The sequence below is a fragment of the Lontra canadensis genome, unplaced genomic scaffold (assembly GCF_010015895.1).
Source record: "Lontra canadensis isolate GAN:19392208 unplaced genomic scaffold, GSC_riverotter_1.0 scaffold6, whole genome shotgun sequence".
Lineage (NCBI taxonomy): Eukaryota > Metazoa > Chordata > Mammalia > Carnivora > Mustelidae > Lontra > Lontra canadensis.
The window spans coordinates 27802234-27946412 of record NW_022631000.1 but is presented as its reverse complement, the minus strand read 5'-3'; the positions used below and the strand labels follow the sequence as shown (position 1 = coordinate 27946412).

Below are 144179 nucleotides of genomic sequence, written 5' to 3'. Positions count from 1 at the left end.
GCCTGTGGGTGCGTTTGGTTTGGTCTGTACAGTGTTGTATCGAGCCAGAGTTAGTGGTCAACGTCAAAAAGTCGGGGGAGGGGACTTCACATAAAGATGTGGCTTCTTGGCTTCTTTGGAAAGGTCGGAAGGCTTGGTAGCAGCGGCCCACACTGCACAGCTCCACGCAGCTGGGGTTCACTGCAGGTTGTTAGCATCAGTCCCCTCTTAGCCCTGCCGGGCCCGGAAGCCAGCAAATTTCAACCTTTGCCCTCAGAGATACGTGACAGCTTCAAGTATTAGCTTTCCTCAAAAGTCCTACAGGTTCACGGAGAGGGAAGCAAGCTGCGCAAATTAGCCAATAATAAAGGGATTCTATGCTTTTGCTGGTGGGAAGACCTGGAGGGTCCTGGAGCCTCTGCCTGCCATGTCAGGTAAGGCCTCCACCTACCGTCACTATGAGCCAGTCTCCTCCCGAACCTTCCCAAGGATGGTGTAACCACAGAGGCAGGCCCTCCAGGAATAAAGGGAAGAGGAAAGGCAAAGTTAATGATTTGCCACCCAACCCCTCCCATCCACCTACATACCCACCCTTCCCTTCCAGTGCCTCATCTTGTTGAAATCAGGTGAAATATGATTTGAGTACAGAATTCTGGCATCTCTTATTTTTAACTTAATTATGATTATTATGAGTTTGCAAGATAGGACTTCAAAGACCCTGGCAGGTGCTAACTTCAAAGACCACACATAAAATACTGTCCAGGCAGTTCAATTCCTTTGGGCAATGCTCGGCAAGGCCATTAGGCACTCAAAGGTGAAAAGATTTCTACTTGAATTTCTTGTTGGAAACCTTGCTACTTAAGAATGAGATTTTAGGGGCACCTGGGTGGCTCAGTGGGTTAAGCCTCTGCCTTTGACTCAGGTCATGATCTCAGGGTAAGATTTTATTTATGTATTTGAGAGAGAGTGAAGGTGAGAGAGATCACCCAGGGAGAGGGAGAAGCAGACAGACTTTCCACTGAGCAGGGAGCCTGATGCAGGACTCGACTGCACCACTCTGGAATCATGATCTGAGCCAAAGGCAGTTGCTTAACCGACGGAACCATCCAGGCACCCCTAAACTTTGCCTATGTTTTTATCTGCCATATTAACTTTCTGTATGGGAAAAAATATTGCTGTTGTCCAGCCTTTGACATTGGTATTGAGGACTGAAGGAACTATCTTCTCATTTTTTTTTTTTTGAAGATTTTGTTTATTTATTTGAGAGAGAGAGAGAGATCACAAGTAGGCAGAGAGTCAGGCAAAGAGAGGGGGAAGCAGGCTCCCTGCCGAGCAGAGAGCCCCATGTGGGGCTCGATCCCAGGACCCTGAGATCATGACCTGAGCCAAAGGCAGAGGCTTAACCCACTGAGCCACCCAGGCACCCCGCTATCTTCTCACTTTTATAAAGCTCTTCAGCCCTGTTAGCATTATTTACTAGAAGTCCAGATAGGTGTGTACAGTTTTTAGATTTGGTTCAGTCACATTGATAGCATTTCCCTAGAGAATTTATAGTTACATATACTCAGTGCTTAACATGAATATGGGAACTATCTGATTACTTACCTAGTTGCTGAATATAGGGGGTGAAAAAATAAAATTTTTGTGATCATGCTGCGAAGCTCCCCTTCCTTCATATTATGAGGAAGATGATCTTGCCTTGAATGGCCCCTTTTGGCAGCAGAAAAAGGATGGCTTCATTGATACAATTTGATCATTTTGTTTTTCTTACCCATTTCAGGGCTCAAAACCCCATAACTTTTTCTTTGCTAGCATTTATTGTCCACATATAAAATATGGCTTGTATATATATATATATATATACATATATATATATATATGGCACTCAAATGATGTAAAGAATGTAGAAGACATGGTTCACACCCTCAATGAACTTAGTCTAATGTGGAGGGGGGCTAGGACTAGAGAATAAAGTTATGGGCCTTATATATTGCTATATAGTAAGCGGTAAGTTGGAGATATATTTATGACTCAGTGTACCAGCTGTTCAAGAGAGGAGGAGATCTTTTTTGGGATGGGTTACTCAGAATAGGCTAAAGTGGTCATAGGCTGGGCTTCAAGGCTTGAGAGTGAAGACCCCGAGTATATGGCATGATGGGTGGAGGTCACTGGAGTTGGGAAGATGGGAACAGAGAGATACAGGAAAGATGGAGCTCAGGGCAGATTGAGGCAGGAATGGAGGTGGGGCATGCTAAGGAGCTGCTGCTTTATCCTATAGGTAACGCTAAGCTATTTTTATGCAAGGGAGGAAGAGATAGGATGAAAGCAATGCTCTAGGAAGACTAATCTAGAAGCTTAGAGTACAGTGATTAGAGCAATAGATGCTGGTGCAGGAGTTTGGAAGGCCAGTTAGGAAGCTCTTCAGTAATCCAGGCATAAAGTAAATGGAGCCTGAATTTGGGGGAGAGATCAGAGAGAAGCAGGAGAAGGGTGATTTCAGAGAGTCACCCTTTAGAAAAGATAAACAAATACAGGAAAGGGTGGGAGGAGTAAAAGACACCTGGAGTTCCCAAAGAGCCATTTCTGCCCATTGTCCCACCTTGCTCACTTTCTCCAGCCACACAGATGTCCTTGCTGTTCCTTGAACAAGGCCAGCAAAATCTTACGTAAGGCCTTTCCACTTGCCAGTTTCTCCAACCCGAACCTTCTTCTCCAGGTTATCTACCTGACTTGCTCCCTCACTTTCAGTCCCCATCTTGCCTCTCCACACATTTATTTTACCTTTGTAGTTTGGAAAATTGGAATTTTCAGCCAGTACATAAAACATGACAATATTACTCTCCCCCAAAGTTCCTGCAGGTTCACAGAGATTCCTAAAATGTACCTGTGTTAGAAAGGCCTTCTCTGACTACTCCATCCCTCCCTTTCCCCTCACTCTATTTAATTTTTCTTATTATGTCTCCTCATCTAACAATATATTATATGTTTAGCCATTCGTTTGGTTATTTTCTATTTGTTTGCTTGTTTGTTAGTAAAATGTGAGGGCAGATAGACAAGGACCATCGCTCATTTTTACCTCTGCCCTTCACACAGTGCCTGGCCCATAGTTTAGTTCTCAATAAAGATTTGTTAATTAAATCAACGAACTAGAAAGTTCATAAAAGAGGGCAATTTGAGGAGATGAAGAAAAGGAAGATGATGTGTTAGCTTTAAGCATGGATCAGCTTAGTGGGAACAACACTTTAGATGGTGACTGGCAGGATTTCAAGGCTAGGGACCCAGCTTGGCACTCCATAGGTTTACTTTCTTCCTAAGGATCAGAGCAACCTTTTCCCGCAGAGTGCCTCTCTCCAGGTAGTTATCTCGGTGTTTTCCACCTCAGTGTAGGAGTCCAGTTTTCCCTCCACGTGACTTACTTTTTCCCCTGGAAGAGAGGGGGTAGAGAACAGCTTTGGAATAGGGGGATTTACTCAGAAGGTGTTGAGTCTCCAGGAGGACATCCTAGAAACCTTACTTTGTCCCTTGTGTGTCCATCAAATAAATGTCTGATGCTTCCTAGAAACTCGAAATCTGTTTATTGGGATGATCTACTATAAACTTTTTGAAATATATTTGATGTAACCCATAATAATCCAAATGAGACCCAAAACAAAACAAGGCACACCTGTAGCTCATTTGTTTCTACCGTTTCAATTGCTCTAATTCCCACTTTTGCCAGGAGCAGATTAGGATCACCTGCCAGACTGATTTATGATTTAATGAAGCATCTCATGTACATTCATTTGGTTCTCCAAAATAATCCCGTGAAGAAAACGCACTTCTCCTTTTCAAATGCAGTCCAGCCTTTTCTTAATACAAACCACTTTCTAACATTACTACTGACTCTATTCAAATGGATGAACACATTATAAAGCACTTTATCTTTATTGCTGCTGAAAGTGATCCATAAAGAGCATGATTGCCAGCTGCATATCCCAGGCACATGATTTCATTACTGGGCCCTTCTGGAGCCATCAGTCCCATAGACGGTCCTCTCTGCTTGACAGACCAGCCATTGAATTCTAAATTTGACTTAATCTCAAGTGCCATCTTCAGGTCAGGTCACCCCAGTCTGAATCCAGTAGATGCTACCAGAAACCTGGGGTGCCTGGACTGTTCTTAGAGTCTGCTCAAGAAGCCTGTCATGCTTCTGATAATCCAAAGTCACAGCTTCTGATCAAAGGGTCCCTCTAGGATGAAGTTGACCTACGTGTCCGTGGACTGTCCATAAACATTCTTAACAGGTGGCAACCTTAATTTTAATTCTCTAGCCATGTTCATGTCCAGAGTGAGGGCCAGCCACCATTCAGAAGTGGGGTGGTAAGGAGCTTAATACTGTTCTGGTGTTTGTGTGTGGGCTAGGGGTGATCCAGTTTCTCTGGGTATCTTTAAATATCACTTAACCTCCCAACCAGAGATTAGTCTCAACTAGGAGGAGTGTGGGTGGTTAAAAAAATTCTCTTGCCAGCACGAAAATATACACCAGCTTCACAACTGACTATGAATTTCTGTGGAATCCCGGGAATTTAGAGGTAACCTTGTCCAGATCTCTCACTTCACAGATGAGGGATGAAAACTCCCATTTATCAAGACCTCTTGAGTATCTAGTGCAGTTTCAGTTGGTTGAGGAGGAAACTGATGATACCTTTGTCTGAGCACACACACAGAACATCACAGTCCTGAAGGAAAAAGAGTTTTGATTAAAGAACAGAGGATGAAAAGAGGAGTAGCCACAGGGCAGGACAGAGGTGAGTGGGTTTGCTGGAAGGTGGAGGGAGGGTGACAGAAAGAGGGAGGTTGCCTAGGAAACAGCGAACACATTTCTGTACCTCAGCGGAAGACACTGGAAATACAATGCCTGAACCAATACCAGGGCTGCCTTTGCCACAATACTCCGGGTTGCTAATGTCTACTTTCAAGGTAAGTTCGTTTGACTGGAAGCTGTAGAAGTGTGTTCCAGAAGGCTACAAGGAGTGAAAATGTTTTATTATTATTATTATTATTACTATAATGATGATAATAGTCACCACATCTCAAAAGATACATGCTAACAACTGCCATGGGCATAATGTATCTTATATAAATTAATTTTTACAGCAACCTTGGAGGTTGGTATTCTCGTCCTTATTTTAGAGATGACATTTTTTTGGTCAGGTTGTCACAGCAAATGGCAGATCTGGGATTTGAATCCAGGTTGTCTGGCTCCAAATTTATGTGATGGAATTTCAAATGTGTAATCTCTATTCAAAACAAATAGATTCAATGTCCTCATCCCCTCATTTTTATGCTAAGTCAGTGCGGAATCCAGTAGCACTGAGCATAACAGCTTTGGAAGAAACCACCAGCAATGAGATAAGCTGCCCCTTCGCTTATTCTGAATTCATGGTCTCAAATACCTTCTTCGTGCTTGTCAGCCTTTCAAATTCCTGGTGTACTCACCCTTGATTCCAGATGTCCAGCGACAATTTATGAGTTCTAATTAAATAGAATCCCCTCTCCTTATTGTACCCTTCAGATAGAGTCCTATCACACGAAACAAAACAAAACACTTCTCTTTGATGTAATTTTGGCATTCTTGCTCTTATTAGTTAAAAACTAGTCCTCTTTAAAATAGGATACAGAGTGCCTTTAAAAGTCCACCAAGAAGAAACATCGAGTTGGGCAATACTGGGGTAAAGAAAGAAATCTTGGCGAGTGGCAGAAAGAGGAGGAACGAGGAATGCCACAAACTTGGCAGGCAGGTTTTACCTGTGTGAGGGCATGTGTTCATCTGAAACCCGGGAAATCCTCCAGATTCATTCCTGTGACTTATGTGACAATGGGCATTCTTCGAAAGAGGAGTAAGCCATATAACTTCAGCAGGAATTCCTCATCAGAGAGAGCCTGTGAGGAAAGAGAGTAGGCTGCTTTTGGGGTTTGTGGACGTACCCGGCAAAAAGAGCTGGCTGTGAGTGGGGGTGTGTGGGGACAGGGATCTTTGGGCCACATTGGGGAGAGGAAGCACAGAGGAAACATCCAGGTCTTTATCAACATTGTTGTGCTGCCAAGGGCTGCCTTGGAGGCCAGTTCACTGTAGCTCCAGGTTTGCCAAATTTCCAGAGACAAAAGCTCACTCCTCCTCTTCCTTTCACTTAGCAAATTAAGGAAATGCAAGTCACTACGATGGCCCTTAGGAAAGGTCCAGCTGTCCTTCAAGGGCAGATCCTCTCAGCCCTGGAGGATCATGACTCTGCACTTCTCATGGAACAGGTCGTGCGTTTGCTTATGTGTATCTAGTTATTTATATATCTTCTTTATCACTCCTCATTTCCTGGAGAAAACCCGGCTGTCTTGGTATGTAACTGGAAAGTATATGAGGGGGAGAATGTGGCTGTTGATAGTCATCTACGACCTAGAACATCTTACTAAGTTCATTTGGATTTTTGTTGCTTTGTGCATGAAGTGAATCTCATAGGTAAATATAGAAATATTATACCCTTCATTGAGCAACGTCACATCACCCTTGTATCTAGATGAGAGTCTTTCTTTCACCTTATGGCTCATTCTCTTGTTATGAACAACCTTTTCTGACAGGACTTTCAAAGAATCACAGAATGTTACAGCCAAAGGGAGATAATGAATGAAAAAAAGAACTTTTCCACTGTGAAGTTCCATTCAAACACAAAAGTCCTTACAAATGCTTACGTTGGGGAAAGAGACATCCAAATCCCCATGTTGCATTTGGAGTCTGTTTTCTGTTTGTTCTGTTCTCAGTAGGGAGAACAGGTCATTACTGACCTGGGCAAGAGACTTTTATATACTTGAAAACCACTGCTGGCTAACCCTGTAACCCTCTCGCCTCTGAGCAGAATTACCTTGGTTCCTTTTACCTTCCCTGATCTTTATTTCTCAGACCTCTCACCTCTTCGGTGGCTTTCTGTGAATCAACTCCAGTTTCTCACTCTCCCGCATTAACTGCAGCCCTGAGAAAGGGTCTGCCCAGGTTCGCGTGGTCAGGCAACGGAGATGGGAATGGAGACGGGCAGGGCCAGCCGAATTTATTAGTGGACAACCACCACGGAAAATGGGGGGAGGAGTAGGCAGTCTTTACATAAGTTAGAAATCAGACTTTCCCCTACCATGTCATCTTCATTTCAGAGTTCTCCAAACAATGGCACATACAGACATCAGTGAAGTATTTCCTCACAAGACCATTTAACAAGGTTTTGCTATTGGCCCAGTTCTTCCACCGGCATCCAGAACACTGCCTTGTTAAATGTTTTGTTCTCATAGGCTAAACATACATTTTAACTAGTTACTGGCAACTTCAAATGAAGAGTTCTCACCTACATATGATCTAGATTTTCAGCTTCTTTCAAATTATGAAGTGAGGGGTATATGAGGCTTCTGTGTCAGGCCTGGGACCGTGTGTTAGAACTGAGTGGCAGCAGCCCCAGATAAGTGGGGAACTGTCTCCAGTTTCCCTAAATCCTATCTGGCCCATTGTTATGGATGGAACTGTGTCACCCTAAATTCCTATTTTGAAGCTCTAACCCCAATGTGACTATATATGCAGAGATAGGGCCGTTAAGAAAGCAGTTAGGGTGCCTGGATGGCTCAGTACGTTAAGTGTCTGCTTTCAGCTCAGGTCATACATGATCCCAGAGTCCCGGGATCAAGCCACATGCCGGGCTCTCTGCTCAGCAGGGAGTCTGCTTCTGCTTCTCCCTCACCGTCTCTCCTCTTTCTCTCACTCTTTTTCAAATAAATAAAATCTTTTTAAAAAAAGCAAGCAAGCAAGCAGTTAGGACCCATGTCCTTAGGGGAAGGGACACCAGAGAGCTCTCTCTCTCTCTCTCACCACGTGTCTACAGAAGAAAAGGAAAGACACCGACACAGGGAGAAGAAGGCGGAGATCCATAAACCCAAAGAGAGCTCGCACCGGAAACCAGTCCTGATGGAAACTCCATCTTGGACTCCCAGCCCCTAGAACTATAAGAAAGGAAGTTTCTGTTGTTTAAATCCTCCATCTGTGGTGTTCTGTTACAGAAGCCCAAGGAGACTGATAGTCGCATGTATTTCCCTTTGTGCCTAGCTTCTGCCGGCATTTGAAGTTGAGATCCCCGCTCTCTGTGAGAAAATATCAAGTTCTGATATTTTGTCTACTGGCAGAGAAAGTTAAATGGAGAGATAATGTGTAAGACAGTACATAACCTAAGAGATGTACAAACTGATACCAAGGACAGAACTGTCAGTGGCTGGGATGGGAGGGAGAATAGAGAAGTCTCCAAGGTGGGGAGACGGCACCTCAGAAGGCTTTTGAGAGATTAGGGGGATTTCAGCAAATGGTGATGGCGCAGAGTTAGCAGCACAGGGGAGCAGACATGAGAGTGGAGGATATATCACTAGATTTGACTACAGCTCAGGGTCCACTGCAGGTGGGGGAGGTGTGGTAGGATATAAGGCCAGAAAAGGAGGGGAGAGTGAGATCATGAGCCCTGAAAGCCATGCCAGAGGGTTTGGTTCAACTCTGGAACGAATGAGGTGTACCTGAGGGAATGGAGGAAGGAACTGAGTGGATGAAAGGCATGGTTTAATTAATTAATTCAGAAAATATTTATTGGAAACATCCAAAGTGCCAGGTATTGTAAATGTAGTTGTGGACAAGACAGAACTAAGTCTCTGCCCTCAGGGAGCTGACAGAAATAAGCAATCAGATATATAACATAATGTCATAACTCTGTAAGAAAAATAAAGCAGTGTAAGGAGGAGTAAGAAGATAGAGTGTAACACAGCAGGTAGCTGCTTTGGATGCCCATGGTCAGGGAAAGCATGATATTTGGGCAAAACCCTGAATGAGGTGAGAGCTTGAATCATGTGGGTATTGGAGAATATAATTCTAGACAGAGAGAACAGTAAGTACAAAGGCCCTTAGGCAGCAGCACAGTTATGTTCCTGGAAAAACATACAGGCCAATCTGGCTGGAGTAAACAATGAGAAGAATAATGGGTTAAGGCTGCAGGAATCAAGCATCAGTTCTTTTTCAAGGAAGGGAACTCCAGTGCAGTGTGATGGACAGATAGAGGACGAGCACTGGAGCGGGGAGACCCCTAGGAACCCATAGGAATGAAGAGAGCCTGCACCAGGGTGGGGCAATTGAGTTGGAACTGTAGAGTCATACATAGTCTAGGAGGAGGGCATCTTTTGGACCAGCACACAAATGAAATCCCCAAACAGGGCTGGCCTTGGGAAAGACAGGGCTTTGGGGACAGGATGAGATGGGGTACCTTCCTCCCAATGTCTGGATCAATCGTGTACAATGATAGGTATCAGAGGAGGAGGAGAACCAAAAGTTCTGTATCTGTAACTGTTCCAAAGAAGCGTGAAGGCAGAGATAGGGTTCATCTGTTTCCACAGCTCGGAAGCCTAGGCATTCTCCACGGGGCATCAGGGAGCATGTGGCTGTTCTTCCCCTATAAAGTACAACACTATCATTAACACTATAGACTTCCGGCAAATGTGGTTTGGCCTAGCCCTAGAAGGAAATGACTTGTTTAATACAGGAAAATAAAAAGAGTTGAAAGGCAATACAGAGGGAGGGGTTAAGGCAGGCCAGAATGTGGGTTGGTTGGCATAGTGGTGGTTGGCATAGTGGTAGTTTCTCTTTGGCCTTTTTTTTTTTTTTTTTAAATCTTTTCCTTCTTTTATTTATTTATTTATTTATTTATTTAGCTTTTGTGAGGAGAAGGTAAATAGTGCTCTGAGAACCATATAAAGCTCTGCTTCCGGATTGCAATGGCCAGGGAGCGTGGTCATCACCTCTGGCATTCTTCTCTAATTTTTTTTACCCTTGGTGTTTTTCCTTTTCCTTGCTTGGCTGGGAGAATTATGAGCTCCTTAGGAAAGAATGCTGTGCTTTCTCAGTTGGCCCTGCTGTGGGGCAAATGTTCAAAAAATGTTAACTGTAAATATCTGTGGTAAGAGTGCCCTCTTCTGGTATACCCTATTTGTCTTCAACTGCCATTTCCCTGACAATGCTGCGTTTTAGGCCTACTTACCTTTTTGATTAAATTGGCAGAGGAAAAAAGCAAAAGGTATTGTTGGGGATAAATTAATTTCACCCAATGTTTCTAGAACTTTCTTCCACAGTCCCAATCCTTAATTGACCATGGTCTACGAATCATCTGACCCAATTTTTCTTTGGAATTTATACTTAGCCTTTTATTAATTTGGAAAAAAGGTGAAAATGGCAGCAAATCAAAGCATTGAAGGGGTGTTGATACAATTCATTTGATCGCTTTTCTGCCTCTGTTTCTTTTATTTACTGAGGGACAAGCATTCTCCAAGGACCTTCGGGATCCTAAATGAGTAAGATACTGTCCTTGCCTTTGCTGAGTTTGGTGGTGGGAAAGATGGATGAATAAACACAAAATTACAATATAATTTGGCCACCAGGTGGCCAAAAACTGAGGTGTGAACAATAAAGTGAGTGGTCACAGGGGAATATGAATTAATTTCTTTGATTATTCAAACCCAAAGGTGAAAAAAATGAATGAAAAAAATGAAAAAAAATTTCTCCTGACAATCACATTTCTCTGTGAACTAGACCTCAAAATTCTATAAACCATGAGAGGCTTAATATATTTTCTATGTTACTAATCTCACAAAGAGATTTTGGATCTGGAAGGAATATATCCATACATGCTCAGTCTTCTCCTTTTTCTTCTATGTCCAACAGAAAAATTTTCCTTTTATAACTTGAACATATGGAGAGACTTTACGTCTCTAGCTTCACAAAATTACATATTTCTTTTATTTGCAGAATACCAGTGTACAATGAAAAAGGATACATGTGGGTTTTTATAGGAAGCATAGTTTCGATAGAAACTCTTTTCCTCCATATAAACGGTGAGTTATATTTACTGAGACCCTCCAAAATTCATTCTTTACAGAGGAGAGGCTTGCCCCCTTCCTGATCTCCTGTGACATTTATCCATTGGTTCTAACCCACGATCTTATATATATGGAGCTCTGAATGTTACCAAGGTCCCAATGACCTTTACCGTTTTATTTTGTTTTATTTGGAAAATGTATTAATGTAGTTTTCTGAGTTTTTTGTATGCCCCAAATCTTCTGCATAAGAAAAGCTTTAATTAAAACTGGGAGAAAGAGTTGGATGATGGGTGGAGAAAAAGAGAATATATTGGTGAATTACCTTAGTCCTCCATATCTATCTCTTGGCTATGAAGGCAAATGAAATGTAATAGTGATATGATGATAATTGTGACAGGAAAATCATTATGGTGATATGAAACATAATGGTGATATTTTGGGGTATACTTCTCACCAGGCATTGATGGAATCATTTATTATTTCTATTTATTTTAGCTATTTAAAATATTTATTTGTAACCACTTCAGATTCTTTTTTGTATTCGCATAACTTTGGTCATCTTTTTCATTTTTTTTCTCAATATTGGCTGTAACTTTCAATTGTGTACTAAAGAAAATGTTTCTATCCTTTAAAGGCGAACTGATGATCTCATAGGACATAGGACAGCCTTTAATTTCTCATAGGACAGTGAACTCTAGGACTCTTGTTTTGGGTCCCTTCGCTTCTGTCGCTCATCTGGCACTCTGCCCAAAAATATCTTCTAAACTCAAGAATCCCTAAGAGGCTCTTAGAGAAGTTGCCACAATGTCTTTAGGTGATACCCTGAGAAACACTGAATTCTGGCATCATCTTGGTGATTTAAAATAAAAACCTCAAGTGGCCTTGGAGGAATACAGAAGCTCTATGGACCTTTGAACCTGCTTGGTCCTCAGCCTGTCTTGCTGATCCACTGTGGCTGGAGGCACAAGGGCTGGGCATATACATGCATGGTGGGCAACCGAGACTTTCAGTTCTGTTTACCTTTTTTTTTTTTTTTTTTTTTTTTTTGGTGGGTGCAGAGGTGCTAAGTCAAAAATAGAAGTGAGACACAATACTCAGAATGGTAGTGAGAAATAAACAGAGGTGAGGGAAGCAAGACAGAGGGACAGGGTGAAGGGCACTTGAGCTCCATTGGCTCTATCACTCATGGGCTGTGTGTCCTAGAGTCAGCCATGGATGTGCTCGGGGCCTCATCTTCCCTACTCGAAAGTGATCAGTGCGTCTTATGGGAGGTTCAGAGAGGATGAGGAAGAAGACAGGGGTTGAAGTACTTGGGGCTTAGGATTCTCACCCCTGTTTCAATATGAGCAGTTCTGTTTTATTCTATTTTATGTATTTGGTTTTATCATAATATCTTATGTGAAGAAAGCAAAAGATCTTTTTTAGAAGATTTTATTTATTTATTTGAGAGAGAAGATTTTATTTATTTATTTGAGAGAGAGAGAGTGAGCATGAGCAGGCATGAGCAGGGTGGAGAGGCCAAGGGAGAGGAAAAAGCAGACTCTATGCTGAGAGGGAGCCCTATGTGAGGCTCCATCCCAGGACCCTGAGATCATGACCTGAGCCCAAGGCAGCCACTGAACCGAAAGAACTGCCCAGGTGCCCCAAGAAAGCAAAAGATCTTCGATCCATCAAAACAAAACAAAACAAAACAAAACAAAACAAAACAAAACAAACACCTTTTGAAAAACGTTAGACTAGGTGATTTCCAAGTTTCCTACTGGCTCTAGAATTCTGGAAGAGTCAGAATGGGGGTGTTTGTTGTTTTCCTGCCCAGTATCAATGATGACTTCCTTCCGTTTTTCCTGCAGTCATCCCGTGACTGTGATGACAAAGCCTGAGGCTGCCAAAGGCCACCACAGAGAGCTTAGGCATCAAGCCAGTCCAAAGGCAGCTAAACAGAGGGGTATCCTGGTGGCAGCCTTTAATTTCAGCACGAAGCCACACCTGTGCCTATATGGTCTTCCAGGGTTTTCAGTTATATGAGTCAATAAATTCCACTCTGCTTTTGGTTTAAGCCATTTAGAGTTGAGTTTTCCAGGGCACCTGAGTGGCTCAGTGGGTTAAAGCCTCTGCCTTCTGCTCAGGTCATGATCCCAGGGTTCTGGGATCCAGCCCCGCCTTGGGCCTTGGACTCTCTGCTTAGCAGGGAGCCTGCTTCCCCCCCACTCTGTCTCTCTGCCTGCCTCTCTGCCTACATGTGATCTCTGTCAAATAAATAAATAAAATCTTAAAAAAAAAAAAGAATTGAGTTTTTCTGTCACTCGCAACCAGAAGAATCTAATTGGATCAGACAGTTTAAAAGAGAGTCAACAAATGTTTATTGAAATGTCATAGAGTATGAAATTGTAAATGCTCGAGATACAACTCAAAGAACTATTTCTGTCAGCAAAAACCTTAACTTTAACACACTGTCCTCTGTGTATGGAAACCAGTCCTGATTTACTATCAACAGGACATCTCCTTTGACTGTTTACTTAACTAGTGATAAAAACTCTTACTCAGGAAGCAATTAAGTGGATAGTTTGGTCTCTCTAACATGGTTAGATCAACTGAACTCATGTGGAGGTAGATAAATCTACCAAATGTGAAACCAATAAAAGCAGGTAATTGCAAAACTACACAGCACATTGAAGGAGCAGGGTTAAAATCACTCTCCCACACTGCTTTGTGAGAGTAAACATTGTACAACTTTTAAGGGTAATTAGACAATATTACCAAAAGCCTTAGAACTGTGGTCCCGCTTAAATTTGGTGATTACACTTGTGGAAATTTATCCTAAGGAACTAACTGTGGATATACACAAAATCTTAGATACAGAGAGATGTCCATTACTGCACTGATTACAAAAGCACACACGTGCGCGCGCACACACACACACACACACACACATACACACATAAACAGGCTTAAATGCATGGAGGAAATCATTCTAGTGTGGAGCAGTATGGGACTAGCTAGCTATGTATGGCTTATCTGCACAATGGAACCCCATTAATACCATTTAAAATAACACAGGAATACTGTCACAAACTACTCTTGCTGATATATTATTAGGTAAAATAGATTTTCAAACAGTATGTAAAGTATACTCCTATATTTGTAAAAAAAAAAATCTGTGTAGATATATAATGGATGTTAATTTGGCCAAAGAAATTACATAGTCCTTTGTTCAGTAAAGTAAAAAATGGCTTTGCTAGTGGCTGGATCATGATGTTGCCAAGTGGAAGTTAACAATGTTTAAAGAATATAAACAATACTGTACTAGGCCATTCTGACCATGTTTGGAACAAGATAAAGAAAAAGCCACTCTACAACCTAAAATATCTTTTCTAACACTGATGACTGCTACTTTCTTTTTAAACTGATGACGACTCTCCCCCACTTCAGTTTTTTCCTTTTAAGGTGAAAATTAAGATAGTTATCACCCAATTCCCTTTCTTCTTGACAGAACCCAGTCCAGATTTGATCCCCGTTGCCCTAATGTCTCCTTAAACATATCCATAAAAAGCCCAAATGCCCTAAAAAGCCCCTCTCAATTCCCTTTTTGGGGTCTCTGGCCAAAGGGCTTTAACCGTGCTAAAGGAGATAAACTGGGCCCCACCCACTCACCAGAACTGGCTGGAAATTCCATCTCAGCTGAGTTTTACATGGTATACAGCAAACAGAGGGGCTACAACTGTTCAGGTCTCTGTGGGAGCCATCGAGGTGCTTATTACCCTTTTTCTAAGATATCAGCTTCATTTCCTCCACCAAGTTGGGGTGGATACCAAAAAGTTGGGTATAAGGATCTTACGTTGTAGGATAAGGCCAAAAATCTGGGGTTCAGTCCCCCTTCTGAGAAGCCAAGTCACTACTTGAAGGCTGTCTGGGGGTGCGTGGGGCATGGGTCTTCCCCTTCTGAAGAACCCACTACCACTGGCCTCCTCCCCTAATGAGCCTCCTGTCCCAGTCCCTGTCCTCCACTCAGCACCAGCCTCCTTCCTGAAGGGTGAGCTTTTGCCTTCTAGTGCCTGCTAGCTTCCATTTCTAGCTCTGCAACTTAAATGTATCAAGTGCTGGGTTCGAAATAAAGGAGGCTAAAGGAAGCACCCCTTGTTCTTTTCTAGTACTGAGTTCAGCACACATCAATCTGTGAATAATCCTGGCACACATTCTAGGAAAGGTTCGGAATATATATATCCTCAAGGGTTAAAAGTGTCTCCACGGTTGCATTATGGACGTTTAAAAATGTTTATGTATATTACCTTTTCTTTCTTTTTTTTTTCCGTTTTATTTGATTTCTTTTCAGTGTTCCAAAATTCATTGTTTTACCTTTGCTTTCTAATTTTTCTTCCATGAACATTTGTTTTCAAAGAAAAAAAAAATATGTCATTTATTTTAACTAATGAAAGGGTAAAACAAGAAGGAAGGAAGAGAAAGGAAGAAAAGGGCCTGCTGCTGTGAAGGTACAAGAGTATCAGTCCAGCACAAGTACAAGACGGCCCTGGAGGTTGGTATTCCCCGGCATTCTGGAGTCAAGGCATCAACCTCTTGGCTCTGAATTGTACTTGTGGGAATACTTTAAGTGGCTTTTTAATCCTCTGTTTATCATCGAATACAAGGTAGCCCCATGGAGGTGGTAGAGGGTAATGGGAGTTCCCAACTGGGGAGAATGGCTTTTAGAGGGGAAATGTAATAATGATGGGTTCTACCCCTGGTTTTATATTAGAATGACTGATCCCTGGCCCCCACATCCAGTGATTTGGTTGGTTACGGATTAAAGGGAAGACAGGATGGGTAAAGAATGGAACCATACAAATTCCCCTATTCATAATTGTCCTCAGGGCCCTCTTTGTAAGGAAAAGTGGGACCAGAGGTTCTTTCCACCAGCATTTTCTCAGGTACGGTAGGTGTACCCCATTGGTACACAAACTATGCATACTGCTGCAGGGAAAAGCATTTTAAAATGATTTTTAATGATGCATATTTATTATATTGTGCACTATACGCCAAAGTCATGATTTTATGGTCATGCTAAAAGTTAAAAAAAGAAAATCATTTATGCAAAAACGCAAGCCAATAGCTATAGACATATTAGATCAGTTGTAGAATAGGTGGTTCATGGATATGGCCAAAATCAAGATAGTATGCATGTCTTTAGACTGGGAAATACTGACAAAAGTTGCTTTCCTAGATTTTTCTGAATGTTGTGAGCTTTGGGCAGTGATTCAGAGCAGTGCCTCCTAACATTGGACTGAAAATATGTGAGGCTGGCTAAGAGCTTTGGGAAAAAGATTCCAGGTCTCTACCGGAAGATTTTAGTTCAGGAGATCTGGGATGGGACCCAGGACTGTGTGTTTTCATGAAGGTTACCTGATGGTGCTGGTGAAGCCACTTGGGAACCTTGAAGAAGGGAGCAATACCTCTTTGGGCCTGGAAGAGCAGTAGTTCTTCAAGAGAATTCAAGTTATTTTAAGTATTTGCTGGCTGCGAAGCCTATTCACTATCATTGACTGTCATCAGCATGGCTTTGTAAACTTTTAATTTTTAAATTGTGCCTCTGGGTCTCAGCATTGACAGCGTATGTGAAAATTAAAATACACACAAGTGAGCACACTATACCCCTGCCAAAAACACATTTTAATCTGATTTAACCAATTAAACAAACAGGAGTGAATTATGCCATTAGGCTCAACAGGACTTCTAGAGCAAACCAACTGCGTGGTGCAGACCAGGCATGGGAGTCATAAAGTGTGTGTTTTAAGTGGAAAGGAGACGCTGGAGTGGGAGCTCTTCCATGGCAAATTGATGTTTACTCAGTGAGTTTCAGAGGAATCATTGTGAGGCGGCTGGGATGGAGGTGCTGGGTGGGAGCACTCTGGGATGGAAACCCTGCACAGGGGCCCGTGGGAGTCCCGTGAGAAGGCGACCGAGAGGAGTGCAGAAGAGGAAGGTTAAAAACTGGAGAGCTGCAATCAGGCCAGGAGGGGATGAAGGACTAAGAGAAAGCAGAGAGCACTGGAAGGGCACAGAGATGTCACTGAAGGGCTGGTAAAGTCCTCCTCTGGAAAAGCTGCAAATAGTTGTGGAGCTATGGGGAGAGGCAAACTATGATCCCAGAGGCCATTTAGGAAGTAGAATGATTCTTTTATGAAATCATTAAATGCAAATACACCTCGGGCGCCTGGGTGGCTCAGTCCGTTAAGTGTCTGACTCTTGAATGATTTTGGCTCAGGTTCTGATCAGGGCTGTGAGATCAAACCCCGCATCAGCTCTGTGCTCAGTGGGGTGTCTGTTTGGGATTCTCTTTACCCCTCTGCCCCCTCTCCCTGCTTGCAAGCACATGATCTCTAAATTAGAAAAACAAAACAAAACAAAAAAACAACAAACTCAAAGAGCAAATACACATCTATGTCGTTACAGCAAGTGAATATCTTGGATTTCTTGTAGCAGTCCTTAGTACAATGGCTCTCTTTTATGGTTCAACTGGGTATTAGGTCATATGTTCTGATTTTAGGGTAAGAAAAAATGAGAAGAGGGATAGAAGCCCAAGATGACATCCAGATGGCCCTGCTCCAGTTTTAGTTGGGAAGTATGAATTGCAGAAGCTCATAGATTGGGGGCAAGAGTGGATTCCTGGACCCCAAGCCAAGGGCCAATTGCCAGAGGCCTGGTCACTCAGCAGGGCTTCCAGAGGTAGTAGCTCGTTTTTTTACCTGCTTCCAATCCAAAAAGTCCTACTCACAGGTTCCTAGTCAAATTCTAATTGTTCTCATTGTGTAGTGGAAAATTTTCATACCATGCTAAAAAAACCTGGGACAAAGATTTTTCTTCTTGTTTTTTTTTTTTTTAAGTGTCGCCTTTATCAGTTTCTTCATTCATACTTTTAAAACTAGTTCAAGGCTTTTGGTCTCCTTTTGCCGTATTTCTTACAGAGCCTGATGTTACAGGATTTGGGGTGCAATTTTCAAAGACATTGGCGTTAGGACCCCTTGGAAATATTGTGGAATAACTTTATAAACTAAATTAATTCGACTCTTGCGGGTGGGGTAGGGTGGGGAGGAGATAGAAAACAGAGTTTAGCAAAGTTTTCCACTAGGTGTCACTCTTGACCCAATTAAACCCGCTAGCGGTGTTTCTAAATAGAAGTGTATCTATAAAACATTTATTTCCTTGGTTACGTAAATATGAATAACAAAATGTCCCCACCTGTGTGATCTGAAGTCCTTCCCTGACGATCTGTGTCATAAAAGACGACCACACATCTGTTCTCTGTAGGACTAATTCCTATCACTGCCACTTCTGTTATAAGACCTCTTTGGCGTGGTGCAGGCTGGCCGCTAGAGTCGGAAACTCAATTCACCGATTGTTTTACGTCACAGGACCCAGCCCCTTCGGGGACCACACTGGAATCTCTTCTGATTAGAGCTATTGCCACATTTCCGCTTGGGGCTCCCAGAAGTGCTGTCTGCGGCTCTCTCCCCCAGAGGCACCTTCACCGCGGCACCTGTCCTGCACCTCTCCGAGCGCTCCCGCCAGCTGCTTCCACCTTCCTCTGTGAGCTGGACTCGGGAAGGGCAAAGTGAAGTTCAGTGACTCTCAACCCAGAAGGTCGCTCTTCACCGCGCCCGCTCTGGGGCAGCGCTGACAAAATCGCTGTGCTAATTTTGAATTTCGGAATACAGAATTATTTTGATTGGCTATGAGTATTGGCCAAATTTGATTCATTTCTCATTTGCACTGCCTTCAGAGATAGAAATGGACGTACAATTTAGAGTTTACATAGAAGCAACGATCTGATTCAGAGAAGACTGGGGTTCTAATTAAAAATATATTTTATTCTTACTAAAAATTTTTATTCTTCAAAATATAAGGAGATCACCTTCAGAGAAGAAATGATGCACTAGTAACTAATATTTACATAACACTTTCTGGCTCAGGAAGTTGTCTCAAATCCATCACCTGGTGTTATCTTCTGCATAACCTTGGGACACAGGTATTATTACTACTGTGTATCTGACTGGGCCTACAGTTCTGACGTCCTATGCTTGTCAAACTGGAATTTTAATCTAACCATCTGATGCCGAAAGCTATGAAGTACCTACCTTATACCATGTTCTTAACCAAGGTGTACATCAAAATGTCCTGGTGATTTCATTGTACTCCCAGGCCCATGCTGGACATTCTTTCAGAATTCCCCGATATTGGGTTCATTCACTAACAAAACACAAAGTAGGCATATAATATTACATCAGGTAATGAGGATATTTTGGGAAGAAAAACAAAGCAGACCGGGAAAGTAGAAAGTAACAGGGATATTAATTTAGGAAGGGTCCATTGGGGAAGGCCAAATTTTCTGAGGAGGGGACATCTGAACTCAGGTCTGAATGAAGTGGGGCAGTGAAGTTTACAGATGTAGGTGAGAAGGATGTTCTAGCAGAGGGAATAGCAGGTGCAAAGGCCCTGAGGCAGGAGTATGCTTGACATGTGGATCGAGAGGAAGGTGCCAGTGTGGCTAGGGTGGAGTTAATGAGGCGAGAGTGCTAGGAGATGGGTTGGGAGACAGCCTGCAGCCAGATGTTAGGCCTTCAACTGGTACTGCATGACTTTTAAAAACAGGTGCAAGCACAAGTTTTCACTCCTCTAACGGTCTTTTCTTCTTTTACCTTGCCAAGCAATGAAAAGGAAAAACAAGGAAGGCAAAAGCAGAGCTAAAATACAGCCCTGATGAGCTGCCACTATTGCAATCACCATGAAGCTTCAGTTCAGGGCTGTTAGAGAGACCAAGAAGACTGAAAATGGTTAGCAGTGAATGAGCAGCTACTAATTTGATAATCACCGTGAATCCGAGTGAAACAGACTTGTTCGCCTTACTGTCTACAATTTACTTTTATTTGTGATTCAATTGTAATTTCCATTTAAAATCATTATAAGGAAACAATACTTTCTCATCATGCTCACTTAAGTGCTATCCCAGAGTTTTTAGTTTTGCTTTAACATTAAATCTGGTCATGCTGTCTCTCATCCCCACCATCATGGCTTTCTCTTAAGTAGATGCTGTTCTTTTCCTTGTTGTGTTTATCACATGGTGGCAAACTACACATGCCTGGAGAAACAATGATCACGTTTTGCTTTTAAGTACAGATTGATTATGTTTGAAATTTTCTCTCAAGTGTGTTAAATATCTCCCATAATTTTGGAAGGAAAATATTTTGTAGATATCATTTAAAAAATACATTTATTAAAGCAGGACTAGAATGCCATATCCACACAGTTTAAATCCATGATAAATGTAGTTGCAATAGATACTACTAATGTTAATTTATTTTCCACATGCCCAGATTTATTATTTTAACTACCATCTGGAAAAGAAAATGGTATGCTGTGATTAGTCACTTGCTTAAGCCAGCTGGCAAAGTCTGATGAGGGGGGCTGCTAGGTGAGAGATGTAGGTAATTTTGCCTGGTATAGCACACTCATGAGCCCGGACTCCGAATGGCTGGCACACACAACACAGGTGAAGAGTAACTTCAGAAAACATGCAACTCTGATGACTTCGGAATATGGCAGTAATGAGGCAGTTAGTGAAAGTGGATGCAAAATGTGATCCTCTATCTACATATGCAGTCCATAACGTCTAGAATGATCTTGTCACAATACTGTCAGTGGTATTATTTTAGAGGAATGTGGTTTCTGAGTGATTTTGAGATTTGTTGCATATCCATACTTCCTAAGATAAACACATACTTATGTAACAAAGAAAAACATGTGCTTTAATAAAGAACAAACAAATTAGAGAACAAACAGCACTGAAAGATTTTTTTTTTTTTTTAAATGGTGTTTGTTGCATGGTGTGAAGATCACATCCTGGTTTCCTCTCAGCCTCACTGTTTTTTTTTTTTTTTTTTTTTTTTAAACCCCAAATTTGTTTTTTTTTCCTTTTTTTTTTTTTTTTTAAGATTTTATTTATTTATTTACTCAACAGACAGAGATCACAAGTAGGCAGAGAGGCAGGCAGAGAGGGAGGGAGAGGCAGGCTCCCCGCTGAGCAGAGAGCCTGATGCGGGGCTCCCCAGGACCCTGGTATCACAACCTGACCTTCCAGAAGGCAGATGATTTAATCCACTGAGTCACCCAGGCGCCCCGATTCCTACTTATTTTAACTTTGTCTTCCACAATAGAAGACCATAGCTCAATGCCTCTGTAAATTTTTTTTTTTTTTGTTATAGTCACTCCAAATCTATACTGCAGAGGAAGGGATGATTTTTCTATGTGACTGTCAACTGTCTTCCGGAGTCAGGCCTCAGGGAGGAGTTCTGGATTCCAGACTGTACTCGTCACTATATCCCTTCTGTCCACTAGAGGTCAGCAGATGACAGGACTCATGGGCTATTAAGGTTAACTTCCTGTGTTGACAGCTTTTTGGGAGACAAGTGAGAAATGGTCCAGGCGTAGTTGGCTGAGTGTCACAGTGACTCTGTCATTCAGAAAGCCATATGGTTTATTTGTATTGGTGCAAATTAACAACAGAATGTGTCCCTCTCCTTTGAACTATGGAGATGCAGAAAATTAACTTCTGCCCCATTGTTAGGCATTTCCAAAGATGCCAATGAAACAAATCTACATACTTAGGAATAGGATTTGTACCAAATAAAGTTTCTTTTTTTTTTTTCCTTTTTTAAGACTTGCACACTATACACTATATATTGTTGGAGGTTCTGGTTAACTAAGTTTGAGGCAGGGCTGATCTAAAGTTGAGGTATGAACAAAGGTGAACTGTTCTTGCCCTTAAGGTATATAGAATACAAAAGCCAGAGAATATGGTGCAGAAACTCCATACAGCTAAGGGGGTTTAAAGGAATGGTGATGAGTAAATTAATATTAGAGATACACATTTGACTCTGAGTCAGGATTTGAAGAAAGTAATGCCTACAGATTAGAGTGCAAACAGGGGTTGAAAACGGGTTCCTACCAAATCCAGGCTGTGGCAAGTACTTTGAACAACTGAATACTTTAAATTTCTGAAAATCTGAATTTTATTTAGGTGGGCCATGCACTTCTTAGTTTGCTCTACTTCCCACCATTCCCTTCATCGTGCACCTAGCACTTCATGTATTTATTTCCCTTATCTTCCTGGCCCTCAAAGACATTTGTTGTTGCAACCCCATCTGAGAGGAACTGTGGGAGTGGGACATAGGAGGGAGGAGGCAGACATCTAGGAGCTGGGGCATGACTATGGGACCAGAATTGGGAACAGGAAGTTGTGTAGAGAGGGTGTGCCCTGGGGTTGGTATGTATAGACCGAGTCGACTCAGACTGAGGGACCATATTGGAAAATAGGTTACAAGGAGTTGAGGGTGGTGGTGGTGGTGGTGATTCAAGGAGTAGTTTAGGTCTGGTACTGCTGTAGGAAGCCCTGCAAATGCTTGAGAATCAGGAAGTCCTAGAAGATGCAGGAATCCACCAGGAAAGTACTGGCAACTCTATTTCCTGTTCACTCTGATTGATACACGTTTTCCCTATGGGATTAGATGACTAGAACTTCTCTGCCAAAAGGAAAGAGCCAACTCTGGGGCCAAACATGATTGACATGTATGGATGTTGCCCTTCACCACCACACCAGACCTCAACACTTATAAGTGTTGTCTCCAGAAAGGTTGCAGGCTTGAGAGAACTCAGCTCGCCACACCTAGGACATGGGTTTCTTTTCCTTGCAAGATCTAGGCAGTACAGTAAGGGGCCAAGACACTGGTGGAGTCAGTAGTGCTAGTCCTGCTCCAGACATTGACTTAATGGCTCACTAGGGGCAGAATAACTTAATGATGGCCCTTGAGTTTTCTTATCATAATTTAAAGAGATTGCATGAGACAGTTTCAGAGGGGTTGTTCAGCATTAGTTTCTGATGACTGGAGCTCACTTAAGAAAGGCCAAGACCCAGCTCTTATAAATAAATCACGTTATCAACCAAGTACTGGGCTCTGGAGAGGAGTGCTGGTAGTATTGTATTATGGGAGGACACAGTGGTGGAGAGGGCTGAAGAGAGACAGAGAGTGTAAAGTCTAACAAGATTTGACACAGGTTCCAGTTCTAATTCTACCTTCTCCTAACCGAGTGACCATAGGAAAGGCACTGAACTTCTCTTAGTATCAATTTCATTTGCAAAGTGATGACACTGGGGTGTGTCTGGCAGGGTTCTTTGGGAACAGAAATGAGAGGGTGTCTGTAAATGACTGGCACATCTTCATTTCAGCCCTTGTCCCATGTGGAAGTCATTCCTGTGAACACCAGCACCCCGTCTTTATGCGAGCAGGAGCAAAGTCTCAAGGACGCAGCAACCAGAGTTCATCTCCATGAGAAGAACTGCACGGAGCATATGTGCTGACGTTCCTCGATTAACTCAATTAAAACTCTGAATGGTTAATATGCTGTTTTTCAGGCAGTTTTGATTGCCACAGCATTTTGTGGTTGCTCTGTCATCAAAAGAACTGAAGGAAGAACTGTGTTCAGGATCCAGAGGCTGTTTTTAGAGGAAGTGGGCAAGGTGCTGACTGCCCCACAGTGGGGATAGGGGGTGGGTCCCGAAGAAGAGCCATGACCCAGACAGGGCTCTGCTCACCTGCCAGTGAGGCCTGCACTCCAGTGAGGTCCTCACTAGAACCTTGTTGCTTTGACATAGGTCTTGTTCTCTCCAGAGTCACTGGACTCTCTCCAGCAAAAGCCGTGCTTTTCAGCACACCTGAAGGATATGCTGCACTCTTCTCTTTGAGAAAGGCTTGGCAAAGTGCGATTGTTTTGTAGAGAAGAAAGCAAGCAGAGTGGGAGGGGAGAAGGAGTATCTCTGGGAGACTGAAGCAAGCCCTCAGCAGGAAATTGGGATATTACAATTTCCTCTAGAAAAATCTCAGTCAGGAATTTATTTTTAAAAAGATTTTACGTATGTATGTATGTATGTGTTTTAGAGAGAGAGAGAGCACACACAGGAGTGGGATGTGGGGGTGGGAGGGCAGCGAAGAGCGGGGAGAGAGTTAAAGGGAAAGAATGAACAAGCAGGCTCTGGGCTGAGTAAGGAGCCCGACCTGCGGCTCAATATCAGCACTGTGAGATCATGACCTCAGCCAAGACCAAGAGTCAAGAAGCTTAACCAACTGAGCCAACCAGTTGCCCCAGGGGTTTAAATTAATAATAAAGTAATCTAATCAATAATTAACCAGAAAGGCCCATCTTGTTAGACATTGTCTTTTCTTTAGATAAAAATCTGTTTTGGATAGAATTTTGGATGGTTTCTAAGGCATGATGTCACTAAATGGGATTTCATAGTTTCACAGCATAACAAAGGAAATTTCTTTGGCTCATTTTTTTCTTCTTGAAGCAAGGTCCAGAACTACTTGCTAACCTCTAAAATTCTTGGACGCTTGTTCAAAACTCAGCCACAGATTCCTAAGGCCAGAGCAGCTTGGTTGAGTTAGGTGGGAGCAAGGCTTGGGGAGGTGGGGGAAGGTAGTTGGGGCACAGGGTGAGATTCAGATGGGAGAGGAGCCACAGCAACTGGCTTTTAGGCAGAACTAAGAGAAAGAGCTCTGAAATAGTTGCCAGAGCCTAGGAGCATTGCTGTGGGAGCTGCTGGCAGGTCAGGAGTAGGGTGGGGCACTACGTTTTAAGGAGGTACCCACTGTCAGGTTCTTGTGGGTGTGGGATCAGAGCCTGAGAGTGACCACCGCCTTAAACTTTTACTGTGGGTGGGGGCGTGGCTTGCTCATCCCAGTCCTGGCTCCAGCAGCACAGTAGGATGGAGGGACATTCTGTTTCCTCTGATACAGTTTCAAACTTAACTCCTATTTTGGCTACCCAGAGGTTCAGATAAAATCTAAACAGCACACCTTTGGAAAGGAAATTCTCAGGTGATTATGAAGCTTACATTGTAGTAAAGATAGAGATCATCCACAGCTTAACAAGATGTAGACATTTATCATTTAAGGTACAAAAAGGAAAAAAGAAATCTTCCTCCAAATTAGGTTCTGTCTATATTCCAGGTACATGGCCTGGAGAGCTGAGAATTTTTTCCTTTATTCCTTCCCTTATTTTCCTCTAGCTTTCTTCTTTTTTCTTTCAGCTCTTTCCTTCTATTTCTTTTCCCTCATTTCCTTCTTCTCTGTTTGACATGACTGAAATGACTGCCCTTCTTTTTTTCTTCCCCCTTCCTTTGCTTCCGTGGCTTATAACAGATTCTAAGGGGAAAAAAGAATCAAATATCTGTTTCACAGCCATTTCATAAACAATACTGGCTCCTTTCTTTTGGTACCACAGGCAATGAAAAACACTGTGGGAGGACATTTGTGACAGGATAGTGATGAATTCATGACGACTTGGCAGCGTAGACTTGAAACAGGTCCACTGTGTTTCTCTGCATTTAGCCGAGACCAAACCAGAACGAATGCCCATGGGTGCGCAGCTGGATACATGAAACAAAGAGGTTTTCTAGTTTGTGATGAAAGGAAAATTATTTGGGGTGGGGGAAACGCTTACCCAAACCAGAAATTGAATCTGTGTTTGTTTCAGCCAAAGTGCTTCAAGCCCTGTCATACACTTCTGTGGACCTTAATTGTTGCAGGAATGGGTTTTTAAAGCCTTTCAGCTTTTGTTAAACCTCTCCAGAACTTTATTTCAAAATGAAGGAGGTACTAACACAGTCTTTCCAACATTAGATCATATTCCACATTTTTTTACTTTTAAACAACTTGAACATTTTGAACTAAGTTCTGTTGTAAAAAATTGCATTTGGAAGTAGTCATGTCTCAAGTGAAACATTTCAGAAGGTTTAAAATATTCCTGTTTACCACACAGGAGGAAAGATTAACATGGTACATACCACTCTCCCTTTTCCTGTTGTTTAAACTTTCTATGATGAAAGAATGTACAACAGACTGCATAAAGACAAGAAAACAAACTTTCAGTGGGAGCCAGAAGGCTGCGTGTGTAGCTGTGTAGAATGCACAGGGCACTGTGCTGGGGACTCCATTCACATCAGAGTCATCAAGGTTTATGACACGAATTTCCTAGCAAATCGCATGGAAATGTCTTGGGCAAGTGACCCCTCCCCTGTCTCCCTCCCTCCACTTTGCACAAAGGTGCCCTCTGGGAAAGCAGTGATCCTGACACGGACTGAATATTTGAAAGGTTTATTTTTGCTCCTTCGGTCTTAGGCCTGTAACTGAATTGAAATGATTAGTCTAGATTGGTTGTATCCTGCTGTGCTTCAACTTAGGACCTTCCTCCCAACTTGCTGATCATTCCAAAATAAGCAAACAAAAAACAAAGCATGGGGTATCTGCATTCTTCAGTTCCCCCTGGCTTCCATTTGTTCTCTCCTGAGCCTAAAGGGCTTCTTGCCGGGTTCTTCCCCTTAGTCCTTACTTTATGCCAGATGCTGTTCTGGCATCCTGATGGATGCTAACTTATTGAGTCTTATGCTGTTCACCACCCCCTCCTCCTTTTTTTAAAGGATGAGGCAACTAAGGCCCAGAGAAGATAATTAATTTTAATTAATTAATTAATTAATTAAATTAATTTTCTTGTGGCCATACAACCAGTCAATGGCTGAACTGGAATTTAAACCCGGGCAACGTTGCACCAAAGGTCCTGCTCTTAACCACTCCACTCTTGCATCTCCTGAGTTGGGTCTCTTTTCCTGGAAACCTGTGCCTCCATAGTCCTATTTAAACTGCTCTGGCCATACACCACCAGACAGTTGATATCTCATCACCTTTCAGTGGCACTCAATTAGATCTCTGCCAGGCACTGTCATGGGGCCTTGCTAGACCTCCTTGAGGACCAGCCCCAATTTGGCCCAATTCCCAAAGCTCTGGTCCCCTCTAATTTCAATTTCCCCTCATTTTCTGCTGACCCACATCTGAGGTCCCAGCTTGTCTTCTGGTGGACCATCCCACCCTCCACCCATCTTGTGACAGATGAGGACAGGAGAGGGCATTTGCTATTGAGGACCATGCAATTCTTGAGCCTTGATAGGCTGCTGAAGTCAGGAATCCTTACTTTTACTTTCCTCCAACCTTCAGACTCAATGCTGCAGGCTCCTCCTTTCTAATTATCTTTATATTCTCAGCACTTCATATAACAGCACTTCATACAACAGGGATAGGACAAGAATAAATAAAACAAGATGGGATTGGGAGGGAGACAAACCATAAGAGACTCTTAATCTCACAAAATAAATTGAGGGTTGCCCGCGGGGGAGGGAGGTAGGGAGAGGTTGGTGGGGTTATGGATATTGGGGAGGGTATGTGCTATGATGAGTGCTGTGAAGTGTGTAAATCTGGCGATTCACAGACCTGTACCCCTGGGGCTAATAATACATTATATGTTTATAAAAAAAATAAAAAAATTTGGGGTGCCTGGGTGGCTCAGTGGGTTAAGCCTCTGCCTTCAGCTCAGGTCAAGATCCCAGGGTCCTGGGATCGAGCCCCGCATCCGGCTCTCTGCTCAGCAGGGAGCCTGCTTCCACCTCCCTCTCTACCTGCCTGTCTGCCTACTTGTGATCTCTATGTCAGATAAATAAAATCTTTAAAAAAAAATAAAATAAAAGAATAAAAAAATTAAAAAAAAAACCCATGTTCTAAATAAAACTACTTCCATGGAATTTAATAAAAGGAAAGCAGGCTGATAGCTGTGGTTTATGAATTAGTAAGTTTGGGAAACACAGGGTTAGCAAACCAAATACATTTCTTTACTGATTTTTCTTCTCTTTTCTTTTTTTTCTTAAAGATTTTATTTATTTACTTGAGAGAGAGAAAAAGAGAGACAGAGAGAGAGCACAAGAGGGGGTAGGGTCAGAGGGAGAAGCAGACTCCCCGCCAAACAGGAACCTGATATGGGACTCGATCCTGGGACTTCAGGATCATGACCTGAGCTGAAGGCAGTTGCTTAACCAACTGAGCCACCCAGGCGCCCTTAACTGATTTTTCTTACTATGCTTGAGTGTATGGTTAAGTCTCTAGGAAGGGAGTATTGTTACAGTTATTCTAGACTTTTTTTGAGCACAGGGGTCATTCTTTTAGACACTTAGAGAACCACTGGACTCTGAAGAGACTTTGGGAAAGGGAGTGTTGGTGGACAAGAAATGCTTTTCTAAAGGAGTTATTTTAAAAGAAATGATCAGGGGCACCTGGGTGGCTCAGTGGGTTAAAGCCTCTGCCTTCAGCTCAGGTCATGATCCCAGGGTCCTGGGATCGAGTCCCGAGTCAGGCTCACTGCTCAGTGGAGAGCCTGCTTCCTCCCTCTCACTCTGCCTGCCTCTCTGCCTACTTGTGATCTCTCTCTGTCAAATAAATAAATAAAATCTTTAAAAAAAATAAAAGAAATGATCAATAATCTTAAGTATATAAAAATTAAAAATACCCACATGAGAAAAATATTATAGAAAAGTCAAGGGAAAATGACAAGGGAATGACAAGGGGAAATGACTGAGAAAAGATGACAGATAAAACAAAAGTTAATTTCCTTAATATATAAAAGTTTAGGATAAATCAATTTATATGGTTACAAACCCACTAGAAAAATGGGCACATTTTTGAATGAATGAACAGGTAGAAAGAAAAAAATATTTTATAAACATGTGAAAACTATCTATACTCACTTACAAATGGAAAAACACAAACTCAAAAACAAAAACAAAAGCAAAACTGAGCTGCTGCTTTTTGACTTACCAGTCAGGAGTTTGTTACTGTGTTGCACTGGCCAGCATGTGGGGACACTGGAACTCATCTTTGTTGGTGGGAAGAGAAATGGCTGCAAACAGCTAGAGGGGCAATTTGGCAACCTTAGTCACATACAACAAAAAACATAGCTAAACTCTGACCACATTTTAGCACCTTCGCTCCTGCCATCTAGGTCTGAGCCATCACATCTCTCACCTGGAGTGTTGTAACAGCCTCTTGCTTCCACTCTCACTCCCTGAAGTCTCTTCTCAACACATGTTCAGAGTAAGAATTTTAAAACAAAAGCCAGATCATGTCAGTCTTGCTCAAATCCCTCCACTGGCATGGCATTCCATTTTATTAAGAGCAAAAGCCAGCATTCCCATAATGCGCTATAGGGCCCTACATAATGTGGCCCTAGCATCTCTTTGATCTTCTTATCTCTTATTTTGTCCTCCTTACTTCCTCTGCTCCAGCCACACTGACCTATTTGCTTTTTCTTAAACATGTCAGTGATCCTTCCATTCTAGAGTTTTTGCATGGCATGTTCCCTCTGCTTGGAACAGTTTTTCCTACATATATGCAAGGCCAAATCCCTCACCTCTGACAGGTCTTTACTGAAATAGTACCTTCTCAATGAGGCCTTCACTGACCCCTCAGTTTTGCTCTTCTTTACTTATTTCTACACTTGATCTTAGCCAAAAGGCCGAGAAGCGATCTTCTTTACTTATTTCTGTAAATGTTACCATTTCCTAATGTACTATATGACTACCTTATTTATTGTGGTTTCCAAATATTTACTGAAAATTTTTGAATTTACTGAACGCCATTTGATCCAGCAATTCTACTTCAAGGAATTTATTCTATGACACAGTTCTGTGCACAAAGCAACATAAACACTGGTAGTCAATTAATGTAGTATTTTTGTAGCAAAAGACTGAGCAGTTCTCCCCAGAGACTGAACACTTTCTGAAAGTGGTTATTGAAGGGATTGGATAAAGTGTCAAACCAGAGAGATTTAAGTTTGTGTTCCACCAACCCTTACAAGGGTTAATGGAACTGAAGGGGTTGATGCTGAAGACAAATTAATTATAGTCAAAACAAACTACACATCTGAGTAAAAACTTGGAAAATGTACATGTATGTGGAGTTATACTTTTCCTACTCCCAAACTGGTGCGTAAGGCTCAAAGTAGAGAAAAAAAAGGTGTTCAGGTCCCACATGCTAAAGAGAGCAGCCCACAATTATGATCAGACACTTCCATTTGGGCTTAGGAAGCGGTGCTGAATGAGTACCGTCACCTCAACCATCAACTCTCCCCCACATGCTTATGTGAGAAGATTAAGAAATAAGTCCAGTGGTTAAGGTTTTTTCTCCCAAGATACAGTGAAGGGGTTTCAGAAGACTTATTCACAGGGATGGGGGCTGCTGGAAGAAGGTGCTGAGGGTGGCTGACATTTCCTCTCCTGGCTGGATTAAATTCCATGTGGAGGCTCACTGTGGTGTTACCACTGGAACTGAGTTTACTTTCTGAGAGAGCTTAACAGGTGCTCTGGCGGTTTGGAGGTAATCTGAACCCAGAGACTACTTATCTGGAGATTTTGGCAAGGAGGCTTGCAAGTGTTACCTATTGCAGAGAGGTGAGAAGGGATGGGGGTAGTTTGCTTGGGAAGAGGGAGTGGGCAGACCTCACCTGCAGCTCTCCATGTCCTTTGGTAAAATGGAAGATTAATTTACATAGTACTGGATCTTCTTGTAAAAGAGCATGAACGGAGATACAGAGAAAGAACGGAGATATAAGCCATGAGGTTGTCCGGGAAACCTCTGGTCCAAGTGGAGGTACAGGATGTGGAGACAGTATCAATTTGTTAGGGCTGCCATAACAAAATACCACAGATTGGGAGGCTTAAACAACAGAAATTCATTTTTTCTCATAGTTATGAAGGTTAGAAGTCCTAGATCAAGGTGTCAACAACGTTGGTTTCTTCTGAGGCCTTTCTCCTTGGACTGCAGATGGCTGCCATTTTGCTGTGTTCTCACGTGGTCTTTCCTAGGTGTGTGTGCTCTCATGGTTATCTTTTTTTGTGCGTCTAAATTTCTTTTTCTTGAAAGGACACCAGTCAGATTGAATTAAGGTCCACCCTAACGCTTCATTTTAACTTAATCACTTCTTTAAAGACCTATCTCCAGTCACATTCTAAGATACTGGAATGTTCTAATTCAATAAATGAATTTGAAGGGACACAATTCAGCTCATAACAGGGGCGTAGGGGTTTTTTTTATTTTATTTATTTATTTATTTATTTTTTATTGAGACTGAAAGGAGACAGAGGAAGGCAAAGAGAAACTGGGCATCATTTCAAGAAAAATCATCCTATGCATGGAAAGACCTCCCTATCTTCAGAAGCTACCAGGGAAGGTAGAGCTAGATGAAGCCAGAATAAGACCAGGGGGAGCCTCCCAAGGACCCACAGGCTGCCAGTGATGTAAGAAGGTCTCTGCTTCCAGTCCTCCCCCCAATCCAAAATGCCTGATCCAGAAAAGGAAACAGACCCTCTCATTCTTTCCCCACACAATGAAAGAGCATCTCCCCAACTCCAAGTCCATTGAGGCAGTGTTAGGTCTTCACTGGGGAGAAGTGAGGAGATAAGATTTAAACTTGATATAAGGTGGGAATTTTAAACAAATTAAAATGAAATTTAACTGACAGTGGCAAGAAAGTCCTAGGATTTCCTGAAGAAGTCATGTAGGCAAGAAAGGAAATGCTCCAGAGCTCAGTTCAGTGTCATGCTTGGAAAAAATAATGCTATCACAATTTAACTCCACTTACTTGATATTTCTCAATAAACCAGAATGCTATCTCTGTATATAAATAAAGGAGGTTATCTTGAAAAATAAAGGAGGTTATCTTGAAAAACACAACAAACTATATAAATGAATAAAGGTTATAAAAAAATAAAGGAGGTTATCTTGAAAAACAAAACAAACTATTTTTGTTTTTAGCAGTTACCTTGGAAAGAGGAGCTCATGATGAAGGTCAGTATGAGAAGATGTATTTTTTCATTTTATACCCTTCTGAACGTTTAAAATAAAAATATGTGCATGTATTATTTAAAACAATTAAAAACTAAAATAGTGAAAATTGTTCAGTACTAATGAATAGAAGACTGAGTTCAGAAATAGTGCAGAAAGATATATGCCGATTCTGTATATGTTAAAGCAGCTTCTTAGCGGTGTGAACAATAGTTGTTGTAGGGTGAACCAGGGAAGCTCATAATGGAAAGAAGGTTAGGTGTGCTGGGTGGCGGGGGCTGGATGGGGGTTGCGGAGGGGAAGAAACCTATTCTAGGCATTTGGAACAAGGTTTGAAGAAGATGGAGCGGAAGAGACTTGGGCCAGAGCATGAGTGTTAGAAACCAATGTGAACTTTGCTGCTGGCTTGAAGGGAGGTAAATGTTGTGACAGATGCCTGCAAAGCTTTTGGCAAGGAATGGGGTTCCATTTGGTATGATGCATTTCAAGGTTAAGCTCCTTTGTGTCATGTAGATGTGGCATGTTTTTGGCTCCAGGCTGAACCTTGGGGTTTGGGATTTATATAATTGTGAAAGGCATTGAGTCAAGAGGCAAGGCACACGATTTGGTGAATGACATTTGCTCTAATTCCTCACACATACATTGAAGCAATAGAAATCACCCCCAAAATATCACGAAGGGATTCCAGCAAAACAGGAACAAAAGAGAGAGAGCTTGTTGACACCTGCATTAAGTTTATGCATGTATCATTCATTGTGTGATTAATTTTGGGGTGTGTTGAGTAAATAAAAATTGTAAAATCATCTCAAAAATTGGCTTGAGAGTAGGATGATAACCCTATCATCTTCCTGGAGTTGACCTTGGCCGGGAAGGAAGGAGCTCTGATGAAATCAGGTGCAAAACTGGGTATTCGACTGATGAAATAAATGTAACTCAACCACACTAATGCCTGCCATAATTCTTCCCCTGTTATGACAAGTCAAAAGGAGATAAAACTATAAAATGGTAATATAAATGGTAAAAGCTGTGGGTGTCTGCCTTATTTTAGGAGTCTTTTCTGTTGAGGAGCATACTCCAAGGAGTCTACTGGAGCTTACAAAATATAGCTATTGGCTTTAATTTGATGCTTGTTATTCATTGAAGCCACTGGCTCTGATGGTGTCAGACCACTTATGTTGCACAGAGTGTCTCCTCAAAGAAGGACTCATATTCCAGCCCCTCTTGGCTCAAAAACACTTTCCCACCATTGAATTTTAAAATGGAAAACGTTTTTGTTTATTTAAAGCCTGGATGGTGTGAGATATCAGGAAGCTGACTGGGAAGGAGAGGTGATCTCTCTCTTCAGAAGGACTTGAATGAAGAAGGATATCAGTAGTTTGAAACTCTTATAGGCTTCTTGCCACCCTGTGGAGAGTGGTGGTGAAACCTGTCCAGGATGTAGTAGCAATATAGAGTAGACACGGAGACAAGGTCCTAAGGAAAGTTTTTGAAATTTCTAATTTAGTTATGCCTGAAATCAAGCCTGCAAGTTGTTATTTTCAGGAATGTGGGTTAATATATTCCACTCTCTTCACCTAAACCTTTATTTTACTCCAGCTCTTGGGAGAGAGGGCTTCTGTCCCAAGCAATAGAAAGATTTTTACCTGTTACTTAAAAGTACTATGAAGAGATTACAAGAAAAATGAGATGTAGGAAGAAATGAAAAAAACAATGTAATGTAAATATGACAATTAAATTGCAATAAAGGCAAAAGGTTAGGAGCTAAAATTATAGGTAGTTTAAAAATAAGGATATAAACAATCAACGATTAAAAATATATCAGTAACTCCCTCTAAGAAAAAAGGGTGGCTCAGTTGGCTAAGTTTCCAACTCTTGATTTCTGCTTAGGTCAAGATCTCAGGGTCATGAGATTGAGCCCCATGTTGGGCTCTGAGCTCAGTGGGGAGTTTGTTTGAGATTCTCTCTCTCCTTTTTCCTTTGCCCCTTCCCCCCTCAGGCTCGCGAGTGCTTTCTCTCTCTAATTAAAAAAAAATAATAAAGGAGAGAAAAGATGAACATAAAGACTAAAACTTATGATATAAAAGTTTAGAATATAAAAGTAGAGGAGAGTAAAGATTAAGAAATGAAAAATAATAAAGAAATAAAAAACAATAAAACCAAAAATCTTAAAGGTTCACCAGGAAGAAAAAACCAAAAAATTATTGATGGATTTCTTCCATGGGGCAAAGAGCCAAGAAAGCAGAAAGCTCTTAGCTTGAGCAGTTACCTGTAAATACGTAAGGATGTCTGCTAATTACTGACACAGGGCAAAACAGTGGGGGGGAAACCTAGCCTTCTCATCTTTGGGAAACTTGAAAAGTGTTACTCATTTCCCTCCGCCAGCACACACACAATAGGTACTTGTCCAATTCTTTATTGTCTGAAAATTTGGCATATTATGCATACAGCCCAGAGAGTCTAGTTATAGTCAATTAGACAATTGGCAGGAAAGGCAGGGAGTCACTGGATTCCTTTTTTCAAATGATTTCTTTTAAAGAAGAAATATATGGAGAATATGACAGCAATAAAATAGCTGTAATCACTAAATAGCAATAAACTATGATTCCATTTGAGTTTATATGAGATGGCGGATTTTAGCTTTGTGTTTAACAGTCTTTCAGTTCTTAAAATACTAGAACAAGAAAGCAATTCTATAACAAATTTAATAAAAAATCTTTATAGTATTTTTACTTAGCCAATATTTTTCAGTTGAGATTCAAATAAAAATGAATTTAGTTCAAATTGAAAAAATTTGTTGGGAAAAATATTGGTATGAATGACCTTGTTCACTTCTTAGCAAAATTAGAAATAGTGAAAAGTCAATTCTCATATCCCTGAAAACTTAGGAGACAAAAACCAACTTGATGTTGAGACTCTAGAACAATATGAAATATGAAATTTCATCAGTTTCTCGCTTTTTGTATATAATCTAGAATGTCGACAAAACATGTTCATTCACAAAAGCTATTTTTCTTTACTTGCCTATACTACCAAATTTACCATTATATTCAGTGTCAGTATTTTTTTCTTGCTTAAAGTGTTTCCTGAAATATCTTAACTATTGCTTCATTAATTTTATGAAATTTACTTGGAATAGCTGTGATAGTTAACTTTTTGTGTGTCAGTTTGGCTAGATCATGGTACTCAGGTATTTGGCCAAACATCTATGGATGTTGCTAAAAAGGTATTTTTTAGACAAGATCAATGTTTAAATTAGTAGACTTTGAGTAAAGCAGGTGGTGCTCCATGATGGTGGTAGGCTCATCCAATGAGTTGGAGGTCTTAGGAAAGAAGACTGACCTCTATGAAGAAGATGTAATTTTGCCAGCAGACAGCCTTTGAACCCAAACTACAATATTAATTCTTCCCGGGGTATTCAGCCTGCCTGCCTACTCTAGAGATTTTGGACTTGCCAGCCTTATATGAGCCAATTCCTTAAAAATAAATCTCTCCATATAGGCACACATTCTACTTGTTCTGTTTCTCTGGAGAACCCTGGCTAATACAATATCCAAATTCTCTGAACGGCAGAGAATTGAAGAAATTTATTTTTTTTGCAATGGAAAATGTACTTGGCTCAGAAAAAAAATCAATTCTGATCAATAGAGTATAATATCAAACTGTTGTCTGCAGCAATGTAAATGTCTTACCTCTTTCCTCCATTAAAAATTTCTTAAATGAAACACACTGGATTGACAACTTTAGTTATTATGAGATCTTCATAGGTTGCTGATCTCTGGGATTCACAAAAGTGAAGTCACATCTAGTCTTCCTACCCAGCAGTCCCCCACGCCCTCTACCAAGAACTTCATATAGAAAAAATACATAATGTTTTTCTGGTAACTGCAGGCATTTCTTTAATAACATAATTATTTAAAAAATTTTTTTGACATGCATTAATTTTCAGTATCCTCTGTAATACTAATTCTGAAAAGATAATTATATAAAAGAGTATTTTGTTTGTTCTCTAAATATTAAAAATTCTTTCTTAAAGGAAATTTGCAAGTCAATCCTAAACTTTAAAGAGTAACAGGACAGGAATAGCTGAAACAATTTAAGAATCTGGACTTGGGAGTATCTTTAGCATATATCAAGATTTTTTACAAAGCTGCAGTAATTAATGTGGTATGGTAATTGACACAGGAATAAACCAACAGACAATATAACAGAATGGAGAGCCAGAAATATTGTCATGTATATATATAGATGTATGGTAAATGAAAGAGCTTACATTATAAAGCAGCATTATAAAGCAGAGGGGTAGACCCACAAAGCTCAAATCATAAAGGAAAATATTTTTGCCTGATAAATGGCAAAAGATTTCATAAGCAAGGTGAAAAGAAAAACAATTGACCAAGAGAAATTATTTTCAAAGCATGTAACTGAAGAATTAAAACTTAGAATATGCAGAAAATTTCTGTAAATCAGTAAGAAAAAAAGAAAGCTTAGTTGGAAAATGGACAGGAGATGTAAGCAAGAGATTAACAGAATTAGAAGTTTAGCAGCCAAAAAGCATATGAAAAAATGCTCAAACTCACATAATCAGGAAACTGAAAATTTAAAAACGAGGTTACTCAGAACGAACATTTCATATTCATTAAAAGTCTGAAAATATTTTGTCAGAAAGGATGAATACCTACCATTTCTACTGACATGGACAGAACTGGAGGGTATTATGCTAAGTGAAATAAGTCAAGCAGAGAAAGACAATTATCCTATGGTTTGACTAATATGTGGAACATAAGGAATAGTGCAGATGACCATAGAGGAAGGGAGGGAAACCTGGATGGGAAGAAATCAGAGAGGGAGACATACCATGAGACACTCTGGACTCTAGGAAACAAAATGAGGGTTGCAGAAGGGAGGGGGATGGGGTAGGGTAACTGGGTGATGGACATTAAGGAGGGAATGTGTGGTGATAAGCACTGGGTGTTATATGCAACTAATCAATGAACACTACATCAAAAACTAATAATGTACTATATGTTGGCTAATTGAACTTAATAAAAAACATCTAAAAATATTAAGTATTATCGAGGATGAGGGGAAACAGAAACCCATACCCTGCTGATGTAGTAACAGTGACAGCTACTTAACTACATCTAGTATAGCTGAAGATTCCTATACTCTTATATATATATACCCTAGAGAATGCTTACAATATGCATAATGAGACACTTAAAAATGTTTTTTGGAGTATTACTTCTAATAGTCAAAATGTATATACAACATATTAGTAGAGGAGTAGATAAAAATTGTGGTATATTGAATATATAATAGCAGTTAACATGAACAAACTGTTGTGTCAATTTGAATAAATACAGAAAACATGGTACTAAATGAAAAAACAAGTTGTAGAAGGATTCATAGGCTAGACTAGTATTGAAGTAAATCTTTTAAAACATCCCACACTCATATATTACTTTGGAACAAATACACCCATAGTACAAGTATAAAAAAATGGGCAGAAAAACAGAGACCATATTCAGAGCAGATGAATAGGAAGGATGAAGAATCTGGGGAGGATGTAAGGGAGTTTTAAATAAGGCTCTAGTGTCCTTTTACTCAAAACACACTGTGGTGAAGATGGGCTAGAAGCGGCAGAGGAGGAAGGAGCGCTTGTTGGAAGCCTCACTGTCTTGGAAGAGTGGTTGCCCCATTGTCTGTTTGGCAGTGCTTTTCTCATTCTGAGCCAGGGCAGACAGTGGGGCGTGGCAAAGCACCTTTGCACCTTCTTTTCAGCCATCAGGTTTTCTGCAACCCAGTGCCAACACATTCATGGATCACCAGTTACATTTCTCGATCCAATTCTAAGGATTTTACAAATAGTGGCCATTTCTCCAGATTTTGGCAATTAAGAGCCAGGTCTAGTTTTCACTGCTGTGAGTTCTCAGCACTTATTGGGGGGGGCTTTTTAAGCATCTGTATTAGTCAGAGTAGACTAGAATATACTGTGATAATATATAAAAATGCAAAACACAGTGGCTTAAACTAGCCCATGTTTCATTTTAGCTCCTGCAGTATCCAACGCAGATATTCCTGGTCAGTGGCCTTTTCTGACTGGTTCTCCAAGCAGTGTACTCATGGACCTGGGCTTCTTAAAGGATGGAGAGAAAGATGGTCACAGATTGTGAAGTACGGTCAGCAGACAGTTCTGAATGTGATTTACTTCACTGTTGGCCAACCCCACCAGCCAGAACTCAATCACATAGTCCCACCTAGCCACAAGGGGTCCAGGGAATGTAGCCTTTTTCTGAGCCTCAGAGGAGGAAATGAGTTTCGTGAATTTATAGTATTGTCCAGCCACCACATTTTACTGAGGATGGAAGACTCTGTGACAGAATTTAAAACCATTATGTTTTGTTTATTTAACTTTTACTTTTAATTATTTACTTAGTTATCATTAATTAGGTGATAAGCCCCTGCAAACTCACTACCCTAAATATGAGCAAGGACCTTGACAAAATCCTGCAACTAACTAAATGCTCTTCCCCACCTCCATCCTGACTCCCTACACAAGATTACCACCATTCTGAAACAGTATTGATTGTTCCATTGTTTTTCTTTCTTTAAAAAAATCAACCATTCTCTTGAGGTAATAACAGAGGTGGAAGTAATAACAGAGAGAGATCCTTTGTGCCATTTACCCAGATTCCCCCAATGGTAACATCCTGAAAAATTATACTACAGCATTATAACCAGGATCTTAACATTGCTACTACACTCAAGATATAAAATATTTCCATCATGGACAGGATCAGTTATGTTGCACTTCTGTAGTCACACCATTTCCCCTCTGGTCCTCAATCCCTCCTTAGCCCTGGTATTTCCTAGATTGTCCCCCACATTTATAATTCTGTCATTTCAAGAATGTTATATAAAGAGAACCACCTCATTTTGGGCTTGGGATTTTCTTCTCTCAGCGTAATTCTCTGCAAACTCATCCTTAATAGTTCATTCCCTTAAATTGCTCAGTGTATTTCATGGTACGGAGGTACTGCAGTTGTTTAGCCATTTCCCAACAAACGGCAACTGAATTGTTTTCAGTTTTGAGGTACATGAATAAAGTTCCTATGAATATTTGTGTATAGCTTCTTCTTCTTCTTCTTCTTTTTTTTTTTTGGAACATAAATCTTCATTTCTCTAGGATAAGTGCCCAGGAGTGCAATTGGTGAAGTTCATGTTTTAACTTTGATAGTCCTCTTGTCCTTCCACACAAATTCTAAAATAACTTTGTCTATATCTACAAAACACCTTGCTAGGATTTTGGTAGAAATTGTGTTAAACTTGTATATCAATTTGGGGGGAACTGACAGCTTTACTGTGTTGAATCTACTAATCCATGAACATGGTGTGACTCTCCTTTTATTTAAATCTTTTATTTAAATTGTGCTTTGTAGTTTATAGTACAAGTCCCATACATGTGTTATTAGATTTATACCTCTTTTGTACAATTTTTAATGACATATTTTTAATTTCAGTGTCCACATGTATTTATTGCTAGTGTATAGAAATTTAATTGATATTTCTGTTTATCTTGTATCCTGCAACCTTCTTGAATTCACTTATTAGTCCTAGGAGGTTTTTTTTTTTGTTTGTTTTTTTTTTTTTTAATTCCTTGGGGATATTCTATATAGAAAATCATGTCTCTGCAATAGGGACACTTTTATATCTTCCTTTCTGATCTTTATGTTTTTATTTCATTTTCTCACATTATTGCACTGGATCAACCTACCAGTACTATGTGGAATAAGAGTGTGAGAGTAGATACCCTTGTCTTCTTCCAAATTTAGGGTGAAAGCATCAGCCTTTCACCCTAAATATGGTATTAGCTTTGGAAGGTTTTTTTTTTTTTTTTTTTAAGATGCTCTTTATCAGGTTGAGGGAATTTCGTCTCTATTTTTTCTGAGAGGTTTTGTAATGAATGAGTATTGAATTGTCAAATATCTTTTCTGGATCTATTGATATAATCCTGGGATTTTTCTTCTGGGAATTTGTAAGGCTCCACTTGGTGATGGCATAAAATCCTTTTCATATACTGTTGAATTCTATTTGTTAATATTTTATTAGGGATTTTTGCATTTATGTTCATCAGGGATGTTGACCTGTAGATTTCTCTTTTAATACTGTCTATGGTTTTGGTATCAGGCTAATTCTGGCTTCATAAATGAATTGGAAAGTATCCTTTTCCTTTCTATTCCATGCCTTCTTATTAGAAGAGATTTCATAGAACTGGTATGTAAAGTTCTGTTAATTTTGTTTTTGGGGGGCCTACTTTTTCCCTGTTGTTTAGGTTGGTTAATTTCTGCTTATTTTATTCTATTTTTTATTTGTTCATCCATTTTGCTCCCATCCACTGAGGTTTTTATTTTGTGAAAAAATTTTTTTTGAGTTCTAAAATTTTCATTAGTTCTTTTTTTTACCTTCTTTGTTGATACTTTTTTTTTTTTCATTGAGACTGTTTCTTTTTTTGTGTGCTTATAATTGTGCACATGCATTTTATATTATGGCTACTTTAAAATGTTTATTAGATAATATTAACATTACTTTCATCTCTGTCTTTTCAACTATCTTTTAACTCAGTTTTAGATCTTCATTGTTTTTGGTCTGACAAGTGATTTTTCAAATAAAACCTGGACATTTCATGTACTACATTATGAGATTCTGGATTTTCTTTTAAACCTTCTGTTCTGGTATCTCTCTGGAGAATAAGGGAGGGCCCTGCCTCACTACTACCAGGTAGGTATAGAAGTCCAGGTTCCCTACTTGGTCTTTGTTGGTACTTGAGGATGTGGTTCCTCATTACTGATTGGCAGGTTTGGGAGTTCTGCCTCCTTAGTAGGCCTCCAGTGATACTTCCCTGGCAGAGAGGGTTATGATTACCACATTACTGCTCCTCATGTGGTCTCTACTGTAACCATGTCAGCCTCACTACACTGGGTAGTGACGAAGATATTGAATTTCCCCAGGGCTTCCTCTCATACCACCACAGTGGAGAGGAAAGACCAGCACCCTGTTACTCTCAGGTTGGAGTGAAAAAATCCAGGTTCCCCATGTTGTCTTCCCTAAACCCACAAGGGACGTTATTCTTGCACGGTGCAGATGGAAGTCCTGATTCCCTACTCTACTCTTTGACACTACAGCTATTGGTGGTTTGGAGTTCTTTGTTACCGCTTGATGGGATGTGGGTGAGTGGTGGGATTGTGGTGGAAGTGTAGGCAGTTTACTCAGTCTTTGCTGGCATGGGTTGGGCCACAGTTTTCTGTGGTGTTTTGATGGAATAGAGCAGTTTTTGCCTACAGGTTTTTTTATCTTGCTAGGCTGTCTCTTTCCTGATTCTTTGGCCAGGGAGACTAGGCTTTGTTGGGGCCTTTTGTTCTCTGTGTCTATGTTGCTGGATACTTCAGCTATATGTGTGGTATATATAAGGCAAAAATAAAACCCAGAAAATTCCCTAGACTTCCGTGGGTCACAACACATCCCTAGATTGTCTACTTTTTTCCCTCCACTTTTCAGGTCTTCTAATGATTGTCTTATTTTTTTGTTTGTTTGTTCATTAATTAAATAGAGGTATAGTTGACATATAACATTTTTCAGTTTCAGGCGTACAACATAATGATTCTATATATGTATAAATGATCACAGTTGTCTAGTTAATATCTGTCACCATAATAGTTGCAACACTTTTTTCTTGTGAAGACTTTTAAGATCTACTCACTTGGCAACTTTAAAATATGCAATACTGTATTATTAACTATGGTCACCATGTTGTACACCATGCTATACAAGCTGACCTCAGCAACATGCACTTGAACTGCCATGGTGAGAGGTTTTTTTTTTTTTTTTTTTTAATTTCAATCTATGAGCAACTATCTATCTACTTATCTAATATATTTTTAAAATTTTAATTCCAGTGTAGTTAACATACCAGTTTCTTACACCACACATAAAAATAAACTCAAAACAGATTAAGGATCTAAATATGAGACCTGAAACCCTAAAAATCTTAGAAGAGAGCAGTAATTTCTCAGACATTGGCTGCAGCAACGTTTTTCTAGATATGTCTCCTGAGGCAAGGGAAACAAAAGCAAAATTAAACTACTGGGACTACATGAAAATAAAAAGCTTCTGCACAGCCAAGTAAACAACTAACAAAACTAAAAGACAACCTATTCAATGGGAGAAGATATTTGTAAATGACATATCTGATAAAATATATGAAGAACTTATACAACCCAAACCCAGAAAACATAATCCAGTTAAAAGATGGGCAGAAGACACAGACATTGCTCCAAAGAATACACAGGAATGACCAACTGACACATGAAAGGATGCTCAATGTCACTCATCATCAGGAAATGCAAATGAAAACCACAATGAGATATCACTTCATACCTGCTGGAATAGGAACCTTTTTGAGATGAAGGTCAGCTGCTCTGGGACTTCAACATCTTCCTGGAGAGGCAAGTAGAGGTCTTCCCGCACAGGCAGTGAAGTGGAGGTGGCAGATCTTTGTGTCTCGACTCCAGGAGAAAGAAACCATGCAAAGCTAAGCTGTTTGTGCTCATGAAAAGCACTCTCCACACCGGAGGCGGCCGGCCCCACGGAAGACGCCCTGCGTTTTAATCCGCAAGGGCGATCCACACAGGTCGTGTGACCCAAACAAGCGGCAGCATAGAAACTGCGCCGGAAGAGCTTGCCAAGTGCCGATCCAGCAGCGAGGTGCGTGAGGTGCGTGAGGTGCGTGACGTGCGCACGCACTGGGCCCTGGAGTGTGTGGAGCGCCACCGTCTCTGAAAGAAGTTAGCTGCTTGTTTGCGTCCGTCGTGGCAGACCCGGCTGGGCTGGGAAAAGTGTGGTGGGATCCAGACCAGGACTTGGACGTGGTGACTCTAGTGGCCTCTGCCACCCCTGGCTACCGATGCTGTGGGATTCGTGGGGCAACTGCGTGCAAAGGCCTGGCCCCATCCATCCTGCGGAGGTGAAGAAGGGCCTTTCTGCCCTGCAACCCGCCAAAACGGGGAAAGACTTGCAAACCATTTGGATGAGTTCCGTGGCTGATTGTGTTTGCAATTCCAGCGAAGGGGGAGCCCTGCTCTGTGCGGGGCAGTTGCTTTATCTCTACACCTCCTGGCAGCCTCTGCTGAATTGTTACCACATTGGTCCACCGTCTTCCACCAAAAATGTTTCTGAGGTTTCTCCGGGACAGCTCTTGCAGTAGACCCTGACCTCTGTTGATCATATCTCCATTCTGAAGGGGTCAGTTGCCAGGAATACCATGACATGGCGCTTTGTTTACGGAGCTACAGACTTCAAAAAACCTCCATAGCCTAGAGGTTGAGAGGTAGGCACCATGACTGCTGATGGTAGTGATGAACGATAGCATCAGTCCTTTCAGTTGTCTTGTCAATCTTTAAGCTCTTTACAGCCAGGAGGAGATCGTGTCGTGCCTGCTGACAAGCCCGAGGGAGACCCCGAATCTGATCTTCATTTTTAACTTCTGGTTGTTTCTCCAGTGGGGTACAATGGTGGCTTCTATGTTAATTTAGCGACTGGATGAGCTGAAGAAACTGTGCGAGCAAAACTATCCTTTGGTCTCTGGAAGAAGACACGTGTTCTTTTGCTGACTCGTTCTGTAAGTAGACGTGATTGAGTCTGTGAAGGGAAAATTCTGATAACCTCTGGGAACCAGCAGACAGGGAGGCTACCGAGTACTGCTTTGTTGGCTGGGAGCACCAATACTCCAGGCGTATCCGGGTTGTGTGAAGTAGGTGAAGGGGGTCAAAATTACAAACTAACAGTTATAAATAAGTCATGAGAATGTAATGTTCAGCATGATGTTTGTCTTATATTTTATATACGGGGTTTTTAGTTATACTTAGTGGGAGGAGTAGGGAAAAATACATCCAAGCCCCTGGAAGTGGGAGCTGCTTTCCTTTTTTGTATGGATAAATTGTATTTTTACTTCCTTTTTTTTTTTTTTAAGATTTATTTATTTGTTTTAGAGAGAGGTGCACACCTTCTTGTGTGCTCCCACTCATGGGGGGAGGGGCAGAGAGAGACTCTTCAAGCGGACTCCCCTGAGCAAGGAGCCAACTGGGGCTCCATCTCACATGCGATGAGAAACTAAGAGTTGGAAGCTTAAACCACTGAGTCACCCAGGCACCCCTCTTTTTACATATTCTAATGTAGCCTTTGTTATTTTTTAACTTTACAAAAAGAGTATCATGTTCAGCCTTTCTGTTTTGTCTCTTTTTTTCCTGTTATCACATTGTATCATATATCATTTAATATCATATTAATGATATTAATATCATGTTGAATTAATGTGATATTGAAAAAAGTTCTCCTTATGGCAACAAGTCCCTGTGTAGTTAATTAGTTTTGCCTGCTATGTATATATAGCATGGTTCATTCATCCAAGTTACTGTGGATAGATATTTGAGATGTTTTCATGTTTTCGCTATTGTGAACAATGCTAGTATGAAAGGTGTTTTACAAGTATCCTATCCTACAGGAGCTAGAGTTTCTTTTTATAAATACCTAGGAGTGGAATGAATTGCTAGACTATAGGTTATGTAAATCTTCTAACTATAGAATATAATGTTAAATTCTTTAACAAAGTGGTTTTACTAATTTACGTTACCCCTAACAGTGTGTTACAGATACAAGAGATGTTTACTGAGCTGAAGTTTGAAAATTCTCCCAGGCAGTAAGCTTCTGGGTGATTGTGGGGCTCCCTTCAAATTTTCTGTCTCTCTAGCATCACTTAAGTGTCAATTGTTGTGTAATGACCAATATCTAAAAACTACTTTTTCAAATTTTTTTTTTTTTCTTAGTTTCTGGCAGATGAGTTAATCTGGTCCCTGAGTCTGTCTGGTTTGAAAGTAGAAGTCTTAAAATCATTTAAACTCCTATTTTTCCTGTAATAATTGCCTTTTTTAAAATTTATAAAATTATTTGTGTTTGTTCTCTACTTTGCTTGATTAAGTTTGGCAAAGTTTATTTAGTCAGTTTTTCCAGATAGCCACATTTTAGCATTTTATCTTTGTTGGTCTTCTCTATTCTATGTTTTCATTCATCTCTTATCTTGTATTTCTTTAGTTTTATCCTGTTGCTCCTTTTCTGATCTCTTAAGATGGACAATTAATTCATTAATTTTGAGGCTTTCAGTTTTTTTCTGTCAATAGTCCTAAAGAGGCTGTATAACTTTCCCTCCGATCACTGTTTTTCTCACATCACATGAGTTTTGATACATAATTTAAAAAATTTTTAAATCAATTCTATCATTGAGCACTACATCAAAAACGAATGGTAAACTATATGTTGGCTGATTAAAAAAATGAGTATACTTATCATGGGAGTTAGAGAGTATTATGCTAAGTGAAATAAGTCAGTCAGAAAGACAAATACCATATTCCACTCATCTGTGGAATTTAAGAAACAAAATGATGAACATAATAGGAAAAAAGAGACAAAACAGAAAACAGACTTTTAGAGAATAAACTGATGATTATCAGAAGGAGGTGGGTGGGGAGATGGGTTAAATAGGTGATGGAGATTAAGGAGAGCGCTTGTGATGAGCACTGGATATTGTATATAAGTGATGAATCACTAAATCCTGCACTATAGACCAATATTACAGTGTATGTTACCTAAATAGAATTTAATAAAAACTTGGAAGAAAAAAATAAAAAAAAAAGAACTCCAATTAGTAAAAATGTGTTTGAGATTATTCTGCTAAAAAAATAATAAATCAATAAAATAAAATTGAAAAAGTAAAAAAATTTTAATCTGTTCTAGATATTTTAAAATTTCCATTAAGTTCTTATTTTAACCCATGAGTCATTTATCAGGGCTTTTAAAAATAAATTTTGAATAAGTGGGAATTAAAAATTTGTATTTGCATTATTAATGACTAATTGCATACTTTTTTGGGTAAAATTGTTGAGGCCTTATGGCCTAATTCATGATAAATTTTTATAGTCATCCATACTTGAGAATATTTTTATTCAAAGTATCAGATGTTCATTAGGTTATGTTTTATGGTTATGTCATCCAGATCTTGTATATCTTTGTTGTTTTTTTCCTCTATTTGTCTTCTCAATAATTGAGAAAGCTGTGCTGAAATCCCTCACTATGATGGTAGATTTATTAGTCTGTCCTTGTGATGAAGTTTTAGAATATAAGTGAGGTCCAGAGCCGAGGACCAAGAAAAAATTCTTGAGACCTCTGTGGTGCAAAATGGTGGTTTATTAGAGCACGGGGACAGAACCCGTGGGCAGAAAGAGCCTCACCAGGGTCAGGAGGAGTGGCTCATTCTCTACCTACAAGTTGGAAGGAGGAGGTTAAGGAAGTGGGAGGTTTCAAAGGAACTTTCATATGCTAAAGAGGACCTGCAAGATACCTGAGGCCTTGCCTTTGTCAAGTTAGGTGGTTTTTCCCCTCTTGCAAGGCATTAATGGTGAGATAGTTGGGAGATTCAAGGAGGAATGTCACACTTGGCCCACCCTTGAGTGTGGGGTGGGTTTACGGGGTGTCAGCTTCTGCTTTGCCTTCAGCCATATTTCTGTTCCCTCATCACTTGCAGTTCTTATAAAATTTACTTCATATACTTTTAGGCATTTTATTAGTAACCACCTATTTATTAGTAACCACATATTTAAAACTACTTTATCTTCTTAGATAATTACATTAAGTAGTGAGTTGAATTCTCTCTTTAATAATAAGTTTTACTTTGATATTTATTTAATATATTGTTAGTAATAGCTGTAGCAACTTTGTTTTGGTTGTATTTGCTTTGTATTTAATTTTCTATCATTTTACTTTTAGTTTTTGTGTGTTCTTATGCTTTAGGAATATCTTTTATAAACAGCATATTTTAGATTTTGTAAAATCTAAACTGTGACTTTATCTTTTTAAAATCTAGTTAATATTTATGCTAATTATTAATATATTTGGACCAGTCCAAAATATCTCAACTTATTTGTTTTTTTTTTCCCCCTGTAAGGGCCTATTCAGCCAGAGCGGCCCCACCCCGGTTGAACAGCCATTTTGTTGTTTATGCAGTAAAACTTAAATTGACCCTGTCCCGCCCAGGGGAACTTACTTAAAAGCAAGTCGGGGAAACCAGTCCCTGGTAACAAAGCCCAAATACAAGGGTGGGTCAGGTCAGGTGGAAATAACAGCCCGAATGTAGGGATGAGTTGGGTCAGGTGGAGACATCCAATCAGTAGAGCATGCATAGTCTCCCTAGCTACCAAGGAGTGTGGGCCCCACCTTTTGGTCGCCAATTCTGACCAAGGTGATAGGCTAGTTCAAATGTCTACTATAGGGTAAATTGTAATTCAATTGGTCACTTAGTGTGACCTAGCATGACTGTGTAGCTTTCTCTCTGTGTTACAATCTCATGGCCTTTGCCCTTAAAAGCTAGTCTGTGAAGCAGAGAGGGGTCGCCCTCTCTGTAAGAGGCACGACCCTGAGCGTTCGGTTTGATTCTTGATGCTTGGCATGAAATAAAGCTTTGCTTGACCTTCGCTTTATATCAGTCTCGCTCCATTAATCATGGACCCATTATTGGGGGACCTTTCACCCCCCTCTATTTCTATTTCTTTTCACCCACTTCATCTCCTTCTCTCCTTTAAATTAATAGCTTTGTCTACTCAAAATGCTCGTCTGGGAATTGTTACTGATTCATGAGATAAAGACCTCCTGCTAGAATTTAAAATAAGCACCGCTCCCTTCATTGAGAAAGTCTTTATATGTAAAAATCACATTACCTGAACTAAGTGATTTTAGTGATGTGATTGATACACACTTTGGTGCAAGAAAGTTGTTAAGAACTGACAAACAGTTCACAAACTGGCTAGCTTGGTGGACTACAGGTTGCGTTCTTACACACCTTGTGAGAACCTAACTCTCAACATACTGATAACATCTAAGTTTAAATAGGATTATTATATTTCCTCTTTTATGTTGATAATAGATTTCTTTCCTTCCCTCTCTTTAAGGTAGGAACCAGCTTTAGCATAGCAACCAAGGTACTTAATCTCTTTTATTCACATACCACTTGCAGCATCTCTTGTTTGCCCTTTTATGTAAGCATCTCCCACCCTGTTGTCATCATGGATCTTTGCATGGCATACCTTCTGAGGCCTTATATTCCTGAGAATGAATGTGTTTATTAAGCCTTGAGATTTGATTTATATTTGGGATGGATATACAGTTCTAAATACTAAGTTCATTTTCTTCAGTACTTTGGGAATTCTACTTCCATAGTCTTTTTTTTTTTTTTTTTAAAGATTTTATTTATTTATTTGACAGACAGAGATCACAAGTAGGCAGAGAGGCAAGCAGAGAGAGGGGGGAGGGGAAGCTGGCTCTCTGCTTGGCAGAGAGCCTGATGCGGGACTCGATCCCAGGACCCGGAGATCATGACCTGAGCCGAAGGCAGTGGCTTAACCCACTGAGCCACCCAGGTGCCCCTACTTCCATAGTCTTTATGGCAGTGCTGTTTCTGAATAATTTGATTCTTACTTCCTTAGTGTAATATGTTTTTTTCTTTTTGTTAACTTTTAGGATTTTTTCTTTATCTTTCTTATTCTTAATTTTTAATATAATGTGGTGTGGATTTTTCTTTCTCTTTCTTGCCACTGTACAGACTCTTTCCATCTTAGGCCTGTTATCTTTAAAAAAATCGAGTATTTATCTGCATTGCTTCTTCAAATATTTACTCCTCTTCAGTTTTTTTCTCTTTCTGTGATTTGCATTTTAGCACTTCTCTTTCTATTCCTTATGCCTATTGATTTTTTTTTTATTTCTTTGTCCTTCCTTTCTGAGCAGTGTTCTTTTTGAAGTGTATCATTTTTGTGTTATTTATTTCAACTATTATAATCTTGTCTTTAAAATATTTGCTTCACTCTTTAATAAATTTTTAATACTATTGATGAATTCTTTCCTTTAAAAAGAATATTTCAGGTGCCTGGGTGGCCCAGTTGGTTAAGCTACTGCCTTTGGCTCAGGTCATGATCCTGGAGTCCCAGGATCGGTCTGCATCAGGCTCCCAGCTCCACGGGGAGTCTGCTTCTCTCTCTGAACTTCTCCCCTCTCATGTTCTTTCTCTCTCTCTCAAATGGGTAAATAAAATCTTAAGAAGAAATAAAAAAATATTTCATTAAGCTGATTTAAAGTTATTGGTGTGTGTATTTTTGCTTTTGATAGAATCTGAAAAGCCAGATAGTTATAACCCTTAAATATCTTATGCTTTTGATTTATGTGCTTTGTTTTTCTTGGGGTTATTCTGTCAAGCAGAGCATATAGGGGAAGGTCAGACCCCTTCCTTTGTCACCTCAATTAGCTCAAGGAGCAGGAGTGGGGTATATGTATGAGCCCTGGCGTCCAGAGGTTCAGGCAGTGAAAAACTCGGTCCATCTCTCCTCATCCTAAAAAAAGAAGGCAATGTAGGGCTTTGCCCTTTTCCCCTCAGGAAAGAGTAGCTTTAGGTGGGGATCTTCCTTAAACATAGCCACTTAACCGGAGTTGATACTTTACTTTATGCATGGTGTCACAGTAGCTCCTGCCATTGATTTTCCTTTGTTTTTGAGATCACTCAGAATACATCTGAGTTGCTGTAGGTGTAGGGTAGATACTCTTTATCCCAACGGTGCCTTTTCTATTTTATTCTATTTTCTATCCTCTACACTCTACTGAGCTGCCTCTTGTTCTCCCTGAACCCAGTCTCTTCCTCTCACATTAGTTCAAGATAGCCCTCTGTTTTCATCTCAGGGATTTCTCATACCTTTCTTGGTGTCTTTGGTTGGTCTTGGGAGTGAGAGTTAAGAACAATTGCGTCTTCACCTTCCTAACCTAGTAGGATCTAGAAATGGATCCACCTACTCTTTGCTACTATTTTTAGGGACTATTATTTCCCCCCCCCCCAGCACAAAGTAACCTATAGTTTTTCTCATTGTTTTATTTTTACAAAAGGTGTTTAGAATATAAGTAAAAATGTAAAATGAAAAATATTATACTCAAACTCTTTGTGTTGTTTCTAAACATTTTGCCACATGTGCAATCACTTTTTTTTTATGCTGCAGGGTTTTTTTTTTTAATCATACATTACTTTGAGTGTACTTATTTTTATTTGTTTTTCTTGTTGATTTTTATGGTTCTACAGTGTTTATTTTGACATACTGCATAATTCTTAAAAATGATATAACAAATTTTACCAAGGCTCTCTTAGGTTTAGGTTATTTTTACTTTCCACTGTTAGAGGTGAATATAACAGCTTTATAAATGTATCTTTTGTCTTTTGATTTATTGGTTTAGATTTGTTTTAAGAATGAGATTACAGGGTCCATGGAAATAAAAACTTTATGGCTCTTGGTAAGAATTACCAAATTGCCCTTCAAAGAATGATACTATTCTTTGAATGGTTTTCTATATACTTATTCTGATGTATACTTAATTGCATATGCACAAACTTGTTGTATATCACTTAAGACAAATCCTCTTCTTTTACACTACTCTGATTACATTTTTTAAGGATACATTAAATTAAAATGGTGATAGACCATCTCCTTTTTTTTTTAAACCACTATTACTTCCAAATAGCCCTTTAAAGTCCTCTTAATTCTAATTCTAATTCTAATTTAAGTAATTAGGAATATAAATATAAATTAAGACAATGGGTGACATTTACTCCCTTAGATTCTAGCAATGTAGAGAGCGTGTATTACTTATATAGTTTGAGGTCTTAGGTGTAAAGGTACAAAATGTTTTTGAGCTCCATTTATTTCCACAAGTTGTCTGAAAGTCTGGCCTTCCCCCTCTGTTTGGAACCATCTAAGTCCTGAGGGTTTTGTATCATGCAAGAAAGGGCTGAGGGGTGTAAAAAGGATAGCTGTTAGACTTGTTGCCAACCCTGATGTCTGGTGCTCAAACTAGATATAATTTGATATAGAAAATGTAAAAATGTAACATTATTTACATTTTGAAGCCTTGCTATTCATACCTGCTATTATCTTTAAACAAAAACTCTGAATACTTTGCTTACATATATTGTTTACATCATGCTCATAATTTACAAGATTCCTGAAATAGTTATGGTTAATATGTACCAAGCACTGTTTTAGATGTATATTTAATCCTTGCAGTAATTCTTGTTGCATAATAAACAATGTCAAAATCTTGGGGGTTTATAATAATAAACATTCATTTTGTCCCACATAGGTCTGTGGGTTGTCTGTGGCTCAGCTGGGCTCCAAGATTGCCTGGCCTTGCCTCTGGGCTGTGGGTTGAGTTCCTGTCTGCTTCTCCAGTGCCATTGGCTGTCTGGGGCATGGTCTTCTTATTACAGACAACTGAAGTGTAAGTAGGCAGGCTAAACCACACAAACATATTTAAAACTTCTGCTTGACTTACGTCTACTAAAATTCCATTGTCTCATGCAACTCACATGCCAAGTGCAGCTGCAGTACGTTGAGATATGTATACTTTGCCCACAGTGGGATGCACTGCAAAGTCATGTGGGAAAGAGTGTAGATGTGTATGTAATCTTATTAAGGAGTGAGTAAAGAACCGAGAACAATTGTACAGATTGTCTCTTGTTAACTCACCGTCATCGCCATCCTCTATATGATATTAAAGGTGCTGATTGCACTTCATTTTAGGAGAGAAGCCTAGTGTATTAATTAGCTTGGGCTGCCATAACAAAATCTCATCGACTGGGTGGCTTAAACAACAGATATTTCTTTCTCACAGTTGTGGAGCCTCAGATTAGGGTACCAGCATGATTGGGTTCTGGTGAGTGCTCTCTGTCTGGCTTGTCACCTTCTCACTGTGCCCTCAAGTGGTGGGCAGAGAGAAGGATCCAGCTCTCCAGTGACTTCTTGTAAGAGCACATTCTGTCATGGGGGTCCACTCTGTCAGCAGGTGGGCAGGTAAAGGGCAATGGCAGACAAAGGTTTACTTCTGAGTTTTGGGCATTCTTCTGTAGAATTACTTGGTACCAGCAGCTGAGATTGCCATCATCACAGGTTTTCTGTGATTCCTTAAACCTTCTGACCTCTGAAAGCCATTGGTGGTTTTCCCTTTCCTTGGATACCCCAGAGTTTCCCTTAATTTTGTAAGCACTTGTCATATTTTATTGAATTTAAGATGCTATCTATTGTGTTGCTAAGAAAGGAAAAAGAGCTACTAATTAGATAAAAAATTTTTTACGCCTAAGCTTTTTTTTTTGTTCCATATTTTTATAAAAGGCTCTTTTAGACTTAATTAGATGGGTTTTAAAATACCCGCACATATGATTGTACATACATAAAAATGTAAATATGAGCACAATAAATCTACTATTCCTGAACTAACTTTATATCCAGAATTTTGCTCTTCTGAATCATTTTTTTCCACTTAGAGTTCTCGATGTGAGTTTTTCCCCTCATCAGGAGGCATTGGGAGAAGTGGTAATGGATCATTTCTTAAGAGTACTCCATCATTACCTACTGTCTTTTTTTCCAAGCTGCTAACAAACATTCTGCTAGTTTGGCTGGAATTGTCTTAATTTTATGTCAAATCCTGTTCCATTCACAAAGAATACTTAAATAGTTTGTGGATTTAGTATGTAAGGATTTTACAGTGGTTTAGTCATGCCAGTGGGAATGACCATGAGGTTCTGCACTTCTCTGTGAGCTTACTCTTTATTCTTCTTGATAGACATTTCTATGATGCATCAAGAATTGATTAGTGGGTTGTATAGGATTGCTAGGGATCTGTTCCAAAGACTTTTAGCTAGCTCAGTTGGGTATCTGTCTGTTTTCTGAGCTGTGACATCTTAGGTGAAGATCTCATTTTTGTATACCATTTTGCAATTTAAAATTAAATCTAAACCCTTAGAATGTAGAACAGCAAGAGTGAAAGCTAATGTATATATGGACTTTGAGTGATAGGGATGTGTCAGTGTTGATTCATTGATTGTAATAAATATGCCACCATGGTGTGAGATATTGGTGAGGGAGGCTATGCATGTGTGTGGCAGGGAGTATATGGGAACTCTATTTTAGGGGAACTCTACTTTCTGCTCAGTTTTGCTGTGAACCTAAAATCATTCTAAAAAATCGAAAAAAGTCTATTAAAATATTAAATATAAAAATAATCTTGTTATTGGTAATTATTTATACCTTTATAGAGTTAGGCTACTTTTTATAACCTGTGTCATGGTGTTGTTATCTTTAGCATCTTTAGTAATGACAGTATCAGCACTGGAGTTTCTTTAGCATTTTCTGTTTGACCAAACAAATGGTTTTATTAATTTACTCAACTGAACTGTAGGTTACTGGCAATTAAGTAACTGCTATTCACAGTCAGCAAAAAGTTTCTGACAAATTGATACTTAGGGCCTTAAGGATAATCTTGGATGGTACATAAATTATTCACAGAAACCTCTTTTTCAGCTCTTCTGGATGACTATGACAATAGTCATATTGTCATATGTCAATAGTCATTGTCAATGACTATGACAATTTCTTCTGTCTTGATTTTCCTCTTAGTTTGGGTTCCCCTAAAAGCAGAGCCTGAGATAAGGATGTGGGTACATAGAAAGCCTATTTAGAAAGTGCTCTCTGAGGGTGCCTGGATGGCTCAGTGGGTTAAGCATCCAACTCTTAATTTTGATTCAGGTCATGATCTCAGGATTGTGAGATGAAGTCCCACTTCCGGCTCTGAGCTCAGTGGAGAATTTGCAGGAGGCTCTCTCTCCCTCTCCATCTGCCCATCCCGCTGCTTGCTCTCTCTCTAAAATAAATAAATAAATCTTTAAAAAAAGAGGTGCCTGGGTGGCTCAGTCAGTTAAGATCTGACTCTTGGTTTCAGCTCAGATTGTGATCTCAGGGTCAAGATATGGGAGCCCTATGCTTGGGCTCACTGCTCAGTATGGAGTCTGCTTGAGCTTCTCTCTCCGTCTTCATCTCCTTCTGTCCCTCCCCTTCCTCACATGTGTACTCTCTCTCTCTCTCAAATAAGATAAGTAAATATTAAAAAAAAAACAAACAAACAGGTAAGTGCTCTCTGAAAGCATGTTATCCTCTACGGCCATTAACTTCACCCTTGAGCCATTTACTGCCTCCACACCCTAGCTGCCAGGCTTCTCTGAGATACAAGAGCAGAGATACCTTATTGTTTTGAGTAAAGGGAAAGAACAGTGATGAAAAGTGAAAGTTGGCCACTGGGAAGCATATGCTAGTTTTGTTTTCTCCATATTACTTGCTAGTTCAAAATGCATGAAGTGGAGACATAGCATGATCTTATGACATTTATTCTCCCAGCCTATTTGCATTTCTGCCTCTTTAACAACTGCTTGGGATGGATGCTGTCTGTGTAGCCCAAATGTATCTACTCTGCTTTCTCTGTTTCCTTCCAAACCCCTATCGGCCCATAGTAGATGAATAGGTTAACAATCTTACGTGGAAATCAGACCATAGTGAATCTGTTGACATGTGTTCATTTAACAGAGCTTGTTTATGCCTCGTCACATTTTTGCACATCAGATTCTGTACTGTGGTCCCTCTGCCTAGGCGTTGCCATCCCAGGAGGCTCTGCTGAAGCAACCTTCCAGGACTGGTTTTATCCTTTACTATGTCATAGATGTGGAGAATAAACAAGAAGTCCATGCAATAGTGGCTGATTTTGGGCAGTATAGATGCATGCTCAGGAATAGCCCTTCACAGAGGCGAGTTTACCTCATACTTGAAGCAGTTGAGACAGAGGAGAGCCTTCATGGACTGGAGCCTTTTGGAAAGCCCCCCCGAGGGGACTGGGTCTGATTAATAAATTTGAATTAGGAGAGCAATTTTGAAAAGGGCTCCTAGGACACATTCTTTTTGGAGGCTGGACACCCCAAGCAAATGTCATTTTAAAATGTGATCTTACTCTTCTTTGATCACCAAATGTCTGAGAAGTTAGTTGAAATCTATAAACCTTAAAAGCAGGCGACTTGATTGTGGAATTGAGGTTGAGTGCAGGTTCAAATGCTGTGTTTGCCAAAGAGGAGGATGACTGACATTTAGCAGTGTCCTTGAAGAGGCTTGGTGACTTACTTGTGTATGGACATGTCAGTTTCTGGAATGCCTGGCACTTCTGGATAAGAGCCACAGATGCAGTGGAACCCATAAAGAGGAGAACCTTGTGGTTTGCTCTTTGGGGCAGCCAGACATATTTAGTTAGGTCCATGCACTTGGGTTCAAGCCATTTTATCATCTGTGCTGGGGAATAGCCGGTGGGAATTGCTGCCCCTGGCTTGCTGGATGAAACTGACCAACTCCTAGGCAGACTTGCACTTTGAAGAGCCATTGCACACCTCCCCCAACACCTTTCATCACTAGGGAAGAGTTGTGCCATTTACTTTGGTTACATTTTACCATGGGCTATGGTGACTTGGAGATGGGGGCCTAAGGTGGCTGGGTGGAATATCAAACCTTCCTTTCATTTTTTTGTTCCTTGTGAGTCTATGCTATCCCTAAACTGTCACTTGTTAGATAGGGAAGAGTTTACTTTCCGCTCTAGAGGCCTTGAATGATGTACCACAAGGACTTATGGTCACCTTTGGAAGGCATTGTACTTGGGTCTCAGAGCTGGGTTCAAATCCTGATGCAGCTCCTCTGACAAAAACCCTGAGTGATTCTCTTAGATTTTTCGAGTCTTGCTTCCTCCTTTACATGGTGGTTAATTATACTTGTTTCATAGCATCGTTGGGAGATTAAATAAAATAATGATTAAAGTCACTGGCACAGAGCTTTAGAAATGTAGTTTCCTTCTACTGTAGCCTAATAATGTCAGTTGTGATACCTGAAGCTAAAGCCTTCAAGGATTCCATTTAAATTTAAAGAAAAAATAATATATTTATGCATTATTTAAAAAAAAGAGTGAGAAAAATCTTTAGATTTAAACAGAGATTTTGAAGATAGAATTATGGTCTTATTTTCTAAATGCATTTGTTTCTAGTGACTATTTTATTCACTTTATAGAGAAAAAGTAATGTTATATAGAAGGGATAGTCTTGATATAAAGGCATGTGATGAAATGCAACTAATTAAACACATAATTTGGTATAGATTGTGTACCCAACATATTTTGGCACATAAAATATTTACTCTGATAGACTGAAGCTGTTATTTTGAACTGGGTCTCAGTTGTTATTGAGACTGAGTGTTTTTAATCTAGCAAACGATAATGACTTTATCACTTCTGACTTTGTGTGTCTGGTTCAGCCGGGAATGAGATTTTATTGCTTGCTTTCAGCTTTCGCTAAGAGTGCTTGATAGACTATCACTGCTAAATTCTGCTTTTGAGAAGAACATTAAATACTTGTTAATTTATATTTATATTCAAAACTCTAAATCTGTGCTAAACATAAGTAAGTCTCCTAATTATGAATTTCCCTCCTATTTTCAGTTTTATGTGAAAGCTAGGAACTTAAACAGCACAAAAAGTAGATCAGCTCAAAGTTTCTTTCAAAATTCTTTGCTATTTTGGTCTCTGTCTTTCCTGCTTTGTGATTCATTTGTATTAGAAAAAAGGGATAGTCTTGGTCATGTTCTAAATAGGTATATTTTGAGGAACCCCCCCACCCAAACCTGTGCTATAAGAAAGCATTGTCTGAGTTTCAATTTTAAGTTTTTACTTAGTGTGTTTAAATTTACTTCTAGAGATGCAAGTTCTACTGTAGTCTAACTTTAGTTTCCTTCACTAAGTCTCAGGTGATTTTGAGGCTGCTGGTCTGAGGAGCCCACTGAGTAGAAAGAGCTCAGTGTGCACATTTGAAAATTTGACTGCTTGGGTTTGAGCACATGCTGTACTCTTTATTATCCCTATGACCTTGTGTAGGGTGTTAAGCTGCTCTGTGTCTCTATTTCTGGCATCTGTCAACATGGGAGTGATTAAAACGGCGTTTGGCTCTAAGAGTTCATTTAAAGAATAACTGATATAGCCCACATAAAGTATTTAACATCTAATAGCAAAGTGATAACTACTAATAAATTTTAATATATTTTATCTGGTGAAAATAGCTTTCAGAAAATTGGAAGGGGAGAGGGGGAGTCCTAATATTTATTTATTTTTGCTTGAGAAATATTTCATTGCAACTCAGTGACCAGTTGTCCCATTTTTCCCAGAACCGGTTTTTCAGTGGTTTTAATCCTGAAAGTCTCTTGTCCTGGGAAACCCCTCATTTCTGAGCAACTAGTAGAGTTGGTCACCCTTATATTTACAGGTTTAGGGTAAAGTCTCTATTCAAATCTGCCTTTGAGTAACTTCATAGTCCTTGGATGCTTCATTACATCTGTTGTACAATCAAATGTTGTTGCTGTATTCTTATGTAGTCTTTCAAAATGTATATCAGAAGCGTATTTGGTTTAGAATAAGATAAAAGAATATAAGATATTCAACCTTCACAAAGTTCATAAAAAGCAGGTAAAAAGGGATATACTGGAAATGCAAGAATCATGAGGCTGCCTGCCCTGATCTAAGGTCTGAGGAAAGATGACTCATCTCAAGGACTTTTTCATCTCAAAGTCTGCTTTTTGTAGACTAAATAAAATGGACAGTTGGATTAAGATGGGGGCTCAGTGGCAGACTATATAATTCTAGTAAAGGATAAGAGTTTGTGGAAGGAAGAAGATAGGAGTTTATGGAAGGAGTTCTAGGGAAAATCTGATTTTATTACTTTTTTCTTTTTGACTTTTCTTTCTAGTCTGCCAAAATGACCAGACAGGTGTTCATACCTATCTTCATTTCTCTGCCTTTGTAAAAAATTAATTGAAGTGGACACAAGTGAACTTTGTCAAGTGGCAACATCAAGGGATTCCCGAACATAAGAAAGTCCTCATATTATCCCATTACCCTGTCTAAGCTTTTTATGTGACAGCCAGAGAACTTTATCAGCTGGAATCCTTGCTTTAGTCTTCATGAAACAAATTTTCTTAGCTCCAAAAATACTTCTACAAATACTTCTCACAGAATTTGCTCAATTTTACTATTAAGAAAGCTACTGCTTATTGCCAAAGGAATTCTTACAATAGTTTCCAAACAAGAGTTTCCTTAGTTGGATATAACCCTAGTGAACCTGGCCCTCAGGGGAAGTCACATTTTTTTTGTTCTAAAAATGGACTTGGATATGACATTTAACATAAAAACTGAAAACTCTAAAAATTCAAGGCATTGATATAAAATATAGATATAAATAATACAAAATAAATTAATGCTAGTTATCTTAAAATATGTAGAATCAACAAAATTTTAAAGTAGGGACCCTTTGTTATACTTTTTATTTATGTATGTTTGTAAACTCTTTTAATGTGTAATGGATTTGAAGTGTGTATGTTCAAATGCTTGATTTTGCTATTTACAAACATTTTTATAGAAGATAAGAATTTAAATGGAACTATCCCAGTTTCATCTATTTGATCTGCCTACAATTTTAATTGGAGATAAAACCCGTGAGTAAGTTACTTTTGCAAATAAACTGCACATTTCAATAAAGATCACTAAAGTTATTGAAAAAAACCTCAATCATTGAAAAATAGAAAGAAAATTTAGAGTTATTCTTTATCAGTGGTTCTCAAAGTGTGGCTTCTGGACCACCAATATCAGCATTACTTAAGAACTTGTTAAAAATGAAAATTGTGTTCCACTGGAGACCTACTGTTTCAGAAACTGGTGGAGGGCCCAGCTGTCTGTACTTTAATCTTCCTTAGATGATTCCGTTTCAGGTGTGAGAATCTCTGGTCTAAACCCTCCAGAAGAGTGTCTAATGGGTCATTATACCTTTAGCAAGATTTGAGTACTAGAATGGAAATTGATGACTCAGAAATTAGATAACCTCTTTTTCTCTTTGCCTTTGAGAAAAGTGATGACTGTTGGACAGTGTGGTGTAGTGAAGAGAACTTGAATTTTGAAGTGTGAAGATTTGGTTTCAGTTTGCAACTTTATATATGCAAATCACTGAAGAAGTTTAAAATGGTGATAATGATAGCCTCCCCACAACTCAGTCTCATAGAGTTGCTATGATCGAATGCAGACATGCATGTGAGGGCAATTTTTAAATTATCCAATGCTGTGCAAATGTTACCTTTCATATGATCATTACTGCCAGAATGATTACAGTTCTCAAAACTTACCTTCTCACCTTCCCTGTCTTTGCCCCATTAAAATTTAATTACCTCTTGAAATTTAAGTTTTACAAAGCAGAGATTAAAAAAAAAAGAAATTGGAGACTTTTTAAACAAGAGAAAACCCAGAGTTCTTACAATTTCTTTTATATATGAAATGATACTTGCAGATTTTTTTCTTTGTTTCATGAATAGTCTTTTAAGCATTTACTCCACAATGTAAAATGAATCAGTAGCACACTTAAGTGATACCATAGCAATAATAATGCATTTGGAACATTAAGTGTCAGATTTCCCTCACATATTTCAAAAATTGTTTCACATTTTTTTTCTGGTTTAACCTCTCGACACCAGTGAACTTAAGGCTTGTAATTGAAGGATAAGTGAACAAAAAAGCAGTTCAAGTGATAATATATCCATTTCAATTCCTGTTTTCTGGACGGAGACTTTTTATGGTAAGTTCATCTGAGAATAAATTTTTATGACAAAATTATAACCCTTAGATCGATGTTACTCACGCAGGCTGAGATCTGTCCTGATATAATGGATTTTGTGACAATGAAATGCAAGAGAGTCTCCCAAAAGCTTTGCCTAAGAAATTTCTGACAGTAGCCTGTATGCTACCAAAATTTTCAAGATGCTATTATGACTCATTTCTACTCATTACAGAAAAATGGCTTGGTATTTTAATCATGAACATACAGTTGTGTCAAAGAGGAGAAAGAAGCATAAAGACATAATCTTTGAAATATTGCAATGTATTCATATTAGCTTCACCATTTAGTATATGTTGTTGCTTTTACTGTTTCTTAAAAATATTTTTTAAAAAAGATTTATTTATTTGAGAGAGAGAGGGAATGAACAAGGGTGGGGGCAGAAGGAGAGGGAGAGTGTTTTAAGCATACTTCGTGGAGAGTGTGGAGTCCAACGCGGGGCTCAATCTCGTGACCCTGAGATCACAACCTGAGTCATAACCTAAAGTGGGGTGCTTTAACTGACTGGACCACCAGCCTTCCCTTATTGTGGTTTTTAATTTGGAAGGTTGCATATATTTGTTACTCCTAATTGGACTTCCAGTCATAATTTTCTGCATGTCACTAGTTGAATGAATAGAGGTGTCTTCTGTAATTAGAGGTAATCTGAATTTTTTCCTTTAAGTTCTTTCTTCCCTAAGTGATACTGCTTCTTCTCCCATTTCAGTAGGTTCATTTTTTTCAGGGAGAATATGTAAAGTTGCCTCAAAATGTTATAATACATGCAGTTGAAAATTTCACAGCATCTGTAAGGGCTGCGTAGTTTTTTCTTTTCTTCTCCTCAGTTTTATTCAGTTATAATAATATAAACATTGTGTAAGTTTAAGGTGTACACCCTGCCTATTTGATACATGTATATATTGTGAAATGATTACCACAATAGAGTTAACACCTCTGTCACCTCACCTAACTACCATTTGTGTGTGTGTGTGTATGGTGGGAACATTTAAAATTTATTCTCTTAGTAATTTCATGTATATGATACAGTGTTGTTAACTGTTGTCATCATGCTCTATATTAGAGCCCCAGAATTTATTCATCTTTCAGCTAGAAGTTTGTACCTTTTGATGAACATTTCCCTGTTTCCCCATCCTCAGTCTGGTAGCCACTATTCTGCTGTTTCTGAGAGTTTGGCTTTTTTACATTTTACATATAAGTATTATCATACAGTATTTGTGTTTTTCTGTCTGTCTTATTTCACTTAGCATAATGCCCTCAAGGATCATCTGGGTTTTCATAATAGTGATTGCCTTTTTTCTCAAGACTGAGTGATATCCAAGTGTATATGTATGTATGTATGTGATACCATTACAATGACATTCATGTTACATATGTTACATGTAAACATGCATGTTTCACACACATATTTTTATTATACACATACCCACATTATATGTATCTCACATCTTCTTTATCTTTTCCTCCATAGATGGATACTTAGGTTGTTTCCATGTCTTAGCTATTGTGAATAATGCTGCAGTGAACATGGGACTACAGATTTCTCTTTGAGATCTTGATTTCATTTCGTTTAGATATAGACCAAGAAGTGGGATTACTGGATCATATGGCAGCTCTATTTTTATTTTATTTTTTTTGAGGACTCTTTATTATTACAGTGGCTGTACCAATTTCTATGAGTAGTGCCCAAGGATTCCCTTTTTTCCAAATCTTTGCCAACCCTTGTTATTTCTTATCCTTTTGATAGGTGTGAAGTGATAAGTCACTGTGGCTTCATTTTGCATTTCCCTGATAATTGGTGGTACTGAGCATCTTTTTGTGTACTAATTAGCCATTTGTATGTCTTTGGAAAATGTCTGGTCAGGTTCTCAGTCTAATTGGATTGCCTTTTTTTTTTTTTTTTTTTTTTTTGCTGTTGATTATATGAGTTCCTTATATATTTGGTTGTTAACCCCTTATCAAATAGGTGGTTTGTAAATGTTTTCTCCCATTCCATAGGTTGTCTTTTCATTTTGTTGATTATTCCTTTGCCTCTACCTATGGGATTTCTAGTTTGATGTAGTTCTACTTATTTATTTTGCTTTTGTTGCTGTGCTTTTGGTGTCATATCCAAAAAATCATTGCTAAGACCAGTGTCAGGGAGACTTTACCCTATGTTTTCTTCCAGGATTTTTACGGTTGCAGGTCTTACGTTTAAGTCTTTAATCCATTTTGAATTAAATGGTTTCCATTTGCATGGAATAACTTTTTCTATTCCTTCACTCTGAACCTCTGTGTGTCCTTAAACCTGAGATGAGTCTATTATTAGCAGCATATGATTAATTTTTTTTGTCTGTTCTGTGTCTTTTGATTGGAGACTTTATTTACACTTAGAGTAATTTTTGATAGGTAAGTATTTACTGATGCCATCTTACTGTTTTTTTTTTTTTGTTTTTTGTTTTTTTTTTTTTGGCTTTATTGTGGTTCCCTTGTTCCTTTCTTCCTCTCTTGCTGTTTTCCTTTGCAAATTCATGATTTTCCATAGTAGTATGCCTTGGTTCTTTCTTTTTATCTTTCATGTATACTGAAAGATTTTGCTTTGTGGTTACCGGGAAGATTACATAAAATATCTTATAGATATAACAGTCTTTTTTACAGTGATAACAATGTACATTCAATAGCACACAAAAACTCTACTCCCTTTCTCCCCATCTTATATGATTTTGATGTCATAATTTGCCTCTTTTTATATTATATATTCATTAACAAATTACTATAGCTGTAGTTATTTTTAATACTTTTGTCTTTAACCTTTTTTTAAAAAACTAGGTTAAGTGGTTAATATAACACCATTTCAGAGTATTATGGATTTGATTATATACTTACTTTTACCAGTGTGTTGTATATTTTTACATGTTTTCATGTTACTGATAGAGTCCTTTCATTTCAACTTCATTTCAACTTCAAGGACTCCTTTAGCATTTCTTATAAGGCAGATCTAGTGGTGATGAACTCCCTCAGCTTTTGTTTTTCTGGGGAAATTTTGATCTCTTCTTCATTTTTGAGGGAAAACTTAATTGGATAAAGTTGGTTGGCATTGTTTTCTTTCAGCATTCTGAATATATCATCCTGTTTGCTCCTGGTCTATAAGTTTTCTGTGGATAAATCTGCTGATAGACTTATGGGGATTTCCTTATAAATGATAAGCTTCTTTCTTTTTGCTATTTTTTTGGTTCTGTGTTTGTCTTTGATTTTTGCCAGTTTTATTATAATGTGTTTTCGGGAATATCTTTAGAGTTGAATTTATTTGGGGACCTATGAGCTTCATGAACTTGAATGGGCAAATCTCTCCCCATATTTGGGATGTTCTCAGGCATTATTTCTTTAAATAAGCTTTCTGCCTCTTTCTCCCTTTCCTTTTCTGCTACTCCAGTAATTTGCAAGTTGCTTCTCTTGATGGTATCCCATAATTCACATTGGCTTTCTTCACTCTTTTCATTCATTAAAATATCTTTTTCCTCTGGATAGATGATTTCAAAGTTCCTGTCTTTATTTCATGGATTTTTTTCTTCTGCTTGGTTTGTTCTATTGATGCTCTCTATTGCATTTTTCGTTTGCTTTGTTGTTTTCTCCCACTCCAGAATTTCTTTTAGGTTCTGTTTTTATGATATCTATCTCTTCGTTAAACTTCTCATTTTGTTCATGTAGTGTTTTCCTGTTTTTTTTTTTTTTTTCAGGGGGATTATCTTTCTGCATTTTATTGTAGCTCATTGAGCTTCCTTAAAATAGCTATTTTGAATTATCTGGTAGATTGCAGGTCTCCATGTCTTTGGGGTCAGTTATTGGAAAATAATTATTGTTACCCTTTGGTACTGTCCTGTTTGTTTGATTTTTCATGTTCCTTGAAATCTTATGTTGCTGTCTTCACATTTGAAGTAGCAATTACTTCCTCTAGTCTCTGTTGACCTTGGAGAAGAAATACCTTCTTTCAGTCTTGCTAGGGATTCTGAGGTTTTTTTCAGACCTCCTGTGGATTTGCCTGTTCCACACTTCTTGCTCCCTCTAGTGGCAGAATTCTTAAGCTTGTACGCCTGGTCTTGATTTTGTGGGTTGAGCTGTCCCACCCTGCAGGAGAGGTGATGTGGGTAAAGTAAAACTGTTCCTCTTACCCTCTCCAATGTGTCCTGACTGAAATGTTTTTGCTCCACTTATATGCTGGAACTTCTCCACTAGGTCCCTGGACTTCCACATAACAAATAACTTGGCAGGCTTTAATAATTTTGTTAAATTTTAGGATATTTAATTTTCTTGATTCTGGTAATTGGAAATGTAATAGGTATTTTATATATTTCTTCTGAATATTGCTAAACAAACAAAAATTCATAGTAACAAACAACAAAAAAGCAAATTACTACACAAACTCTGACTTTCCTCAGTTGAAGTTAATACTTACTTTGATGTATGCAAATATTTTTTCAAATTATGTTGGATTTTGTTTTCTGTTGTTCTTAATATTTGCATTTGAGGATCAGTGACCTTTAGACTATAAAAATTTGTTGAAATCCATTTGCATATAGGAAAATGTACATACTCATATGCGCATGTCACTTTGCTTCCCATGGTAGCAGGGCCTTGGGGAAGAACCACATTTGAGAGCAGTTGTGCCATTGTTTTTGTGCCACCCAAACACCTATCTCAAATAGAAACCACCTAACCCAGCTCTCTTTAAGATAAGTGTGCTTTGTCCCAAATACAAACAAAATGGAAATTAGTGGCTTACCTTGGTGAGCATTTATTATTTCAAATACTAACAAATATCTAGAAGATAAGCAAGGCAGGCAAAGGGTGCTTGTGTCTTACTGGATATCAGAATTCTCATCCGAACTTTCTGATTTCTAGTCCCATAATTTTATATAACATAGCATTACTCTCCAAGGATTTCCACCCAGGACATCTAGAACTGTTACGCTAATTGTCATGAGCATAGGCTTCTACTGTCATGTTTTTTGCTTCAGTTCTTGAGAGCATTTTATGGTTCAAGATGATTGCTTAGTATCAGTCATCACAATTGTATTTCAGTCTGAAAGAAAGAGGGATGGAGAAGAAGGACCAAAGTATATATACCAGAGGTCTTTGAAGTTAGCTGCTTAGACTTTGCCACATGATGTTTGTTCTTCCAACTTACTGGCCAGAGCAGTTCAAGAGCCATCTCATTTTGAAAGGGAAGTTTTGAATTTAAGATTTTGTTTGAGTGACTATGTGCCAGTTCAGAATTAGGAGACCTATTACTATGGAAGAAGGAGAATAGATTTTAGAGGACAACTGGAAGTTTTTAAAGTCAGGCACAGTTTCTGGACCCCATTGTTTCTTATAGATGCTCAAATAAATGAGTGTTCAACTAAGATTGCTTACTGCTGCTGCTTTGTATTATTTGTATCTTGGGAAACCAATATCAGTTTAATACTACCACATTTCACTGCAGATTTTTGAAATCAATACATATTCTATATTAACAGTAGGAGATTAGTTTATAGTACTGAGAGAACCATGCGGTGGAATCAAGAAGAGTCGTCTGTCCATGATCTTTTCCCATGTTCAGGAAAGCCCAACATCCATCCATTTGGAATGACCAAAATCATTTAAATTCTTTTATGAGAACAAGGTGCTGGGGGAGAGTCTGACAACAGAGAGAACTTGTGTATTCTCAGTGATCTAAGTTTCTCTGGGATTAATTTTTTTTTATCCAAAGAAAATCAGGCATAGATGTTTGTTTTAAATGAAAAACAGAAACTCTTGTCAATAAACCTAAAGTTTATTTAGCCAGTGAGCACTTACATAGTTATAGAAGATATACATTGTGTAGGATGTGGGGAGGGAACCTCTGATACATTTTAAAAGCAGTTTGGAGTCATAAGTCCACTGGAAACTTATTTATTTACATTAGTGAAAATAATCCGTGAGTTGCTTCATTTCCTCATATAATGGAGATGTAGGTCTTAGCCACTAGACCAATGCCATTAAATAATAAATTTTCAAAATACTGAACAGTGTCTCTTGAGTTAAAACTAGAAAAGGAATGAGGATTTAGAAGATTTTCTTGGTGAGACATATTGTCAGGAATATTGTAAGAGATAGCTCAACTTGTAATTTGGGTACAAAATCCTCTTACTGATAAATAAGAAATGACAAGAGAAGAATTACAGCACTGACTACTCAAACTTTTCCATAAGTAAAATGATGTTTTAGTTTTAAAATTTTAATATATGTTTCTTCACATATTTTTACAATTCATATGAAGTCAAAGAAGCAAATACTCTGAGATGTCATGCAAAAGATATTAATTACCATAAAGAATGGTCTTATTAGGATTTTTTATTTTAAGCCACTCAAGTAATTTTCCTCTGATTGAAGAAAGAAATATTAAACTACATAATAACTGAAATAAAATGGAATATAAAACTTTTGTGTCTTTTATAATCTAAATAATGGATGAACACAGAAGATAGTCAACAGTTGGGATTATCTATTTTACCTCCTCCATCTAAAGACCCACTGGAATTAGAACTATTTATGTAAATTTTAAGGTTAAAATTTCTCTTGGTCTTTTCTCAGTTGAGTAAGTGTGAATGAGTGAATAATTGCCATATGGTAAGTTTGATGGAATGAATTTACATTCCCATTTTCTGAGCCAGTTTTGAATACTTAATATTTAGGTATAAATACTATGTTTTATAATAAGAGGCAATGTAATCTCGTAAGCACCGTTTTGCCTTTTACTTTCCTGACTCTTGTCACCTTTCCCCCCATACCTGTAAAGCAATTTTCTTAGTTTATGTTGGTTTCCTCTAGACAATTTTGCACGAGAAACCCCCCCCCTCCCCAGGAAACTTTTACTTACATCATAGCTATCAGAAATATTCACCACATTGTAGATTTGATGGCATTCTTTCTTTTTAGGACCTTCTATAGGATTAATGAAGAATGTCCCAGATTATCTGTTTACCTGGTTTCTCAGGATCATGGAGGATCTTCAAAAATTTTGTTCAGTGTTATGAGAAGTCAGTTTATAGGAAGTCAAGGAACTCTTTACTTGTCCCTCAAATTCTAGAATGTAGATACTGCTGGAGTCATATGATGAGGTATTGAAAAATCATGGTGCTGGAGGCAGGGTAGGGGGAGATATTTTGTAACTCTATCTTAAACAACAGGACTATAAGCAATATAAAAGTTTAAGTTACTCTGATTGTCCTTGGTCAACATGACTTTTTCTCTTACACTTGTACTACATTTCCAGACTTTATTTCCCATCCATTATGAGGCAGGGCTCACATGTGACCAGACTGTCTTGGCTGTGTCAGTAACTACCAAGAAATGTTTTGGCAGGTAGTTTCCTTGGATTATGGCAGGTTAAATTAAACTATTTTGAATTTAATGTATGTCATGTTGAAGAGAACTGGATTAATTGTTTGAAGCACTGAGATTCATCTCTATATGAACCACTTTATTTCCTGTTAGGACATCCTTTTGCTATTGCGAAGATGTATACAATGTCTCCTTCTATTAAAAAGAAATATATATGCAGGCAAAGTATGTTTTTGAATCAAAGATACTATTTCTTATTAACAGACTGCATAAGACACATTAATGCTTGATTATTAATGCTAATAGAGAAATGTGGAGAGTATAGTTTATCAAAAAACAGAAGATGCATTTTGGAATACAGTTTATTTTATTACATAAGTACATGAAATGATGAAGCCATATGGAAAATCTGATTCTGGAGAAACCTAAGGCTCTCATTTCTTTTCTGTGACCAACTGTATATCATTTTTTGAAATACTTTTTGCTGGGTTTGAACTTCATTTGGAGCAAAGAAAGGAAGTTGAAACCTTTCACTTAAAGCTATTTGTTAAGATGCTATTAAGAGTAAATAAAAGCAAAAGAAATAACATAGGATTTAAGTGAGCAAGAGAGGGACCTATTCACCTAATGTGGAACCTTATATTTCAGGATAATTGAAGATTGACTTTCTGGTAAAAGGCACAAAAAAGGATTAATTGGCTCATTTCAAACCGAGGCCACTTCTTTAGGAAGTATGCTTGAGGATATACTTGGCAATAAATTTAACAGCTAGCAAGGTCTCTTTACAGGTTGGCTTTATCAGAGACTCTGGAAGGAGAAAACCAAATTTGCCGTTATCTCGGAGTTCAAAGGCAAATGTGTGTTTGATGCCCAGGTTGTAAGCCCAGTCTAAAGAAGAACCTGATGTCGGGTCTGTAAAACATAAGCAATAAATATTTAATTAGAAACAAATGTTAATGTTTTTCTTGAAATGGAAATTCACTGGTGTAAAATTAGCAGTAAAAAATAATTATGTGTACAGTTAATTGCAGTAATGGATAGCAGTAGTGTTCTACATAGTACTGAGTGTTAGAGTAAAACATAATCATGGTTTTGGGATCCACCACACATTTTAAATATGTGCTGCATTTTCAAAATCACATTTTGCTTGGGTCAGTACTATAACTGATTTTGTTTCCTGGGCACACATTGTTGCAGATGGAGGTGGTCTGGGCAAGGGCAAGCAGCTGTGGAAACCAACTGAGGAGGGGCCTCTGGTCAGTGAAAACTCAGCATACAAGCTAGATAAAAGTATATTCTTTCCAATACTTCAGGTCTCTTTCTATTCATGTTGCTTGGATAAACAATTTTTATAGTTAAAAAACCAAGAAAGCTTAAATCAGTTATTTTAAGGATGTATTTAATCCCTTAACCCAACTTTTCAATGTCAATATTTATGAGATCTTACTAAGAATGTTATTTGAAAATCTAAACAGACATCTATAAATTATGTACATGTAAGGTTTATACAAGTGCATATATATACTATAAATGCATTTATGTATATTTTGCTTTGCATAATAAGGAAACTATTTTCTTGTACATAGAATCATTTATGTTCTAGGACAGATAAAGAGTTTAACTAATAGTAATGTTTTAGGTTTGAATGATAAAAATTCAAAGCTGTGATGAAGAAAAGAGGGAAGAAATATTTTGGTAGAAAGAAGGTTGGGTCTTAAACTATTCAACAAATATTTATTAAAGCTTAAATATGGGGGTGCCTGGGTGGCTCAGTGGATTAAGCCTCTGCCTTCGGCTCAGGTCATGGTCTCAGGGTCTTGGGATCAAGCCCTGAATCAGGTGCTCTGCTCAGCAGGGGGCCTGCTTCCCCTGGCCGCCCCCCGCCACCCCCCGCCGGCCTCTCTGCATACTTGTGATCTCTCTGTCAAATAAATAAATAAAATATTTTTTAAAAAAAGCTTTAATATGCACAGTGCACTTTACTTGGCACTGTTGGAGGGTGGCTGTGCAGGGTACAAAGATAAAGATGATATTGGTGTCTTTGGGAACTTACTGTTCAGGGGAGATAAGTCAAAGATGCAAATCAATAGAGATAGGGCAGAATATGTAAGTGCCATAAGGAAGGTGCAATCTCTTACGAAGATTAAAAAAAAATATGTATGTCTGGTGAGGAGGATGACTTTTCATGCTCAATGCCTGCTAAATAGCACCTTCATGATGGAGAGCCTTGGAAGGTATTTTTCTAGATGGAAATGGAACAAGGGCATTCTGGTCAGTGAGCTACAAAGACAGAAAAGCATGGAGGCCTTTTCAGGGACCATTGGCTCCAGCTGGACTGGAACAAATGGAGCAGTGAGAGTTTGTGGGCAAAGTTCAGAAAACCTGATAAATCAGGACAGGTGTTTTGTTTGGGAGGTAATAATAGCTATTTTAGTGCTGCACTTAGGACAGGTAACTTGGTCTGGAAAGAGTAGAGACCAGTGAGGAGGTATTGTGAAAGGAAAACGTGAACTTGTGTAGAGTCACCACACCAGCAATAGTGCTGAGGATTTTATGTCAAAAACACTGGAATGGAAGAGTCACAAAATCTGATAAAAATGATGGAGATTTCAGTCTGAGATTTCAGAATTAATAGAAATAGGAACTCAGGATAGTGATGGGGAAAAGAGAGGATAAAGGAGGAAAGACAAAAGGATGTTTAGCATCAACCACATTGAAGAAGGAGCTTGCAAAAATGAATTTTGAAGGTATTGGCAGAAACATTATAGGTGACATTGGCTTGCGCACATTCAGGATCATTATGTTTTCTTGGTGGATTGATCCTTTTATCTTTATTAATGTCTCTCTTTGTTTCTAGCAAATTTCTTTGGTCTGAAATTTATTTTATCTGATATTTAAATATCAGATGAATATCATATTAATATGGCCACTTCTGCTTTGGTTAACATTTGTATGGCATATCTCTTTTAGGCATTTCAGTTTCAACCCGTCTATGTTATATTTAAAATGAGTTTATCATACACAGTGTATTGTTCAATTGCATTTTTTTTAATCCACCTGCCAATCTGCCTTTATTTACTATCTTTAGGTAAATTATTGCTATGACTTAAATCTGCCATCTTATTGTTTGATTTTTATTTGTTCCATATGTTTTTCATTCTTTTATTTTTCTTTTATTTACTTTTTCTGGATAAATGAACATTTTAAGGATTTCATTTTGATATATTTATTTTTATTTTTTAGATTTTATTTATTTATTTGACACACGGAGAGAGAGAGCATGAGCAGGTGGAACTGCAGGGGGAACAGGAGAAGCAGGCTTCCCTACTCAGCAGGGAGCTGGACACGGGGCTCCATCCCTTGACCCTGGGTTTATGACCTGAACCGACTGAGCCACCCAGGCGCCCCCATTTTGATGTATTTATAATAAAGTTTTTTAAGTCTATGACTTCATTTAGTTTTTAGTGGTTGCTCCAGGTATTACAATATACATATTTTACAATATACATAATTTACTATCATCTGCTGATATCAGTGTTTTACCACGTCAAGTGACATATAGAAATCTTACTTGCATTTAGGTTTTTTTTAATCTTCCTACTTTTTTCTTTTCAACCAATTCTTTATTTTGGCAATTATGTATATATATATTTTTTTTTATTTTTTTTTAAATTTTATTTTTTATAAACATATATATTTTTTCCCCCAGGGGTACAGGTCTGTGAATCGCCAGGTTTACACACTTCACAGCACTCACCATAGCACATCTTCCTACTTTTTAAACGTAATCGTCTTGAGTACTTCTGTACATGCACTGAGGATCACATCAAATGGAATTATATTTTGTGGTTCCACCATCATGAAGACATAGTTGTTCATTCACTCATTCACTCATTCATTCATTCTTGCTTCATTTCTACCAGTTTTAAGGCTTTTCCTGTTACATTTCTTTATTATTTGGGGAGCCTACTTTAACCATTTTTAAAGGGTAGGTCTTTGGGTGATTAATTCTCTTAGTTTTCCTTTGTCTGAGAAGGTCTTCATTTCCTCTTCGCTTCTGAAGGATATTTTTGCTGAATATAGAATTAAGGGTTGATAGTTCTTTTCTTTTAGCACTTGAAAAATATTGTCATTTCCTTTTGGTTTTCCATGATTTCAATGGAAAAATCTGTCCCTTGAATTCTTTTTTCCCCTCTAGATTGTTACTCTCTAGTTGCTTTCAAGAGTTTTTTCTTTGTCTCTCGTTTTCAAAATTTTAATTATGAGGTACTTGGTGTGAATTTCTTTGAGTTTATCCTATTTGGCATTCACTTAGCTTTTTGGTATGTTGGTGTATGTTTTCAGTCTTTATTTTTTTTCACATATTTTTTCCATTCTCACTCTCTTTCTCCTCTTCTGAGACTTTGATGATATGAATGTTGGCTCTTTGATTACTGTATCTCAGGTCCCTGAAGTTTTGCTTATCTTTTTTTTCCAATTTGTTTTCTCTCTTCAGTTTGCCTGAATTCTTATTCTGCCTTTAACTTAATTGATTCTTCTCTCCATCATACTCATTCTGCTATTGAGTCCTTCCAGTGAATTTTTAAGAATTTAGGTTACTGTATTTTCTAGTTCTGTGCTTTCCATTTGGTTCCTTTTATATCTTGCCTTTTTTCAGTGAGATTTTCTGTGATGTTTCAAGGCTATCTAATTATTTGTTGAAGCATTTTTATGATTGTGACTTCAAAATTCTTATCAGATAGTTCCAACATGTAAATAACCTCAGTGTTGGCATCTTTTGGTTGTCTTTTCTCATTCATGCTGTGATCTTCTTCATTTTTGCTGTGACAAGTAATTTTTCCTTGTATCCTGGACATTTTGTCCATTTTGTTAAATTTTAAATCTTAACTGAAAGCTATTTTAGCAGTCATCTTCTTTTGAGCCTTGTTCCATTGTTCCAATGACAATATGGTTTTTAAAATCTCTGCATGGCAGGGCACCTGGGTGGCTCAGTGGGTTAAAGCTTCTGCCTTCAGCTCAGGTCATGATCCCAGTGTCCTGGGATCTAGCCCTGTGGGCTCTCTGCTCAGCGGGGAGCCTGCTTCCTCCTCTCTCTCTGCCTACTTGCGATCTCTGTCTGTCAAATAAATAAATAAAATCTTAAAAAAAAAAAATCTCTGCATGGCTATATTGGACTGATTGGTTCCCCTAGTGCAGCTGGTTTCTCATTGATTGCTGCAGGTAACTACTACGTGGGTGAAAGGTGATCCCCCTAGCTTGGCCACCTGGTGCCTCTAGGTGGTGAATGAGGGCTCTACCCTGAAGGATAGAGAGCCCTTCCCTGATGAGGAAGAAGCAAGAAAGAGGAGGAGGGAACTGAAAAGAGAACCCTGTGTGGTATATGTGTAGTGTACCTGTTTTTTTTTTTTTTTGTTTGTTTGTTTTTTTTGTTTTTGTTTTTTAAATGTCTACTTCTAGAGGTAGTCAGCAGAGAAAGAGTAGAAAAGAAGGTGGTAGAGGCAATCCAAGAGAGTTTATTTGTTATTTTCTTAAAGATTTTATTTATTTGATACAGAGAGAGATCACAAGTAGGCAGAGAGGCAGGCAGTTGAGGGGGAGGGGAGCAGAGAGCCCAGTGTGGGGCTTGATCCCAGGACCCTGAGACCATGACCTGAGCCAAAAGCAGAGGCTTAATCCACTGAGCCACCCAGGCACCGAAGAGAGTTCGTTGTTTAAGGAAGACAAAGGAATGGCAGGAAGAAGGGATATCACCAGGGTCCAGTGTTGTAGGGAGATTGTGGAATGTGTAAGCTAAGTGTATTGGTTTTAGTGATCAGGAAGACTGTCATTTTTAGCTAGAATTGGGTTTAAGTTCATTAGAAAAAGGCACATAAAAGTAAGAATTTGGTAGCAATAAAGGTAAGGTAAGTAGGAATTATGTCTTATATGGTGATTTAGAGTCTACTAGGCATTTTAATAAACTTGGCCAATTTCTAGCTGTACTAGTTCCCCATTTGCAGTTAAGTAAACTATTGTGATTTAAAAGAGTTAAAGAGTATGGCTGTATCACTTTGACAGATTTGCTTTATGGGAAGATTTTCGTTAAAATTAATAGTGGTTATTGAGAATATATGTAATTTGTGATTCTTCATAATTGTGTGATGTTATTGAGTGTAATACATTTTTTTTAAGATTTTATTTATTTATTTGACAGAGAGAGACACAGTGAGAGAGGGAACAGAAGCAGAGGGAGTGGGAGAAGGAGAAGCAGGTTTCCTGGGAGCCCATTGCAGGGCTCGATCCCAGGACCCTGAGATCATGACCTGAGCCAAAGGCAGACACTTAATGACTGAGCCACCCAGGCACCCCTACATTTTCTTTCTTGATACCACCTTTTGTATCTTCAAAACCTTAACTTTGCAAACAAAAACTATATAAGGCGTAAAATAAATGCAAAACTGAAAGCTTTTTACTTGTAAGAATACATGTTATTAGAACTTTTTTGAACATGATACTTAGCTTTTTGTTTACCTACAGCTAAACCTACTAAAATATTTGTGTGTGTATGTATATATATTTATTTAATTTTTTAAAAAGATCTTATTTATTTATTTGACAGACAGAGACCACAAGTAGGCAGAGAGGCAGGCAGAGAGAGAGAGGGGGAGGCAGGCTCCCTGCTGAGCAGAGAGCCCATGCAGTACCTGATCCCAGGATCCTAAGATCATGACCTGAGCCAAAGGCGGAGGCTTAACCCAGTGAGCCACCCAGGTGCCCTGTATATATTTATAAGATATAATAGCCACTTGCTAAATGCCAGGCACCCTTTTAGTGCTTCACGTATGTTAACTCATTTCACAAATTCCTATCACAATCTTAGGATTTAAGTACCAGTTGCTTGTTTTTGTTTTTTTTTTTTTTTAAAGATTTTATTTATTTATTTATTTGACAGACAGATCACAAGTAAGCAGAGAGGCAGGCAGAGAGAGAGGAGGAAGCAGGCTCCCCACCGAGCAGAGAGCCCAATGCGGGGCTCAATCCCAGGACCCTGGGATCATGACCTGAGCCGAAGGCTGAGGCTTTAACCCACTGAGCCACCCAGGTGCCCCCCCAGTTGCTTGTTTTACAGAAGAGGAAATTTAGGCCCACAGGGATTGAACAGTTTGCTCAAAAACATTAGCTGGTAAAGGTTGAGTCAGGAATCAAACCCAAGCTGCATGCGTTTAGAGTTTGTGCTATTAACCATTGTACTATACTACCTATTGTATGTCAGTCTATAGTCCTCCCAATAAAAAGTCTTCTTTGAGTTCTACAAGATAGCTTTTTGTTGTTGACATCATTTTCTTAATATATTGTCATTGAAAAAAATTCTCTTTCAAGGCATATTAGGTGCAAGGAACTTACTGTAATACAATCAAAACAAGTAAAAATAAAACTGAACCAAACTGGGAATCTGGCTTCAGTCCACAGGAATCTACATAACACAATGCTGGTGGCTTAACATTTGTTTTTCAAGAAAAGTATTATTGACATGCATTAAACATAATAACCGGCACTTTTATGTCAATACTAAGTGAAATTTCTTTTTGAAGCAAGAGCTAAGCTAGAGGTATGTGGGCATAAATTGAAATATTTTCTTTGCATTTTTATTGCTCTTTAATATAATCTCAGCTTGAATGTCTTAGTAGATAGAGATTGGGTGTTGTGAGCTACAAATGTGAGGTCTTTTCTCTTTTTCAAAATGTGGAAGTGGTACAGAGTGTGGAAAACAGTACCGGGTTGAGATATAGGAGCAGATCTAGCAATTTGGTGTGTAGGGAAGGCAACAAGAAAGGCACGTTGAAATTAACTTTTTAATTTATGATGTGACAAAAAGTGGGTGATATTAATGATGCAAGCTATCTGTTCCTATTACTTCAGTGAACTGTTCTTTCTAACTAGGTATTATGTTCTGTTATTTCTAAGATAATAAAGGATTGGATAGGTAACCAATATACAAATGTAAACATTTCACAACCTTTTACATCAGTTTTTGTGTCATCTAAATATTGTTGCTTTGTGGCAAAGTAGTTAGTATACCTTTTGACTTTTGTCTGGAACGCTAATTTTTGTTCCTATTTTTCCCCAAATTGCTCAAATCTTTCTTTACCTTATTTTTATAGTCTATGAAAGAGGGATTAAGCTTAGACCACTGGTTTTCAAACCTAGTTTCATCTTTTTTTTTTGTTGTTGTTCTTGTTAAAGATTTTATTTATTTGACACAGAGAGAGAGAGACAGTGAGAGAGGGAACACAGGCAGGGGAAGTGGGAGAGAGAGAAGCAGGCTTCCTGTGCAGCGCTCAATGTGGGGCTCGATGTGGGGCTTGATCCCATGACCGCAGGATTATGACCTGATCAAAAGGCAGATGCTTAACGACTAAGCCACCTGCGTGCCCTCAAACATAGTTTCATCTTTGAATCACTTTGGGCACTTTAAAAAAAATGCAGGTGACTGGCCTACACCACAAACTAATGAAATCAGAATTTCTGGGGGTGGGGTCTAATCATCCACATATTTTAAAAGCTCAGATGATTCTGATGGGAAGTCAGGATTGAGATCCTTGAATTAGATCATCTCCTAGATTTCCTCCTGGTTTCAAATTTTATGATTTTTATTTATTGGCTATATTTGCTTCTTAGGTTCAAATTGTAAACTTATTTTTTCTGGAGGTGAGAGCTCTCTCCGTAATTTGGGTTTAAAAATGTTTCTTAGCCCTTTTCTTTGGTTTCCATCAAATTAAAGAGAGAAAACCACTAGCAAATGCTATCAATGCTTTCCCTGAGTCCTGGGACTTTTTAAAGTGACAACCAGTGTTGTCAGTGTTGGAATGACTAAATTTTAATTGTGGGATGCCCTTATTTTCTGTTCTTACCAAGTTAACACTTTGTTACCCTCTGCTTCCATGAATGGTTGATTAATTCAATCAGGTACTTTATTAAAGAAGTCACTCCTAAAAAATTTAAACATCTATCAAGCTGCTCTAGCCCTGTATGGAAGAGGCAATTTTTTCTAAATCTGCATTTCTTTAAAAAATCTTTTAATATAACTAAAAAAATTTATACTGTTACACAGTTATACAGAATGTAATTCCTCTTCACCTTATCCTCCCATTTTGAAAGTGATACATGATGGCTTGCAGCCATGGTATTTTTGCCTGTCTTTCTCCTAGTTAGAATATAACTCCTTGAGAGCAGTTATTTTATTTTAATTCTTCTAACCTACCTCTCAAAGCTCCAAAGTTCTGGGCTGTGAAAGAGGCATTCCATAAATTCTTGCTCATTAAATTACTGTGATACAATGCCATGCATAGCTTTAGTGTGTTCAAAATTTGCATATATATGTAAATGTATATTACATATATATGTGTGGAAAGTGTAGGGGCAATGATCCTTTGATGTTCTAGTTGCCATTTGCAAAGTGTGCTCCTGTTTGGAACCCTTTGTTCTTTGCTGCCAAGAAAGAACATCTAGCTTGTCTGGTACTGCAATTCTCAATATCCACTAAGTAGGCTGCCATTTTAAACTGATGTTCTAGTTTGTCCTATCATTCTTTGCCCACTTTTGGTCCACCTAACATAGCTGAGTATATCATCTTTTTTGAAGTCCCATTTTCATCCACTCGTATGTGTAATTAATCTCTAGCATGGCTATATTGCAACAAGAGATCTGAATTGATATTGGTGAATGACTGTGTCACTGTACTTTCTCTTCAGCCTTTTAATAATGACTAGTTGATAGGTGATTGCTGATGAATGTTCTCTGAGAATGGGACTTGTCTGGTTTTTTGATCATTTTTCTAATTCCACCAAAGGAGCTTCCAATGTGATAGCACAGCAATTAGCAATTATTGAGGGTATAGACCTTAATTCCAAGTTTACACTTTTAGCTTGGGTTGGGGAAGTATTTTATAAGGTGTGGCCAGGTAGAATTACTGCAGAGTCCATGGATTCACACATATGTATTTCTTTTCTTCAATCCATGAATTTAAAAAGGGTAATGGAAATAAGTATATGTGTTTCGTGGTGGTGGACATTTCATGGTTGCTCATGAAATATTTAAAGGTTAGGGACACCTAGATGTCTCTGTCAGTTAAGTGTCTGCCTTTGGCTCAAGTCATGATCCCAGAATTCTGGGATCTAGCCCCAAGTCAGGTTCCCTGCTCAGCAGGAAGTTTGCTTCTCCCTGTGGCCCCACCCAACTCATACTCTCTTTCTCTCTCTCTCACACACTCTCTCTATCTCAAATGAATAAATAAATAAATAAAACCTTTTAGAAATGTTTAAAGGTTAAACAGCAGTCTTCATACTAAAAATATTGGATGTCCTGGCTCTGAAGAGTGATGCAGGCTAAATCGAGTTCAGTCTTGTGGTTTCAATCCACATTCATTCTTTTTGGATCAGTCAGGGTGCTATTTTAATCGAGCAAGTTTATGGGAGTTAATTCTGCTATTGTTCCATGCCTTGCACTGTGCTAGGTATTTTGTGATCTGAGAAGAGATCTGAAATGTAATCGTTGCTTTTGAGGAATTAAGTTTTGTTAGGAAGTTAAGGTTTTGTAAGCAGGTCTTTGGGAATTTTCCATTCTTCAGTTCTAAGAATTGAAGCTGCAAAATGATTTGGAGAAAAGGCAATTTTTACTGAAGTATTTGCAAACTAAGATCAGTGGGATCTTGCTATAAGAGACACAAATGATTTTATTTCCCAAGGTCTGAATTAACGGTCTTTGGTGAAAAATCAAATGAATTTCTTTTCATTTCTTAAAAATAGAAAAACCTGGTTATTTTAGCTAAAGAAACCAAATGAGAAAGCATTATATGTAGTGGCCAAGATCATGGTTTTTGGTTTTGAAACCTGGGACTAAATCTCAGTTTAGCCAATTATAAGTACAGCCTACCTCATAGGATGTTCTGATGATTAATAAGATTGTGAAATCAAGGGCCAAGCACAGTGCCTGACTTGTCAGAAATCTGTCAGTAATTAAAAAAATGCACAAAGACAAAGAAGTCTAAAAATAGTGAAGAGTAAGAAGTGGTACTTAGACACTAAAACAAAAGCAACAGCACTAGAATCTTTATATCATTTTCTTAATCCACCATACACATTTCAGTTTAACACCATAGAAAGGGGCTGATGAGAAGGACAAGAAACTGGTTTTACATGATCAAAGTGGCTGAAACTTTTGGTCTGCCCATTTTCCTATCAGGAGCTGGGGAACAATGTCCAGTTAAACAACAACAACAACAACGACAAAAATTGTAGAGTGTGCTTCAACTAATTCTCATTAGTTCCTGTGAGGATAAATGTTGGTGGGGAACAGGAGGGTAGTTTAATTCTAAACCAAAACTTCATCTTGACTTAACCATTTCTACTGACCTTGTAACCTTGTATAATTTGTTTCTAGAAAAATCTTATCCCCGAAAAGGGCAAAATGTATCCCCTAGATTCACATGTAATTCAGAATTATCCATTAAAACTGAAGTTTAAATTAGCAATTCTAGATGTTCTAATCCTAATTTACAAATGCTAAAATTTCTTTAATATTTATAAAAAGAATTAGTGGAAATAACATAGTAAATAATAGGAAAAACTTACAGATTGTTGATGCTATTGGGCCATAGATGTAGCAGGTTTCATATCGAGTTGCTAGAACATCAGTGCCGATTTTTGCAACTTTGGTCTGGAGAAAAAGGAAGTTAGAGTTGGAATGATAGAAAACTATGTACACAGTATTAATTTGCTTGGGAATCAAAAAAAGTAAATTTTACTGGTTATTTGGCAACTGAAGATCAAAATAAAATCAACAGTTAAATTAGGAATTTATTTTTGGTAAGATATATTGTTATTATGAAGAATTCTAAATGTGAAATCAGTTATATATAGTAATGTCATATCTCATTTTAGATTTCTATCCTTTCTTTTCTCTCTTCTTTCTCCCTCCCTCATTGTTCTCCCCCGACCTTCCCTGCTTTCTTCCTTTTGTCCTTCCTTCTAAAAAACATATTCTTTCTACTTCCTCTCATATACTTTCTGGCTGCAGATACTTGTCTCTTCCAAAATCAGTTTCTTCCCTGTTTCTGCTTCCTTTGTTTTTATGGGCGCCACATTGCCAATGGACATTTTCCACACTGAATTTTAGCGTGCTGAGGGAAGAAATGTGGTTGACTCTTCTTTAAAATAGTTGTTAAATTAGAGTTTCTCTTCCAAGATGAATGCATTTCGTGACCTTTAATATATATTAGTGTTTCATGCTATGAGAATGATTATTGGAATGAATTTTAATGGAATGTAGTCACTAACATATTAGTACCCTCAATGAAGATTTTTACTTTGTATGTGTAATGTATATAACCAAAAGATAAGTTTTTTCTTAATTAATTTAGTTGCTGTTTAAGAACTCTTTACTCAGAATAGTTTGTTGTGTGTATTTGTATTTTTAATCCATAATAACCATTTTCCCAAGGGCAGACTGAAATTGCATTGCTGTAGCTTTTCATGAACTAATCAAACTCATGGGTTCAGATTCTCAACTATATTGGCTAAATAAATGACTCTGGGCCACATATTGCTTGTATATTTTCTTTGTTGTATATATACAGATGGTTTTAATGACTGGTTCAAATCTCCGCTGCAACTGAAATTAAATGCTGTTGTGCTGAATACAATGGATGGAAATCAAAATGACAATAGTGACTTCTTTTTATTTTTAAAAATATGAGGCAGTATTGGAGCCATAGCTTTTACTGAATGTTGTTCTGTTTGTCAGCCCTGCATGGGATCTGGGACACTGAACTTTATCTGCTTTATTTCTTTTCTTTACAGCGAAAAGTACCCCTTTTTATGGATATTCACACTACAGGTTCTTGTGATGCACTGGAACCCATATGTAGAGGTTTTATTTGTTTTAAGCCAACATGATTAAATTAGTTTTCATACAAAGGGAAAGGATGTATAGTGGATCTTAGTTCCTGAAAGACAGTGTGTTCTCAGTGAGGAAACTTCACAAACATTCATAATGTTCTTTCTTTGGGTAGTAACAGAATTAATATTATTTCCAAGTTGACTAGGAGGATAAAAATACAATGGATCTTCTTAAATATGGTTTTTAGGGACAGAAATAGACATCTTTGCTGTTCTATTAGACTTTTGCTGATTGTGGTTTTATAATTTGTCCATGGTAAATGCTTATATAACAATCTGAGTAGTAATGGAATTCTGGTCTGGATGGCCTAGACATTTTTCTGCACTCGTTTAATCTTAGAATCACATTGAAAGATTTTGTCTCTATCTTTTTATCACATGAAAGATTAATCTAGGAATTATGACTTTTAACTCTAAAGTTAACTTTAAGGTAAACTTTATTAGTTTTTTCCTTTGGTATTAAAATGTGAAATTCTTTCAATTCATGCAGTTGTTCATAGAGAAGAGTTGTTTGTGAACGTCAGTGGTAATGTCTGTCAGTGCATAACTGTAGTTTTTTTTTTTTTTTTTTCTACATACCAGGTCCTTGTGGTTAGCTGGCAGTTTTGATGTATATCCATAGGGAAACAGTAGCATCTGGGAATAGGAGTGGAAGGTGATATAGGCCTTGATTGATTTCAGGTGGCTTCGAATGAAATCAGTGACAGCCTTGGTCTCTTTCTCGGACTCTGGTTCTGGGCCTCGATAGGTATCCGTACATGGATTCTTGGTGCTCGGAAAAGCTGCAGTGGACATGGGTGGATGAGATCACAGTCTGCTTCCCCTCAGAAAAGCTCCTGCCTCTTCTGATATGGACACACAAAATGTTTTAGACATTTTCATCTCCCAGGTTTACAGGCTGCCTCAATGTCTCTGGAGTCATAGTCATTGCAGATCAACTTTGTACACACAACTCAGAGTGAGACAGACCCAGTCCACTGGAGTATTCTTAGCCTTGTTTATTTTGCCTCTGTTTCCCAAGATTATAAGAATAGTACACCAGAAGCAACCCAGAGCCTGGAGCCGGATAGAACCCAGTTCCAGTTCAGAACCCAGTTCCACTCCAACTTGTTGGGGACTGGTATGAATTACCTTTTTGGAGTCTGAGTTTCTTCAACCCATTTCATCAGGCAGCTCTCGCTTAGGGATAGCTGCTATTATCATAATTACTGTGGTAGAATAAAATTAAAAGCTAAGGTGGTATTTTCAACCAAGTTAGGTAAAGAAAAAAATTTATGAATAGGGGTAGTAGTAATTTCTCCTTGAATGTATGTAATGATGAAGTCAGATTTTTATAACAACTACAGTGTTATCTGATGTAGCAGGCTTCTGCTTATCATTGCATTTATATTAAACCTTTCACATTCTTTGACCCAGCTGTTTCTTTTCACTAAACATCTGAAGAACTATCTGTATGCTGGTTTTAACCACTGGTATTTCTCAGCTTTTATCAGACCAGAAGAGGAGGGACCTGAGACCTCTCTTCAGATTCTGAATTTTTGTGCATCAGGATTGTGCCTGAGTTTTAGCAAGCTAGATATATTAAGTAAGAGATGGTTTGATAAACACCACCACCCCGCACTTCCTCCCATATGACAAAACATTCATAATATTTCTAAAGTAGGGATGATTATCTTTTATTTTTTAGATTACAAAATTAACACTCAGGGGATACATATTTTACTGAAATAAGTCAGTGGTTTAACTGAATTTGCTGTGTGAACACTTTTTTTTTTTTTTAAAGATTTTATGTATTTATTTATTTGACAGACAGATCACAGGTAGGCATAGGTGAGAGAGAGAATGGAAGCAGGCTCCCCGCCAAGCCGAGAGCCCGATGCGGGGCTGGATTCCAGGATCCTGGGATCATGATCTGAGCCAAGGCAGAAGCTTTAATCCACTGAGCGAGCACCCAGGTGCCCCTGAACACTCTTTTATAGCTATTTTCCTTGAGATCAAGTATACTACTCACAATTCCATGAGGCATTAAAATTCCTGTTGAGGTCAGTGCCGATGCATTTGGAGTTTTGGTTCTTGGAACGATTTTTTCTCCACATGCGGTTCTGCAGGATTGAATGATGGAAGTGTTTATATTAGATTAGTTTACATTTTTCAATTTGATCATTTCAGACCCTCTCTGCAGGTGTCCACAGCATTATTTGAAATCTGCCTAGTTAACCTGAAGCTCCTTTTTATGAAGAAAAATATATTGTTTTCCTATAATTTGTAATATTTTCGGAAACATTGTTTTTTTAAATTACTGTTCTAAGGCCTTGATAAAATAATTTAATTAACTTTTAGAACTGTTGATTAGTCCTTGGTACTAGAAAGTGATGAATAATGTTCTGAAATTACCTGTAATTTAAATTATAACTTCATTACATCCTTCACCATTTATAGATTTAGGGTATTAAAGAGGCCAAATTGTGACTGTTAGAGCATAATTTTCAGAAAGAACTGAATGTGATAGTATCTGTCTGAATGTTCAGTATTAATGTTATTTAGCAACAATAGGTCAATAAGGGATCCAATTAAAGGACAGATAGATAACTGTGTCACTCTTTTATATATTTGTTTATTTTGATACATTTATCCACATCAGATTCTGTTACAGATAGACTGGAATACAGTGCCTTTTGCTTTGAGATCAGTGTTCAGAATGTCTTTAATTGACTTTTATTTTTTAGGTAGAATGTGTTTTTTCCATATCATATAACATACATTTCTTTTATAATTATTGCTCTTTTTCTTTTTATTCATTACTAGCTTCAGCAGCAGAAATTTCATATTATTTCAAGGACACCTATGTAACCAGGAAATCACACTTGCCTTAGTCTGAAATTGAGGTTCTTTAAAATTACATTTTTCTGAATTAGAATTAACTAGTTATTGAAACCTTAAACTTAATGCATAACAACCAGTGTGCATTAAAGTCAGTAAATACTATATTGTCCAAATGCAAACAAGAGATCATGGTCTCTTACCTGTGTCCATGACCAAATATATCCATCAACATTGAATACAGGAAGAACATAAAAATTCATTCGGTCCAGGAGTTTGGTCATAATTTTATTTTTTCCATAAGTTTTGGCTGCCTGTAAGAATAGGAAAAAATTAAGCTATTGGTGGAAAGTTCACTGCCATGTGGAAAGCTGTGGCTATAATAGTAATAACTACCACCACTTTGGCCATTTGCCCAGTGTCACATGATTTCAAACATATTTCCTCCAAATAGCATAAAAATAAGTGACCCATATAAAAGTTACTTATTCAGACTAGTGAAAATAATTGAACTGACCATTCTTTAAAGGTCATTTAATTGTCAAGACTGTAGCATTCCACGTATAGTATGCAAGATATGTTATATAAGAAGAACAGAGCCAAGTCAAAAATTAGACATACACCTTGATTTAAATAGATTCTACCCCTCACATCCTTTAGGTAAATAAAGATTGAGTTTGTAAGCATAGAAATATGTAAATATTGGAGCTGATTTATAAATTAATTATAAATAGGATTAAAGAAAAATGCTCTATTAATAAAAAACTCAAGCACTTAGATTGACCAATCAACTCCTTTTCTCCCAACAGATTGATATTTCTGAAATTATCTGTACTTCCTATGGCTGCTTAAAATCTCTCTCATTCTTGGAAAATCTCTTCTAGGTACATTTGTTCCAGAGCCAGGGGATTTCTTGTAGCCCTGTCACATGTATTCCTTTATAGGTTGAGTAAGGGGAGCTCTTGGCCCTCAGCTGGAAGAACTAAAACAACTGCAGGGATAAATCAATTCTACTGGCAGATTCATTCCTAGTTAAAGCATCCATGCCCAGAGAGCCATTGTCATGCATATTACATCAGCATGTTGTTTGCAAAAGCTGGCATAAAAGAGAAAGTTAAAAGATGGTAGGAATCAGAATAGAACAGAATGAGAGGAACAACTCATAAGCTGGATTTACCTTTAAAAAGGATGAATTGTTTTTCCCTTGGAAAGGAAAGTACGAAAATTCCAAGTGTGTGATTGGCCAGTTAAAGATCTAAACAGGAAATCGAGGTCTGTGCTTCGAGCTCACCGAAGAAAGGCCAAGATTATAGGTTGTAATATGAAGGTAGCTTCAGATTGTCTGTACTTCAGTATAGGAGAAACCATATCATAACCTCAAAAAATTCTTTTAGTTTTATAAACTGTCAGCTGGAATTCAAGAAGTTTGAAGGAAGGTGTCAATTTTATAAAAACCCCAACAATGAGTAAAATCCAAAGCATTTATTTCCTGACAGCACTGAATGTGGACCCTTCTAGTTAAGTGGAATTGCACTCATTTGGAAAGGGGTGTTGCCACACAGTGAAGGGTTGGAGATTTGACAATCAAAGGAGAATTGGATGAGCGTTCCGATTCACTTACCTGATAGACAAACCACTGGCAGAATGCTGGGGAGATCCATTCTCGTGCATGAATGCCACAATCCATAAAGATAGCCTTTCTTCTTTCATCCCTTTTCCCAATCTATTTAAAAATAAACTTGAGATATTATTTTGCATGAGCTCACACATTGATCCTTTGTTGTCCAGTAACTCCTGTGCTCAAAGCAATTTTTTTCCCTGTCTTCTGTTGAATAACTGCATATGCACATATTGTTCTCAGGGAGGATTATGGCACATATCCTTAAATGTCTATACATAATTCATAATCTATCACATAGTTTATTTTTTAAAAAATTTTCCTAGTGTCAGAGTTGCTTTTAGGGTTTTAAAAAAATCATAGTATATTGTTTTTCTTACTTTATTGTTAACATCCTTTGGTCTGAGAAATAGATTATGTGTTGTTTCTGTTTCTGCCATTTCCTTTTGTTTTTCTGGCTTCATAAATGGGACATTTAGCTTTGGGTGGAAAAGATTTTATAGTTGTGTTTGCAGGGGGAGGAGGAACAGTGGCTGGACATTTGAAGAACTATCATTTTGAGGAGAATTTGTTTTGTTTGGGTACTTAGAATAAATGGATGGCAGTTCAGGGTAAGGAAGGACTTCTCAGTTATTAAGGGCATGTTTCAGGGAAGAGTGTCTTTGGATGTAGAAAAATCCAGCAGCAGCTGAACAGTAATTGTCAGCTCCATTATAGAAGGGAATTCCCTGTCAACATAGGGTTGAAATGCCTTATATACTGTTCCAGGATCCTGTGATTCTGTGACACTTAAACTTCTCTTTTCTTCATGGCATTTAATCACCAGCTTCACTGAATTTTAATGGATGGAAAACTTTTATCTATCAGGGACATCATAAACTCTTCTAATAAAGATGTGGGATAAGATATTTGTCTGAGTTTGTCCATTGTGTCCCACAAATGGTTTATTCAGGGACTTTATTGGTACTACCTAAAACCACCTATCACTTCTATATGTTCTTCAAAAAAATATAAAATTTTTATTGCCTCAGAATTCACTATTGGGTCACAAAGTAACTTTTTTTTTTTTTTTAAGATTTTATTTATTTATTTGACAGAGAGATCTACAAGCAGGCAGGGAGGCAGGCAGAGAGAGGAGGAAGCAGGCTCTCCGCAGAGCAGAGAGCCCGATGCGGGCTCGATCCCAGGATGCTGGGATCATGACCTGAGCCGAAGGCAGAGGCTTTAACCCACTGAGCCACCCAGGCGCCCCACAAAGTAACTTTTAAGTTAATATTTTCCCAAAATAATAAGAATCAGTAGTTCTTGAATTATTTTTACCTTGAGAACATACAGTGGATTATCTTCAACAGTGGTTCCAATTTTAATACGAGAGACCATTTCAGGATGCTTATGCACCATTTTTTCAGTCCAAGCAACAATCTTGAGAACAAAACCAATTTTGAGGAGTTAGAACAAAAAAAAAAAAAAAAAAAAAAAAAACAACTAAATGAGAACAAATGTTAAGGGTTATAGTTTTTTATGGTTTTTTTTTTTTTTTTTTTGAAGTACAGGCACTTTATACTGTACCTTGTCCCAGTTATTGTATTTTGCATAACTGTGCCTGCCTGGGATATCTTCTTTAACATCAAACTGTTTCTCAATCTCTTCTTGCAGATCATGAATCAAGATTCTGTTTGACAGGGGAATGATAAAATACACATTTATTGGAGGAAAAAAACCCAGTTATCTCTCATTTACAGAAATTTTCTCTTCCTTCTTCTCTATCTTAGATCAAGTTTGCCGTTTCTTCATTATTCTCTAGCCATCTGTTTTAGATACGTCATGTGTCTGGCTTCAGAACTTTCCATTTGGGGCGCCTGGGTGGCTCAGTCGTTGAGTGTCTGCCTTCAGCTCAGGTCATGATCCCAGGGTCCTGGGATCGAGCCCCTCCCCGCAGACCAGGGAGCCTGCTTTTCTCTCTCCCACTCCCTCTGCTGTGTTCCCTGTCTCACTGTGATCTCTTTCTGTCAAATAAATAAATAAAATCTTTTTTTTTTTTTTAACTTCCCATTTATCTAGAGCTGAGCTGTTCAGTATGATAGTCTAACCACACATGGCTATGGAGCATTTAGAATAGGGGTTGTCCAAAAAAGAGGTTGCTGTTATGTCAGATATATACTACATTATGAAGACTTTTTATAAAAAATTATGTAAAATATCTCACTAATGAGTTTTATATTCATTATGTGTTGAAATAATATTTTGAAGTAATAATATTGGGTTATACTATATTGCTAAAAGTAATTTGCCTGTTGCTTTTTAGCTTTTTTAATGTGGTTACTAGAATGTTTAAAATTGCACATAGGGCTTGCATTATACTACTGTTGGTCAGCATTGATCTATAGTCATTCTCCAGCATTCTTCAAACACACACACATTCACATACATGCAACACAGGTAATAGTGGATATTCTTAGGCACAAATTTACTGACCATCCCATATCACTTGATACTTTGAGAGCTGGGAGAAACTTGAATAACTGTCATAGTAAGTACTTACTTACCATGTCCCAGTCATTGCTCTAAACCTTATGTACATTATGTACCTTATGTACCTTATGTACATTAACTCTTCAATCGTCACATGAAATTATTATCCTCATTTTATAGATGAGAAAACTGAGACACAAAGTGTTTAAATAACTTGTCCATAGTTACAGAGCTAGAAAACAGTTTGATTTGGAGAGAGTGAGATAAGAGACAGGAAGAATTGTTAGAGGCTAATTGGGGACCCAGAACTCTTATACCTCTACCCTCTTCTCTATTTTTATCTCTATTCCAGAGTTATCTTATCTCATTTCATTGAATTCCATGGCTGTAATGGTTGCCAACATTTGTATTTCCAGTTCTGGACTCTCTCCTCAACCTCCCATGCTTCTAGTTCTTCCCCTACTTCTCCCATGGCTTGTTCATCCATCTGCCTACCTGACATTTTCATTTGAACATCCGTTGTTGTTTCTTATGGGTCAGGTCCTGCTTCACATACATTATTTTGTTTTTATCTTATTAATATTAGCACCATTTTACACATGGGGACATTGTTGCTTAGAAAGCTTAAATACCCATAACTTGTGTATGTTGGGGTTGGGAGTTTGAATGCAACCTTGCGTGACTTTAAGATTTATGGTTCAGAAGTGCCATTGTCATCTCATATGTACTCAAATATTTTTGTATGTTTTGTCTGTTTGGGGATTTTCTGTTGTGCTCCACTGGTCTGTTTTCTTACTGTTACGTAAGAACCAAACCATATTTAATTATAGCTTTAATATTGAATTTTAATGTTTAATGTAGTGTCTGTCTCCTTATTCTTGTTTCCAAGTTTTCCTGTTCTTAATAAATATTTGGTCAGAATCATTTTACAAGTGATTAGAATTATTAGAAAAATATAGGCTTTTCATTAGAACTGTATTAAATTAGGAATAAATTTGAGAAGAACCTTATTTTTTTGATAAGAACCTTATTAATTATGGACCATAATAAAACTGTCTTCTTGATTTTTCAGTAAAATTTTGTGTATTTTGTTTATTCATATATTTTTATTAGTCTTGTGAGTGGCTTTTTTCTCACTAACCATTTGAACTAGCTATTCATATAATTAAAAAAACTTATTGCTTTAGTTACACTTATCTGTTAGCCATCTTATTAGTTAAAAAATGATCTTTTCACTTCTGAGAATTTTTTAGCTATGCCTTTAGGGCTTTTTTTAGGGTTTTGGGGTAGTTATTTCTTCTTTTTTATTAATTATTTTTATTAACATATAATGTATTATTTGCCCCAGGGGTACAGGTTTGTGAATCATCAGGCTTATAACTTCACAGCACTCACCCTATCACATACCCTCCCCAATGTCCATAACCCAACCACCCTCTCCCGCCTCCCCTCCCTGGCAACCCTCATTTTGTTTTGTAAGATTAAGAGTCTCTTAATGGTTTGTCTCCCTTCTGATCCCATCTTGTTTCATTTTTTCCTTCACTACCCTCCAAACCCCCCACCCTGCCTCTCAGATTCCTTATATCAGGGAGATCATATGATAATCATTTCTCTGATTAATTTATTTTGCTCAGCATAATACCCTCTAGTTCCATCCACATCACTGCAAATGGCAAGATTTCATTTCTTTTGATGGCTGCATAGTATTCCATTGTATATATATATACTACATCTTCTTTATCCATTCATCTGTTGAGGTAGTTATTTCTTTTGTAAAAAATAATACTTTCTACTTTTGTTATTCCAATAACCATTTTTCCCCTTGCTTTATTTCATTGGTTAAACTTCCTGAACAATGGAAAGTAGTAATGGTGAAAGAGGGCATTCTATTTTTTTCCTGCTTTTTACAAGAAAACTAGTCTTTCACCACTACATATAATGTTGATTGCCTTTTGAGATTAATATAGTGGTATTTTTCCATATGATCAAATTATTATTGTCTGTTGGTGTCTAGTTACATTGAATTTTAGTTTTAGATTCCTTAGTATGTTAAATGTAATGTTGTAATCATCAGAGATTAACAAACACCCTCACAAAAAGCTTCATTCATCTTATTTTAGATATAATTATAGAAAGCTTATTTGATCTATAAGGAATACATTGGACATAGGTAAAATAACTTGTAGAAAGCAAGCATGCTATCATTAGGAGATAGCTAATAGCAAAAAGAAGGAAATAAACTATATCAACAGAAGGATTTAGCAAACACAGGGATCATTTGGTGTAAATCCAAATGACCTAGCATATTTTAATAATGTGAATAGCTCTTAAGGATGTCATTCTTTTAAAGCACAGTGTAAAAATTCCTGTTAGTAATGGTAATTCCTCAACCAAATTAAACTGTAGTATTTACTGTACCTTGTTTTTCAGGATAGAGAGTGATGGCTTATAATAGAAATATTTCATGAAATATTTAAATTCAAGAATTGTTTGAAGTTGTACTTGAATAGTTTCCTTATTTGGATTATCATAGTTCCAAATGACTTCTTATAAAAAAAGGTGTTACTATTGTTTATGAAATACATGTGTATTTTCCTTCTGTTAGCAGTAAGTCCTATGTAGGAAGATGCTGTCTATTTTTAAACATGCATTCTAATAATTTAGGACAGTATCATGCACTCTTCACCTCCATGAGCCCAACCAGAAAAGGAAGTAGTGACCTGGTGAAAAGAGGCTCTGTGGTCATTCTTGGATTCCAACCCCATTTTGGCTTAATACTTTATGTAACCTTAGGTGGGTTAACCCTGTCTCTCAGCCTCAGTTTACTCACTTTTACAATGGAAGCAAACATATCAGCCAGGAGTGTGGTAAGGATGAAATGATTTGAAATGTGGGAAGTGATTAGCAAGCCACAGGTACCCAATGAAGCTCATATGACAGTGAAGTTGAGTCACAAAATTGACAACCACTTCACAGACTTAACATGTCTTTAACCAGGCTTTGGTGGTATGTAGTTGTTTGACTCTGATATCTTCAGTTTCTTAACGATAATGAACTGTGACACTGTAGCATCTATTCTACTTGTCGGTTTTTTCTTGCTGATTGATCTGAGTTTGGAGACAGAAGATAAATGAGGTATACTTCTAATTAGAGTTTATTTGGCACATGACACCAAGTACTACTCATGAATATTGATTCTCATTAACATTACTGACAAACACATTATTATGCACATTATATCTAATTCACTGTATGCTTGGCTTTTTGACTTATGATGAACCTGGGATTTCTTAGAAGAAAAATTATGACTCCAGATTTGGAATCAACTGTGACATGTTGCCCTAAAACTCATGAAGCCTGAGAGGGTTAGAAATTATATTTTGGGTGGTCACTATAGACATAATGAATTCCTTTAATTAATTGTTTTAAGTTCTAAAAAGGGTATGAGGCTTTTGCTCTACCTGCATTTATAGAAGTAGAGGAACCAAGCAAAAGAGAAATTTTATGGTTCCAGAGGTTGATTGATAACATAAAGCAGTATTAATTAGTCACAGGAAGCTCGTATCTAAGAATATTTTTAGACTTACACATATCAATTTAGCTCTTGTGGTAACAGCAGCAAAAGAAAATCATGTGAGCTGAAATACGACCTTTCCATAAAGCAGCTGCATGAGGACATCAGAATGGTGCCAGATTGTTGCTGATAGGGACTAGAAATTAAGCCTAAAGCTGGAAATTAAGAACTAGGGCCAGATGTTATTTTCATGAGCCCCTCCACTAACCAGAAGTTAGGCTTAAGCAGATGAAACCAAATTACTTTTTCCCAAATATTATTGTAGCTCTCCAAGATTTGCTTAATTTGTTAAAGAAATTCATAAATGTAGACGAAAGGATAGATAATTATTATTGAGGATTTAATGATATAAATGACTAATGTTTGTTGAACCTTTCTTATTGCCAGGCATTCAGCGCAGCCTGGTATTTATTATTTGATCTTCACATCATCACTACGATGTGATGATTTTATTATTTGATCTTCACATTGTCACTATTAATTGGGTACCATTATCACCCCCAAAGGTTAGGTAGAGGTTTCCAAAGTTGACACAACTGTTAAAATGCAGATGTTGGGATTTGAACTTAGAGGTGTCTGATTTCAGTATTCCAGCTGTGAGCCATTATACAATGATGCTCCCAATGACAAGGAGTGAAATCTCTGGGAATTGCCCTCAGACCTGTAGTCTTCTTAGACTCCTGAGTATTGTACAAAGTTCTCCCAGTTGACCAGCTCTCCTAGAAGACTGTGTCACAAGCTCAGGAAGTAGGTAAGAAGTTCAGAGAAGAGGCAAGATGAGTTCTTTTTTTGACAATTTCAGGGCTCCCTCCATCTGTTGCTTTTTAAAGAGTAACGAAGAAATGGAGAATGGTAGGCCAATGTATGTGACAGCCGGAGGCTGTGTGTGTGTGTGAGATAGGGAAGCATGTTCCAGGGACACAAAGTCCTTTTTATGGTGTCTTATAATCTAGAGGTCTGGATTGCCTCCCCTCTTCTATGGCCACATTCCAGCAGGATAGGGGCTACTCAAAAAGTGTGAGTTCAGGTTCCCACAAGATCCCATTTGTCCGAAATTACTCCCTAACTGGGTTACCATGTATCCAACTTGGCATTAACTGACATGGATTTCCCAACATTTGAGGCACACCTCTGTGTTGGATAATAAACTTTAAGGCACTAATTTACTCAGTAGGAGGGAAAGGGAGCATCTAGTGATAGCGATAGCCCCTAGTTATCCTCTGTTGTAGAGTGTGTATGTGTGAATGTATGTGTGTACACTCATATAAATATATGTATAAGTGGTCTTTCCCTCACTTGCATTAGAAGTAGAGGAAGTAGAGGAACCAGGCAAAGGGCGATTTTATTGTCCCAGCCAATCTTCATGAAACCTCTATTTTAGAGATGAAGAAAATGAGGTGAAGAGAAGTTAATTATCAATGTTTAAATAACTAACATCTAGTTTAGATGGGACTGGACCCAGGTAGCCTCACTGAGAATCCACATTCTTATTTACCACACTTTACTGCTTTCCACTATGACCAACATCTCTTTGCAGTTTGTAGCAGGTATCAACAAGGTTTCACTCTTGGGCAAGTAATATATAAAAATGTAGAGCAAAAGGAAAAATGGGACAAAACATTAGGATGATTTATTTGAGATACTTGTCTGATAGGACTGGGTGTACATTTGGAGTATTAAATTGTGTCTGATCTTTATTAGGTAATTGGATATTAATATGAAGTGTCAATAAGTCAGTTTGATATAGATGGGCCAGTTTGATAGAGATTTCTTTTGTATTTCCCATATAATCTTATGTGCATCTTACTAAGATTTCACTTAATTTTTTAAAAAAGATTTTATTTATTTATTTGACAGAGATCACAAGTAGGCAGAGAGGCAGACAGAGAGAGACGGGGATGGGGGGAAGCAGGCTCCCTGCTGAGCAGAGAGCCCGATGTAGGGCTTGATCCCAGGACCCTGGGATCATGATTTGACCCGAAGGCAGAGGTTTTAACCCACTGAGACACCCAGGCACCCCAAGATTTCACTTAATTGTATCATTTGTTTTGCTTTATTTGTGTTGTACCATTTATATTAGTAGTTGTTTTCTGAATTACCTTTCATTAATAATTCCTTATTTTCTAATTTTAACTTTTGATCAAAGAAAAGATAATCTAAAATGTGTAAAAAAATTGGTAAAAGCACTGGGGTTTTTAACTACTGAATCTAAATATGGTGTCTGCTCCTATAGAATCAGTCCAATAGTTCTACTTTACTTTTCTTTTCTTTTCCTTCCTTCCTTCCTTCCTTCCTTCCTTCCTTCCTTCCTTCCTTCCTTCCTTCCTTCTTTCCCTTTCTTTCTTTCTTTCTTTCTTGACTTTATTTGTTTATTTGGCAGAGCACGAGCAGGGGAAATGGCAGGGAGAGGAAAAAGTAGACTCCCCACAGAGCAGGGGGAGCCCGATGTGGGACTCAGTGCCAGGACCCCAGGATCATGACCTGAGTTGAAGGCAGTCACTTAACCAACTGAGCCACCCAGGTGCCCCTTAGGTATGCTTTTTTTAGAAGTTTATTTACAAGTCTGTTCAGGTTTGTTTGTATGTAGGTATTATTTGTTTTTTAGACTTGGTCTTTTATGATTTTGTAAAAGTGTAAATAAAAATGGAGCAAACATGCTATATATATATATTTTTAAAGATTGTATTTATTTGACAGAGGGACACAGCGAGAGAGGGAACACCAGCAGGGGGAGTGGGAGAGGGAGAAGCAGGCTTCAGGCCCAACAGGGAGTCCGATGCGGGGCTCGATCCCAAGATCCTGGGATCATGACCTGAGCCAAGGGCAGACACCCAATGACTGAGCCACCCAGATGCCCCTCAAACATTTAATTTAAAATTAAATCTGGGGCACCTGGGTGGCTCAGTGGGTTAAGCCTCTGCCTTCAGCTCAGGTCATGATCTCAGGATCCTGGGATGAGCCCTGCATTGGGCTCTCTGCTTAGTGGGGAGCCTGCTTCCTCTCTCTCTGCCTGCCTCTCTGCCTACTTATGATCTCTCTCTCTCTCTCTGTCAAATAAATAAATAAATAAAATAAGATCTGTCTTGGTAATTTAATTTTCTAAAAATTAAAAAAAGTCACACACAGATACTTTAAATAATGGCTTATATGCGCTGTCTAATGAAGGATATCTAAGTAAACTGTTGTGTCAAACCAGCTTCTTAATGTGGTTTTTTTCAGACTGGTGCCTGGGTCCACCAGATGTTTCTGTTCTTAGAACACTTTTCTGTTACTGACTGACACCAAGTAACACATATAATTAATATGCAAATAAAATTATCTATATAATTAGTACTTGGAAAGAAGATTTAAATAGTCCTTGTCTGCACAGATCACTTTACATATTTATATTTCTAAGGAAGGTAACTATCTAATTATACGGCTTTCCCACAACTGTGGCTAATTTGGACCAATTTCTGGAAATCGTGTCCTAATTAGATAAAACTAGTTTTTATTGGTAGCTTAACACTTTGGTTCTTGATGTAGGTAGCAAGGAAGTATTTTGGCATAAAACAAAGTGAAAAACACACTGTATTTGTGAGGATCTGGATTTAGACCTCTGCTTGAGTCAGAATTGTTTCAGCCTAAGGGAGACCTAGAGGTCCAAAGAGGAGAGAGAGGTACCGCCTGCCTAGATATCTTCTGTCACAGCGATCTGTTCTATTGTCCAAACTCATGCCAAGCAACTAGCTTTTGGTCTACATTACTAGGATATTACAGAAAACGTAATACTTTGTTTTTCTGTTGCTCTTCAAATCAATTTAAACAAAAATGACCTGCTAAAATTAATAAATCAATTAATTAATTAAAATTTATTTTAGCTTGGGCTGGATACCTTTTAAGATTTAGTTGATCACAGGAATTTGGGTCAGGTCTATGCTAATGAAGTTAAATAAAGTGTATAATAATTGAGGCACACATTTAAGAAGACTGGCTGTGAAGTGAACCAAGAGACACAGGCACCGGAGAATATACAGGGGGAGGAATGATTTCTTTTAGATGAAAGAATCAAGACCATCTGAACCTTAGTGTAAGTAGAGAGTCTCTAATATTCTACTAGTTTCTGAGATCTTGGAGGTACAGTTATAAAGTGTCTTTCTAATTCTAATTTTAATGGTACAATTTATAAGAACATAGAAAAGCACATATATATTAATTAGAAAGGGTTAAATGCTGATAGAAATTAATTCTGAATATGTGCTCCTCAATTATTAATTTCTACATTTGTTTCACTAACATCTTGAAACGACAGGAAAAACAAAGACAGTCGTTAACAAAAATCACAAATAAAGCCTGCTACTTTTTAAGCCATTAAGCCGAACAAGAATTTTTTTACTTGTCTTATATTTGTCTTTCCTTAATTTCAATAGAGTTTGTATTTATTAAGGGTATTGTGGCAATAAGAACATAAGCAAGTTGTGGTAAGCAGCAGTAAATCCTGCTCTGCCAAATAACATGATATGTTTCAGCCAGAATAAGAAGGTTTCTTTAGTTACAGCTCCATGTTGGGTAGCAGAGGCATGAAATGGCAAGTCAAAAAGAAAGAGGTAGTGCTTAGTGATTTGAATGGTGAGGGTCTCAGTGAAGGGAATTACTGGGATGACAAGGGCTGGTAGAGTTAAAACAGGACCCCTCAGCCCATCAAACACATTTTGTTTTCGATGTATGTGTGAATTTGTGAAATTCAGCACTGGGCTCCCTTGTTCAGTGCCCCAGGGCCCAGACTGTGCATGGCCAATGGTTGGAGGTCAATGAATTCTAATTTTCCCTAATTTTCTATGGGAGCACAATGACTCATTTCTGCATCTTTAGTGATTTAGAATTCACTCCTGTTGGATTTAAATCTTACTCTGTTGCATTGCTTTTGCTTTCTCTGAGGTAGAATTTCTTTCATAAAGAATTATTATATATCTTATATTCCCATATCTCTGACTCAGTTATTTGGGTCTCTTTTTACGTAGCAGGAGAATTAAAATTCTCAAGAATTGGTGCTGGTGGTCACCAGTAGTGCTTAAGCTCTGTGTTGATTACCTTTCAGAGGCAATGAATGTGGCTAAACCATTCATGCCTGCACAGATACACAATGTCCTTAGTAGGAGCTGAATTTTGGAGAGGGCAGACATAGATAATTGCCCTTCTTGCAGATCAAAGCAAAAAAAGATGGAAGTTGAGTGGCCACGTTTGATCTCATCACCTCTGTAAGCAGGCCTCAATAGTATGTTCAGAAGTAACTGTAAACTTTTATCTCATAGAGCTTTCATTTTTTTTGCCCAATTAAAAAAACAGTACTTCCTTCTCAATTTCAAGATACTCCAAACTTTGAGTGTCTAACACATTTGAATATTTCATAGGACTTACTCATAGTGCATTTTATTTTGATCCAAGGCAGACTGGATGGAGTGGGATTCCTTTTCACTAACTCGGAAGTCTATTGTCATGTTAGCAGCTACGTGGTGGATAGCATCTGGATACCAGAAGTCAAGCTGTATAGAAGAGTTCAACATTAGTCACAGTAATTTGTTCACCCAACACATATTTTTTAAGTAATGCATGTGTCATACACTACAAAAGGAATCTGGGCTAAGGTATGGGCCCTTCTCTTAGTAAGCTTAAGAGAGTATGCAAATACACTATTGAATATCGGAGTGGGAGAGATTGTACTGATCATTTGCACTGATTACTTTTTCAGGATATAGATAGTATCTATAAATGCAAAAAAAAGAGTAGTTTTTGCTTAATCTGTTTGCTTCTACCATCTTGGGGTTGAGTGGGGTTGTTTCACAGTTTATTTAACCATAGAATCTGTCTCTAATTGGGAATATAGATTAAAATATGGCTCTCTCAACTCTGCCCCTGAGTCAGGCCTCAAAACCAGTTGCCCCTGTAAACTCTGGAATTCCTGCAAGGTTTGTGTCCAACAGAAGGCATATTAATCTCCAGCTCTGTTATTTTTCTATCCATATGTCCTTGGGCAATACTAAAACTCCTTGAGTTTCAGTCCTTTTCTGTAAAGGAATAGGGTTAAGAGGACTCCATTTGGAGTCCTCTGTAAAGATTATGAAATGGATGTGAACTCTGGGACCTGCAGACATTTAACAGCTGCTGATTCCCTTTTCTTTTTCTTCCTCTAGCTGAGAATTTCAGAAATTTGGTGAATTGGTCCAAAAGGATAGCATTCAGGTTAAAATAACTTTTCGAAGATTCCAATTCTTGTTGTTCTTCAAAATCCTACTCCATCATAAAATCAAATGAAGTACAATTCCCCAACTTGGGAAATGTGAAGGAAATGTTCAATTCCTACCCACCATTCCAAGCTTGTAGACATGTCTAAGTCCACCTGCGTATTTTGTAGTTGAATCCCACTCTACCTCTAGGTCAGTCTGTTACACCCTAATACGAGGCTGCTCTGAACCAACAAGTATTTATTAGTTTATTTTGATGAGAAGCCTACAGCATAAATTGGACACATGAGAGATGTAGTATGATTGAAAGGAGTTTTGGTGCTCATAGAGCTTGAACAGTGAGAAAGAGGGTGGAGGAGTGGGAGACCGTAGAGATGGGCAGTTTGGCAGATCATGAAGGATTTCAAATGTCACACAAATAACAGTAGAAATTGCTTCTATAGTGCTTATTATGACCAGGCGTCCTTCTTAGCATCACCAGATTATTAGCTTACTTAGTCTTTATAACAACCTTAAAAAGTAGGTATGATTATTATCCTTACTTTACAGAGGCAGAAACAAATCGAGAGAAGTTAATTAAGTAACTTGCCTAAGGCCACGAACTTGTGTAGAGCTAGTACTTGAAATTTTGAAGACCGTGCTCTTTCCATACCAGGCTGCCTCTCACTAAAAATCTTCAAACGGAGGGATACAATGATCAGGCTTTAGAGCAGTCAGGCTGTAGTGCAGACAGGGCTTTTTAGGAGCAGTACTAGAACCTGAACCCTGGATAAGGGGCTATTGAAATAGTCCGGTTAAAAGGTGGGGCAGATATAAATTTGGCAGTGACAAGGAGGGAATGAAAAGAAAAGTATGGATTTGAAAAACATTTGGGAAATGAGAAGAGCAGAACTTTCGATTAGTTTGATGTGGTGATGAGGGGGCTGTGACTAGAATAAATCTCAGATTCAGTTCTGGATTTAAGTCTGCCATGTTATCTTGGTCATTTAATTTACCGTCTTTGAATTTCAGTTCTTTTGTTTTAAGTGGGTTTAATTATGCCACTGACCCAAAATCTGTTGGAGAGTTTGAAATGATACATAGAAGGTGACTTGCGCTGTGTGCTTTGTATATGGGAGCCTCTGAATAAATGATAAAATGATTATGTTAGCTCACTGGATTTTAAAAGAATGATCAAACTTTAAGAGTTTCCTTTTAAAATGGGTCTACTTTTGGGAACGGTTACATCTTGGTATTATAAACCATTACTTTGATGTTACCAGTTAACCAATACCTTGATGTTACATAATTTTAAGAGAAACTATGCCACTGATGGATATCAGAGTGGGAGAGAGGAGAATGGAGCAAGGGACTAGCAGGGAGGGGGAAAGAGGTCAAGAATGCCTGCCTCCTTATTTCACAGTTTCACCTAGAAAAAGCTGTTGTTTGCAAAGCTTTTGGGAGGGAAAACAGGAGTAGTAATTTGGGGAAAAAATAAACAAAAACAAGGGAAGCACTATAGTGGTGATTGGCTGAATTATCTAAGTACCTTCTGGCACTTTCCCCTTCTTTGCCTTTGGAAGCTCTGCGTGCATTAAAAATAAAATACAAAAGAGGCAGCTTTTAGAAAACAGGAAGAAAAGATAAAACAACCCTCTAAATGCTTTACCTGGTTGGTTTTGGCCAAGTCCTTTATGATATTTGCTTGTTTTTCATCCTGGGGCTTCACGCGGAGCACCTTCTCCCTTTAAGAATGTAAAAAGATGAAACGTGAACTGTAAAGAAGCATTCCTTTATCCTCTTCCTGTATAGAGACTGGAATGCAGGGCAGTTAGGTTTACCTGTCAAAGCGGACAGGAGCAGTTGCTAGGGTGGTAGCGATCAAACCCAAAGGCAGGATGAACCGCATGGTTCTTCTTTGACTGCCCCAAGATCCTCTACCAGTTTTATGCCTCAGGTCTTATCTGGAGGAACAGCTGATTTCCTCTTAGGGTTCTGGTGGATGAAATGTTTTTCTAATTGGGGAGGGAGGGGTAGGATGGCAACACTAACACCAAATGCCCCTTTTGTGGCAGCGTCACACTACCCTTTTGGAATTGGGACTACCCATATTACAGGTGGCAGGCAAATTCATTTTTTAGGAAATAACTTGTCCAAGATAGCAGAGCTAGTATGTTCACAGAGTTGAGATTTGAGCCCAGTTCTTTGTTCTGAAATGCAGCTTTTCTGTGATGGAAAAAAATCACTTCAAATTTGCAATTGGAACCTGAGATGAATTTGGGTATTTGGCTTCAGAACCTTGGTGGGTGGTCCTTAATAACATAAAATATGTTTTTGAAGCTACATTGTAACTTGGTAAGTTATAAAATATTTTGAATATACTAAAAATACTATAATCTCAAAAATACTGATGTATTCCCTATCTGTATTTTGTACTCTTGCCATATTTTCTCCGTACCGCTCTGTGAAGAAGTAACTGTTACAGAAAGAGCTAAAGCAATCACATCCCCACTCCTTTCTCCTTCTCCTCCCTCTGGTCTCAGAGATAATCCCTGTATCTAAAGCAACTTGAGGACTCCTAGAAGGCACCATTATATGGTTGCTCAAGTGTTTGTTCCTTGGCTGCTCTCTTTAGGGTCTGGATGCAGGGTTCAATAAATGCTTTCAGAAAGTTGAATTAATGAAAGTCATTTATAGACCATTCTAAATAGTCTCTTGAGGGATCTTTAACTTTGTACATGGGTTATTTGGGAGAAGTCATCACCTCTGCTCAGTAGAATTAAGGTAATCTAATGGAGTGAGTAAATTTAGCTAATCAGATAACTTACTAGACTTTCCTTTTAAAAGCTACTTCTTCACATTGACAAATGGATATAGATCATCCTATAGAAAACTTCTCAGAGTCATGGTTGTATAGTTTTATTATCAAAATAATAGTGTTGGGGGAGATGCCCATGTTGCATGTACAGCAGCAATAGCTTCATTCCTTTCTCTCTGATAGGTGTGGATTAGAACATATCCCCAAGGGGCTCTCTTTGCCCCAACCTTGAAGGTAAGGGAGAGGTGGATTTTACAAATGCCTTCACGTTTTTGACACTGGACAAACTCATCAGCACTAGAAATGACCAAAGCAAATATTTGCTCCGTTGCTTCTGAGGATGTATTTAGTAGGGGTACAGAGGAAAAGGAAGAGCTTGACGTTACAGTTAGAAACACATAACCTTAGAGTGGCTCCTTCACCCTGAGCGAGCTGCTTAGTCATTGTGGGCCTTTGTTTCCTCATCTGTAAAATGGAGATGCAAATTGGACTCTGTCAAGTGGTAGGAGGGCTAAATGAGATAGCGTATGTGAAGGACTTGGTGGATGGTAGGTGCTAAAACATATGCTTGTGCCCTCTAAGCACTTGTTAAGGTTGTGAGGTTCTGTGAACAGACTTATAGTTGACCACTGTCAGCTGGGGTATCAGCATGTATCATGTGGTAGATTAAAGCCGTGGCTGCAGGGGTGCCTGGGTGTCTTAGTAGGTTAAGTGTCTGCCTTTGACTCACGTCATGATCCCAGAGTCCTGGGATCGAATACAGCATCCCACTCCCTGCATAGTGTGGAGTCTGCTTCTCCCTCTTGGAGAAGTAGTGTAGTTAGATGTAGCTCTTCCCCCGTCATGCACCCATTCTCTCTCTCTCTTTGTCTGATGAAGAAATAAATAAAGCGGTGGCTGTTTCCTTTAGGGGTGAAATATCTTTCTGTATTTGTTTTAATGTGGACTACTTCAGGAAAAATTTTTTGTTAGGGCTTTTCTTTTTAGAGTTTTATTTTCTGATTCTTCAAGTAATGAATGCCTACTAGAAATAATTTAGCAGAAACAGAAAACTTGAAAGAAGAAAATAGAAATCACCTTTGATTCTAACATTCTTTTAAGTTTTCTTAAAGACTTTTCCTGTATGACTAGTATTAAAACTGTGGAGAAGGCTTGAATATCTGTTTTACAGGTCAAGTATGAAGGACACTTCTGTTTTATTTGGGGATCTGTGTAAATGTGTGAAGGATTCTGGTATCTCTCAGGATAAGACTCTGATTATAAATAACCTTGGACTTAATATCTGTACGTATTTCAGTTCCCTGTTTCTAGAACAGGATATTGGCATGTGATGCTTTTAAGACTTCCCACTACTCCCCAGTTTACTTAGCCTTTGAAGAACAGATACAATAGATAGATTTCAAGAGTATTCTCGAGCTTTTCCTCAGAACAAGTGATTTCTTGGTAGTTACAATTCTGAATAATCTTATATTATTGCATCAAAATTTATAAAAGATCTTGGCATATGTATAGAATAGGATAATAGCTATTGGACAACATATTTTAGGATTGACTTTGTAAGGTGGTGAGACATTTCATAGGTCAAATTAATCTCTTTAAAAAGAAATTTAAAGTTGAATGGCTCACTCAACAATAATTTTCCATCCTTCTGGATCTCTGTACTCCTAGGATTTTTGTAGTAGTATATATCTAGCCACAGTTTAAAATACTTGCTTTAGGGGCATCTGGGTGGCTCAGCTGGTTGGGTGTCTGCCTTTGGCTAAGATCATGATCTCAGGGTCCTGGGATCAAGCACCACATTGGGTTCCCTGCTCTCTGTGGAGCCTGCTTCTCTCTCCCTCTTCTCCTCCCCTTCTGCTCATGCTGTCTCTCTCTTTCACTTCCTCTCTCTCAAATAAATAAATAAAATCTTAAGAAAAATAAAATACTGCTTTATTTTTGAAGTTATATTTTTATGCATATTTTTAAACATTATCACTGTAAAAGAGATATCCTAGAAAATGAAAATTCTCTTGTGATTTTACTAGACTCTTTCAGATACTTCTTCATCTTCAAATCAAATCCAGTAAGCTTCTGAAATACCTTTAGATATCTCAGAAAGGGTATGTTGAAAGAAAAATTTGTTGCCTTTAGTTGTGGATATTGGATTCTTAACAATGAAATGAAGCTGCCTGCAAAATGCTGCAGGAAACTTGTCTTCATTATTTGAAGGAAAGGTGGCATTTCTGGACAGAGTTGTGGGTGTGTGGTTCAGGCAGTGTCAGAGCTGGCTAGAGCGGGGGGGGGAAGTGACTATCTGTTCAAATGAGATGACCTAAGAGGATCATCAAGACCCCATTTGGCCCCCAAATAACCTCATTAGCTGTCATGGTTCCTTCTGTTTTTCCTCTGTGCCTGAAATTTTCTTTGAGCAATTCATATAGTTTAGCTAGCAAAAACAGGTGAATACATAGGATGTTATTCTAGATGTGAAGAATCTACTCCCATATTCCAGACTGGAAAACCAGTCTTGCTATGTTATAGCAACACTGTTTGAGATAGGAAAAATTCAGGGAGCCATTTATGTGCTGTTGGCTAATTACCGTTTGGGGAGGTAAGGGCTTGGGACTGAGGAAAGGCTCAGAGCCTGTCCTGGGATCTCACTGTGGGGATAATTTAAAGGAGGGAGTTAAAGGGAGGTGCTCTTACAGTCAGAGGCTCTTGGGTGGGCAGGGCTGGGTAGGAACCCTTTGCAGTCCCTGGTCCACCTGTAGGAGGTCATATGGTATTACTGCACTGGGGAGGACTGAAGCAGACGTGTTTTTTTGTTTTAGCTCAGTTTAGCTCAGGCAAGTGGCACTCCTAACCAGCTAGCTGTTGACTTTCAGTCGGCCAGAGATACAGCAAAAATTTTTCTGGTGCAAGAAATCTTGGACACAAGGGATTTTAAATGAGAATATTTACATACTTACTTTCCTAGTCCTTGCCTTTTAAAAAAAAATTCCTTGGAATTTTTGAACATTTCTAATTTCTAATTTAAAGTGCTCAATTTAGAGACATAGTTCTTTATGGTTGACACACACGACTTTTGAACTTTGGGTCACACACAACATTTCTTAGAGGTCAGTGTTATCCGCTAGAGGTGGAATATGGGAGTGTCTTGTGGAACTATCTATGGATTGAATGATATACATCCAGCAAGATAACTTCACTCAGGTAACTCTGGTTGAGTTAGCTCTCCAATTCCCAACATGGATATAAATTTAAATGACACAGGAAAAGATAATTTAACTAAATTACATCTGTTTTTTTCTATTGTGATCAATACTGCTTGAGAATTCATGGGAGTTTCTTTTTTTTTTTTTTTGCACTTAAGTGTCTGTGTATCTATTTAAATGTACTAAATTTTGTCAATTTGTTTGACAAATTGTAGCAGCTGCACTGCTACCATCTAGTGGACAATTAATGCAATTAATCATTCTTTGGCTTGACAGCTTCTGAACTACTGTGGCTTCAAAGGATTCTTCTTTTGTTGTTGTTGTTGTTCATTTCATTTTATTTTTTCATCACAAAGTATTCTTCTTTTGAATAGAACACTATCATAGATATTTTAACATGTTTTGCTCGATATGGAATCCTGTTTTCCTTGGATCCACAGAAAACAACGAGTTCATATTTTAAAGTAAATAGAATAGTAAAGTAGATTTTAAGTTAAGAGATGCTCCTGAACTGCAACTAAATGCCTATTATTATATTTTAAAATTTGAACTTTGCATAATACTCTCTGAAATTAGCATGTTCAATTCTAATTCTGGGAAACTTCAAGTCATGGAGTAATTTTTGCCTCTTTTGTTTAAGACCAAACACCCTCTTGTTTTACCTCCCATCTGCTTTGTATCACCCTCCTTAACAAATCTCCTTGTTAACACCCTTCTGACACCCTCTTGTTTTACGTCTGTCTGCTTTCCACCTTAGCAGGTTGATGTTTTAAAAACTCTGATCATGTCATTTGCAACTGAATGTTTTCCATGGCTTCCCATTATTCTTAGACCAATGTTCCAAACCCTTAAGCTCTAAGCTTTGTTTAATAGTCCCTCCTTCCCTCCTCAGCCCCAGTACATGCCCTTCTTTCTTCTGGCTTTCTTCCTAAGATTTCTGCATCTTCACAGGGCTTGGAAGGGGCACTCTCTTCATCCAGATCATTGTGATTCTTTCTTCAGGTTCCAGGATTCTCTGAGAGAGCCTTCTCTTCCACATCAGGGAGGTAGACCGAGTATATGTTCTTTTTATGTAATTTGTCTAGCACTTACTTGCTTAATGTAAATTAAATCATGAATTACTAAATAATTTGTGAAATATCTAATTATTTATTTCATGTCTGTCTTCCTGAATGTTCATTGAAGGCAAGAACGGTCTTTCTTTTTCATTGTTCTGTCTCTAATTGCTTAACAAAGTGTTTGACATGTAGTCGACAATTCATAAAATAAATGAACTGAGAAGAAAGCTAAAGCAAGATGGGGTCTTTTCCCCTAAATTTCCTTGTATATATCTTCTTCCTCATAAGCCCCCATTATAACCGTACATCTCTAGAGTCTGCCAGTGTTGGCAAATACCCTGAGGACTTTAACTGCTATATAGTTGATCCGCATCATTACCTGTGGATGGCTTGCTTAGTCACTGGTTCACATCATTTTTTTTCCCCAAAGAAGTAGACAGTCTTGTCAGGTTTCTAATTATAATGATTCCTTTTTATTATGATCAGTATTAAAAGATCCAAGTAGTTTAATAGACTAGAGGCTTAAAAGAAATATTGGGGTCTAGAAAATATCCAGGCAGACTAAAATAAGAATTCAGGATAGGAAAGAGACAAAGAGTGAGCACTTTGAAATAAGGCTGTCATTATTCTCTGCTAGTACAGATGTCCCAGGACATATCTGGCAAGGTACTTGATGGCCAGCATCGTCTCCTCACAGGTTGGCCGAATCTGGGATTCAGGGAGGGCAAAGCCATATCTGCCTTTGTCCCGGAGTTCAAAGGTAAAGGAATATTTGATACCTTGGTCATAAGCCCAGTCATCAGAGCCTCCAGCAGCAGGATCTGAAATATGCAAAGAGCAGAAAAAAATAAACAAACCCCAAAAAACTTTAAATTCAGGAAGGAAATTTAAAAAAAAAAAAAAGAAGAAGAAAACCAGCTTTCTTTTATAGTTACAACTCTTTCACTGGGCAAAATATTATAGGTAGGCCAATTTTCTGGAAAACTGGGTTATAAAAGATATGGGGGGCTGTTTTAAAAAATCAGTCCAATCTTAACCTCTAAGCCTAATTAGTGGGAATGATGTATTTCATACCCCAGGAAGTATGTAATTTATAATAAAATATAAACTTCTCACTGTGCTTGTATGCTTTGGTAAACTATATCATATATAATTTGTTTACAAAATAGAGATAATTTCTTAGGAAAGAATGTTTCCTAGGAAAATATGGAGAGCCACATGATGACTGATGATAGGAGAGGGCTCCAAACCCCAAGGAAACAGTGCTGACTAATGAAATCAGAGCATCTTGAGGGCAAGGCTGGGCCTTTGTGTTTCCTCAGGGCCTAGCAGATGGTCTGGCCCAGGTTAGCATTAGGCCGAGGTTCAGTTCTTCATTTGGTAGCAGTTACCAAGTCACTGCCTTGTAGATTTTGTATCTCTTCAGTCACTAGGTTATTTGTTCGTTCATTCATTAATTCATTCTTTCATCTCTTTATTCAGTCAACAGCCGTACAGCCCTCACTGAGCAGCAGGCCATGGGCTCTCCTCTGGAGATGCCAGCATAAAGGAAAGACGTGACTTAATGCCCTTCAAGCATTTACAGAATGGGAAAAGAACCCTCACTGAACTACTCTGCATAAAACATATAAGAAGTTCACAGTATATGAATAGATGGGCTACTTCTGTTAGAACCCCCTTTGGAAAACACTGTACCCCGTATGATTCAGAGCAGGTTAAAAAAGGATAAGACTATAGAAAACTGTATTTTACATAAAACAAAACAAAACAGAACTCAGGACTGGAGCCTCTCCAGCTGCATTGGAGGGCCCTGTGATGACAGGACTGGGTCTTCTCCCTTGTATTTCTAGTTCTTTCAGATCTGGGGCAAAAAGAAATCATGCAAAGGCAAAGGATAATATAAGTAGAAATTTAAAACGGGGCCTGCAGGATGTGCCTTCCCAGTGAAATTTAAACTCTTCAGCATCTAAGTGAAATCTGGGGTCTAGCCCCTCTCTAACTCTCTTGCTATGTGTCTCTTGCCACTTACTCCAACACACTGAGTGACTGGTCAGAGGGGCTGACATCTACCACTGGAAAGTGGCTTGAGCCTGAATCAGCCCTTGCGTCTGCAATCTGTTTAGTCAGGAAAACACTCCTTCTTATACTTTCTTATACTTATACTTTCTTCAGCAATTGTCCTTCCAGGTAAAGCGGCTGTGTTATCCTAGACAGTCATCCCTGATGCTGTGGGATGGGCTGGTTGGTGCTGGAGTATGCTCTTTCCTTGTGCATCTCTGTCATAACATCTAGCACCCTATATTTAGTTTTCCTGCTGCCCTACTGTAGATTTTTTGAAGACTGTGCTAGTTCCCCAACTTCCCTTTCTCCTTTTCTCTTGCCTTCCCTCCATCCTCCTTTCCTTTCTTTCCTAGCACCTAGTGAGCACCTGGCACATAGCAGTGGCTGCCTGATGGATGTTTACCGGGCGCAACTGTTTTCTTGGGTTGGAGGGGATACTTTTTCTGAACAGAAAACTGATGACATGTATAAAAAATTCACTGTCAGGCAAAAGCCACATGCTTTAAATGATCTGAAAGGAAAGGGTCTGGGAACCATTTGTTGCCTTTTTAGGCATGTGGTCTCTTTGCATAGTTCTGAAGCCAAGACTCACAGATTGTTGTAGCTCCTGGGCCATATGTGTACTTGGTGCCATGCAGGGTGGCAAGTTCTTTTATGGTGGCTTTAGCCAGGGCGTTCTGCAAAAGAACCAGCAGCAGTTCATGAGTAAATAAATAAAAGCACACACTGACAAACAGACAAACATCTGTACATTATTTTTAAGACATTGAAGAAGTATAAGACACAGTTTGAGTTAGTTTTAATCCTGCTCAGTGTCCATCCAATTTTTCTTGCTAAGCTGATTATATGATCCAAGTAATTCTTGTGAAAATATGTCTTCCCTAATGCCCTCTCCAGGCACTCACTCTGAGCTTCCCTTTGAATGTGTGTCATATTGTGGCAATACCATTTACTGGCCTCTGAGTTTTCAGTGACTTTTTCTGTCTTTTATCTCCATGTCTTCAGGGCCCTGGTCAAGGGTTACCAATTGGTGGTGGTCCAGGAACTATTTGTTGGAACTCTGAAGATCATTAGCATATTACCCTCTTATTTGAGCATTAGGTCTTTAAATTCATTGTAAATAATTGTTGTAGTAAAGTATGGGTCCTAGCAGTAACTTCTGTTTTAGTCAGAGGACAATCTTTTACTTTCTTTCTTTTTTTTTTTTTTTAAAGATTTTATTTATTTATTTGACAGACATCCCAAGCAGGCAGAGAGGCAGTCAGGGAGAGAGGAAGGGAAGCAGGCTCCCCGCTGAGCCGAGAGCCCAGTGCGGGTAGGGGGGTGGGGGAGGTGCTGGATCCCAGAACCCTGGGATTATGACCTGAGCTGAAGGCAGAGGCTTTAACCCACTGAGCCACCCAGGTGCCCCGACTTTCTTTCCTTTTTTATTTACATAGAACTTAGTGTGTCTTTTTTCCCAGGTATTCTTCCTTAGGCTTGTTAAACATTTTGTTTTTTTAAACCTTAGTTTAGGCTAGAGAAATGAGACTATAGCAATCTGTAACTGTCTCAGATATCACATTCATTGATTTAGTAAAATGTCAGTGTTTATTAAGAATTAGGTTATGTGTAAGGATTAGTTTGGCAAATCTATATTGTCTTTGGAGCTTATAAGAGAAAAGCAGGAGACAAGAAGGTCTTTGTGATTGTACAAAGAGGTTGTCTACCTAATACAGGTAAACAAAAATCAAACACATACAAAATAACCCCCAACAAAACAAAACATAAACTACCTGGAAATGTGGCAAGTTATAAAGCCAGGACAGGATAGAATTATATAAGCTGGGGCAGGAGCATTAAAAATTACACATATGAATGATGGGATACTTAATACAGTGTTCACTGCCAACACTGGAACATTGGTAGTTCCAGGGATCAGGGTGGTTCCATCTTGGAAGATTTTTAGACTGAAGAATTAGATAACATCTACTCTATTTCAAATGAAGAACATTTGAATTCCAGAATTTAAAAAAATCAGCAAGTATTAGCTTATGTGTATTTTTGTTTTTTAAGAAGTGGCTTCATTTTCTCAAAAGACCCATTGCTTTTCTGCCTCAATGCCCCCCAACTCTTCAAGGGTGAGGGCTCTGTGCCCCCAGCCTCCCTGTGCTGTAAACTTCCCAGCATCCACTGACATACTGCATATTTAAATGAAATCACTCAAAAAGTAAGGCCTGACTTGGCTGTCTTGGGAATACAGATTTGAAAATCTGATTGTTTACTACAGGAGAATTAGCCATAATTCATTCTGGTTATGAAACTAGCTATATTTCATATTTTGGCATCATAATTATGTCTTGTACATATGCTTGGAAAGCAGTGAGGTTGGTGATGAAATAAAAATACTCCTCATTTTACAAAGTAGCAGCTTCTCTTAGTCCTTGTTATAATATGAAAACCAGTTTAGTAGTGTCCTATGTCAGATTGACAAGGGCATGTCTATAAAATTTCAAAGTTCCAGCTTCCAAATTGTTAGTGCTGCACCAACTGAGTGATAAATTAGAAAATTTAAAAAGAATTATAAAACATAATTCATGATTTTCTGGTCTGGTCCACTGAAATGGTGTAATCTGTTTCTTGGAACTAATTTATTCTCAGAGCTTCGAAACACTAACTTGAAAATTTTAGGGTTTTACTTCCCTTTTTTCCAATCTGGTAAACTAATACATGTTTTCTTTTACTGCATAGGATCTTCACTGTTGTGATCTAAATGTATAGTTCCTGTTGTTTAATCTTGTTCTAACCAACACACTAGAGCTAAGTATTCTCTTTACCCTTTAGTATAGGACCTATTGCAGATTGAAATGAGAATAATTAACAGTTGCACAGTGCTCAGAATAGATATAAAATCATCATGTGGAAATGTGAAATGTGGTGAGGTGCTAATATTTTTGGTAAGTAAATAGTACAGTTTCTACTGTTCTACAATTTCTTTAACTTGCCATTCATTTGAGGACACCTGTAGTTATTTTTCTGTAAGGCAGAACCTCTAATTCTAAAGAACTCTGATTCCTTTGCTAGTTACCATTCTGAGGCTTTTCATCTGTTCTGGTTTCCCCCTCCCCATTTAAGTCTTGAATTATTACTTCTAGTTAGAAATACAGTTCTAATAAGTTCCGGGGAACTAAGGTAAAGCGTTATGACTATGATTAGCAGTACTGTACTATATACTTGAAGGTTGCTTTGAGAGAGTAGAGCTTTAATGTTGTCACCATCACAAAACAACAAAACAGCAACACAACAAAATGATAGTTACGCGAGATAAAGGACATGTTACTAATGTGAACATTTCCCTATATCTATGTGCATCAAATCATCACATTGTACCCCTTAAACTCACACAGTGTTTTAAGTCAATTATAGCTCAATAAAGCTGAGAAAAAAGTAGTGTGATTCTGTAGGATTAGTTCTAAACATGAAGTTACGAAGACTAGAGAAGATTTAAAATAAGAAGATCATTGAAGTTATCCATTAACTTCAAGTTTCAACTTCAAAAAACTTCAAGTCTCTTAATATGTTTATTGATATGATGTAATATATGAGTTATATGACAAAACTGAAGGGGCCTACTTGTGATCTGTTACCTCATTTGACTTACCAATTTATCATTTTAGTCATAACTACTGTTAGGACCACACAAAAATGTTCAGTTTGCCTTTCCTCAAAGTGAGAATTACATGTTTTCTAAGACTTCCTAGGCATCTTCTGGAAGAAGTTGTTCTGCCTTTGGCACTGACTGAAACATTCAAGATTGATATTAGTTTAAAAAGGATGTTAACATGTTGCTGTCACTGGTGCACATTTCAGGAACATTTAGTTTGTGTCCGCCTTTGCTTTCCTTATTCTCAGTTGCTCTGTCCTCTTGATGTCTACCTCATCACTCATCTTCTGAGTGTCATTTCATCACCACATCTTTCAGTGGCTTTCTCACCTTCTCTTGAAGTCCCAACTTCCTTTCTTAGCCTAAAGGGTATGAGGTAGCCCCTCCTTTCTCTTTCAGTCTGCGTCACTTGCTGTGCACTCCGTGTTCCTTTGGAGCTAGGTTTCCCTGAACTTCTTCCCCATACACTTCTTCTTGACTCTCCTTACCTCCCTCACTTTGGATATCCTTCTCCCTTTGTTGGAATCCTCTTCTCGTCTTTGTTCACTTGGAGAACTACTGTTGTTTGTCCACATTTAGTTTTAGTGTCATCTTGTTAGTGAAGCTGCCCCTGAATCTCTTAGGGAGCAACGATTCCCCCTCCTTTGTGAAGGCTAATACCACTATCAGAGTTCCTGGCACTGTGTTGTATAATGAGTTGTTTTTGCATCTATTTTGCATCACCTCCCAGGTGAGGTCCTTATAGGAAGGGATTCTTGGCTATTTATTTTATATTCTCAACAGATTGTATAGCATCTAGTACATGGTTGGTTAATTGAGTCTAATCCTAGGACTGGGGCAGTACAGATGAGCCCGATTTGGGTGCGTGTGCAGGACACTGAGCCCTGCAAAGGCTGTGACATATGTGAGTGGAGATAGGGGATGTTTGTGGGGAGGGCACAGTACCATGTAGTGATGGTTGATGGGTTGCCACATTTACACAATGACTTCTTCTGTGCATTTTACTTATTTCCATTAATTTTTTAAAAAACAAAGTCTGTGGACCCTTTCTCTCTGCCCCTCTGAGGCCAAGAGACAAAAAAAAAAAAAAAATCAGAACAGACATTAATTGACCAAAATATCATATTTTAAATTCCAATGATCATAACAAAAATCCCTGGAATCAGTGTGGGTCTTTTCTTTTGAAGAGTTCAAATACTTTCACAAATGTTACTCATTTATCTTTCTAACACTATCTGTCCACATTTCATCAGCATAGAATTTTCTCGCAGAATGGAATGCCACGTGGGGCACCATGCTCAGTGGGAATGTTCCAACCAAGCTGGGTGACTGACCCCAGCCAGGAATGGTAAAAGAGAGATAATTCCTGTATTTGCTAAAACGTTAGAGTGGTAACTCCTTTCCCTTGTACATTTCTGTAAAAAGGGACTAAGACAGCTGACGAAAGATCCGCAGAAGCAATAGCACATCAGAAAGCGTGATCCACATCTTGAAACTCCAATTAAAGACATTTTCTTTACACCCTGTCATTTGAGGGACATCTTACATCCTTGCTCAATGGGTTCAAAATAAGAACTAACATTTACATAAAACCTTAGACTTTACAAAGAGCTCTTGATAAGAGCTAGATATTTTTATCCCCATTTTACGGATAAAAGAACTGAAACTCAGAGAGGATAAAAGAACTTTCCCAAGGGCATGCAGCCCCATAAGTGGCTGACTTGAGCTAGGTTCTTCTTGCTTTAAATTCTGTGCTCTTTTTCACTTCTCCTTGTGGCCTTCGAATACTTCAAAAGAAGTGTTGCTGGAGCTGGTTTTACCAATTGTAAAGAACAGAAGGAAGCTAAATATAAATCAGCCTCAGAGAAAACTTTGCTTTCAGTCAAGGCCAAACATGGCCAGCCTTTATTAATCCTTAGATATGAGTTTCCTACCATGTCTTATGCATGTTCTCTTTTGTCACCTGTTTTCTTAAAAAGAGGCCTTGGTCATAGAGCAAAAGACAGAGAGAGTCTAAAATGTCACATCTAACTCAAAGCCCAAGAGACAAAAGACCAACTAGTGTAATGTTTCCCAGGCTCTGAGCTCCAGGAGGCTGGTAAGATGAATAAGGCGAAGGTGTTCTTTTCCACTGACCTGCCTTCCCAGGTAACATGTGATCAGGAAGCCCCTGTCTCATGGCTGTGCTCATGGTCCTCATTGCAAGCCAGTGTCATGGGAGGTGGGGGCTGCCTCTTCTAATCTTCCACTGGTCCGTTATTACAGTACAAGAAAACAAAAGTTCCAAACTGACTATGGGTATAAACCAGTTCGAAGGAAATTTTCCCCAGAACTTTGTTTCTAACTTGAAGTTCTGAGTTTAATTATTCCTCTGGGCGAATACATGTGATAATGAAAGCATCAAAATAATCTTTAACTGCGGTTTCCTTCCTTCTGTTCTGTGATAATGGGTAACATACACCAAGGGACCAATGAGGAATTTAACTTTTATAATTTTGATGCTAGAGGAGAAACCCACAAGGCCTACAAGCAAGCGCTGAGGAGAAAGCCTTTGGGATTTGAAAAAACAAATATGTTTCTGAGAAAAACAGGAGGGTAAACAAGCACAGGCTCTGGTTGCAAAGCCTGAGATCAGAGAAAGGCAAGGAGTTAGCGAAAGGCTTGGCTTGGGAGAGCAAGGCCTGCCCATCTTGGCAGAGCCCTTGGGGAGTGTGGGAATGCTTTCACTGATGTAAAGCAATTTTTTTCTTTGGCTGATCTGCCTGAATATTTTTAAGCTCTTTAAAATTCAAGGAAAATGTGAAACGTGAGTTAGCTGAAGTTGCAAAGTCTAGAGCATGTGTGTGTGTGTGTGTGTGTGTGTGTGTGTGTGTGTGTGTGTAGGTAGTACTTCTTCCAAATAAATATTAAAAAATACATGTTGTATAATGGGAATGTACTGGGTTTCTGGCACTTCAGATTTGCAGAACACTGTAAGCTGTTTGCGAGGAGGGTGAAAGCCGGGGGACTTTAGCCAGGAATGTGATTCTGTTCTTATCTTAGCTTAAAGCAGGGTTTCTCAACCTTGGCGTTCCTGACATGTGTGCTGGAGAATTCTTTGTTGTGGGGGCTGTCCTGTGCATTGTAGAATGTTTATCAGCATCCTCTGGCCTCTACCCACTAGATGCCTATAGTACTCCCACAGTTAAAACAACCAAAAATGTCTCCCCAACATTGCCAAATGTCTCCTAGGAGGTAGGGGAGGGGACAGAATTAGCTTGAAAGAAATCAGATAAAAGACATAATTCTGGTAAACATGAATGTATTTTGGAGAAAGAATTAAAAAGAAAGACAACTCATTTTGAAGGTTCTCTGAATGCCTGTCTTTTTTGCTAATGATAGTACAAGTGTCTCTTAAATACTGCTACTAGGTCAGTGCTGCTAAAATAACCCTCTACTAGCAGGGTTGCCAATCTTTGCCAAAAATACAGCATACCCAGTTAAATGTAAATTTCAGATCGACAGTGAATACTTTTTCAGTATAAATCTGTAATATTTGGACAATACTTACACTATTATTATATTGTTTATCTGAAATTCACATCTAACTGGGAACCCTGTATTTGACTCAGCAATCCTATTTACCAAGTTACTGGCTCTAGGGCCTGCTGTGACACAGGACTCATTGTGACATTTAAGTCTCTTGGGTAATGTCATTACCTCACTTTCCCTCTTCCTTCACAAGAACACTGGAAACAGGTTGATCTTTCTTCTCTCCCCATTTTTCAGACCTATTGCTGGCCATTTGTTGGCTCTTTTCTCTGCCTAAAATGCACTCTTCTGTCCTTTGTCGCCCAAATCCTGCCCATCCTTCAAGACCCAGAATAAATGGGGTTTTTCTCCTCTCTATAACCTTCACTGACCAGCCTCATTACATATTACCATTTTCCTGCCCTAAATTCCTATTACTGTGCTTAGTTTGAAACTCCAAATTTTGTACTTCTCTTGTATGGTTTCTGATATATGAGTCTTACCATTTCAGTAAGATCCTACATTCTTAATAGCAAAAACCATGTTTTATGCTGAGTATTTAATAGGTACTCAGTGAAATTTCTGATAATTGTCTGATGAACTCTGTTCTGACCAGGCCTCTGTAAGAATATCTTAACAGGCCAAGAAGTCTCTTAAAATGTATAGTGATAAATCAACAACAGTTTCTCTAATTAAATAAATTCTGCAGTTGTCATTTGATTTTTTTTAATATTATAAGTGAAATTTAAAAATTCTGAGAAGATAACGGATGTGGATATTTTGTGCCTCAGGTCCTGTCTTCCTTAGGTTCTGGTAGCCTACTTGACGGAGGGGTTATGGCCTTGTTATTGTTATTAGGCAGGGACATGGGGACAGCTGTGATAGGGTGTGCACATGGCCCTGCAATTATCTACCTTCTAATCACAACATTTGTTCCCTCTGATTTTTATGTTTATCTCTAATCATGGTCTTGCTTTATGCTCAGTACTTGGGTGGAACAGTAGATTTCTATCTTGGTGGCTCATTAACTCACATTTTAATTAATAGGGAGGTGCCACTGTACTGGAAGGTGTTAGAGTTTAGAAGTGGATTCTTATCTTTTGGTCAAATTTAATAATTTTTCAGAAAGATTGTCATTTTTCTCCTGGTTAGTGAATATATGCCCTTGAAAGCATAGGACCAGAATGATAAAGACTGGGTCCTAGGAATTTAGGTGTCCCAGCTGACCACTGCAAATCCTTAGCAATGTCCAGGGACAGAGGTAATGAGGTATTTGTGGGATGAAAGACTATTTGATGAATGTTCTGTAAAACAGCTACATGGGGTACCAGCATAGAACATGGCCAAATGTGTGAACAAATATGTGTGGGTATCTTTGGAAATTGGGTCAGTCTAGGAAATTCTTCAGGATCCAATAAGTCTAGGCCCAAGGCTGCCTGTTTTACTGTATTGGCTTAGCCAAGCCTTCATTGCTTCAGCTGGAAAATGAGAAAGCAGAACCAGAGAAATTCCAAGATTTCCAGCTGTAAAGTTCTGTGCTTTTAATGAAGACATGTGGTGTCAGATGTATGCCCTGGATCAGCACCTTTGTGGAGTGCATATCAACTTCCAGTTTGGTCAGTGTGGGGAATGGGTCAAGATACTTGGTTGACCAGTTATTATTTTGCATTCCTGCTTTGGACTTAGAAATGGTATTACGATAAATAATAATAGTAAGTAACAGTGACACATATGCCTTTTTGGGGTAGGTAGGCAGACCAAAGATTTGGAGCTTCTTGCATGTTCAATAAATGCAAAGATATGGATAGGTTTGGGAACATTTTCAGTTAAGTCTTCTTAATAAAAAGAGAATTACTCTGACAATAAAGAGGTCATACAATTCAATATTTCATTATCCTTCAGAATTTTGAAAATGTAAAGTATATTATTCTCGTGGATCTTAAAGCTTCCTTTAAAGATAGTGATAGCTTCATATTGAAGAAGTTAACACTGAGGAACTGGAAGGTGTATGAAGCCATTGGAAACTCACAGTATACTTTGTATTTTTTCTTTAAATAATATAGTATGTGTAAAAGCAGTTAGCAAACTGAAAAGCATTATATATGTAAGGTATTTTTATGATCTCTCATTCTTTTTACTGATCTGCTGTAGAGATATTTTTGGTAGCTTTCTTTGTAATCCATGCTGTCACTTCTATTCTTTTACCTCATTGGTCTTTTGCATTCTCATCTCTGCCTTTCTTCACTCTGAAGGTTGTCTCATGATGTGAATAATCAGGCAATCTACATGTAAGATCTTTCAGAAATGAAGACACATACATTTTTATCATGACTCCGATATCAGAGATTTCTGTGTATATCCTAAATTTGGGCTGAGAATGTTACTAGAAGTACAGAATAATTTCCTTTTGTTTGGAGTCATAGTCTCCTTGAAGCATTTTTTTTTTGCTACAGATATAATCTTACAAATTTCATAAGTGTAAAGATAAATAAGAATCATATCTATATCTATACACTGAATTCTAGGTAAGACAATACTTTAAGAAATTCTGAGTTATCCATAATGTGGTGTGCCAAGAAGGCATCTTATAAATCTTTTCCTACCTTTAGTTTTCTACAGCAGGGTCACATTTTTCTAGCTGAAAATTCATATAGAAGCATTAGATTTGGATGGAACATTTATCACGCCTAGATCAAGACTTTTACTTTTTTCTTAATATTCTCATTGCAAATAAAAACCATGAAAAAGCCAATATTTTTCTTTATGAGAGATTCAAATTCTCATTTGGCTATATATATATAATATATATATATTATATATATACACACACATATATATAAATATATATATACACACACATATATATAAATATATATGTGTGTGTATATACATATACATATATAAAAATATATGTATACACACATATATTTATACTCATTAACACTACAGTTACGAGTTCTAGCAAAATGTGCTTAGGAAGTAAGTGAATTGGAATTATGCAAAATAAGAAGAAGATTGAAAGGATCTCTAGTTTTTCAAAAGGTTTAAGTTGCTTTAGGGTGCTGAACTAAATTCAGATTCCCAATGAATTGACTAATCAAATTAACATTCATTTAAATATTTCTTCTAAGATGCTAGGCAAAAGATTAATCATAGAAAAAAATTATTAGAAATTAAAATAACTTTAAAATCAATTAATGTGATATAAGTGCAATTAAATTTTATAGTTTAGCCACCTCTCTTATCATGCTTGGAAAGTATAAGAAGTAGCATGTACTTCTTGAATTTATTAGTTTTGTGAATACATAATTAAACTTCCAAGATAAGATTATTTTATGGTTTGTGCTTTTGTTGAGAATAGATTATGAATATTTTATTGTAATATAATTCTGTTTATTCCACTTCTTTGTTAATTAGAATTAACTTATTCCCCAAGTAGGAAAAGGTATTGAAACTTTGTGAAAAAGCTCATTTCCAGAGAACACTTTGTTTTTCTGTAAGCATTTGTCTTTTAGAATTTGTGTTTAAAACTAGCTATATTAAGCAAACTGGATATATTATTGTTACACTTAATATGGTTTATAATTTTAGTTTTAATATTTTGCTTATTAACTCATTAATAGTTATTATGGCTTTGTCTTTTTCTTTTCTGATGTGGTACAATTTAAATATTCACATGAATAAAGCAAACAACATAGCTCCACCTTCTCTCCTCTGGGACTGAAATCTGGGATTGAAATGAGGAGCTGACCACACCCATCTCTGGGATAGCAGGACTGTGAGCACCCACTGGGAACAATTAACAGATGGAGCATAACTGGAAAACTGAAATAGTTAAAGGTTCCAACTAATGATGTTTTCCTTTTTTTGGGGGGGGGGGGGTTTGGCTCTGGATAAGGAAAATGGGAAGCTTTATGAAAATAACATTATTATTATTATTGTCATTTTTAATGAGGAGGACCTGGCCAACTATTAGCTATCAATTTTCTAAGAGGCTAAGTTATTTTTCTGTTTTACTCTTCACAAAATATTTATAGCATTACATGTTTTATTTGGTTTCAGAAGGACTAAAAGTACAAAACAACAGTTTCCAGTTGTTAAAGTTACTGGGTCTTCAAATTTATGCAAATTTAGGTAAGCCAAATATCTATGTCATTGTCTAAGTGGAACGCTTTTTTTTTTTTTTTTTTGGCATAACTCAAATGCTTTAAATCTTACACTTATTCTTTTAGATCACTGGTCCCAACTTCTGGCAGCCAGATGTTTCATAAATTAGAAAAAAAATATTGTGTGAAGGGTTCAAAACTTCTGGTTTAAAAAAATTATGCATTGATACGTGATATTTGTTAATGTGAATGTTATAAAACTTTAATTTAACTTTTCATGTGGTTATATCATGATTCTGTAACAAGATTGCTAGTTTTTTGAGTCATGGATACTTAAATTTTTTTACATTGCTTCCTGTATCTAGTAAGGATCCAGTCATACCATTTGTTCATTGATTGCTTTATTTCTGTGTCTCACCTAATCAAATAGTGAAATAATTTTAGGATCTTATGAACCAAATGTGCCAGATTCCTAATGACATCTGCCATGCTTCTGCCTATATCAAATCCAGCTCAAGGCAACTTGACAAAATTGACTTTCTAATTGTGTGTGAGACAAAACTACTTTGTTGATTATCCCAGATGCATCTGAAATCATTATGTGAGTTAGTATTGTGGTGAAGCCAGGGTAAGTGTACCTATTGTCATTTTGAAGACTAAACCAGTTTAACATGTTGGGAACTGTTTCCTGTATCAAAATCCTATATCTTTTAGCTAATTTATCTAGCCAATTCTGGATTCCTTGTAAATCTGTAGTAATTTTTTTTTTTTTTACTCCTGCTATCAGTAATTAATAATGGAATCTTTAGAAATTGTTCTTAGAATTTTTTCTCAGGAATAGGATTTAAGAAAATCTTAACAGTGAAATACCATATTTACTACCATGACTACTTACCAACTCAGCGTTGTTCTCTGTGAGTTTATAATCATAGGAGTAAGGGTAGAGCATCATTTGGGAGTATGAGTGGATTGTCACATATGCTTTGATGGAAGAGAGGTTGCTGCGGATGAAATTAGCCAGGGCCTTGGTCTCTTTTTCAGACTCTGCAGCAGGTCCACAGTAAGTTTCATCACACGGGCTTCGAGAAGCTCCGATTTCTAGAAAAACAGGTTGTTAATGGAATGGTCATCTATGGAAGTTACCACAAGGCATGTTTCAGACTTTCAAATTAGAAAGTTAAGAATAAGCTATTTTTACATGGGTCCTTATGATAATGTATGTATATATGTATATAATAAAGCATGCATGCATTACTCACAAGATTAGGGGTGGTACGTTTTTAAGCTTACGGGGTAAAAGTTGCATATGAAATCACCAGTGTGTCCCTGTGTAATAATATACAATGAGATCAATATAGTGTAAAAAAATTAATAATTAGGGGACAAACTAATATCCATGAGAAATTTCCTTATTACTGTAATCATTCTCTGAGAGTTGAATCACAAAAATAGAATTATATCACAATTTTATTTAAATAATTATTTAATGACTGTGTCCTCTAGATTATATATCTCAAAGTAGTAGGATTACATCTGGATTCTCAGTCTTGTGTTTCCAGCATCTAACACAGCTGGGAATGCAGTAGAGCACACAGTAAGTTTTTTTGAGTGAATAAATAAACCGTTTATTGTCTGTGCTTTCAGAAAGTTAGAATTCTAAAATATAAAATTTTATATTTTTTCTTGTTTTAGACACTGTTATGTTTTCCTGTGTTATTTTTCCTTCTGTGCTTTTCAACAGATGCTTGCAAAATGGTGATCCCGATACTTACTGCACCAACCAGCATCAAAATTTCTGTTGGGGTCTGTGCCAATGCAGGTAGTTCCAGCCTGGGTGGAACGGGTCTTTCTCCACATTCGGTTCTGAAAGTGGATTATGTGGTTAGGCCAAGTATAATAGAAAGTGGGTTGGTTTTAATTTCATCATCCCCTTTCAGTATTGGCTCATATACCTTGGTCCAGGTGTAGACGTAGCCGTCGATATTGACCACAGGCAAGACATAAAAGTCTAACTTGTCGAGAAGTTCTGTCATGTGGATTTCTTGTCCATAGGTGCGGATAGCCTAAGTATGAATTAGGAAGAGAATTTCATGGAAATATGGAATATGTGATGCTACTAAAATTTACATAGACTGGGTGAATATTGACTTTGGTAATGGAAGCCATGTCTCTTTGAGGTAGACATTATTAATATTTAAAAGGCAGTTAGTAAAATATTACCCATAATTTTGGTTAAAATAGTTGTTTTTAATTCTTCTCTGTTTCCGGGATATTCTATTATATCCATATATAACTCACATAATTATTTCACTTTTTACTTTAAAGATGAACAAAAGATTTAACAAAATTATAGACTTTTAAGAAACATACATATATTTACTTATTTGCAATAATTTTTTTTCAGAGTCAGTAGGATGTGAGGGTAAGACCTATACTTAGTAAGTAAAGAATGTCTGTGGATGGCTGTGCATGTTTCTAATATCATCTAGAAATTTATTTAAGTTTGTGAAACCTCCTGTAGATGGTCACACTAGAGAGTGTGTCCAATAAGGAAGAAGAATGAGAAGGCCTCCCATTATGAAGTGAGCTCACATTGATGGATTTTGGGTGGCTCTCACCAAGGCTCCAGGCTGAATAATGATCAAAGTATCCTTCTTACTCCTCTATACTGAGTAAGATTTAAGAGACTAGCTCTCCTTGCTAAGTGATGATTTCTAAGTGATCTCTCTATGAATGAAGGACTTTCTTTATGAATGAAGGACTTCATGGTCATTTATTAGGTTCTCTTAGTCATAGTTCCCCAGCCCCAGGATCATATTAAACTTAAATTCAACTCTTTCCCAGGCTTTCTTGAATAGACTTTAAAATATTTAAGGCTTCTATGTATTAATAGTTTTTATATACTTTTTGTGACTCTCTACATTGTATTTATTATAATAGCACATGATAAAATAAGTGATTTTTAGGCTGGAGGAGTTATAGAACCACATTCTTTTAGTGAACCACATTCTTTTAATCTTGGAGATGACCAAAGTAGTGATAAAATGTCTTCATTCTAGAGGGCAGATGGTGAGATATCCATTGAAGTTAAATGGTTCTAATTGGACACATAACATGTCTAGAAACCAAGACCGTGACAAATAGATACAGAAATATTTCACACAAAAGACAGTATATTGTATATAATAATATTCTTAATTTTAAAAATACTTCAATATTTTAAACTTCTAATTTTGAAGTAATTTTAGACTTAGAGAAGAGTCGCAAATAGTTTCCATATACCCTTCACTCAGCTTCCCCTAATGTTTTCATCTTACTTAACCATGGTACAATGATCAAAGTGAAGGAATTAACATTAGCACAATAATAAAGTTAAATTATAGGTTTTATTTAGAGTTAACCAATTATTTATTTATTTTTTTAGTATGTTGTTAGTTAACATATAGTAGTACGTCATTAGTTTTTGATGTTGTATTCCAAGATTCATTGTTTACATATAACACTAATTTTTTCACTCTTACCTTTTTCTTTTTCTTTTTTTAAATTTTATTTATTTATTTGACAGAGAGCTAGCTACACAGGGAACACAAGCCAGGGGAGAGGGAGAAGAAGGAGAAGCAGGCTTCTCACCAAGGAGGGAGTCCGATGTGGAACTCAATCCCAGGACCCTGGGATCAATGACCTGAGCCAAAGGCAGATGCCCAACGACTGAGCCACCCAGGCATCCCTATTATCCTTTTTATGGTCTAGGATCCAATATACAAACAATCCCACATTTCACTGGTTATCATGTCTCCTCAGTCTCCTCTTATCTGTGAGTTCTCAGTCTTTACTTGTCTCTTATGTCTTTGACACAGTTGAAGAGTACTGGTCTGGTTAGTTTGCAGAAGTTCCCTCAATTTAGGTTTGTCTCTCTCTCTCTATATATATATTTATGATTAGAGGAAGGTTATGAATTTTGAGGAAGAATACCATACAGATGATGTGTCTTTTCAGTACATAATATCAGGGGGTACATGATACTGATTATGTCTTAATGATGGTGATATTACTGGTGATATTAACCTTGATCACTTGGTTAAGTAATTTCTACTAAGTTTCTCTACTGTAAACTTTGCCTTTGTAATGTAATACATATTTTGGGGGGGATACTTTGAGATAGGAATTATCCTATTTGTCTTTAAACATTTACTCACTAATTTTACATATGTACATAGGTTTTCGTGAAATGATTATTACTGTGGTGTTCTAATGATAGTTTTCTATTTTGTTCATTCTTTGTGCATCCATTAGTTAATTCTTCTTTAAGAAGGAGTTATTCCTTCTCTCCTTTTTATTTATTGAATAATTTATCTACATTAGTATGGGCTCATAGATGTTTAAAAACTTCAGTTGAAGGGTTTTCACATATATCTTATCATTAGAATTATGAGGAATGAAAAACAGTATCATTTATAGTGGGATTGCCATTGAAGTATATAATGATTATTGTTCAGGAGATAATAATAAACCTAGTGGCTTGTCCACAATCTTTAAATTTTAAATGACCTATGTATTATACTACTGGTTGGTCTCTCCACCAAAGGTAGGTGAGAAAGTTCAGATGAGTCAAATATAAATAAATACAGTTTGGCAGCTGTTTTAAAATCTTACCTTATAAAGATCTCTTGGTGAAAGTTGAAACTAATACCCAAAAATGGGAACTTGGAATTAACAAAGTTTTTCTGTTATTATTCTCTCTTATTATAGGTAGATTATAAGAAATTGATTTAAATAAACAAAATACTTTCTACTTCCCTCCACCAAAAATGATTCTACATACTGACCTCTCTCACAAACCATTGGCAAAATGCAGGAGAAATCCATTCTCTGGCATGGAAACCACAGTCCATGAAAATGGCAGGCTTATTTGGTCCAGCTTTGCCAACCTATTGCAAACAAAAAAAGGGGAACTGTGATTCATCACAGTCAGGGGTTAACATTCGCTACCTGTCTGGGCTTTGGATTCAACAGGTGAAACTTGACAGCAGCAAGAGATATATCCCATGATTAAATTAAAACATAATCCTAGCACAGTATGTTCTTGCCTCTAGGTACAATGTTTGAGCTTACATGGCTGTTTATTATTTTTATGAAGCTTGACAAGCTCAAATTTTCAGAAGATGCTGATTACCCTGCTTAATTGTACTCACGTGGAGGTTATTTTCAGCTGCTATTATTAGGTGACATGACCAAGACAACTGGATGAGTAATTAGAAGTAATGATGATTGTTGCTAATCTTGTAAGAATTTTCCTTCTCTCCTACTTACTCCTTGTCTTTTTATTTTCTTCATTAGAATTACATGACAAAAATGGCATTAGAGAATGACAGAAGCATATCGTTGATACACTCTGCAATGTTGTCTGATAGACGTGAAGTTTATGAAGCTCTTTAACAAATGGATTTGCAAACAACATCTGGGAGAGAAGAATTTCATCAAGGTATGTAATCATTTACATTGCTTACAGGAATGTGGTTAAATTTATAGGACTTCTTGTATTTTATTGCATTTTCCTTTTGAATAAATCAAAATAATGATTTAAAAATCCACATATGATAAAAGAAGCTGGGGAATCTGTTTGACTCCCTGGGGCATATAGGCAGGGAAAGAGTTATAACAATGTTTGGGATGAGCATGTCTGTGGAACAGATGTTAATGTGTTAGAATTCATTGATTTAAAGCTCTCAGATATGGGAAGATCATGGGTAAAAATAATTACCTTGAGGAGGTACATAGTGCGTCCTTCAAATGTGGTTCCAATGGCTCTGCGAGAGATGAGGCCTGGATTCTCACTGGTGACTTGTTGAGTCCAAGCCTCTATCTACCAATGCAACCATTTGTAGATTAATGTGCCATTCTTAGTTCAGTTACCATAACAATGTCTGTCTAAATCATGAGCACATCATACCGTTTCCCATTTGTTGTACTTCTCATAACTGTGTCCAGTTGAACGGACCTGGCTGTCAAATTGACCTTCCAGCACAGATCTCAGGTTGCTTATCAACACCCTGCAATAAACCAAAGGATGTGCTCCTGTGAACATAAGAGTATTTCCCAGTGAACATGCAAAAAAGCAGAGTTGCTGCCTTAGTAAATCATGCAGTACATTCTCCATGGAGTCACTCTTGTCCTCTGAGTGTCCCTGATACCCTTCAACCTGAGCTGCTCATCACAGAAAGTGAATATATCACTGGAGACTGCAAGCAAGGCAGACCCTTTCTCAGCCTAAACTTGACATATTTAAGTGTCCTTGGACTGTAAATTCAGAAAATGGTTTCCTCTGGAACCTGGAGCATTCTGGAACAGCCTTGGGCTGCCACCCAAAAGTATGCAATTGAGTCCTATCTGTGGACTTTTTTCCTTGGGGCTTTCCTAGTTTTAGCACTGAAAGTCCCATGTCCCAGGAACCAGTCCATCCCAGGTAAACTGGGACAGTTGGGCCTTTCTCTAGGTTTTGAGGGCCTTTCTCTAGGTTTTGAGAAAAATATCTTGAAAGGTAGAAATTCAGAAATATTAATAAGCTAAATATTTATTAGGCAAAAAATGCTGGATTAAAGAACTAGTTTTTGCTTGCTTGTCTTTTGGCTGGTTTAAAGTAACCAAAGAATGGTTCTAAAGCAAGGTAGTATGAAAATTGGTGACAGAATTTTGAGGCCTGTGTATTTCTATAAGGGATTGTTTAGGTGAAAGTTTCTATTATAAAAGGCAGGCTGGAATGTGTGGATGTGTGTGACTTCATTCGTCTTTGCTACTGCTGAGAGGAAAGTATGTTCTGAAAGGACAAAATTTTGTGACCATTAATGTTCTTGATCACAACATTGTGAGTATTATGGACAGAAGCTAGTTTGCAGAAGCTTCTATTATCCACAGTCAAGCCTTGAAATGTTTTTATCTGACACAGAGAGAATTGCAGCCACACATCAAAAAGTCTACTTCTCCTGTGGCTGCCCCAAGGGCATTCTGATGAAGTATGTCAGGGACATCCTCTGAACCTTCCTCCTGGTCTCTCCTTCATTTGGTTAACTTGGGAATGAACTTGTGTCTGTTTGTGGAAAATGCAGTAAATTAATACTAAATGATATTTTCTTCCTGGCAAGTGGCAAATACTGTCTTAAGGTCTTAACTATCTTAAGGTGGTATTACAAAAAAAAAAAAAAAGAGAGAGAGAGAGAAAAGGAGCGGATTTTAAGATTTAGCTTGTGGAAAGAAAATTTCTCCTTGAGCAGCCATTAATACTCTGTTAGTGTATTAGTTTCTATGGCTGCTATAAATTACCACAAATATGGTGATGTAAAACAACATGAATTTATGATTTTGCAGTTCTGTAGGTTAGAAGTCCAACACAGGTCTCAGTGGGCTAAAATCAAAGTGTCAGCAGTGGTGTGCTTTTTTCTAGAAGCTCTAGGGGGGAATCCGATTCCCTGCCCTTTCCAGCTTCTAGAGGCTGCCAACATTCCTTGGTTCTTTGCCCTTCTCTTTTAACTTTGAACCCGGCAATGACAGCTCAAGTCCTTTACATGTCACATCACTCTGACCCCGTCTTCTGTCTCCCTCTACCACTTGTAAGAACCCTGTGATCATGTTGGACCTTTCTGGACAATGTAGGATAATCTGCCTATTTTAAGTTCAGCTGCTCAACAATCTTAGTTCCATCTACAAACCTAACTCCTCTTCAGCATGGACCGTGACACATTCAGGTATTCTGGGGATTAGGATATAGACATTTGGGGCAGGACCACCATTCTGCCTGCTTCAGTTAGGCATTGTTACTATAACAATGATTATAGTAAGTGCTATAATTATATTCAATACCCAAATTGGATTGTTAGGGGATAGGACAGAAGTAGAAGGAATCCAGAATTAGAACCGAAAGGTCAGGGGTCATGGTTTTGCCTAACTTATAAACTGGCTTCAGAAAAATCATTTAATCTCTGGGCCTTACTTTTATAATTTTTAGAATGGGGCATTTGATTGGCTGATGTTAAATGTCCTTTTCAGTTCTAAAATGCAGTGACTTGACTCAAATCTGTAGGCCTTGGTCATAGTTGTCTTTCAAGGTTTATGAAAAAAAATTTAAACTGAAATTTCTGGTTACCATAAACTTCATAAACTCCAGGAAACACCTAAAATAGATAGTTTAGGAAAATGATTTTCAAATACAACATTTATAAAAACTAAAAACAAAACAAAAAAAAAAACAAAACAAAACAAGCAAAACAAAAACCTTTGAAACAAAAAAATCGACTGGCCAAAATCTTAAAGAAAACAACTATGTACCGAAATCATCAGTTTGAAAGAACAAATGCTGTATAATAAGGTTGAACTTTTCTGGCTGAATGGCAAAACTAAAACTCCAAGAGGAAATGGTAAATGACATCTACTTGAACAATCACTTGAACAAGATTTTTCATTGTCAATGAGTGAGTACAATATCATCTAGGTCATATGGATTGTTAGTGGTGCCCAGAGAAAAGAAATAATCACTTAAATGCTCCCGGGCATTCCACAGCCTCAACTGGATCTAAGACCATAACCATAGGAAGCTGTGATCTATCAGGAACCCGCTGAGTAGAGGGGGCAATAGACCTTTCACAAAATATTGCTATCCTTTCTCTGCACCTAATCCTCAAATTCACATTATTTAGGAGAATCAGTGACTATGTAGGGATTAGTGTTTTGTTTGGTAGTTAGATGAGGCATTCTGTTAGAGTCATTACTATGTTAACTATTAAATCTTTACATTAATAATTAGGGCAAAGAAGCATTAAAAAAAACAAGCAAACAGCCTGTTAAATTTAAGATGACACCCAGGAGTATAAGTACCCTCTAGTAAGTTGCAAAAGAGCATCAAAATGAGGTAGAAATGTGGTGCTTACTTTTGCCTGAAGGCAGGGGATTGACCTCAAATGATCCTTTCCAGCCTTGTGATTATTTGATTTTATTAGATTTAAGACAAAGCACTACTTAAGCTATATTACAAATATTATTACTAAATAATGAGCTTCTATTCTAGGAGATTAAAACAATGCCTCTTAATGTAATAGAGACTGCATTACAGCTCCAAAATACAGAGGCGTGTACACTGTTTATACTTTCATATGTTCCTTTATAGTGCTATCCAACTTCTTTTCTATAAACATGCAGGCGAATTAGATAACAGGGACTCCCAGAAAAACAAGGAACAGAATATCTGAGAAGAGGCACTCACTTTTTCCCCCCTTATACATTCTTGAAAAATGAGTATTTGGTTAGTTCCTCTACTACATGCCCATTGCTAGTGAAGAACACTATTATGTACCCATTGCTATCCAAGGACATGTTCCTGTCTTAATCTGAAATGCACAGAAAAATAATGTTATAGGAAGTTATATTAGTAACAATCAGTCTCTCCCGGGATTGGATAGGGCAAAGACAACATTCCTGTAATTTGTAAGAAGGTATTCTGTGAAAGCCTGCCCACCAAAAAGTCTGTTAACGGCTTCAGAACAGTAAGTTGGAGATTTGCACCATCCATTTCCTAGTCTTTCTGTATCTAAGGGTGCAGAATAAACATAAAAATACAGTTATTATTCTTGGTGCACACATTCTGAATTTTTTCCCATGGCAACTCAGAAATTGGTTAAAGCTTCCAAAGTGATAACAAGTCTTGGTGAAGAGGGATGGAACCATGGAAAAATCTGCAAAGCTATTTTGGTGGAACTTGTGCAGTAGTAGATGGTTCCTGTTGGATATAAACATGATTACAAATTCTTGCCAGCAAGAAACTGTCTAAATACAAATTAGTTACCATATGAGATAATAATGGGATGCACAGGGACTGCTGACAGTCCCAGCTAGGATATTGCTGGTGTGCTCCTCCAGCAATAAAGTCTCTAAGGACTTATAATTATTTAATATTTAGAAAATTGTACGCTACATGTGTGCTAAGCAGTGAACAGAGAAGCAAAAATTAACAAGAGTTTAGCTCTTGTTCTAATGTTCTAGAGGAGATAACATTCATATCCAATTCCCAAAAAGTTTATCCACTAAAAAAAGATATAAATTTTCCATCTGATAAAGGGAGATTGATATGCAATTAGAAGCCATATTGCTACTTTGTGATATAGGTAGAATTAGGACGTCATTTAGGTAGCTAGGGTTAGCTTATGGTGTCTAATCTTCCTTTTGTTTTTCTCAAAGAATCATAAAGAAACTGTCGTTAAAAAAATATTAAAAAAAAATTACAAAGTCTCCTAAAGGCTAGGATTTTAAAAATTCTTCCTAGTGTAATAAGAAGAGCAAAAAGTCACAGACATGAATCTTAATCAAATTTTGAAACTTAACTGTGTTATATCTTTGTTTTAAAAAGACAGTCCATTCTTATGGTCACATTTTGACACTTCCCTTAGGTAGAAGCAGATAGCTAAGCTATATGAAGCCTGATAATGGGGTTAAGCAAAACAATTTCTCTTGACCTTTAAGAAATGTTTCATTTCTCTCTTAGTATAATAATAAACCATAACAATAGTAATGCCAGTAGCAATTTATTTACATATTGTTTTAGTTCATCTTCACAGTCCTTTGGAAGAGGTATTATATCTTCATATTATGGATAAGGAAACTGAAGTTCAGAAAAATTAAGTAAATTATCTAAGGTTACACATTCAGGAAGTTGCAGAGTTAGGACTTGAATCTGGTTGTTTTTTGTTTTGTTTTGTTTTTTCCTAGAGCATTTACTTGTTATGTTATATTGTACCACTTCTCCTGATGAGATACAGACTTTATAGGTAATAATTCTGACATCTTCACTAGCATAAATACTATTCGATATTTTTAAGATGTGAAAAACAAGAGAAAATTTCCGTTAAAAAATTTTAAGTTACATTTACTCAAAATTAATGAAGACTTGAGCTTGTGGTGGGGTATTGTTGGATAAACATTTGAGTGTTCAGGACTGGAGCTTGATACTGCCTCTTTGCTTCTTACTGATCCACTCCCTGGAGGAAGAACTGTTTTGGACAAAAGACCTCATTACTTTCTTCTCTCTAGTGCAAATACCTCCAGGTTAGCGTGGTCTCTCTCAGTCCTAAGCTTACCATATTGTCTGTTCTCTGCCTAGAGTATAATTTTTTCCTTTTCTTTGGCTAACTTTGGCTCATCTTTAAGTTCTCAGGTGAAGACTCATTTCCTCTGGTGGCCTTCCCTGATTCCCAGAGCTGCTCAATTCCCCTATGTCTCTAGCACTTCATTCTTCTTAACATCTGTTACACAATTCTGAAATTCTTTGTTTAAAGTCTGTATTCCTCTGAAGGGGTTGGGACCATATCTATCCTTTATGGTGCTTGGTATAGGTAGGCACTTACTGTCTATTTGTTGTTCAACAATGGACAACTGCTTCTACTTAGGAAGACACTTTCATCTGAAAAGGCTTACATGGACCAGTGTGGTATTTGGGGAGAGGAGACATGTGATGATCAGCTTAGCTAACTCTGTTCTAGGCCTCTGGGGAATCACTTTCTTTTTTTTTTTTTTAGTACTTTTCTCTATGACTTCTATCATTAGAAATAGTGGTGGGGGCTGTGGAGGATAAAAGGACAGAGAACCATTCAGTCTGACCCTAGTCTTGTCCTTAATCTAAAGGAGTATGAGGAAGAAAAACAAAACTGGAGGTATCACATTTCCGGATTTCAAGTTATATTACAAAGCAGTAGTAATTAAAACAGTATGGTACTGGCATAAAAATAGACACATAGATCAATGAATTATAACAGAAAACCTAGAAATAAACCCACAATTATATGGTCAGTAATATTTACAAAAGAGGAATGGATATACAATGGGGAAAATTCTGTTCAACAAATGGTATTGGGAAAACTGGACAGCTAATGCAAAAGAATGAAACTGGATTACTTTCTTTCACCATCCACAAGAATAAACTCAAAGTGGATTAAAGATCTAGTGTGAGACTCAAAAGCATAAAAACTCTAGAAGAGAGAGTATAGGCAGTAGTCTCTCTGACATCAGCTGTAGCAACATTTTTCTAGCTATGTCTCCTGAGGCAGGGGAAATAAAGACAAAAATAAACTATTGGGACTATATAAAAATCAAAAGTTTCTGCACAGTGAAGGAAATAATTAAGAAAACTAAAAGGCAGCCTATGAAATCAGAGAAAATATTTGAAAATAACATATCTGATAAAGGGTTAGTATCCAAAATATATAAAGAGCTCTGATACAACCGAATATTGAAAAGAGCAAATAATCCAATTTTAGATGGGCCAAGACATGAACAGACATTTCTCCAAAGAAAATATCTAGATGGACAACAGACATATGAAAAAATGCTCAACATCACTCATCATCAGGGAAATGCAATCAAAACTACAATGAGATATCACCTCACATCTATAGAATGGTGAAAATAAAAAACACAAGAAACAATAAATATTGGTGAGGATGTGGAGAAAAAGGAACCCACTTGCACCATTGGTAGGAATACAAATTGGTGCAGCCATTGTGGAAAAAGTATAGAGGTTCCTCAAAAAATTAAAAAGAGAACTACTCTGTGATCCAGGAAGTATATACATGCACCTCTCCTTTTATTGTGGCATTATTTAAAGTAGTCAGATTATGGAAGCACCCCAAGTGTCCTTCAATAGGTGAATGGATATAGAAGATGTGGCATATATACACAATGGAATATTAGTCTTAAAAAAGAATGGAGTCTTGCCATTTGAAACAACATGGATAGAGCTTGAGAATATAATGCTAAACGAAGTAAGTCAGAGAAAGACAAATACTATATGTGGAATTTAAGAAACAAAACAAACAAAGGAAATAAAAAGAGTAGATAGACAAACCAAAAAACAGACTCTTAATTATAGAGAACAAACTGATGGTTACCAGAGGGAGGATAGGTCGGGGAGTGGAGGAAATAGAGGATGGAGATTAAAGAGTATACTTATTATGATGAAAAAATAATCAAATGATAAGAAAATATATGAATGGTTAAGTTGAAATAAATATTGATTGAGTCTGGCATGCATACACAAAAAGTAAGGAGCATGAGGAGTCCTTAAAGCTCCTAATAGGTCTGGTTGCTCAGTTGGAAGGAAGACTTGATATTATTTGGGACTAAAACAGTGTCTAGCTGATAACAGTGTTCATTGGTTTGGCCTATAGTCTATATATAACCATTTAGCAGGTCAGATATCTTGCTGAATTGGGGTTCAGGAGTCAAAAACATTTTTTTTTATTGGAATAAGAACTAAACAAAATATCTACCAGGCTTAAAGTCTTACAATTTGGAATCTAGAGCCAATTTTGCCATCAGCTATTTGTGGGGCCTCAGGGAAGCCATGGTCTTGGTCTTACTTTTACTTTCCCAGGGTTATTCAGAGGCTCATATGAGAGCATACATAGGAGAGAATTTTAATAGCTATAAAACATAAACTTACTCATATTGTAGTTCATTCTGCTCCAGAAAATCTTCCACAGTGAAAATATCTTCTGCTTTTACACGGAAGTCAACTGTACTGTGAGGTTTGATTTGTGTGACAGAATCTGGTTTCCAGAAGTCAATCTGAATAAGGAGTAAAATATATTATGTTTGACACCTATAATTCAATGGGTGAATTATCATCAGCAAGCACACTCTTACTCTACTCATTGAGTTATTTTCAAACTCAAATTATCCATGAAATCTCTTAAAAATATCTCCTTGAGTGAACAAGAGTTGGGACCAACCAGTATGTCAATAAAAATGTTTACATATATATACATGGCCTTAACTGATTATCATCAAGCATGAAGAAAATATAATTATTTCCCATAATGCTGGTTAATTTCCCATAATACCAGTATTTTATAATGGCTCTTATTCTATTTATTGATTTTTTGGAGCAATTGCTTATTGTGATAGTAGTGTTTGTGATAATGGATAAATGTTCTGAATGAATGATGATGAATTAACTACAGCCACAAAATTTAATAGAAAGAAATTGACCTTTCCTTTTTACTTTTTAAATGATTGATTTTATTAATTTGTACTTGGAACTCAGCACTCACAGTAATGTGCAGAACCAGGATCTACATCTCTGACCTGTGGAGGATATATTGAAAAGGAAAGTACATCTTTCTCCAGTGGTCATCTTGTCGTCATGGCCAGAAACAAAATGCTCTCAAAGATCCAGACATTTTCATTTGTTCAGTTATTCATCAGCTTTTACTAAGGACCTACTATGTGCTAGGCTTTGTGCCTGAGACTAGGAGTACACTAGTGAGCAAATCAAACATAGCTTCTGTTCTTATGGGGGAGATTTTGGAGAAAATTATGCACAAAAATAACAGAATAACATATTTGATAATTCTAATCTTTTTCTTTGTGGATGTGTGGTTTCAAATCTCCTTTTTCCATGGAAAAACATTAACCAAGGATGTGTTGTCTCTCTCAGGTTTCTGTTTTCTTGTTTCTTCCTTGAGCAGAGCAAAGTGAGCTTGAGATGAGCCTGACAATGGGTCTTTCTCTGCCTCTGTTTCTCACCCAATCCCTGTGTAGGTATTTATGAGCTGGTCTCAGGCTGGAGGTGTGACAGGTGATATTTAGGACCATTGCTTGGAAACTTAGAAATGAGTTTTGGCAAGACTTAGAGGTCACTTAATAGAAACTAATAGGTAAGATATTAAGATGACTCAATTTCAGATATACTTGCCTATGGAGAATCCAATAATCTATGTCCTGTCCTGGTAATCTTCAGACCACTGTAGATGTCTAGTGGGTGCTGAGTCATGAGTCAGGGCTGTAGAGTGTATCAGGGCAGTACGAGGCAGGGACATTGGGACAAAATCAGAAGGGATTCCAGAAGAAAAATATGAGTGTGGTTGTCACTAAGGTGTTTAAAGGAGACAGTATTGATGATTTGATAAGGATTGGCTACACAATGTGATCTAGTGAGTCAAAGATGAGAGGGTAAAGATGAAAGGTTAGAAGACAGTAGGGGAAATACGAAGACATGCCATGATAAGAACAGAAAAAGCTAGGGGCTGGTGATGAATTCTAGTTAGCCAACACTATAAAGAGAAGGACACTGAAGACAAGCACATTGTGGAAGAAAGCATATTTTTAAGTTAACTGAATTTGTGTTTCTAATAAATGCTTATCATTCCAAGATGGGATGGGACAGGGATGTATATCTTTATTATAGACACAGAGGTTTAGAATTGGTAGAGCACATAAAGCCCTCCAGGCATCTGTAGGCAGCTTGACAGAGCTGCACCCATACATAATGCAGGGACCTTTCAGCATACTCAGGGAACTCCCAACTGCCAAGATACGCATCTCTGTGTTTGAAAGCTCTTTCCCCTAGAACTGGAAAAAGCCAAGCTAACAGCTTGCAGTAAGCAGGGGATGGCAAAACAAACAAACAAACAAACAAACTCTTTCCAGAGATGTGCTCAACCAGTGACCCTGGAAAGTAGATGTCTAAATACTCCAATTCCCTTGTTTCTCAGGTGGGATAAATAATTCTAAGTTGTATGATTTGCACACCCATTCCTTGAGTTCTCTGTTGGATTAAGCTCTAGTCATACTCTGTGGTAACTGTCTTAATAGTATCCCCTTTGTTAGCTGCCTTCCCTTCTCTACATCACTTCTCACTCCTCTAGCAGTATTCCCTATATTTCCCAAACAAAATCTTTGGCCTGAAATCTTTGTCTAAGATTCTGCTTTGAAGAATCTATATTAAGATACTAGCTTTTCATGTATAGCAGCATATAGCTACATACTGTTTTGGTGATGGTTTTAATTCAATCTTGAGTAAATTTAGTATCACTTCAGAATAGCCTAATTGCTTTATGAATGGGTTTTCTTTGCTATATTAAGTTGAAAGTTGCCTTTCCTAACGTCTTATTTCTTGCTCATTAGTCTTGGTTCTCCTAATTATTGGGAGATTGATCTCTTTCTTTCTATATATTTATCTGCATATCTACATATACATATCTCTATATATGTACAGAGAGAGAGGAGAGAGAGAGATACACAGAGAGAGAGAGAGTTTTAAGATTCTGTAGGGAGAATGATGGATTCTTTAAAATGGGGTAGATAAATCTCATGAAAATGTTCGACAGAAAACTTGCAGACCTAACCTGAGGTACCTTAAGATTTCATTTTGACATGGAGAAGATTGATCAACATATATACCAACATCCAGCAGTATGAAGTTTTCCAAGTGTGATTCAGACATACTATACTGAAGTTAATTCCCAGTCCTTCTTAGGAGAAGTGGAGCCAAAAATCAGGACCAACTCTATAGCCTCATAGATGTTCACCATTACATGAAGTATGGATACAAATAATAAACTCAAAATGTTATCACAAGGAAGTAAATATACATTTCACTAATTACCAAGACCTTGTGAATGAGATCTATATCTGAAATATGGAAATAGAGCAAAAGATGATATGAGATATGGGGAATTGAATTATATATTAATAATTTATAAAATGGAGGTTATAAAATTATAATTCTAGGAAGCTGAGTTATAAAAAATCATAAAGAACATTTGTTGGAAGGTAATGGGGTACTTATTTTTTTTTAAGATTTTATTTATTTATTTGACAGACAGAGATCACAAGTAGGCAGAGAGGCAGGCAGAGAGAGAGGAGGAAGCAGGCTCCCCGCCAGGCAGAGAACCTGATGTGGGGCTCCATCCCAGGACCCTGGGATCATGACCTGAGCCGAAGGCAGAGGCTTTAACTCACTGAGCCACCCAGGCTGAATAATGGGGTATCTTTACGTGGTAATGGGGTATCTTTACGTGATAACACTGTGGGAATGTCAACTTAATCAGCCAGCTGGCTAATAACTAAAGAGCCTTTCTTAAATATATTAAGAGACCAGCATAAAAGCAAGATAAAGTAGTTTATCCACTCTACATTCTTTTAGGGCTTAGAAGAAAATAAATATTGGTATCAGGAGTCTTTGATTCTTTATAAATTTATATAAGTTTGTTTCTTCACATTGCATTTGACTCTAAGTTGAACATCTGATGGACTTTTCATTTATATGATGGAATTTTCTTTTCCTCTTGGAAGAAGAAGTGACTTCTAATTGAGGCTTAGTTCCAGAGAGCAGGGAAGAACTTAGTAGAAAAGTATAGTGGGGGTACTGGGAACCCTGGAAGACTGTAACCATGTTACTTTGGCCATAGATTAACTTGCACCTTATCATAGAGAGACAGGGTTCAAGAAAGTATAGAGAAAAGAGAGTAGGTTTTGTGGTTAATGTCTCCAATAAAGGAACAAGTGCAACTCTGATTGCAAGGAGATGAAATAAAACACTTACTGTATAATTACAGATGAAAAGGGGAGGCTACCAGAGTCCCATGTGGTCACAGCTCTCCTGTACATTCAGCTTATAAAAGGATATGTTCAAAAGCTGGGAGGAAGGACACATGGCCAAGGATGAATACAAAGACTAGATGCCCTTGTAATGATCTTATCAGGAAGGCTACAGTCCAGACTATGCTGCACTTGCAAGATTGCTGAGGAGAATAAAAATCTTTTCATTCATGTTGGAAATAAAATGAATAAAGAACAAACATACAGTCCCATTGCTTGGAGCTAAAGCTTGATGTTTGCAGCTGAAAGAGAGAAAGTCAGTCTATTTAACCATTGTTTGACTTTTGTCTTTTCTCAGGGGGTATACTCTTTCTTGTTTCTTCTATTTCTGGAGAGATAAAATTACCATAAGTAAAAAAATTTTCACATGTTAGGATTTTTAGCAGAAACACCTTCTTTGGAAAGAGAATATCGAGGCCTAAGGTAGGTGAGTAGAGAAAGGATTATAGTGGCCATGTATATTGCATTCAAGGTTCCAGTTCTAAAGATGGTAATAATAACAAATACTTTTATAGATATCATTATATAAGTTCTTTCTAAGTGATTTAAAGATTTAAAGGACTTAATGTAAGTCCTTTAAATCTCACAACAATCCTACAAGGTAAATACTATTCTTCTCATTTGACAAATGAGAAAGTTGAGACCCAGAGAGGTGTCCAAGGTCCAGCTAGCAAGTGGTAGAGCCAGGAATTGAATCCAGGAGTCTGAGTCCAGGTTCTCTGCTCTTGACTATTTTAAAATGCTGAATCTTAGGTAACTAAAAAAATCACTGCACGTGTGACTGCAGAACTTTCTCAGCATCCTTGGAGGAATCAGAGCTTGAAGGAATCACTAAAGAGTGGAGGGGGTAAATCTTGGATTTCAGAAATAGGAAAACAGGTGAATTCCAGAAGCAGGAGCTCCTTGGGGCCTGGCATGGATTCTGGCAAAGCTGCAGAGTAAACTGGAAGCAGATGGATTGTGAATGTTCAGAAAAGGAAGCTATGATCCCTGGGAGCCAACATGGTTTAAAGCAAGAGTGAGTCAGGCCTAATGAACTTCATCTTATTATTGAAAAAGACCACTATCCTGATGGAATGCTGACTCTGGATCTTAGCAAAATGTTTGACCAAGCCTCTGCATTTATATTCTTCTTTATAAGCGAGAAAATACAATGTTAGCTACAGCTAACAATAATGTGGATACTTGAGCAAACTTACCTGAGGATGGTTGGTTAATGCATCACTTTCAGTACTTAACACATTGGAAACTCATGATAAGTATGTATTGAATGAATAAGCCATGAAGGAGGCCTCTAATTCTATGGTGACCCCTGATTGACCTAATATTTTTATCAGTGACAAAGATAAAAGTTGGAAAGGCATGCTTGTCAAACTTGCTGGTAATATAAAGTTAGGGGGAAGAATTATTCCCCTGGGTGACTGAATTCATTATAAAAATGATCTCAACATGCTGAAAACAGGCTATAAAGATACATTTTAACAGGATAAATCCAAAATCCTGCATTTAGGTTAAAAAATAAATTAGGCAAGAAGAAGTAATATCTTGTTTGAGGGTGATTCATGTGAAAAAAGAATAACCTAATGGTTTCAATTGGCCAATATATTTGTTATAACCTAAGATTATTCTGTAAACTGTTCAAGATGTTGAAAAGAATCTCAGGCCCCCTTAATAAATGTCTGTTTTACAGATGAAGACAGGCAGTGGTCCTGCAGTATGTATTAATCAGAGCATAGCTAGGGGTCCATTGTCAATTCTGAAAGCTACATTTTAAAAAAGAAATATAGACAGAAGGATTGAGCTATATCCAGAGGTGACCAGAATGATCAGGTGTCTGTAAACCCATGCTAAGAGAAACTATAGAAGGCCTAGAATAAATAAATTTTAGAGGGTGAAGGGCCATCTGTACCCCAATGTTTATAGCAGCAATGGCCACGGTCTCCAAACTGTGGAAAGAACCAAGATGCCCCTCAACGGATGAATGGATAAGGAAGATGTGGTCCATATACACTGTGGAGTATTATGCCTCCATCATAAAGGATGAATACCCAACTTTTGTAGCAACATGGACGGGACTGGAAGAGATTATGCTGAGTGAAATAAGTCAAGCAGAGAGAGTCAGTTATCATATGGTTTCACTTATTTGTGGAGCATAACAAATAACATGGAGGACATGGGGAGATGGAGAGGAGAAGGGAGTTGAGGGAAATTGGAAGGGGAGATGAACCATGAGAGACTATGGGCTCTGAAAAACAATCTGAGGGTTTGAAGGGGCGGGGGATGGGAGGTTGGGGGAGCCAGGCGGTGGGTATTATGGAGGGCATGTATTGCATGGAGCACTGAGTGTGGTGCATAAACAATGAATTCTGTTACGCTGAAAAGAAATAAATTAAAAAGAAATAAAAATAAAATAAAAATTTTAGAGAGTGCGACACAGTATTTGGCTCAGCTAGGTCCAATGGGCTAGAGTTGGAGAAGGTAGCTTTTAGCTTCATATAACAATTGGAATGACTTGTAAGGCAAATGGGCTACTTTGAAAGCAGTATTCCTGCTATCCCTGGAGGTGCTCAAGCAGGTGTTACTGGGACTAGCAACCAGGGATGATATTTCTATGGAGGAAATTCCAGGTTTGAGTTGGAATAAACAACTTTATTTTCTTTAAATTCTAAACTTTTGAATCTGTTTCAGATTATGATACTGTATCTTCTTTTTTCTCCCCATACCTTAAAAGCTAAAAGAAAAAAACCTATAAAAAGGTAGATAGATAGATAGATATAGATATAGATATAGATATAGATATAGATATAGATAGGAGATGGATATTTAGGCGCTAGCAAATTATTTTGGTTTATATTTCATGAGGAAACAGGTTTGGCCCAAGTGAACCATTTGTGGTCAGCAATAGCTTCCTGCTAAGTGCATATGTAATGAAAAATATCAGTTCTCACCCCATATACAGTGGATTTTTTAAAATTAGCATAGAGATTTTGGTTTATTGAAAGTAAAAACAAATATGGAAATCATTCATGGCTTTTACCTCCTTTGCCCCCCCACCCCTTCATGTCATATCGTTAAGAGGGCCTGAATCAAGGTCATGAAAACTCAAGCTGTTTGATTTGGAATGAAAGAAAATCAAAGGGAACAGATGATATATGGGATGTGGAAATGAATTTCAAGTTGGACAGAAGCCCAGTTTTTCAGTAATATCCAAGTTGATCATTTTTCACTTTTGCCTTCGAAGGGAAGTGACTGTACATTAGATGTACTGTGACCTTTGTGACAGTTCCATCTCATCCAGTTGTCATGTCCTGTCAGCTCCTTAAAAAGTTTTCATGGATTTATAATACTATAGGGCCATGGCAATCTAATTTAGGCAGAAAAATAAGGTATTGTGGCATTAAATGTTTTTCAAGTTATTTCTTGTTATGGTTAATATTTTAGTCATTCTTCCTTTGAGGGAATCACAGTGCATTCTAAGATTTTAAAGTAAGTGTAAAGCAAACCTGTATTACAGGATCATTACTTACCTGGGTGGTGCTGGCCAACTGACGGAGTAAGTTGATGTGATTTTCGTCTTCAACATTGACCCGGAACACCTTCTCACTGAATGGTGAGATAGCAGAAGAAGACAAAATTTAAAATTGGGTAGTGCATTCAAATTTTTGGGATAGCAAGGAAGAGGACTTAATCTTTTAAGGAGTTGCTTACTTACCCTTCAAAGTGCTCACCAGAATGGTGAGAAGATGCTAGGGCCAGAGTCACAAGAAGCAAGAACGTCAACATTGTGACTGACTAGATCCTTTGGGTGTGTTTTACCTGCTTTTATAGTCCAAGGTGTTCTTTGTTTTCTTCTTCTGATTGCAGATAGGCACTATCAAATTTTGATTAATGGTTTTCCTAGCATTATTGCCTTGATAGCTGTGTAAAGTCAGAGAGGATATCTCTCTCAACACCTGTGGATACAGAGCAAATAATCTCAAGTTCAACCCATCTGGTTTAGATGTCAGACCTTGAATAGTTGGGAGCTAAATGAGTTTTAAATAAAATACATTTTTTAGTCATTTTTTGTAGTATTTTTTTCATTTTGAATTGAGAATAACATACAATGATTTAAGCGTAACAGCTGATGACTTTTGACAAATGCATACATTCGTATAACAAAGATTCCAGTGAAGGTATAGAACATTTTCATCACCCTAAGAAGTTCTTTTGAGCACCATTCCAGTCTCTCTCTGTATTCCCCTCAGGAAATAAATATTTGGATCTCTAGCTTCATATATTAGTTTTGCCTGTACTTCAGGCAAAACTTCATGTAAATAAGGTCATACCAAAATATTCCTTTGTGTATGGATTCTTTCATTCAAGGTACTGTTCTTATGATATATTAGTATTTTTGTTTGCATTATTAACTTGTTCTTTAATATTAAGTAATGTTTTATTGTATGAATATACCACAATTTGTTTATCCATTTTCCTGTTAATGGATATTTGTGTTGTTTCCAATTTGGTGTTACTATGAATAGAGCTGCAGTAAACATTTTTGTACAGACCTTTTTGTTGGCATGTTTTCACTTTGGGGGAGTAAATATCTTTAGAGTGGAATTGCTAAATATTAATGTAGGTGAGGGTTTAACATTATAAGAATCTGTCAAACATTTTCCCATAGTAGTGGTTCCATTTTAGCTTCTATCAGTGTCCAGTAGTTGTTCCATTTTAAGCTTCTACCGGTGTCCAGTAGCTCTCCATTTTCTCCAGGATTTTGGTATTATTAGTCTTTAATTTTGTCAATTCTGGAGAGTATGCTGTGTTATCTAATTGTGCTTTTAATTTGTATTTCCCTGATACTAATGATGTTGAATATTTTTTCATATATATAGGACCATTTGTAAATCTTTTTTTGTGAAGGATCTGTTGAAGTTATTTGCCTTTTTAAAGAAATTTGTTATTTGGCTTTATTATTGCGTTGTAGCAGTTCTTTATATATTCTGGATACAAGTCCTTTATTAGAAATGTATATCACGAATATTTCTTCTCAGTATGTAACTTTTATTTTCATTTTCTCAATTTTATCTTTTGATGAGCAGAAGTTTTAAATTTTGATGAAGTTTCAGTTTATCCATGTTTTTTCTTTATAGTTCATGCCTTTTACGTTCTTTCCAAGCAATCTTTCCTATCCCAAGGTCTCAAACATATTTGCTTACATCTTCTTATAAAGAGCTTTGTCATTTGGGTCTTATGTATGGTATAAGGTAGGGATCAACAAAATTTCATTTATTTATTTATTTAGATTTTATTTATTTATTTGACAGAGAGAGAGAATGCAAGTAGTCAGAGTAGCAGACAGAAGGAGAGGGAGAAGCAGGCTCTCAGCTGAGCAGAGAGCCTGATACAGGGTTCGATCCTAGGACCCCAGGGTCATTACCTGAGCTGAAGGCAGCCGCTTAACCTACCGAGCCACCCAGGTACCCTGATCAACAAAACATTTAATATATGGATATCCAGTAGATACAGTACTATATATAGAGAAGACTTCTTTACCCATTTAATTAACTTTGGTTTCTATGTCAAAAGTTATTTGGCCGTATATATGTGGTGTAATTTTGGACTTTCTATTATGTCCCATTGAACTATTTGTCTAGTTTTATACAATTATTACAGTGTCTTGATTATTTTACTTTATAGTAAGACTTAAGGTCAAATAATATGTAAATCCCACAACTTCATTCTTTTCCAAGTTTGATTCCAAATACTTTACCTTTCTATTTATATTTTAGTATTAACTTATCAATTTCAATGAAAAATCTTGCTGGAATTTTGATTGGGATTGCACTGGATCTATAGATCAATTTGGGGAGAACTGATATAATTACAATATTTAGTCTTCAGCTCTTACATATGTCATCTCTATATATTAATCTGGGTCTTTGTCAAAAAGTGGAAGAGTCTGAGTTTTTATCCTACCTACAAGATACAAAGTTATCCTGTTGTGGTTTCATAGAGCTGGCAGAAGACGTGAAACTTCTGGGTCAGAAGCAAAGGGCTTTATTATGCATGGTCTAGCAGACAGCATAGACTTTGTGTGTCAGTCCTTTAATTTCCCTGTCCTATGGGGGATGATGTAAAGGCGTTCCAGCTAGATACTGGGTACAGAGATTTGTGTCACAGTTGAGGTATACTGAGTTTAGGAAACTCTCAATCTCACGAGGCAGCTGCTAGCAAATCTGCTCAACTTTTGTCTTACAGGAGACATTAGCTTTATTGTCCTATAGGGCAAACAGAACTTCCCTTTGTCCCAAAGGGAGATGTTTTCTAAACTCTTTGCTATATAAACATTTTTGGAAAAGATAGTCCAGAATAAAATCTTTCGTAGGATGTGCTGAAAGAGAGGGATCCATGGAGAATTTTCTCAACAATACCTACCCTTTTTTATATGCTCTTGACTTCTGGTGAATTTTCTCATGAGTATGGTGCTCTCTTGGTCACTCTGATTAATCTTACTGACAGGGGCTAGGACCAAATTCATTCATTTTTATCTAGTGTTGTATTTAATTAAGGTTACTATCAACAGGACTCTAAGAAGCATGATGAAACTAATCTGTAACATTGACCTCAGCCATTCCTCTCTAGGGTACCATACCCAACTAGCTGAAGATTCCATAAACTATCAATATCTGCTTTAGAGAGACAGGTAGCTTTCTTCAATTTCGGTATTGACGGTTTCACTTTCCCTGAGACAATAATACAGTTACAAGAGGATCTATTAGCTACTGTACAAACTCTACCATGGCCTGCAAGGAGAGAGTCTATGGCAATTCTATCATGCATAACAACGCTGGTCTAAACTAGCTGAATGAAAGAGAAAACTCATTATTCATGCAGCTGGAGTGCTCAGCGATAGTGCTGGCTTCACAAGTTCAGTTGATGATGTTTATATTTTTACAAAGATATACACACATATACATATATATACACATATTTGTATATGCATACATATGTATATACACATACACATATACATATATATGTGTATGTGTATATATCTATGGGAAAACTAATTTCTTCTCAAAAATTTAACCCAGATCTTCAGTTAAATCCTAGTGGACTAACTTCTCTATCCTTGAGGCAATTCTATAGTCAGGATGGTGAGATGTGCTGATTGGCCAAGCCTAAGTCATTTGACCACCCCCTGGAAACTTAGTATACACCTCATGCAAAATATCTGAATAGCTATTACTGTTGATATTGTTACCTTTCCCAGGATGATCTTAAGCAGTCAGTCAAGGTCAAGATCTTAGGTCAGTGCCCTAGCTTCTAGAGAGGCTGGGAAAGTTGGATTTCAAATTTTAACTTAAATAATGGGAGCCTTGTATTGCTCTTTAGCTAGAACATTCTCCAAACTTAGAGCAGGGGTTCAGATCTGGCCAGTTAAAAAGAATGACAAATATACACTAAAGGGGATAAATCATTTGTGGATGACGTGTGATCTTGGGACCTAAACATAGTAAACAGTTTATTTTAGTTGATGCTTTGTGAATGCAAGAGGGGGACAATTAGGATTTTCAGTTAGTAATTAAAATTTGTTTTTGTTAGTTGTAATAATTTTTCCATAGATATTGAAATTTCTGCTTCCCATCACATGTTTATATATTTAAATTCTTCTTTTTTATGTACAACTTGGTGATTAATAAGCCCAGAGGCACCTTTGTGTCTGTTTGTGTTTCATGTAGCAGCGTGAGATTGTGGAGAGTCTGTAAACTGCCCCATGGTGTTATAATTCATCCTATAGGATGTCTCAGTTTTTGGAAAAACATTTCTCCAAACACCTTCCATGGTGTTAAATAAGAAAGGGTTCTGAAGTCAAATGTGTTTGCTTTACACTAAAACAAACAAGCTCCTTTAGGGGGGCTTTTTAGAGTCTAAAGACTCTTAAAATATGTATGGTAAATCATCAAAAAGGGACCCTGACAGCATTTCCCAAGTGTATCTCACAGTAGAGCTCCAGGTTGGTTAAGTCTAGGTAAAATTAGAAGACTTAGGACCATTGCTACATTCCAGTATTTTTGGCTGTGAAACATATTTCTTCAAAAGCATCAATTAGGACCAGTGATTTTGGGAACACATTTTGGGAAACTCTAGACTGAGTTCGTAAATGGAGTCACATTAACTTAAAAGTTTGGTTCTGTACATTCTTGGTCTGTTTTGTTCAAGGCTGAAGAGTTTATTGTGACTTCAATGTTAAGGTCACTGGGTTAAGTGCTGTGGAGTACTCAAAGATGAAAAGAGCTTGATTTCTGCTCTTCAGGCCCTGCTGTGCCAGGCATGGAAGTGGTTAGGTACAAATATTAAAGGAATAGTTTTCTTGACATCTTCCTTTATTTTGAAGTGTGGATTTAATAATTGGGTCAATTGATGATTCTGGGTAAACCATTCTCTCAACTTGCAAGCTGTATTGAACCAGTGGGTGAGGGCTCTTCTTCACTGTTAAAGGACTGAATGATCTATGGGAGGAGAGATGAATTAGGGAATGTATAATTTCTGTTATGTCAGAGAAAAGTTTTAACTGACTTTTTAAAGTCTCAAAAGTACTTTGTACATGTATTTGCATTTGTTGATATTAAATAGGAGAAATTTTATATAAAAAGTTTTTTTTCAGAAATCTTGTATTATCATCATCATCATAGTCATCATTATCATCATATTCTATTATCATTGCTAGACCTTGAAAGGTCTATGAGAGGAGAACTTTGGTGCTTTGATTCTGATGTTACAAACACAGCTCCTAAATGGGGAATTATTTCCAGGAAGAGTTAGCTTTTGTTTTTGTGTGCATCTAATTAAGACAACTAATTAGTTTAGTCAATTCAGGGAAAATTCTGCTAAAATCCTTATCTTAACTGAACTGTCTGGTTGTTTGTGAGGCAGCCAGAATTTCCCTGTAACTTGATGGGTATAACTGATTGATGACCCGATCTGTTGGTATTGCTCCAAGGAGGGCAAAAACAACCAGAAAATGTTATCCAGGTGCACCAATGGCCTGTTAGCTTTGTGTAATTATATTTAATATTCCAATAAACTATTTTTTTATGGATATGAAGAGGGAGGCTAGTAAACATTTTCTTGGCAGGCTTTTCTCTCTGAGATCTACTGATGTTGAAATATATATATATATATATATATATATATATATATATATATATATATATATGTTTTTAAACATGAGCATCATCATTAATGGGAATAGTCTGCATATCTCTGGGGGGAATGTTGTTTGTTATTGAATTGCAGACCAGAATTTTTGAAAACTGGAAGATAAACTAGGATACTTCATCCCATAAATCTTACCACCTGACTCATCAATTTGAAGTTCCTTATTGAAATAAGGAAAACATCTTTAATCAAGCAAATATTTGGAAACTGCAAACATATCTCTATTTGGAATTTGGGAGATAATTAAAATGGACAGGTTATGATTGATTAACTCTTGAAGAATGGGTTTGTTCAAAGGCAGTTGGTTTTCTTTCTATCCTTATATCAACACTCAGTCAACAGGAATTAAGGAAACAGCATAACTAGGCTCCAACTCCTTGCTGAGGGCAATTAATCAGGACAGAAGAGTGGGGAGGTAAATTGGAATGGTGCCAAATAAATCAACCTGTTTTTGCACCTACATTTATCTTTGTTAATTCTTATAGGCCATCTTAATATTTTGATATTTGTATATTAGGTTATGGATTTTAAGAAGAAATTCCAAGGTATTTCTAATTATTAAATGAATAAATTAAATGTTATATTTCCATATTAATGTCTTTATTTTATTGAAAACAAACTTGTGGGAAGATGTACATTTCTACCTTTAATTCAAATACATGAAATATTTGTTTTATGCTGTTTGTAAGATAGTGGGGAATTATCTTTATTCTTAATATGCTGTGACATAACATGAAAGTCCCTTAAAGCCTTTTGAGGGAAGGGCAGGGTTTTAATAAATAAAATGTTAATAATATGAAATGCTGTATAGGTAGAGAAATAAAAGCATACAATCAATTCAAAAAAGAAAATGTCAGTATTTTC

General features: G+C 37.7%; 2 protein-coding genes across 3 annotated transcripts; both read right to left on the bottom strand.

Moving 5' to 3' along the window:
* Positions 1-64291: 64291 nt before the first annotated feature.
* Positions 64292-98269, bottom strand: CPA3 (carboxypeptidase A3). Of its 2 annotated transcripts, none has more exons than XM_032852438.1 (11): positions 98139-98269; positions 97967-98042; positions 95495-95619; positions 85621-85723; positions 85372-85473; positions 84055-84156; positions 82637-82747; positions 81625-81715; positions 80193-80395; positions 78288-78372; positions 64292-64396 (listed from the first exon to the last, which is right to left on the bottom strand). In XM_032852438.1, exons 1-11 carry the CDS (start codon positions 98204-98206, stop codon positions 64392-64394), a joined length of 1071 nt encoding a protein of 356 aa, XP_032708329.1. In that variant the 5' UTR covers positions 98207-98269; the 3' UTR covers positions 64292-64391. The 2 variants fall into 2 exon arrangements, with proteins under 2 accessions (XP_032708329.1, XP_032708328.1); XM_032852437.1 differs by lacking the exon at positions 64292-64396 and adding an exon at positions 67156-67590.
* A 5597-nt stretch (positions 98270-103866) lies between these two features.
* On the bottom strand, positions 103867-138167 carry CPB1 (carboxypeptidase B1). Its single transcript, XM_032852435.1, has 11 exons — positions 137821-138167; positions 137636-137711; positions 130168-130292; positions 122641-122740; positions 122452-122553; positions 121517-121618; positions 118643-118753; positions 118463-118553; positions 117586-117788; positions 106024-106108; positions 103867-104191 (listed from the first exon to the last, which is right to left on the bottom strand). The coding sequence occupies exons 1-11, from the start codon at positions 137889-137891 to the stop codon at positions 104004-104006; spliced, it is 1254 nt and encodes a 417-aa protein (XP_032708326.1). The 5' UTR covers positions 137892-138167; the 3' UTR covers positions 103867-104003.
* Between the last annotated feature and the right edge of the window lie 6012 nt (positions 138168-144179).

Bases quoted from the DNA above. Each gene is read 5' to 3' on its own strand.
- CPA3 (XM_032852437.1), bottom strand. From the start codon at position 98,206: ATGCGGTTCATCCTGCCTTTGGGTTTGATCGCTACCACCCTAGCAACT. The intron at 98,043-98,138 runs GTAAACCTAACT...ACATTCTTAAAG, and splicing joins GCTCCTGTCCGCTTTGACAG to GGAGAAGGTGCTCCGCGTGA. The intron at 82,748-84,054 runs GTAAGTGAATCG...CTATTCTTACAG, and splicing joins GCCAGTGGTTTGTCTATCAG to GCAGCCAAAACTTATGGAAA.
- CPB1 (XM_032852435.1), bottom strand. From the start codon at position 137,891: ATGTTGACGTTCTTGCTTCTTGTGACTCTGGCCCTAGCATCTTCTCAC. The intron at 121,619-122,451 runs GTAATTATTTTT...TGTTTGCAATAG, and splicing joins GCACTATGTACCTCCTCAAG to GTTGGCAAAGCTGGACCAAA. The intron at 117,789-118,462 runs GTAAGTATCGGG...CTGTTTTTCTAG, and splicing joins TTTTGATGCTGGTTGGTGCA to AAATCGGAGCTTCTCGAAGC.